This window comes from Panthera pardus, unplaced genomic scaffold, assembly GCF_024362965.1.
Source record: "Panthera pardus isolate Hobbes unplaced genomic scaffold, ASM2436296v1 HiC_scaffold_11, whole genome shotgun sequence".
NCBI classification, from domain to species: domain Eukaryota; kingdom Metazoa; phylum Chordata; class Mammalia; order Carnivora; family Felidae; genus Panthera; species Panthera pardus.
This window is the reverse complement of record NW_026526666.1, coordinates 51,212,594-51,333,809: the sequence shown is the minus strand read 5'-3', so window position 1 is coordinate 51,333,809 and position 121,216 is coordinate 51,212,594. Positions and strand designations below refer to the sequence as shown.

The 121,216-nt window shown below is 39.1% G+C and overlaps 1 protein-coding gene across 2 annotated transcripts; it reads left to right on the top strand.

Moving 5' to 3' along the window:
* The first annotated feature begins 35,311 nt into the window (after nucleotides 1-35,311).
* On the top strand, nucleotides 35,312-113,500 carry IL12RB2 (interleukin 12 receptor subunit beta 2). 2 transcript variants are annotated; one of them, XM_053894164.1, is made up of 16 exons: nucleotides 44,560-44,704; nucleotides 46,647-46,758; nucleotides 48,494-48,781; nucleotides 56,225-56,339; nucleotides 57,376-57,560; nucleotides 58,984-59,126; nucleotides 60,051-60,201; nucleotides 69,417-69,496; nucleotides 80,352-80,571; nucleotides 90,833-91,033; nucleotides 95,032-95,130; nucleotides 95,221-95,379; nucleotides 100,027-100,164; nucleotides 102,915-103,005; nucleotides 105,480-105,580; nucleotides 110,825-113,500. In XM_053894164.1, the coding sequence occupies exons 2-16, from the start codon at nucleotides 46,683-46,685 to the stop codon at nucleotides 111,361-111,363; spliced, it is 2,586 nt and encodes an 861-aa protein (XP_053750139.1). In that variant the 5' UTR covers nucleotides 44,560-44,704; nucleotides 46,647-46,682; the 3' UTR covers nucleotides 111,364-113,500. The 2 variants fall into 2 exon arrangements, with proteins under 2 accessions (XP_019304477.2, XP_053750139.1); XM_019448932.2 differs by lacking the exons at nucleotides 44,560-44,704; nucleotides 110,825-113,500 and adding an exon at nucleotides 35,312-35,452 and having other exon boundaries at nucleotides 105,480-105,804.
* Nucleotides 113,501-121,216: the final 7,716 nt, after the last annotated feature.

Here is a 121,216-nt window from a genome sequence, read left to right as displayed (position 1 = left end):
TCCAGGCTCCAAGCTGTCAGCACAGAGCCTAACTCGGGGCTCAAATCCACGAGCTGTAAGAGATGACCTGAGGTGAAACTGGACACGTAACTGATTGAACCACCCAGGTGTCCTACCTACCTCCCTTTTCTTATACAGAAACAATAAAGGCGGGGGGGGGGGGGGTACAGATGAAGTACAATTTGGGGGTGTTTTCTTGGTTTATGTGTGTTTTATCATTTTTTTTAAATTAGGAATTTGTCTTTACCAGAGTTAGATATAAAATTGATGATATAAAAAGGCTTATGAGTTTTAGCATGTGATTCTCATATAGTGTGGGTTGCTGTTTGCCCTCCTGGTTCCATCAGAGGGTTTTCCCACCTTTTTTTCTTTTCTTATATTTCAAGCCATCCTCCCTTTGACACAGAGGCAGCACATGACTTTGGCATAGAGCAGAGGTTTTCAAAAATACATTTTAGCAACTGATCCCCTTTCTCCAGATGAAATCTGTTACAGAAGCCCAAAATATAAAATAGGTGAAAGCAAATCTGCTAAAACAGAAGATGAAGATCATTCCTGCACCCCCTGCCCCCGACTCTCTTCTGCAGCTGCCTATGCATGTGGGATGAAAATCTGAGGCGACATTGTCTCTTCCAGACCTGGCGACTGGGTCCTAGCCCTCCTTGAGAAGCTTGTATCTTGGGGTTGTGCCAAACCCTCCAACTCCGGCCACATGACTGCCAACCCTGGTGAAGGGAACCAGAACTCCCTCAAACCTCCCTACTTCCTCAACAGCTGCAGTAAAAAGGAGCTCTCTCTCAGAGATTCTAATAGAGGCAGTACCATATGTAATATTAACTTGGTTCTTTCCAATTACTTCATCATAAATGTTTGGGTTTTGTTCAAGTGTATGCTTTTTTTGTGATCACTAAGAATAAAATATTGTGTTGTGACATAATGAGATTTTATAAACCCAAAGATTGTCAAATTGTGTTGTGGTTTACCTCTTTACAAAGTAATTACACCAACGACAGGAGGTGATGTTTTAATGTGTAATGTTATCCACTTGGTAGACACTATTGATTTAAAATAAAAGAAGTGATTAAAAACAATTTATGAATTTCTCTTGGGTAAAAGCATGAAACCAATATAAAATAATTGGATTCTGATTGTGTACCACGTTCTTAGAAGATACAGATAAAGCAATATTACAAGAAACTCCAACAAAGGTTTGATAGAATGTTATTATGTCTCTTTCCCACTGCTAAAATTAGCACCACTAAATCCCAATTAATGTTTCATGTTAAAACTCCTTAGGCATTTTGCTAATTTCACTTTTCAACTTAATTTAGGATAAATTCTCTACATTATATCCAGAATTTCCATCAATTTTGTAAAGACACATTTCCCTTATGCTTATGTGCAGGAAAACAACTTATCAAATTCTCATAAGTAGCATTTAGCAACAAATTAAGAACTTATTCTTAAGTGGTCTATTTTTGTTTGGGGTGATAAAAGGATTCTAGCCTAGCTTCATGAAAAGAAAAAAAAAACTATACTACACAAATATTAGAAACATAGTTCTTTCCTGTGATCATTGGTTAAAAATTCAAGCAAAATAAAATGCTGTTTCTAACTATAAAGGCATACCTAAAATTAGTGACTCTGTCAGAGGACAGGAAGGAAATCATAGTCAAACACTGGAGCCCAAGTGTGAGATACGGAAGTCAATGAACCTGACTGCTTTCTTTCTGTTCATATCCTGCTTGAGAACATTATTACAAGTGAGAGAGAAAGAATACAACAGTGACATTTTTAAAGTTAATTTTTAAGCTACACAGTAACTCATGAAAAAACACGTTAAAAAATCTAATACCAATGTAAACGCAATGAAAAGTGACAGTATCTCTTCACACCCCTGCTTCCCGTGACTCAACCCCTTCATCTAAAGTAGTAACTCTCAATAAGTTAATGTTTTTCTTTCCCATTTTTTTTAAACCTAAATGGTTAACATATGGTATTGCTCTGTGACTTGCTATTTTCACTCAGTAATGTATGTTGGAAATCTTCATGGGGTGTTATATATAGCTTTATCTTATTCTTTTCAGCAGTTGAATAGTATTCCATAGAATAAGTGTGTTTTAATATATTTTCCTATTCTGCTAATGGAGATTTATATTGTTTCCAGTTTTTTGTTTTGTTTTGTTTTACTATTAAACCCATTCGTGTAATACATCTTTTTGTGTAGATCTTTACACACACATGAGAATTTGTGGGGAGGGATAGATACACAGACACCTAAATGGACGCAGCAAGAATGGGAATTTGAGATACACCAGAGGAGAAAGAGCAGGGAATGTCGGTAGGTGTGTGGAGTAACAAGGTGGTAAGGAAACAGCACTAGAGAAGCTGCAAAGCGTGCATTGCTAGGTAGTGCAGGACCAGTCTTGTCCACCTAGCAAGCAGCACCGACCCTGAATTCCTATCCTGCTTCTACTTTTGTTTCAATGTTCAGGACTTCCTAGTAAACATGCAAAATTTGATATTCACTGGATACTGAATGATGTGATATTTATCCTAAACATCTTCTTAAATGAAGTTCGGCACTCATTTTACTTTGGTATTCAATGTAGAAGGTTTATTTTGTCTTGGTTGCTGAAACTGAAAATCACTTGTATTTCATTAAATGAGGAGATTAGGATTTTAAGAAGCTGCCAGCTGCCATGTATTTGCAGGTTCATTTTTCCTATTTTAGTATTCATTGCACATTCCATTCAATGTGCTACTTTGGAGATTGCATTTGATTGAATAGAGGCAGCCTATGCAAAACCCTGTGAGGGACAGGAGGGTAAAGCCCACAGCAATGCACAGAAGCAATTGTAATCCAAAAAAAAAAAAAAAAAAGACAAACCAAGAAGTGCTTTGGAAACACATTATATGATAGATTCAACCTATCTTCATCACTTCAATGAAATGTTCGTTTTTTAAAGCCCTCTTTAAAACTCTTGCGGGTTTTTTTTTCCATGCTGGTTTTTGTTTTGTTTTGTTTTGTTTTACTAAGTAGTGGAAATCTTCATTTAGCAAAAAAATTGCAAAAAAAAGCACAGAGAACAACAAATATAACTGCTGTTGCAAATAGGTGGACTGAGCTCTCTTATCTTCCCTTTAAGAGCTCGGATTAAGGTCAAACAATCAGGGTTTTTGAATTTCAAATCTATCACATGCCAACTGTGTGACCTTGGGCAATCACTGGAGTTTTAGGTGTTCTCGCCCCTCCTATTTTCTAGGACAGAGATACTGACCTTGGTGTACCTTGCTAAAAAAGACTTGATGAGTTGACCCTCTCTGCTTCCTGCAACACTTTCTTTCCTCCAAGAACACCACAAGCCCACGACCTCTTTCTCTGACCATTCACTGTCAGCCTCCTCTCCTGGTTTCCCCTAATGTCTCTGTCACATAAATGTTGGACAGCTCAGGCCTTAGTTTCTCCTTTTGTGATCTCATCAATTCTTGCAGCTTTAATTACTATCTACAGGTCATGAAAACACAGACTCCATGAAACTCCATGAAAACATGAAACTCCAGACTCATTCAAATGTCTATCTGATACATCCATTTGCATGTCCTCATGGCCTGTTATTCCCGTAAGAGATGACCTCCCAAGTCTTCTGTTCTCACAGACATCCCCATCTCAGTAAATAGCATTGCCATTTTTCCAATGCTCACAAGTCTAGGTGTTATTCTTGACTTTGTTTTTGTTCTCACACTTCATGTGCACTTAATCAGGAAATCCTATTCACCCTACCTTCAAAATGTATCCAGAAATTAAATCACTTCTTACCAACTCAACTTGATCACCCTAGTTCAAACCACCATTATCCCTTGCCTGGGTTATTATAAAAGTCTCCTAAGGCCCATCTTCGAAAGCACAACTTTATGTAACTAGATGTTCCTGCTAAAACAACACTCGTCTGTTCAAAACCTGCCAACAGCTTTCCATCCCACAAACAACAGGAGTCTAAGTCACTATGGTGACCTATGAGGCCCTATCTGGTTTATCTCTGTCTGTCCCACTGACCACCTAGTAAGTACTTCAGGGCCTTTGCTGTTGCTATTCCTTCTTCCTGGAATGCTCTTCCCCAAGGCTATTGCATTGCTTACTAACACACTACCTTTAAGCCTTCCCTGGTCACTCCATCTAAAATGGCAACCCCTCTCTCCTCCCTCATAATTCCTACTCTCCTCATCTACTTTTCCTTCATTATAGTACTCACCACCATCTAAAATCAAGTATGCCACATATTTCATACATTAATCTCTTCACTGTCACTTCCTACAATGTAAGATCCAGGAGGGCAGGAATTTCATCTGTTTTCTTTCCCCATAAATCTTGTGGGGTGTTGTTTGTTTGTTTGTTTGTTTGTTTTAGAGAGAGAGTGTGAGTTTGAGCAGGGGAGAAGGGCGGGGGGGGGGGGGGTAGAGAGAGAGAGACAGAGACAGAAAGACAGAAAATCTTAAGCAGCCTCCATGCTTACCATGGAGCCTGATGTGGGGCTCAATCCCATGACTCTGGGATCATGACTTGAGCTGAAATCAAGAGTGGAACACTCAACGAACTGATCCACCAAAGCTCCCCTTTCCCCATAAATCTGTAATGCTTAGAACAGTGCCTGCCACATAGTAGGTGCTCAACAAACGTTTGTTAAAAGAAAGAATGAATAATAAACAATAGCCCAATCTATTAATTTCATCTGCTTCACATGAGAAGGAAATCAAAACGATGTGAAGGCATCCAAGAACTCTCAGACCTCAATGTGTTTTCTGAGGCTCTTCCATAATTCTACTATATTATCACCATCATTGTTGCTTCTCTCTAAACTGCCACTGTGTCATTGATGAGAAGGCAATAACACAAGGTAACATAAGCATTTTTCTTTTTGACTGTGCAGTTTTCTTTTATTCTTTAGATCATTTCAACATGACAGTTTTTTCAACCACCTTTTTTACTTTTGACCAAAACTTTTATTTCAAAGAGATGCATGGGGCAGAGTTAACAACACCTCAGTGTGCAAACAAGATCTTTCATTTCTTCAGGAGGAAATATTTCTCGCCACCACACTAATTAGATGCTCTCTGGCTGATAATCTAGGCCAGATAAATTGTGTGATGTATTGAAGAAAATGAACAAACAGGAGTATTCACCTTACAAAACATTAATTAAATAGCTTACTAATAAAAAAAAAACAGCTAAATTCTGAAAGACTGGGCATTCTCCTAGTTGGTAGGAACTTTGGCTTAAGGAAATATCACTAAATTCTACCTGAAATAGTCGAGTAGAGATAATGCATAGTATGTACTTATTCATTATTTGTTGTTGCAAATGCCATCTAATTTTGCTTCAATCTAGAAAACCTTCGTCTTCTAAATGAAGCTGTGGTTTGGCTTGGTGATTTGGGCAGGGGCAATTCATACTCTCCTGACTCCTAGTCCAGGGTCCTTTCACAACCTACACCAAATTGGCTGTTTAGAAATGGACCAGTGGTTCTCACTTACCTAAATATTAGAATCATCTGGAGAACTTAAAAAAAAAAAACCCAAACTCCCAAAGCCTGATCACCACTGCCAGCCACATTGATACTTTTTTTAAAAGGTTCATCAGGGGTATTTTATGCACTTCCAGGGTTGAGAACTATCCACCTAATTGTTCCTCCGTATACAAAGAAACTTTTTGCCTTTGTCCATTACCATATAGCAGCAATTCTCCCTCCACCTCTTCTTCTCAGAGACAATAGATGTGCACCTCACTACACCGCATCTACAAAAGTGCTTTCACCCATCCTCTCCTTAGTTCCATAAAACAAAAGAGGTACACCTTTCTCTGTCAGGCGAATCTCTCTACCTGGCACTGGACTCTTCCCTTCATCTTGTGCCTCTTTAGGGACTGGCTGTAGTTATCTGTTTATATATCATATTCATCTTGTTCCCATTTACCAGTTTCTGTGTCATAGTAAACGTGGTAGAGACTTCTAAAAGTCTATTCATTATCCATTCTCACATTCTTACTAACAGAACCTCTCTATTGGTGAAGCAACAATGCATCCCACTAAAAGACACATTTTCTAGTCTCCTTTGCTACTAGGTGTGGCCATGTGACTCAGTTCTGTTCAACAAAATACAAATAGAAGCTGTTAGAAGGGTTTCCAGGAAGCTTTTTAAAAGGAGAGGCAGACAAATAGACAAATCTTTTCCCCTCACCCTCCTTCTTTTTCCTTCCTGACTGGAAAACAGACATGATAGCTAGAGCTCTAGCAGCCATCTAGAACCATAAGGTTTCCTGGAGATGAAAGCCATGTGCTGAGGATAGTGGAGCAGAAAGATGGAAGAAGGCCGTGTCCCGGATGATCTTGAGGAGCTATCCTAGAGCACTTATCTCTACTTTTCGATGAGACTAATGCTTTTAAATCATTATTATTGGTGATCCTTCCATCTGCATCTGAATTAATCATAATGGATGAAATAGGCAATCACAAGTTATTTTTTCAAAGAATGGATGGAGTACGCCTCTATGGTGATCATATTGTCTCCCAAGTTCCCCTTTTCTGGGAACACCCCTCCACGTGTTCCTTCAGTGTCATCCTGCTCAGCTGGCTGCAGTTGATGGGTGTGAGGTATCCTCATCCAAGGTGGGCCAAAGGTCTGTTCCAGGACTTGTCTCTGGTCATAACAATTGGGATGGAGGTGCACACCTGACCTAAGCTGGACCCATTAAAGGCTCTCCTTAGGAGTTTTGGAAAAACAGAGACTCTCAAGTGACAGAATTTTAGATGCAAAGTTCAGAAGCTGTTGTCAGTCATGTTCTCCACCATGTGGCCAGAATAAAAGAAGTATGGTCCACAGACATAGAGCAAGAAGAATAAACCAATGAACAGAAAAGGGCAAAGAGGAGAGATGGAATGAGAACCTAAATGCATCTGAATCCCTGTTTTTTTTTAATGTCTATTTATTTATTTTGCGAGAGAGGGAGAGAGAAAGGCAGAGAGAGAATCCCAAGTAGGCTCCACACTGTCAGCACAGAGCCCAAAGAAGGGCTTGATCTCACGAACCTTGAGATTATGACCTGAGCTGAAATCAAGAGTCAGACACCTAACCAACTGAGCCACCCAGGTGTCCCATGATTCCCTGGTTTAAATTGTTAGTAAGGTTCAATCACCTTCATGACTTATACAGTATATGAGAAACTTTTATCATAGTCTTTTTTTTTGCTTAAGCTTTTTAGAGTTGTATTCCCATTATTTACGATTGAGAATCCTATTATGATCCTCTAGAATTAAAAAGAAAAATAAAAAAGCTTTGTATTTTGCTCCTAGAATCTATATCATTTTCTTTCAATAATGATTAGTAATGATGGTGTTTGTTTTATCCTGTATACTAATTTACCTGATATTGAATAGAAACTACCTCACAAAGATATAATTAATGTTATTTCCAGTAAATTGTTCCTGGAGTTAAATCTCAAGCCATCCTCACTGTGTCTCCCTAAATCAATTTCTTTGCAATCACAGACAGAAGAATTGGTGATAAATGTAATTCAACTTAAAGAAAATATAGACTTAAAAAGCCTATGAAGGTCTACTGACTGCATTACCAACTCATTGCAGATTCTATTTGAAAGACTAAAGTTGAAATCAAGTTCTAATGTTTTTATTTTTATAAATGTTTATAATTGTCTTCTTTCCACCTCAACAATTATGCTTGGATAAAGATATTGCACATTCTCTGAGAAGAAGAAAATCGCTTTAAATTACATGACTGAGTTTCAGAATGTGAGTAAAGTGTGGCTAACCAAAATGTTCAAGTGAACAGATGCAAGTTTCCTTTTCTGTGCCTACATAAACAAAAATCTTTTGCATGGAACCATGTTTTATGTGGTATAACATGTAAAAGAGAAAGCACTTTATCTGTGTTTGCACGGGAATCAGGTAACTTTGTCATAAACTGGGGGAGAAATGACTTAAGTGTCACCTCCCACATCTCCTGGTGTGAAGAGACTTAAGGGCTATTAGCTGCCATAACCATTAAACACATAAACTTGACAAACTAAATCTCAGTGCACAAATTGAAAAAAAAAAAAAAAAAAAAAAAAAAGCATCTGCTATGAATGAGTTCCACAAATTCATACCGGGCTCTTCCCATATATTATTTCACTTCCCAATAACTTTACAGCTGAGGAGACTGAGTCACAGAGATGCTGCATCTCTTACCTAGCTTCTGAACATGGGTCACTTCATTCCCACCAGGTGCCTCATTTAGCACTGTGTGCCCTACTCTGAATTCAAGGTAAGGGAGTTGCTGTTTAAATTGCTTCTTTAATATTTCCCATGCAAGGCTGGAATCTTCTTCTTGGTAATAATAATGTGTAAAGCACCAAAAATACAGCAGTTATACCAAGAATATATTAAAGCAGCAGGTATGTGTAATAGAAAAATTACAAAATGCACACCTGTAAAATATTTTCAGATCTAAGTCATAATAATTATTTAAAATCTAGACTTGGGGCACCAAACTGTCTCAGTTGGTGAAGCATATGACTCTTGATCTTGGGGTTCCAAGTTCAAGCTTCATGTTGGATATAGAGATTACTTAAAAATAAAACCCAAATTAATTAATTAAAAAATGAAATCTAGGTCGGACCACCAAATGTATCACATGATCCTGAATTGAATCTTACACCAAGGGCAAGTAAGAGGAGAGATCTGATATCAAGATTATTATTAGAACATTCAACAAAATCTTAATATGAGTGTAGATTATTTTTAGATTGCTGTATCAATGTTAAATTTCCTGCATTTGATACCTGTAATGTGAATACTTAAAAATGTATCTTTATCTATACAAAAAGCACTTTGGAGTATAACTAAAAGGTCCATAATATATGTAAGCAACCTCTCTTAGATGGCTTAGTAAAATAATTATATCCAACAAGCTTCTGGTTATGGAATGAACAAATCGTGGGAATAAAAGGTACAGCATAGTAGTCAATGATGTTGTGATAGCGTTGTATGGTGATACATGTAGCTACACTTGTGGTGAGCACAGCACAATGTACAGAGAAGTTGAATTATTATATTGTATTCCTGAAACTAATGTAACATTCTGGGTCAACTATATTCAGATAATTTTTTTTTTGGAAGAGAGAAATTGTATCAAGAGAAAAAGCAGAGGGGAAGGAGAAAGGGAGAAAAAGTGACAAAATGTTTTAAAATAATCTGGTAAAAGTTATATAGGAATTCTTCATATGTATTGCTTTCATGATTTTTCTGTAAGTTTGAAATTATATCAAAATAATAAGGTTAATTAAAAAGGAACACTAGCTTTAGACCTAGAGTTCTGGGCACAGGCTCAGGTTTCCCATTACCCGTGTGAGTGACATCTGTCCTTTCACAACACCTCTCTGGACCATGTAAAACACAAAAGTTCTGTTTTAAATGTGAATTGTCATCCCATTATAGGAAACAGCTTAGCCACTCCCTTACACTGGGTAGTTCTGACTTTTTCACTATTACTAACAGTGCTGCAGCTGCATATACATGGTTCTTTGGGCTCAGGTACAAGCTTATCCTAGAGTTAATCCACATGTATCAACTGGGATAAACTCAAGAGTATAAGACTGAGTGAAAAAAAAAGCACACTGCAAAAGGATCCATTAATATGATTGCATTTATAAAAATGTTCAGACTTTAAAATATATCATAAAAATATACAAACATACACTGGGTTGATATATGCCAACTTCACCAGGCAGCTTACCTAGAGGGGAGGACAAAGGAAGTGAAAGTAATGGGGATTTAGTTGTGTCTATAATATTTTATTTCTCAGAGACAGAGAGAGAAAGAGGAGAGAGAGGGAGAGAGGGGGGAGAGGAAAGGAAGGAGGGACAAAGAGAAAGAGAGAGATAGAGGGAGACAGAGTGTAATAAAAGGATTCAGCTAAAGAACTTCTCAGTCCCTTCCAACTCTAATGATCTATATTCAAGTTAGATTTGTTACCTTAACAAACATTATAAACTTTAGTCTCCTTATGAGTGTATGCAGACTTAACATAATTCAATGGGCACATACTGAGAAAATACTTCATTCAAGGCATTGAGCTACCTACCAGGTAGTGAGAGATAAATAAAACTTGGTTTGGAATTCTTTGAAGGAAAAAGGACTCTGACATTGTATTAAATGTTGGTTAATCATTTCCTTGAGATAATGGAACATAAGCTATAACTAAAGGAGAAAATGAATGGGGGTGGGGGTGCAGGGGTAGGGCAGGTTTGGTTGGAAAAATGCTTTTAGCCACGTATTCCTGATGTAAAAACAGGAGCTTTTCATTCTCAGCATTGTTGGCTCAGTGAACTGCCCAAGGAAGTTACAGCCCAGAAGGAAAACATGTTATTACACATTGAAATTGGTCTTTCATTAATAGCTACAATGTTCTGAAATAGCAGAAAACATAAGCAAAGAAAAAATATTTCTGATCCAGGACTGATATCACTTAAAGTAAAATGAAGGGGAAATTTGGTAACTATCCACTGAATCTCTGCAACTTGATACACCAAATAGGATAGTTCATGCAAAAAAAGTACATCTATTGGTGTGTACACACAATTACAGCAAAACATATCTCTCCACCTCTGAAAGTCAACTTTCGTGACCTTATGTAGACATGAACAGGAGTTATCCATCAGTCTCTTTTGGTACTAAAGAGCAGAAAACCTGACTCAAATGAACTTACATGAAAATGGGAATTCATTGGATCAAGTAACTAAAAAGTTCAGGGATAGATTTAACTTCAAGTACACTTTGACCCAAGTGCTAAGGCAATGACATCAAGACTCTCCCTATCTCTTAGCTTGCCTTTCTACAATGTTAGTTTTGTTTTCAGGCTTCATGTGGTGGCCACAAGAACTCCAAACTCAGGTCACTCTACTGCTAGCAGTCCCAGGGAAAAAGAGATGGTCTCAGCTGAGTGGTTCCTACATAAATTCCAATAGTGTGCTGGGCATAACATGCATCACATGCTTATCTCTAAACAAATCAACCACTGTTGCCCTGGAATGCAATGTTCTTGCTGACCAGGCTAAGTCACATGTCCACCAGAGAAGTTGCAGGATGGGGGGGAAGATTAGCTTCACTCTCAGCACATATAGGGGATGAGGTGTTCTCAGGGAACGCTTCTCATACCTTAATGTGCATTAAGTTGCCAGGGGAACTTTTAAAATACAGATTTCAATTCAGTAGGTCTAGAGAAGCCCCAGAGAGTCTGCATCTATAACAATCCCAGCCACAGGAAACTCCCAAAGAGCATGCTAAATGGCTATTTTAGGATTGTAACTATAGTTAGTTGCAGGCTGGACCAGCTACATAAACTAAGGGGTCTGTGCAAAATGAAAATGTAGGGCTCCTTATTCAAAAATTATTAAGAATTTCAAGAAGACAGGGGTGCCTGGATGGCTCAGTTGGTTAAGCATTTGACTTCAGCTCAGGCCATGATCTCACGGTTTTTGAGTTTGAGGCCTGTATCAGGCTCTCTGCTGTCAGTGCAGAGCCTGCTTCTGATCCTCGGTCTCCCTCTCTTTCTCTGCCCCTCCCTTGCACTCTCTCTCTCTCTCTCTCTCCCTCTCTCTCTCAAAAGTAAATAAGCATTAAAAAAATGAGAAAAGAAAAGAATTTCAAGAAGACAACAGCAGAGCATTAAATTAGCACAGGGATTTTCTCAGTGTGGAGCCTGTGTAACTGCACGGGTCACACATCCATGAAGCCAGCCTTAAATTGCAGACTTCTTTCTCCATGAGTTTGAGGCTAGAGCAAGATTGCTGTGAATAGTAGGGGAAAGGCTGAGGCAGACCTTGTGATCTTCTCTGCTTTTCTCCCAAACAGATGCAGCTTCATCTCAGCACAAATTTCAGATAACTGAAATTACCCTGAAAACCATGTTCCTGAAACCATATTAGCCTGCTTGTCGAACCCACATATCTCAGTCCACCTCTCATTAGAAGAGCCCTGAAATACTTACACACCTCCTCAGTTGCCACTGAGCTTACTCCCATGTTAGGCTAGTATTCTTGCTGTGTGTCCCGAACGCATCTTACACTTTCATAATCACAGCACTTAGCACATATTATTTCTGTCAACTAGTTTAGTTATCTATCTTCCCTCTTGAACTATAAGTTCAAGGAGGGTAGGTTTAGTGTTTTTCTTCTTTATCTTTGTGACTCCTTTCTCTAGTACAGTGCCTGGGATAATGTTTTATAAATATCTTAACTGGGTCAATACTTTAACACTATTAGATGTTTAGCACTATTAGATGGGTGAGTGGTGGTATCCCTTTGTGGTTTTAATTTCCTTTTATCTGATGTCTAATGAGGTAGAACAACTTTTCATATATTTCTTGGCCTTATGAATACCTTCTGTATTAGTCGCCTGGGGCTGCCATTACAAAGTACCACATACTGGGTGGCTTAAACAATGGAAATTTATTTTCCCACAATTTTGGAGGCTAGAAGTTCAAGATCAAGATGTCAATAGGGTTGTTTTCTTCTGAGGCCTCTCTCTTTGATTTGTAGATGTCTGGTTCCCCCTGTTTTTACACAGTCTTCCCCCTGTGTGTCTATGTTCTAATCTCCTCTTCTTATTAGGACACCAGTCATAATGGATTATGGGCCCATCCTAATGGCTTCATTTTAACTTGATTAGTTCATTAAAGACTTTATCTCCAAATACAACCATATTCTGTGGTAACAGAGGTTAAGAATTCTAGATATCAATGGTAGAGCACAATTCACCCCATAACATCCTCTTTTGTAGAAATGTCTTTCAAGTCTTTTGCCCATTTTTCTTTTGAGTCGTCTGCTGCTGGGAGCTATTTTCCTATCCTGAATTATGTCCTATTAAACCTCTTTTCTCTCTATGGATTCCAGCTAGATGTATGTTAGACCCTTTTATTCTGTTCTATATGTCCTTTATATCTTTTGTCTCTCCCTGCTTTAGTCTGGATATTTTATTCTGACTTGCATTCCAATTTACAAATTTTCTCTGTAGCTGCATCTAGTCTAATATTAAATCGATCCATTCAGTTCTTACTTTGTATTTTTCAGTTCTAGAACTTTCGTTTGATTTTTATAGCTCTCAGTTCTCAGCCAAAATTCTCCATCTTGTCATTTAATTACTTAAACATATTCTCCTAGTTATTTTAAAATCATGTCTAAGAACTTCAATATTTGGGGGCACCTGGGTCATGAATTCAGCTCAGGTCATGATCTCACAGTTCAAGAGTTTGAGTCCCACATCAGGTGAGCATGAGCCTTGCTTCAAGTAAAACACAAGCCCCAGGTAAACCCTGCCTCTCTCTCTCTCTCCCTCACTCTCTGCCCCTCGTAGTATTCTCTCTCTCTCTCTCTCTCTGACCCTCACTCACTTGCACCCTCTCTCTCTGAAAAATAAATATAATTAATTAATTAATTGATTTTAAAAAAGTAAAAACTCCAATATTTGTATCTCCTGTGGCTGTGTTTCTATTGTCTTTCTGGTTTGGGTCAATTATTATTTTCATAGGCTTCATTATTTTTTATTGAGTTTTAGACATTGTACATGAAGAATTACAAAGGCAATTTGAGGCTCTGGGTTGACTTTTACTTCTGGTAAGAAGTTTGACCAAAGGTGGCTCATCTTAATGCAATCTGAGATTAAAATAATGCAAAGCCAGGCTGTGGTTCTTATGGAGCCTAGTTCCCATTCACATTTACTCCTAGGATGAAGCCCTTCAGAATCTCAAGTGAATGTATGGAGTATTTGCCAGGTAACCTCTGCTGAGCTCAATCTTTCTGCCCCCCCCTTCTTTGTCCCACTCCTCATGGAGCTTCTCAGTCACCACTTTTGTCAGACATCTCTAAAATAGGAAAGAGAGTTGAAATGCCAAACTCCCATTTCTACTAAGTTCTTTTTCTTCCTAGTCTTGCCACTGTCTTCCCTGTCTCTTGCCAGATGGGTTTGGATGGGAAAAGAAGTAAACAGAATCAGCTTTTTGGAAGCTGACTTTCTCAACATGTTCCACTGTCAGGACATACTGACTGGTCTGCTGAGCTGTGCTCAGGTGTCTCATGGAACCACTGCTATTGCCTTAAGAACAAGGAGCCCCAATTTTGGCTTTCTCTAGCTGGCTGGAGTACACACACCTAGGGACAAGTAAGCCTTAAAAAATATGTTCTCCAGGGGTTCCTGGGTGGCTCAGTTGGTTAAGTGTCCAACCCTTGATTTTGGCTCAGGTCATGGGTTCAAGCTCCACGCCAGTCTCTTCACTAACAGTGTGGAGCCTGCTTGGGATTCTCTCTCTCTCTGTCTCTCTCTCTCTCTCTCTCTCTCTGCCCCTTTCCTGCTCATGCTCTGTCTCTCTCTCTCTCAAAATAAATAAACTTAAAAAAATGTTCCCTATAGAATTACTGCTTTGAAGACATTCATTTTCCATGACACCTCAGCCAAATCTATATATGTTTTTAAGTTTATTTGACAGAGAGAGAGCAAGCAGGGGAGGGGCAGAGAGAGAGGGAGGGAATCCCAAGAAGGCTCTGCACTGTCAGCACATAGCCCAACATGGGGCTTGATTCCACGAACTGTGAGATCATGACCTGAGCCGAAATCAAGAACTGGACATTTAACTGAGTCACCCAGACACCCCTGTATATGTTTTAAAGTACATAATAAACTTCATCTTGAAGCTAGGTTTTGGATGTAAGCATAGCCAGCAACATGAGCACTCTGTGTGAGCAGCCCAATGTGACAACTCTGCCTAATAGCAGTTTGGATAGTGACTGTACTAGGTTGAATAGTGTCCCCAAAATTCACATCAGCCCAGAATCTCAGAATATGACCTTACTGGGGAAAAGGGTCTTTACAGATGTAATTAGTTAAGATAAAGTCATAATGGGTTAGGGTGGGCCCTAAATCTAATAACTGGTGTCAAAAAGGTCACATGAAGACAGAGACAGAGATTGGATGCTGCCACAGCCATGGAGTGCTGAGGACCGCTGGGAGCCACCAAAAGCTGGGGAAGAGCAAAGAACAGTTCTTTCCTACAGGCTGCGGTCTTTAGAGGCCCACCTTGATTTCAGACTTCCAGCCTCCAGAACTGTGAGAGGATAAATTTCCGTTGTTTAAATCACTGAGTTTGTGGCAATTTGTGACAGCAGCCCTAAGGAACTGGCACAGCGACTAACAAATTTAATCATAAGTTCTCTCATTAGTATTAAATCTGAGACATTGTTTTGATGGTGTGCTCAGGATTTAATTTATAGAGGCGATTGAGTGATGACATGAAGAGGTTAATGCCATCGAGAGAAGCTTTATAATTCACAGTTCCCAAGAGAAGGGGCCTATCAGCCCACTTGGGACCACATAGGAAAGATTCAGGACTGGTCAGGAGGCAGAAGGAATAAGGGTATAGCATGGCCTAGAGACATTTTTGTGGGGTGTGTGTGTGTGTATGCACATAGAAACAAGTTTAGAACTGGGATAGCTGGAATAATTTCAGGGGGCTCTGGGCTACAGGGGTAGTCTTTAGTTGTCTGATACCTGGATATGGGATGATTTAAGGCAAGAGAAATTCTGACTTGATGAGTGGGAATGAGAGAAAAGTGTATGTTTGGAGATATGGGCTTTGGATTAATTGGTGTTATGGACTAAATGTTTGTCTCTGCCACCTCCCACCTCAATCCATATGTTGAAGCCCTAATCCTCAGTGTGATGGTGTCTGCAGGTGGGGGCTTTGGAAAGTAATTAGATTTAGATTAAGGTGGGACTTTCATGATGGAATGAGTGCTCTCACCAGAAGAGGAAGAGAGAGAGATTTCTCTCCACACACATGTACTGAGGAAAGGCCATGTCAGCACACAGAGAGATGATAGCCATAAACAAGCCACGAAGAGAGCTCTCACCAGGACCCAAATCTGCTGGCACCTTGATATTAAATTTCCAAACCTCCAGAACTCTGAGAACTAAATGTCTGTTTTTTAAGCCATCTAGCCCTGTGGTATTTTGTTATAGCAGCCTGAGCAGACTAAGACAGTTGGTTTCTAAGTGAAAGGAGTGTTTTTAGGCAAGTTGTTTACTACCTCAGGAATCAGTTACTCTGAGAAGGGCAGTCTCTCCCTGGGTCCTCAAGGCCCCAAATGTCAAAGCATCATAAAATACAGAAAATGAAAAACATGATTAATACAGACAAAGTCCCCACAAGCAGAAGCAGTATAGAGAAGTTGAGAGAAAAGGAGACAGAATCTGACATTTCTTTTTTTTTCACAACCAAATTCATTGAAAGAATAACTTACATTTTTTGTTTATTTCTCATTTCCTCACCAACTATAATTTGACTTTTCCCTTACCTAAAATCTAAAAACTTCCTCTTATGTGGACTTCCTTAATGCCAAATTCAATTAATAATCTCATTTATATCACCTTCTGTGTGAATCCTTTCCTTTCCCCCTGCCTTCCACAGGTAGAATTGGTTTTTCATTGGTGCTCTTTCTGTACCTTACGGAAATTTTTATCAGGCACGTGAAATATTTCATCACACATATTTGCTTATGTATATACTCCCTCTATTAGAATGTAAGCTTCCAAACTCTGAGTTTCTACCCAATTTTTAGAACTGCTTCCATTCTTAATGTTTAGAACCTAACACACACTAAGTTTCCAATTAACCTTTTACAAATGAGTTAAATGACTAAAGGTATTCCTTCAGAGCAGAACTTAGCATTTTGGACTGTTCCTTCCCTTCTTAAGCTAGTGCCCCCCTACCCCTTAGTTTCCATAGCCTCATTTTCTGCCCCTACCTCTTACTGCTTCTTGTCTAACTCATATTTTCACATCCTTTAAAGACTAGTATTCCTAAGGGTCCCAAGAACTTTATAAAATCTCCCCGGATAATTTCATATACTTTCATGTTTTCAATTACCACCTTCATGTTGATGACTTTAATATCTTAAGCCTTGGCTAGATCTCGCTTCAAAGTTTCATTCCTATAATAGCAAGCTGCCTACTAGGCATCCCCCATCACACCCCCAAAACTGTCTCAAACTCATCATATCCAAGGCTGAAATCATTATCTTCTTTCCAGACCTTGTGCTCCTCAAGTTTCTCTTTCTTCCTTCCTTCCTTTTTCTCTCTCTCTCTTTCTTCCTTCCTTCCTTTTTTTTTTTTAAGTAGGATTCATGCCTGGCATGGAACCCAATGTAGGGCTTGAACTCATGACCCTGAGATCAAAACCTGAGCTGATAAAGAGACAGATGCTTAACCAAGTGAGCCACCCAGGTACCTGGCCCCTTAGTTTTCTTAATCTCCCAAGCCATCCTAGACTCATTCTTCTCTGTGACATTCTGTAATCTCCTGGTCAAGGTTTAGAGTGTGTTCCTAGTTATTTCTTCTCCTCTGCATCTCTCTGCTCCACTTGTAATGTACTCATTCTCTCCTTCCTCCAAGTCACTCTCCTCTCTATTTATCTTAAAACTTAGTCACTTAAAAAGAGGATTAGGTCAATGCTTTTAGTCCCTCAATATCCCTCTATATACTTCAGGATAATTACCCTTCCCTAAACATAACATGCCCTTCATTTATACTCTCCCTGGAAGACCCTTCCCATTTTATCAGGCTGCCAGTCTCCTGTCCATGTAATCATTCAATTAACTTTGATGAGTACTTTCCATGTGCAAAACACTGGGCTCTTGTATCCTCCTTCAAAAAGCTTCCCTGATCTGTCTTCCCATTTCACAAGATAGCTACTTTCATAGAATTTATCAGTCTCTATTGTGATTACTTACTTGTATGTCTCATTTTTTCCTCAGCTTTACTGAAGTATAATTGAAAAATAAAATTGTGAGATATTTAAAGTGTTCAACATGCTGATTTAAGTATACATTGTGAAAGAATCCCTCCCACCATCAAGTTAATTAATGCACATATCACCTCACATATTTACCTTTGTGTGTATGTGAGGACATTTAAGTTTACTCTCCAAGCAAATTTCAATACATGTCTCTTATCTCTTTCCTGTGGGGTTTACCATAATGTTCCAACCTATACCAGAGATTTAACAAATTGTTATTAGTGGAATGGATGGCTGAATCTTTCATGGGTCCTCATAAAATACAAATGAGTATCTTCTCAATCTGATTCACCCTACATTTCAGCTCATGTCCCAGCACTCTACCCCATGAATCTTGTTTCACAGAAATTACTCGAAACTTCCCAAGCTCAACCTGTACTTTGACTCCTTATTCTAACCACACTATTCCATCTCCATAGATGGTCTCTCCACACTCTTTGAAACTGCCAAGTTCCTATTCATCCTTCCAGACCCAGCTCAGGTGTTACATCATGTGCAACTCTTTTTTTATCCCTTCGGAATGAGTTATTCTTCTGATTCCCATAACAATGCATATATTCTAAAGTTTACTCTTGCACATACGCTGTGGGTTTTATTAAAATACATACATATGTGTGTGTGTGTGTGTGTGTACACACACACACACACACATATATTTTTATATATAAAATAAATATTTTATATTTGTTTTCTTCACCAAAATGAGAAAAGATGGAGGACATGAAATATCTTCATATCTTGGTGTTTCCAGCAACTGACACTATAAACCAAATGAACGGTTGAATGGCTAAACAAATGCTCAAATATGGACTTTAGGATTAAATAAGATTAAATTGGCAAAAGAGTAATTAGGAATGTAATACAAAGACAATGAAGACCTAGGCTACAATGAAGACTAGACAGTGAACTAGGATACTGGTAGTACGGATAGAAATACTAAGAATATCATGGTGGCAAGGTTGAAAGGATTTGACAACCAAGCAAAAGTTAAGAAAGAGAAAGAAAAAAAGTTAATTGTAAGTCAATTTTATTCAGTTATACACCTTTTGAAAATCTGAAGAAAGCTAAGGGCATTCATTCTTTAAAAAAATGTACATGTGCTCAGTCACAAACCTTTTTGCACATTAAATCAGGAGATTCCCTTACTAAACATCCCCACCTCAAGTTCACACACTACTACTTTAAGGTTGTAAGATTGGATGGTTTGGAGGATGGTAACACAATTAACCAACCTATAAATAATGAGAGATAGCTGCTTTAAAGGAGTGGAAGGAATTTGGGTTTTGAGAATACAGAAAACCTTAGAGTATGCATGGTTTTGACATCCTTGGGGAGACCCTTGGGGGGCATAACATGCATAATTTCTAAGAATGCTGAAGCATATTTGAATCCCGAGGTGCTTCTATATAATAGCAAATCTCTCAGAAGTTAGCCCCGCTGAGCACCTAGCAAATACAACTTCTTTATACACCTTCCCTAACAAAATGAAAAAGATCAGCTTGTGGAATGGATACATTCAAAAGAAAATCATGACTAATTTAAAGGCCAAATTAAATTCCTTAATGTGTATTTATTTATTTTGAGAGAGAGAAAGAGAGAGAGCACAAGTGGGGAGGCACAGAGAGGGGAAGAGAGAGAATCTCAAGCTGGTTCTGCACTGTCAGCACAGAGCCTAACGTGGGGCTTGATCTCATGGTCTGAGCTGTAATCAAGAGTCAGACGTTTAACCGACTGAGCAACACAGGTGCCCCAAAGGCTAAATTTAAATTATGAATCTAAACAAGCATTTTCTAAGGAGAGAATTAGTAGATACATTCCTTCATCTTGTATATCAAGGTTTACTGTGTTGAGTTTGAAATGCTAATGAGCCACAGAGCCAAGGATGCTCATTAGATGGTTGAAGTAATTACTGGGAAAAAAACCCTGAAATTTAGATACTGATTTGAGAGTCATTCCTGCTGAGGAATGAATTTCACATACGAAGTATGAGATTACCAAGTGTGGTAGGTGGCAGGTGGAATTCGACAATGGCCCCTGGTTCCTGCTCCCTTGTAGTCACACCTTTGTGTACTCATCTTCCCTTGAGTGTGGGTGGAGACTGTGACCTATTTACAACCAATAGAACATGGTAGAGATAAGAGGTTATCACTCCTATAATTATGTTACCTTATACGGTAAATGTGAAAGTATTTTGCAGTTAAGGTCCCTCATCAAGTAACTTTGAGTTAACTAAAAGGGAGATTACCTTGGGGGTGTCTGGGTGGCTCAGTTGGTTCAACATCCAACTCTTGATTTCTGCACTATTAGTGCAGACCCTGCTTGGGATTCTCTGTCTCCCTTTCTGTCCCCCGCCCCTCTCTCTCTCAAAAATAATTAATTTTTTTTTTTTTAAACAAGGAAAATTATCTTGGATTGACCTGATCTAATTAAAGAGGGACTAAATCTAATCAAAGAGGGACTGAGGCCCTCCCTGAGTTCAAAGAGATTCTCTCCTGCTAGCCATCCTGAGTTCTATAGCTGCATGGAAATGAATTCAGCCAACAACTCTGTAAGCTCGGAAGAGGACCCCAAGACTCAGATTACATCACAGCCCTGGTCAACACCTTGACTGCAGCCTGTGAGCCCTTGCACAGAGAACCCAGTTGAATTGTACCTAGACTACTAACTCACCAAAACTGTGAGGCAGTAACATCTATTGTTTTAAACTGTTACACTAGTGGCAATTTGTGATACAATGGTAGAATACTAATACACCAAGGGAAGAAGACTACAGAGAGAACCAAAAAGTGACAGGGAAAAGAAATGAAACAATAATCGGTATTAAAAGGGGGTGGCTGCCAGGTGGTATCTTAGTTCGGGCTGCTATAACAAGAATATTGAAGACTGGGTGGCTTAAACAATATTTATTTCTCACTATTTTGGAGGCCATAAGTTTGATATTAGGATTCCAGCATGGCCAGATGCTGGTAAGAGTCCTCTTCTTGGTTTCAACATAATGTGAGAAAGTTTGGTCTCTTCAACCCTTTATAAGGATACCAATCCCATCCTGGGGACTCCACTCCATGACCTCATGCAAACCTAATTACTTCCCAAAGGCTCCATCTCCAAATACCATCACATTGGGGATTAAAGCTTCAACATATGAATCTGGGGTAGAAAAACACAAACATTCTGTTCATAGCAAGTGGAGACTTCCAGATAATAATATAGCAGCTGGCACAGGAAGCTATCTCTAACTCCAAAAATACAGAAATTCTGAATATATTTTTTTAATTGTTTAAAATACAGAGCCAAGCCCAAAGCAGGAAAGCACAATCCCACTGGCCAGAAATGAAGTTAGGCCAAAAGTAAAAGCATCATCAGGGTAAGAGGTAAAACTTAACAGCTCATAGGTTAAAGAAGATACTTACACCCTTTAGGATTAGAGATTTACTATCTCTCAGGAGAATAAGCAGATAGCCTAATACTCATGCTTAATGGAAAGCTTGAATAATCCTATGAATGACATAAGGCTGTCCTGTTAGTGAAAATGGGGCAAGGAAAACTCTACCAAACCAATAGATTAAGACAATAAAAACAAGTGAGAAATAGAAGACTTAGAAATGAAGAGACAAAGGTTTCATTATTTTTTGGCGATAAACTATAAAAAAAAAAAAGATAAACTATGATAGCCAGTAAGTTATTATAATAAAACTATGATAAAAAGTTATTACAATAATTTATCAAAACAAAATCAGTACTGTGAAGCCATTAATGTCCCTTAGTCCCAGCAATACCTAATTAGAAAATATAGGCAAAAGACTTCATTTATAATAGCAAGAAACAATAAAGTAAGTTGGAATCAATATAAGTAACACTAGACCTTTCTGTAGAAGATTTTAAGTAAAAATTATCTATAAAATAAATATAGCATAGAATTAAAAATTTTAAAATACAGAGAGAATGAAATATTATTTAAAAATTCCCTCCTACCTTTCCCCAACCATTCAATTCCCTTCTCCAGAGGTATCCTAGGCATACACAGGCAAATATATTTTTTTCCTAATTTTTACAAAATAACAGCATAGTAGAATACTTGGCACCCCACCTTTCTTCACTTATCAATACATCTGGGGAAAACTTCACATCCAGACATATGAAATTGCCTCACTCTTTTGAAGTGGAGCATTGTATTCCATTTACATAATCAATCCTACATAAATGGAAATTGGTACAAACAATGCTGTTGTGAAAAATCTCTGTACCTAAATCATTTCCCATAGTTTCATGTGCAAGAATATCTCAAGTTGAAACTGCTAGAAGGGGAATTGTTAAATCAAAGGGTATGCTCATTTAAAATTTTGATCGATAAGCCAAACAGTCCTCCATAAAAGTTGCACTAATTCACATTCCCACCAGCAACGTAGGCCAGTGCCTATTTTCTCCCAATATATTCTTTACCTCAGTGTTAAAAAAAAAATTTTTATGTTTGCCAGTATAACAGATAAAAATGGGTCTCATGCAAATGGCAACCACAAAGGGATACTGCCTCACACACACACTAGGGTGGCTATAATCAAGCGGACAGATAAGTTTTGACGAAGAACCCTCATACGGTGCTAATGGAAGACATTTTAAATGATGCAGTCACCTTAGAAAATGGTTTGGCAGTTTCTCACAAATTTAAACATAGTTACTATTTGACCGAGCAATTTTACCCCTAGGAATATACCCAAGAGAAGTGAAAACATATCCACACAAAAATTGGTACACAAATGCTGACAGCTGCATCATTCCACCAAAAGATAAAAACCACCAGAATGTCCACCAGCTGATGAATGGATAAACAAAATGCAGTAAGTATATCAATACAATAGAATAGTATTAGCCATAAAAAGGAGTAAAGTAATAACACCTGCTACAACACAGATAAACTTTGAAGACATTGTGCTAAGTGAAAGAGGCCAATCACAAAAGACCACATTTGATTCTATTTATATAAAATGTCTAGAATTGGCAAATCTATGGATACAGACAGAAGATAGTTGCCCAGGGTCAGGAGGGATAGAGAGGTTGGAGGGGATGGCCAAAGGTTACAGTGTTTCTTTGTGGGGGGTAAAGAAAACAGTCTAAAGTTGATTGTGATGATGGTTGCACAACTCTGTAAATATACTAAAACCACAGAATTATACACTTTAAATGACTAAATTATATGGTACATGAACTGTATCTCAATATATCTCATGTTGTTATAAAAAATGGTCTCAGTGTCGTTTTACTTTGCATTGCTATTACTAAGTGTGAATTTATTTATTTGCTTTTCAGATATTTTCTTCGGTGAATTGTTTTTTATATCCATTACTAGTTTTCTATTTTTTTTTTCCTTACCAATTTATAGTTCTTTGTACACTTTAGCTACATGGAGATGCTTTACAAATTAGCAAAAATTAGAAAGTCGGTATGGTAGGCAGAAAAATGCTACCCTCCCTCCATCTACATTCTAATCCTCAGAACCTGTGAATAGATTAGGTTACGTGGAAAAAGAGAATTAAGGCGGCAGGTGGAATTAAAGTTGTTAATGAGTTGACCTCGAGAGAGGGAGGTTATCTAGGCAGGCCCAATGTAATCACAAGCATCTTTAAATGTGAAAGAGACAGGCAGAAGAGGGAGTTTCAGAGTGATATAATGTGAAAAACACTTGACTGGCATTGCCATATTTAAAGAGGGAAGGGAGCCATGAGCCAAGAAAAACAAGTAGACTATAGAAGCTGGGAAAGGCAAGAAAATGGATTCTCCCTTGGAGTCTCCAGAGAAGAATGCAGCCCTGTCAACATATTGGTTTTAGCTCAATAAAACCCATTTTGGACTTTTGATCTCCAGAGCTATAAAAATGTGTGTTGTTTAAGTCACCAAGTTTGTAGTAATTTGTTGCAAAGCAACAGGAAAGCAATACAATTGAATAATATAAATCCTGAAAAGAATGAGGAGAAACAGATATCCTCAAGTGTCCCTCATGTGAGTGGCAACTGGTACAGCCAATTTTGGAGAGCAATCTTGTACTAAGTGCTGTTGAAGCGTGTACATCACTATGACCCAACACTTCTATTTCTGGGTACACACAGAAACATCCACATACATGCACACGAAAAATATACAAGGATGTTCATTCATCAGGGTGTTATTATTTTTGGTAGCAAGGAGTTGGAGGCAACCTAGAAGACCATCAATACAAGTACGGATGTGGAAATGTGGGTTATACGTTTGATGGAATACCATGCAGCAAGCTGAAACAATGAACCAAAGCTACTGTAACAATATGGATTGATCATAATTTTATTTCTCTTTAAAACATGTTTGTTTATTTTTTATTTTAAAAAAATTTAAGTTTATTTATTTATTTTGAGAGAGAGAGAGAGAGAGCGAGCGAGCGAGCAGGGAGGGGCAGAGAGAGAATCCCAAGCAGGCTCCACACTGTCAACATGGAGCCCGATGCAGGCCTCAAACTCCCAAACCATGAGATCATGACTAAGCAGATAGCAAGAGTTGGATGCTTAGCAACTGAGCCACACAGACACCCCTCTTTAAAACATGTTTAAAGAGGATTAAAATTCTCTTTAAAGATGTTTTAGGAGAAAATTTAAAACAGTACAAATTTATAAAATAACATTTTAAAACACGGAAATATTAGATACTTATCACAGATTCGTATGTATATAAATAAACACAAGGAATATGGATTGGAAAAACATGTAAATGAGAGCATCAATGGAATGGGAAGGAAAATAGAACAGGACATGGAGGACAGGTGCGGGGGCACAATGAGGGGGGAGACAAAACAGAAGTTAACAGGGCATATTGACTAGTCTCACCAAAAAAAGAAAGAGCCTAAAATCAGAAATAAAAGGGTAGATGTTATAACTGATAACAAAGAAATACAAAGGATCATAAGAGACTACTATGAATAATTATATGCCAAAAATTAGACAACTTAAAAGAAATGGATAAATTCCTTAGAAACATACAACCTACCAACACTCAATCATGAACAAATAGAAAATCTGAATGACTAATTACTAGTAAGGAGATTGAATCAGTAATCAAAACCCTCCCAATAAAGAAAAGTCCAGGACCAGATGGCTTCACTGGTGAATTGTAACAAATACTTAAAGAATGCCAATCTTAAAATTCTTCTGAAAAATAGAAGAGGAAGGAACACAGTCAAATTCATTTTATGAGGCTAGCCTTACCCTGATACCAAAATGGGACAAGGCTACTAAAAGAAAATTATAGGCCAATATCCCTGATGAATATAGATGTAAAAACTTCTCAAAATACTAGGAAACCAAATTCAACAATACATTAAAAGGATCGCAGGCATAATCAAGTTAGATTTATTTCAGGGATACATGGAGGGTTCAACATCTACAAATCAATGAATATGATACACCTCATTAACAAAATGAAGGATAAAAATCATATGATCATATCTTAATAGATTCAGGAAAAACATTTGACAAAATTCAAGACCCATTCATGATTAAAAAAAAAAAAAAAACTCTCAACAAAGTGGGTATAAAAGGAGCAAACCTCAGCAAAATAAAGGTCATAAATGACAAGCCCACAGCTAACATCATACTCAGTGGTGTAAAGCTGGAAGCTATCTTTTAAGATAAAAAACACAAGAATGCCCACTATCACCACTTTTATTCAACATAGTACTGGAAGTCCTAGCCAGAGCAATTACACAAGAAAAAGACACAAAAGACATACAAATTGGAAAGGAAGAAGTAAAATTGTCTCTACTCGCAGATGACCTAATATTATATATAACACCCTAAAGTCTCCACCACAAAGCTGTTAGAACTAATTAATTAATTTAGTAAATTTGCAAGATACAAAATCAATATACAAAATTCAGTTAGGTCTCTATACACTATCAGAAAGAAAACAGTCCCATTTACAACTGCATCTAAAAGAATAAAATACCTACGAATAAATTTAACCAAGACCTATACATTGAAAATTATAACATTGGTGAAAAAAATTCAAAAAGACACAAATAAGTGGAAAGATATTCTGTGCACATGGATTGGAAGAATTAATATTATTAAAATGTCCGTCCTAACCAAAGTAATCTACGGATTCAATGCAATCTCTATCAAAGTTCCAATGGCATTTTTCATAGAAATGGAACAAATAATCTTAAAAATTTTAAATTTATATGGAACCACAAAAGACTCCAAATAGCAAAGCAATCTTGAGAAAGAAGAACAAAGCTGGAGATATCACACTTCCTGATTTCAAACTATATTACAAAGTTATAGTAATCAAACATAAATGGACAGCCACATCCAAAAGAATAAAACAAGACCACTATCTTATACCATAAACAAAAATTAACTCAAAATGGATTAAAGAAAAATATAAGACCTGAGACCATAAAATTCCTAGAAGAAAACATAGGCAGTAAGTTCCTTATATTGATCTTGGCAATGATTTTTTGTATTTGATACCCAAAACAAAGGCAATAAAAGCAAAAATAAATAAGTGGGACCATATCAAACTAAAAAGTTCCTGCACAGCAAAGGAAACCATCAAAATAATGAAAAGGCAACCTACTGAATAGGAGAAAATATTTGCAAGTCACATATCTTAAAAGGGGTTAATATCCAAAATATATAAAGAACTTATACAACTCAGTAGCAAAAAACAAACAAAACACAACATCAACAACAACAAAACCCAAAGTCTGATAAAAAAAAAAAAAAATTGGCAGAGTTGCTGAATAGACATTTTTCCAAAGAAGACAGAGATGTCCAACAGGCACATGAAAATGTATTCAACATCACTAATTATCAAGGACATTCAAATCAAAAGCATGGTGAGATATCACTTCACATATGTTATAATGGCTATTGTAAAAAAAAAAAAAAAGAAATAACAAGTGTTGGTGAGGACTGGAGAAAAGGGAACACGTGTGCATTATTGGTAGGGATATAAATTCCCATACTATGGAAAATAGTGTGGATTTCTTCAAAAAATTAAAAGTAGAACTAACATATGATCCAGTAGTTTTATTTCTGAGTATTTATCTGAAGGAAACAAAGACACTAACTCAAGAAGATATCTGCACCCCATGTTCACTGCAGGATTATTTACAATGGCCAAGATATGGAATCACCTAAATGTCTATTGATGGATAAATGGATAAAGAAGTTTGAGTACACACACACATCCCAGGAAATTATTAAGTCACTTGCAACAACATGAATGGACCTTGAGGGCATTATGCTAAGTGAAATAAGTCAGACAGAAAGACATATTATATGATCTCACATACACGTGAAATCTAAAAAACAAACCAACGCTGAACTCATAGATACAGAGAACAGATTAATGGTTGCCAGGGGCAGGGAGCAGGTGGTGGGGAAATGGGTGAAGGGGGGTCTAAAGTACAAACTTCCAGTTATAAAATAAGTACATGCTGGGGATATAATATACAGCACGGTGACTATAGTTAATAATACTTATTGTATATTTGTAAGTTGCTTAGTTAGTAAATCTTAAAATTTCTCATCACAAGAGAAACAAATTTGTAACTATATGTAGTGATGGATATTAACTAGACTTATTGGGATCATTTTGCAATATTTACATATATTTAAGCATTATCTTGCACATCCAAAACTAATATGTAATGTGTCAATTATATCTCAATAAAAAATTACAAACATGCACTTTCCTTTATGCTGAAAGTGTATTTCCGAAAGTGTATTTCCAAAAGTGTATCCCATGAAATAGTCACACATGTTCTTAAATATATATATAAACTATGTAAACAATGTTTCTTGCAATATCATGTGGAATAATAGAAAATTACAAATAAAATATCCATTAAAATGGAAATAGTTCATGAATTGTGGCCTATTTGTACTATATATGTGATGAAGTTGTTTAAGAAAAGTATGAGGTAGACTTATACACTCTAACGTGGAAAAAACTCCAAGATGCATAATAATTCAAATAAAGCAACAATGAATGCACATCCTATAGTCCCAAATACACTCACACAAATCAAGGTGTATGTTTGTTAATACAATGAATAGAAAGTGGGTGTAGAGATTAGAAATTGTTTAACAGTAGACCCAGGTCAAAGTTGTGTTTGCTTAAAACTTTGCATAAATTGAAAAAATAGAAAGTGTCACTCTCAAAGTATGGTGTAGAAGAACTGATGGAGATTATGAGAGAATCTAAATCTCCCTAAGCCAAATGTTGACAATTGTTGAGTTTGTGATAGAGCTGGGGAAGAGAGATTGTTCGTATTGTTTTCCACACTTTTGTATTCTTGACTCTCAACTAATAAAAATAAAAAGTTATAGTGATGTATTAATTATAAAAAAGGGAAGGGACAGGACTTTAAAAGACAATTGTATGCTATGTATTCCATGTACTAACAATTATACTCAACACAATTCTATGCATCTAGGGCAGAGTCAGCAAACATTTTCTGTAAAGGACTAGATAGAAAATATTTTAGCCTTTGTAGGTCACATAACATTTACCATTTCTAGGGTTCAGTAAAAGAAATTACTAAATGAGCAAATAAGCCCACTAAATGGGCAAAGAGTCACACTTAATGTGACTCATAAGGAGAAAAATTGGACAATAGAGATAAACCTAGAAACAGCAGAGATAATAGAAATAGAAGACAAAGACTTTACTACTATTACAAATGTAATCAAGGATTTAAAGGAAAAACTGATAAGAGATTTGGAAACATAAAAAATAACCAAATGGAACTTGTAGAACTGATAAATATTTTAACATCTTGTATGAAACTAACTGAATGCATTTAACAGATTTGACACTGAAGATACAAGAGCAATAAATAAACTTGGGGAACCTGGATGGCTTAGTCAGTTAAGCATCTGACTCTTGATTTCAGCTCAGGTCATAATCTCACGGCTTGTGAGAGCAAGCCCTGTGTCAGCACAGAGCCTACTTGGGATTCTCTCTCTCCTCTCTCTCTGCCCCTCTCCCTGCTCGTGCTCTCTCTCTTTCTCTCTCTCTCAAAAAAATATTTTTTTGAGAACAATAAACTTGAAGACACAGCAATAGAAACTATCCAAACTAAAGCAAAGAGAGGAAAAAAGCTGGGGGGGGGGGAGGAGCAGAGCCTCAGTGAACAATATAAAGCACTATAAAATTGTGTAATTGGAATCTACAAGTGGGGACATTAGAAACATTTGAAGAAATAATACCTGAAAAGTTTTCCAAAGTCAGCAAAAACTAAAAAAGAAAGAAAGAAAAGAAAAGAAAAACACCATGGATCTGACAAATTTAACAAACAGTAAGCAGAATAAATACCAAGGAAACCACATGACAGCACATCAAAATATAATACTGAAAATCAGTGATAAGATTTTGAAGGTGTTGAGAGAAAGAAAGACATTACATACAAGAGAATAAGGTGAGAGTTCCACTGACTTCTCATCAGAAACAATGCAAGCCAGAGGACTGCGGAATAATATCATTAATGTGTAGGGAAAAGAAAGCTGTCATTTCATACACAGTAAAAAAATTTCTTCATAAATGAAGGTGAAATAAAAACATTTTTAGACAAACAAAAGCTGAGAAAATTTGTCACTAACATATCTGTACTACAGGAAATGTTAAAGGAATTTCTTTAGACAAAAATGAAAAGATACCTTGTGGAAACTTTGATCTATACAAAGGAATGAAGGGTTCTGGTAAACACAGCTATGTGGGAAAATGTAGAAAACTTTTGTTTTCTATTTTTAAATTTCTTTTTAAAAGATAAATAGTTAAAACAGAAGTAGTAACAACGTATTGTGGGTTTATATTATATCTGAAAGTAAAATGGACAGTGAAAGAGCACAGAAGATGTGAAGACAGAAGTATATTGTAAATTTCTTACATCATATGCTATTTGAAGATACACTGAGATAAATTAATTATACATATTTGTAAAAACTATCAGACATATGAAAAGATGTTTGTAGTGAAGTATGTACAGCTTAAAATGAGATTCCATTTCTCATCTATTGATTGATAAACATTACAGAATATAGACAGCATTCACTGTTACTGATAATGTCGAATGCTGTAGGAGTGTGAATTACTACAGTTAGGATAAAAATCTGGCATAATCCATTAAAGTGGAAAAGCTCATACTCTGATTCAACAAACCACATGTGAGATTCTATTACACACAAGTAAAATTTCTGTATATCTGTACATATGCAAAAATATTTGCATATATTCACTTATTTGGGTGAATATCTTATATTTTTGTTTGGGGGGAAAGTGAAAAAATAAACCATGAAGATCTGTAAATAAGAGAATCATTAACCAAATCTTAGTACATACACAGTATGGAAAATTGTAGCTATTGAAAACATAATTAGATCAATGATGTGTTATGGAATGTTTATGCCATATGGTAAAGAAGAAGAAACCAAAGATAGATGGATAGATGGATGAATAGCATGACTCAATTTTAATTTCCACATAGAGGGGAAAAAAGTCTGTCATGTTTTTACACATCTGTGAAAGCATGAAGAAAAATGTGGAAAGATTCTCACAAAACTATTACTGGGGAAAGAGATTGGAGGGAAGAGGACAAATTATTAAAATCTGATATTACTCAGTTGTGTTTGACTTGCAGGAAAGGACACTTAATTGAGATTCTTTCTGTCCCCATTTTAGCAGAGAGCCTATAGGCCAAAATCAAAAATTCTAACACATCACCCAGTAGACACCAGCGCTTCAGACTGGTGTCTTCTGGCATCTCACATGTTTCTCCTTGCCAAAGGGGAGCATTCTCTGTTCCTGTTACACAAGTTTACATTGTGGGTGGGGTGTGGGGTACAGGTAACACGTGTTTTGGGATTACAGGCAGAGGAGTTATAACCCACTAGGTAGCCACTGCTGCTCACTACCCAGAGGGCTTGGCTCTGAGCTGGATGCAGTGACAGGACAAGATTTGGGCTGTCTCGCTTGAGAAATCAGAGATTATCTTCTATATATGGGAAGCATGGAGCAAAGGTATATTTGGAGCCTCAAATAATGAAATACAGAACAGACTGCTAATGCTCACCAATTATCCATGTTCCAGAGTGTTCTTCATTAGGCTTTTATTGAAGAATTCTATAACTAACTAACTAAAGGAACATATGTGTGGTTTTATGTAGAAATATTTGTGAGAAATTTGCCTTTTATGTGAACCATTCTTCTCTTTATAAGAATCTAGAAAACACTTTCTTTTGGGCCACCAAAGTTCTTCCCCTGATGACATGGTTACGAGCCATTATATTATGGAATCTGTGAATCCTATAACTCATATGTCTCTTAGATTTAGCTGTTGAGAATAGCAGAGCCAGAATATGAATCAAATTTATATTGTGTGGGACCCTGTAGCTGTCAGTGTTTTAAATTTGCCTCCTGTCTCATGTACTCTTTAACCTTTCCTTTCATTTAATAGGGCCTATGGGCAACCTAGAAACCTCTTGAAATTGCACTGCTCTTATCCAAGACATGGCATTTTCCATGTGGTTTATTCATCTGTAAACAACATCTGTGCTTGCTAAATGTCAGTTGTGGAAAAGTTACAACTCTGCATTTCAAGAATCTTTGGGGATTACTAATAATCTAAGAATCTTATACTATGGTATTTTATATAAGCCTTTCAACATATGACATTACAGGGGCACCTGGGTGGCTCAGTCAGTTAAGCGTCCAACTTTGGCTCAGGTCATGACCTCATGGTTCATGAGTTCGAGTCCCACGTTGGGCTCTGTTCTGACAGCTCAGAGTCTGGAGCCTGCTTCAGATTCTGTGTCTCCCACTCTTTCTGCACCTCCCCCACTCAGAGTCCATCTCTCTCTCTCTCTCTCTCTCTCTCTCTCTCTCTCAAAAATGAATAGACATTAAAAATAAAAAACATATGACATTACAAGTATAGGTAGGAGTTATATCGGTGTCCTATAAGTGTACTACTTCGTACAGATGAATGAAATTAACAAATGAAAACTTTTAGAAATGAAATTTTTGTGAAGTTGAAGCAGCAAGGATGAATAGTTAATCTTAGATTCTGATCTTATTAAAGTAAAAGATTAAAATATATTGTCAAAACTTTCTTACCAAGCTTAACTGGTGCCAGCGTCTATCTGATGCACTAAATCACTGTCTTAATACTTTGACAAATGACACACAGTTGTCATAGCACAGTGTGTGTTAAATATTTGTAGGACTTTTGGTATCAACAATGAAACAAGATAGACATGTAAATGAGTGGAAAAGTACCAGAAATGGAAACCAAACTAGTATTTCCTAGAAAAGTCTTTGTCACTGTCACTGTGGTTATTCACTTAATTGAGCTTTTGATTTGCAAGTACATTCATCTAGCTACAGCCTTACAGAAGGCCATTTCACACCCATAGACTTAATCATATTAACAGTCATAGGTTGATATTTTGGTTTCTATGTTAGGCTCTTGCTTCATTAGGCATTCTCCACCATCTAGGGCTTATTCTCAGAAACACAGAAGCAAGATTCTTTTTTCCCTCTAACTAGACAGGCTGCTACTAACAGACATGCACCTACTAGGGAAACTCCAAGATACTAAAAGAAGAAGGAGGAAAAGAAAGGAAGAAAGAAAATACAAAAACCTCTACAGTCTATCAAATAAATAAGTTAAAACAGAAAAACAAAGGCCTCTATAGAGGAGCAGATTCCATATGGAAGAGTCACTGGCTTGCCAAGAAAAACTACATATAATTTTCCAACTACTTTTCTTTTAACTTGAAAATTTTGAAGATTGAACACCTATAAATTTTGTTGACCAAAGAGAGTGAGGTCTTTCCAGAACAAGTCAATTCAGCGCAATAAACATTTGGTGAGTACCTCTCATGTGCCACTCATTGTGCCAGGTGCTGGCGATAAATGAAGAAGCAAGACACATGTGGTCCTTGCATTCATGGAGTTTACAATGCAGGGAGGATGCATGAAGGATGAGAGAACTGCTGTTATGAAAAACTATTAGCACAAGTCTTCCCTCAATGTTTAACCCTAATTGAATGACAGAGATGGACTTAGATGATACCTTCTCTAATAATATTTATGTAAGAATGGTCATCTTGTTTATTTGCATCTAGGAAAAAGAAGAGAAAAAGGAAGGCTATTGTTGCCTGAATCTTATTTGTATTCTCATAATTTGTTTTGTTTGCTTAACAATCGGATTCAAGTCCTTTCTCCAATACCTTCATCCATTCTCCTAAAGAAGACGGCTCAGGTGAATTTGGAACACCATCTCATATCTGATTTAGCAATTTTGTAACACGCTGCGATTAGAATATTTTAGATTGTGCACTCCTTAAGGAAAAAGGAGATTAGAAAACACATTGTCAATATATGTTTAGTTGTTTTTTCACTTACTTACAAATTTTGTATACACATAAATATGCATTGCAAATATATATTTACTATATTAAGATGTACACAAAAATATAAATTAAACTTTAAAATGAAACAAAGAGTAAAGTAAAATTTGAAATAGTTTATTAACAAAATAAAAGCCTTTCTTTTCATGAAAAAAAAAAACCACTGAAAAAATAAGCTAATCCATGAATTGTACAAGCTCATTAACATTTGGTTACCGTATTTTTATGATCTCTATATTGATTAGTTGTCCTTTCAAACTAAGCAGAAGCTGCATTTTCCTATTTTTTTTAAAAAAATGGTTTAAAATTTACTGAACTACTCAACTGAAACATTGAAACAAGACAGCAAATTGTTTCCAAGGCTTCTTAAGTACTTTTTTTGTAGGTGACAAACATAATTTTACCAATCCACCCCCACCCCCACACAGTTATGGCAACATTTTGAAATACTGTTCTTGTTTTCAAATGTTACCTTAATAGCACTTTCTCACTCAGTGTTAAAATATTATCTTTACCTTGAAAGGACAAAAAAAAGCCTGTGATTTTTTTTTTTTTAAGAAAAACCTGTTTGGTAACATGCTACTGATAGATGCATAACATTACAGAACATATCAGCAAATTTAGAACATTTACCTTTTTTGGTGAAAAAATAAATAAAAAAAACCCTCAGTTTTAAAATAACTCTTTTGACTTTGTTGCAAATGATTTCCACAACCATTCACCATCTCATTACACAGCAATGTTAAGATTCTACAATTTAAAATGTTTGTTTTTATCCATTAATTATGGAGACAAATTGCTGAAGTGTGTAAATACCACCATATGTCACCGTCTCATAAAAACAATCCAGGGTACGTTGTTGATTCTAAGATGTTCATTTTTCATATTTAATGTCTCCAACAATGGGGAGTTTTAGGCCTACTGCCCAGTTTGATGAGGGGGCTGGTTCTGAGCATGCCCAGCTAACTTAGGTTGGTTTTGGTGGCCTGGAAGAATACCCTAGAGACAACAGTGGGACACTGTTAAGACCTGCTGCCTTATTACAACTCTTCTGTCACTGAGGATGATACTGGGTGAAAAAAAAGTTGATGGGGAGCGTTGGACCCAATGTGAATGTATCTGAAGAATATCTTAACCAATTGATTTTGCCTGTATTTCCCTTCTCCTTTTGTGAATGAAGAAGAGTGTTAGATAATACAAACATATATTTCTAAATAAATCTAAAAGGGATATTTCAATAAATAAAAATTTAATCAAAAGACATTAGGTGACAAGAAAGCATGTGACATAGCTTATGTGACAAGTCTTATTTCTTACTGGTACCTAAAACACGGTAAGTAGTATCGTCAATGAATTCCTAGATCCAGTGAAATACTGTCATAAGTTAAGGGTCCTGCTGTCATCCCCTCTGCATTTGTGTGCAGTTTTCCCCCTTCCCTCAGAACCCCACTTACAACATATCGAACACGGGACCACTTAGGGTCGGTGTCATGCCATCTAAGAGTGCTAGTTATCTGTCATCCCACTGCCCACCGTGGAGAGCCTGCGCGAGCGTGCGGAGAGAGGCGGGCAGCGCAGAGGAAGGACATCTCTGAGGAAAGTTCTCACTCTAACATGAGTCAACAAAGTGACTCCTTGTGGCTGTGCAAGCTGAGGACATGGTTTTGTCGGGCTGGTCCTACCTCGCACGTAATTCACCGCACCGACTCCGTCAAGGCTCGCTCAACCTTAGAAGCGAAGGCTTTGCGTCCGCATTTTGTGTCGGGAAGGCAGGTGCCCAGCGATAATCCCCTTGCTCCGGGCGACACTGGGAGCCCACGGGGGCGGGGGGCAGGACCAGGTCCTGGCTGGCGTGGAGCGCGGCGGGGAAACCGCAGGCGCCCGCGGGGCCGAGGGTCCGGCAGCTGCACGTGCCCCGCCCTCCTCCACCGCCGCGCGCGCGCGCGCGCCCCCCGCCCCGGGGTCGACCAGCCGCACGTGGCGGGGGCGGGGGCAGTAGGGCGCGCGCTGGCGCCCGGACGCCCAGGGCTAGAGCCACACGTGCGCCCCGAGCGCGAGCGCCGGGGCCGCGGGGGCCTCGCCAGCCCCAGCCCCCGCCCTCATACCGGCGACGCGCGGTGAGTGACCAGGGGCTCGAATGGGGTGGGGACGCCGGGGACCCCGGGACACGGACTTAGCTGGGTGTCTGAATGCCCGGGCTTCGTGCCTCGCTTCTCCCGGGGCATTGGGTGCGGCTGGGAGTTCTCCTCGTCAAGGTCCTCGCTCTCTGGGTGCTGATGTGCACTTGAGGGTGCCAGGTTGGGGTTCGGCTAGGAGGAGGGGAGAGGGCGCTCAGACTGAGTGAGCCTCCCGGGACGCAGAATGGTGGGTGTGTGGGGCAGGGAGGGCTGGCATCTGGGGAAAGGGCCGAAGGCACGACTCGGGGTCCAGTGTTGGCGTGACTCGGGCTAGAAAATGGGCCTTTTCTAAGGCATTGCAGTCTTAAGTCTCGCGTGGTGGGTGTACTGTCCCATCATCGGCAGCACTTTCCCATAAACACACCTGGAAGTCCCTACCTGGCGCATTAGCTGCTCGTGGAAGGGCAAGCCCAGCCCACTGGCTAGCCACCGGCCAGACTCAATTTCCTCATTTGAGGAATGTCTTTGGGAAGGCTCTTCTCAGCTGGTTAGGGGGCACAAGTATAAGCATTGTAAGAGATTAGGTATCTGCATGATTAGATGGACATCTTAAACTTCATAACCCAGAAACATACAAAAGACTTTACCCAGGTATGTCCAGAGAACAGGACAAAATTAATCTTTATCCCTTACCTCTGGATAATTGTTATAATCCCTTATGTGTATATCCTCTGTAGATAAAAGTCTTTGCTGAGCCTCTACTATGTACCTGGCCTTTGAGTGTATTTTGTGATCCTTTATAATTCTTTTAAAAGTAGATGAAGTGGCTATTAGTGTTCTCACTTTACAGATACGGAAACTTCCCTGCTTTCACAGAGATGGTGAGTTACAAGTTCCTGGCTCCAAACTTCGTGCTTCTTGCCGGCTCATAACATTATATCCACTTCCACTTGGACAAACATTATATTCTTATTGCCCATTAACTGGAAATGGTACAGTGCCCTGTTTCTCTGTCCAACATATAACCTTAGTGGCTAAGAGCTGACACTTGTTCCGCATTGTAAAGTAAAATCCTCAATCATTACCAGTAGTACTTTGTTAGGCATGAAACGCTCTATAAGAGTCTGCAACATTCTTTGTTGATGTGTCTTGTTTCTTGAATGTCATGATGATTACATAGGATGGTCAGTTTCCAAATTTTGGCAAGCTCTGAATCATGTGTTAGAATGAGTTCCAGGGTGAAAAAAATTCTAAAGCATATGTAAGATTTTTATGGGAGAAGAATCCTCTCAGTATAGTAGATTTTGCACATTATTTCTCAAGTGTGGACTTATTTTTGTATTAGTATACCTGCTTTGTCCTCTGGCCAGTTATCTGTCATCTTTGTAATTACACTCACAGCACTGCTCTCAACTTCTACATGTAAATTTGTGCAGACCCATGTAAAAAGAAAGCCAAATCCCAAAGAAGGTTTGTCCAATGCCTTTTGTTCTTGGAATCTTGTGGTGCTCTTTGCTAATGGAAACAATGATTTTTTTTTAATACAAATATGTATTGAACAGCTATTATGTTCAAGACATTGTGCTGGTCACTGTAGTAAATATAAAGAAGTATAAGACCCAGTTCCTGTCCTCAAGAAAGGAAAACTGTTTGAGAAGACAATAATTAGGAGAACACTTAGTATGTCATGGGTGATAGGTGGCATAAAGTCACCTATTACAAGGAAGGTATGGGATCTAGCTTTAATCAAATTAATCTTTCAGTGATGAGTCAGATGAATAGGCAAAGAGAAAGGTCAAAAAGCAAGTCTGTCCAACAATTCTGATAATATCCTTGAAAAGTAGGTGATATTATCCTTTTTTCTTATAATAATAGAAGCAGATAATATTTATGGAACTCTTGCTATATACCAGGCACTGTAATAAGAGCTGCTCATTTAATCTCCACAATAATCTTGTGACGTCGGTGCTATTTTTATTCTCATTTTACAAATGAGGAAACTCAAGTATGGAAGGCAGTTCTAATTTATCTAATTTTGAATTTACTTCTGGGTTTTCCTTTTTTTTTAAGTTTGTTTTGAGACAGAGAGAGAAAGTGGGGGTGGGGCAGAAAGTGAGGGAGAGAGAGAATCCCAAGCAAGCTCTGAGCTGTCAGCACAGAGACCTATGCAAGGCTCCAACTCCCGAACCACGAGATCATGACCTGAGCTAAAATCAAGAGTCAAATGCTTAACTGACTGAGCCACTCAGGCGCCCCACTTCTGGCTTTTCTGTGTTAACTTGGTCAACTTGAGGATTTCCCACCTGTAGCATAGAGATACCAATAGTTTATATAGCAGATGACCTAATATTAACAACTCAGATATATGCTCTGCATTGTGATAAATTGCTAAGTAAATGCCTGTAAAAGATGATGAAGATTAGAATCTTAATTTACATCTCTTTTACAGTGATATGCGGAGGAAAAGGTAAACACTGAGTAAAACATCAGGCAGAGATGTTGAGACATGGAGTTGTTTGTGTAGAGACTTCAACTGAATTTTTCATTTATATAAGAAACCTTTAGGAACATTGTGGAATGATGATCACTAGTCTCAGCTCACCCCACCCCCTGGCAGTGTGCCTCCAATTATCTTTAATTGTGAAATTCCTAGAAAATTCTTTAAACAGAGTAATTGCAATGTGCTTTAATATTTTTGATGCCTCGTAGCACTTTATGAAAAGACTCCATGGTTGAGGTTACAAGGTGAAGCAAAGCTTGCCAGAATCCAAAGATAATAATACCCAAGATGTTAAGATGAACCCCCCACCCTCTGCCACTGTCCATAAATAGAGACTTCAAGATTGAGGAAGACCAAAGAGAAACCCTTCCAATAAACTAAGGAAAAAAAGTTAGTAAAAGAGATTTAATTTTCTCAATAAATGTCAGTTGCCATTTTTCAAACAAGGAAAAGAGGCTTTGAAATGTGAAGTTACTTGGGATGGTGACACAGGTAGAAATGGAAGAACCAGGCACCCAGGCCTCAAGCCCCAGGCACCATGCTCTTCCCAGTACATCATCCTTCCTGAAAGACAACGACTTATTTTATTTATAGCTCTAGAAGGATACGGAGGGTGAAAATAGAGAAGGTTGGATTTTTTTTTAAGTTTATTTATTTATTTTGAGAGAGGGAGAGAGAGCACAAGTGGGGTAGGGACAGAGAGAGAGGGGAGAGAGAGAACCCCAAGCAGGCCCATGCTGTCACCACAGAGCCTGATGCAGGGCTCGAACTCATGAACCATGAGTTCATGACCTAAGCTGAGATCAAAAGTCAGACACTTGACCAACTGAGCCACCCAGGTGCCCCAAGAAGGTTGGATTGTTAAAACTTAACAAGTGCAGGGCATCTGGGTGGCTCAGTCGGTTATGCAACCAATTCTTGGTTTTGGCTCAGGTCATAACCTCACAGTTTGTGAGTTCAAGCCCTGTATCGGGCTCCTCACTGGCAGCACGGAGCCTGCTTGAGATTCTCTCTTTCCTTCTCTCTCTCTCCCCCTCCCCTGCTCATGCCATCTCCGTCTCTCTCAAAATAAATTTAAAAACTCAAAAAAAAAAAAAAAAACTTAAGTGCTATGAAAATTGTTGGCTTGTGTAGCTAATCAAAGAAAGAAAACAGGAAACAAACCAAATAACACCAATTGACTTGAGAGTACCTTATTTCTTCAGGACTCCATCCATGTCTTGTTTCTTTTATTTCTTTTTTGTAGTTCTCTACAAAATGAAATCTCTACAAAATGAAGTGCTTGTTCAATTTATAAGACAGTTCACAGTACAAATGATTCCAGGGTTGAGATAAGATTCCCTTATGCCCTTTAAATTAATTTATTTATATGCAGTATTTCAAGAGTCTGTCTATTATGTCCAGTGTGATATATCTGAAATGGAAATAAAGGCAAATAGAATTAACAGAAGAACATTTCAGAAAAATATAAAAGAAGGGGGAAATGTGTAAAGGAACTTTTGTTAAGAAAAATGATGAAGAGGTCATAAAGAGGGAAAGGAGAAAACCCTCCAACAGAATTAAAAAAAAAAAAAAAAAGGACCAACACTTCAGAAACACTTCAGAAGTCTCCTGCTTTCAAGCAAGAAAAGAATGTGCCTACATATAGGTAAAGTTAGGAGTACAAATGCTTACCAGTGAGACTGGAGGAAATTCTAGAGAGCCTCAGCGGCTCTCGAGAAAGGAAAACAGTGTCTGTCTAGTTTGTTGATGTAAAGTGTGTTGGGACTATTGGGTAGAAAGAAGAAAAAGCAGAGAGGTTTAAGGTGATGTTACTTTCCTTGCCAGTCACATCACCTAACATGACATCATAAGGAGACTGATTTGATGATCAGGGTCAGACAGCACAGCATTTGTCCATGTTAGAGCTTGTGAGATTTTTTTCACCAAATGGCAGACTCAGAAGGAAAAAGGAGATAATGCTTCAGTCAGGAGACTGTTCTTTTTCATGACTTAGCTCATGAAAAGTCATGGAGAAGAAGGTTGACTCCAATGGCTAAGTTGCAAGCTTGCTACTTGGTGGATTTGATTTTCCTTTTCCATCATCCTAGTGGAATAGATCGTTAGAGGTGGTTACATATTGTCTCTATACTGTTTTTGTATTTGTTTGTCTCATTCTCTTTTGAGGAAGGGAAGGGGGCATCAGAATGATTCAAACTTGTGAAGATTACAGCATAAGGCATTATAACTGCTTTACTAGTGGGTATGATAAAGAATGCATGTAATGTGCATTGTGCCTGGAATATAGTAAGAAATCAATAAACTAAGCATTAGTTTTGATGGTAGAATTAACATTAGCACTATTTTTACTATTATGCTGCTATTGTTGCTACTAATCAGAAGCAGTCTCACATGCTTGAAGTAATGTTAGATTAGAAATCAGAAAATCTATGTTCTGATCTCGATTCTGCTATTAATGACATTTGGCAAGTCCCCCTCTTTTCTCTAAACCTTGACTTATCTATCTGTAAAATGGGGAAGGTGAAATAGATAACCTCCAAAGTGTGGTCTTTGTACTGAGATGCCACCACTAAGACATGTCTATAAGTAGCTTTGCCAGCAGAAGGGAAGGATTTTGTACTCCACCTCATTGAGTCAACTGGGTAATTAATAGTATGCATTTGTAAGAGAGTCAACCTTGATAGACATCTAGAACGTCATTTGGTTGTTCTGCAGTGTCCCAGACTGAAATGTCAGCTGTTGGAGGGTAAGAGCAGCAGGATCATGGCAGTGACTAGCTAACCTTTGAAGTGCCTTCCTCCTCTGACTTATTCAAGTATTTGATACTAAGGTTAAGAATAAAGATAGCCTCAGGGCACCCAGGTGACTCAGTCAATTAAGCATTGACTTTGGCTCAGGTCATCATCTTGAAGTCTGAGTTAGAGCCGTGTGGGGCTCTGTGCTGACAGCTCAGAGCCTGGAACCTGCTTTGGATTCTGTGTCTCCCTCTCTCTCTCTGCACCTCCCCTGCTCTCTCTCTCTCTCTTTCTCTCTCTCTCTCTCTCTCAGAAATAAACATTAAAAAAAAAAAAGAAAGATAGCCTAGCATATGATTTTTTTTAAACCTAGTTTTACAAAACGTATAGTTCCAGTGTAGTAAAAGTCATAAGTGATTTAGAAAAGACATCCATTGGGGTGCCTGGATGGCTCAGTCGGTAAGCGTCTGACTCTTGGTTTGGGCTCAGGTCATGATCTCATGACAGTTCATGAGTTCAAGCTCCATGTTGAGCTCTGTGCTGACGGTGGGGAGCCTGCTTGGGATTCTCTCCCTCTCTCTGCCCCTCCCCTGCTTGTGTGTGTGTGTGTGTGTGTGTGTGTGTGTGTGTGTGAGAGAGAGAGAGAGAGAGAGAGAGAGAGAGAGAGAGAGAGAGATGCAAAAGCAGGACCCAGAAGGGAAAATGGGAGCTAGCCTCAGTGGAGTGCCTACTTTGTTCTAGGTAATCTCATAGGTCCATGACACTATCATATTAATCTTCCCAGTAACTTTGTCCAGGTTCCTATTACTGTATGCACTGTAAGAATGAGGAAATGGCACTCTTACAGTTAATAGCACACAGTGGAACTAAGGTTCACTAGCTTTTTTCTTTTCCACAATACTACACTGCCCCCTTGAACTTAACATAGTGCTACCACGTTAAGTAAAGTAATGTGGAAGTAGGAAGTGCTCCTGCCTACATGCAGTTATCACCTGTGGTAAGGGTTTTTCCTAGCCTACTAAAACACAGTTTTGCAGTAATGTGTATTTTGTGCTTCTTCCTGGAGCAACAGAGGAAGATACTCACCGGGGAGTTATCCTTGCTTCTGCCTTCCTGCCAGTTGTAGCATTTCTGGCTCATCCTTGTCCCCCTCACTGAGATAGTATTTTCACTGTGTGGAAACTGTCACAACTTGAGTGATGGGTCAGTGACGAGTCAGTGAGGCAGCATTCTCCTTGATTTTCTGATTCAAGATAGAGTTGTAGTTTTAATATCAACCCTCCAGGCAGGCTGTCTGAAAGATGTTTACAGTTGATAGGAAGTTTCATTTTATTAGAAGATACCTCATTTACTTGAAGGTCTTTGGGGTTCTGAGTTTCTTATAAGAGGAGAGACTATTTTACTGGGTATTCAAAGAAAATGAGCAAACTCATGTTTTGAGCAAACTCAATGTACTATATAAACTCAACTCTATCCTCTAATTTGCCTATTTCATATATAGGGGTGTGTGTGTGTGTATTTCATATATGTATATTTCATATATATTTCTTATGTACATATTTAATATGTGTTTTATATATGCATATTTCATATTTATACATTTAAAACATTCTTATAACTAATTAAATATTTTGCTATTACTATTTTATTTATTTGGATAATGTCATAGCTCCATAAATTGCAAAGCATATTGAAAGATACCCTGTAGATACCCCTTATAGTCAAGAAGCAGAAATTTATTTAATCCCCTATGTAACTGTTTGTTCATAATCCAATCATCTTCTAGTTGTCTTCCCATTCAGTTTGTAATTTTCTTTATGCTAGAATATTACAAATTTTAATGAAGTAAGTAAGGTAGTGGTAATAAAGAAAAACTTACTATTAATGATGTCAGCCATGATGTGGCAGAATCAGATTTAATGTAGTTGTAGTTACATTAAAATAGAAATAAAATAGACACTACATGAATAGACACTACTGGTCTGCTGGCTTTACTCTGGTCCCCATACACGAGGCCAAGACTAACTTTTTTGTTTGTTTTTTTGCCTTTGCATGTGTTTGTTTAATGTAATTCATATCTTGTAACACCTTGACTTATCCCCAATTAAAACTCAGTTAAATAAATTTTTTTAAAAACGTTGAATTAAACATCAGTGGTTTCCTATAGATTTGAGAGTAAAATCCAGGCTCCCTTCCATGGTAAACAAACCCATGGTAGATCTGGTTCCTGGCTTCTTCTCCATTTCATGTCCTACCATTCTCCCCACAGTCACTTCCCCTGCCACCCTGCCCTTTTTTTTCCTGTGACTCACCCATAGCCAGCTTGTTCCTCTGCCTCTGGGCTTCATCCTGAGTCTTCACTTGGCTTGTGCCAGTCTCGGCTCCAACTTCACCTCTTGCATTGACCAGCTTCTCTCCTCCCCAGTCTTTCTCTCCCCTTAGCTTCTTTTGTGGTTTTCTTTTATCATTGTCTGAATTTGTTATTTATTTGTTTTCTGTCTCCTTATTCCAGAACGTTGGTTCCATGAGAGCAGAAACCCTCACTATCTTGTTCTTCACTCTATCCCTAGACCCTGCCACACAACAACTGCTTGATACATATTTGTTGATTGAATGGCTGACTAAAAGGTGTCTGAGCTGAGTTGGAATGGATGCATAAGACTTAACCATTCTAGGGGTACCTGGGTGGTACAATCGGTTAAGCGTCTGACTCTCGATCTCAGCTCAGGTCATGATCTCACAGTTTGTGAGTTCAAGCCTTGCATTGGGCTCTGCGCTGATGGCTTGGGATTCTGTCTCTCCTTCTCTCTGCCCCTCCCCCACTTGTGTGTACGCTCTCTCTCCCTCAAAGTAAATAAACTTAAAAAAAATTTTTTAATTAAAAAAAAAGATTTAGCCATTCTAAGAACAGTGGAAAAGTAAGAGAATAACATCAACAGGATGTTGCAGGAAAACTAAGCAGCTAGAGAGTAGAGATGGATGTGGTTGGTAATATAGACAGAAATTAGCTCACAGAGGCCATTGTAGGCTGTGACCTTGGACTGTATGGTTTAGAGAAAGGGAAACTATCAGCTTTTAATTTAGATCAATGTTTTTCAAACATTTTAAACCAAGAGCGATAAGAAACACATTTCATATTTTCTGTAAACTGAGACTCACCCTCAGATTCTAGAGGCCACCACAATCTTTGGCTCATGGCACCCTCCTGAATCTGCCACTGTAGATTCTCATATCAGTCCTTGTCATATTATAGCTCCCTGACTGACATTTTCGCCTCTCTCATCTACTTTTAAAGACTCACCTGATTAGATTGGGCTCATTTGAATAACACAGGATATTCTCCCCATCTCAGATCCTTAGCAGTAATCACACCTCCAAAGTCCCTCTATCATGAATTGTAATATATACACATGTTCTAGGGATTAAGGCATGGACATCTTTTGCGGGCCATTATTCTGCCTACCACAGGCATGTTTATAAGGAGTTTTTTAATAGCTCATATTTCTTTCCCCTTCCTCCCTTTTTCTTTCTTTTAATAAATATTTGTTGAATACTCTTTCCTAGTGCTAGGTGCTGGCATTGAGCAGCGAGCCAGTGTTCCTGCTCTTATGGTAGCTTAAATTCTCACACAAAAATAGATGACAAACAAGTAGTCAAGTAAATAAACACAGTAGTTACAGATTGTACCATGAAGCAATAAATAGGGTGATGAGTAGAAAGTAGCTGGGCAAGACCACTTTGGCTAGGGGATCAGGGAGGGGCTCTCTGAGGAAGTAACACATGATCTAAGATCTGAAGGATATAAGTCAGCCAGCCACTAAGAAACAGAGGAAGAGGATTCTAGCAGACGAAATGGAAAGTGCAGAATCTCTGGGCAGCAAAAGACATGCCTTATTTAGGGGCACAGTCTGAAAGCCAGTATGAATGGAGCAGAGTGAGCAAGGCAGAAAAGTATGGCAAATGACGGTGGCAACACAGGAGAAGTGAGGCCATACATTGCCCAAGAGAGCATCTGCGGTGAGGATTTTGGATTTTATTCTAACAACAATAGACATATTGAAGGGCTGTGAATGGTGGTAGTATGAAACATGTAATGTAATCTTATTTATATTTCTAAAAGGTAGTCAGTATGTGAAAATGACCTAGAAAGGGGTAAGGATGGATTGGAAAGACACATTAAGGAGCTACTATAGTCATCTAGGGGAGAGATGACTGGCTTTTGGACTAGGGTGAGGACAGTAGAAACGGAGAGAAGTGGATTGATCTGTAATATATTTTGGAGGTAAAACTAATGAGACTTAGTGATGACCTGGTTGTAGGGAATGAGAAAGAGAGTGGACTCAAGGTCCACTTCTAGGTTTTTGAGCAACTTAGGGGGCAAGAATGTTATTTACTGAAATAAAAAGGGCTAGGGAAAGAACCAATTTGGAGAAGGGAGACCAACTGAATGTGTTAATATTGAGTACTATTAGAGATCAAGAGGTGATGCAAAGAGACCGACTGGAACACTGGAGTCTGAGATGAAGATGTGCATCTGAGAGGCATTAGCATACAAATGATTTCTAGAACCGGGTGACCAGATGTGGAGCTGGGTGACCAGATGAGATCTCCTGGGGCAGGAGTAGAAATAGAAAATAATGTCTTGAGTGAGCTGAGGTCCTCCAAGAGTTGAAAGTCAGGAGGAGAAGGAAGAGCAACCAGCAAAGACTATTGAAAAGACGAGTGATGACTAGGCTAGAGGTAGAAAAGTTAAAGGGGCAAGTGGGCACATTTCTATAAACCCACTAGAGCCGGGGCACCTGGGTGGCTATGTTGGTTGAGTGTCCAACTCTTGATTTAGGTTCAGGTCAGGATCCCAGGGTTGTGGGATCAAGTCCTGTGTAGGGCTCCTGCCTAAGATTCTCTCTGTCTCCCTTCCTCTCCCCCCACCCCCCTCCCTGGTGCTCTGCTCCTCTCTCCTACTTACTCACATATGCTTGCCTGCTCGCTCTCTCTCTCTCTCTCTCTCTCTCTCAAAACTAAAAAACAAAACTAAACAAACAAACAAAAAACACTAGCGCAGTACTGTTATATCTCTAGCACTTAACATTGTGCCTGGCACATGAAAGGTAGCCTGTTAAAGGAATAAGTGAATTTTTCTGAGAATGTCTAGTATGTTCTGGCACATCTCTAGGCATGGGAGTAAGACGTGAACATTTGCATTGGCTGGTTCCCAATAGCCTAACATCGCAGAACTTTCCAGCATATGTTATGGATTTTTGGCCCACCTTAAAGTAGAATTTAGAGAATTCCCTAATGATTAGTAGAACCATTCCTTAGGTTTAAATTTGGAAACAATCAGAAATCACCAGCTTGCATTTTCTGAACCATTCGAGATAGGAATACTTAGTAAAATAAATGAGTAATAAATAAACAAGCAAACAAACAAGTAAAATTGAACTTCTGTAGAAGACTCAAACAACTCCCTTTCTTATGACCAAAGAGATCAATTTTTCACTAAGTTCTAGGAGAGGGTTATAAGCCACTTTTTAATCTTCTGTTCTGGAAGCACATGAATAGATCAGAAATTCTCATTAGTCTTGGGATTTAACACCACTATGTTTGACTATGATGGTGCAACCCTGTTTGGAAGAAAACAATTTTTGTGTGCACCTGAGGCTCGGAAGGTTAAGTAACTTGCTCCCAGTCTCAGAGTTCTTAAACCCAGTTCTAAAGGACTCCACAGGCCATACCTCTTCTCCCACCCTTTGCCAACTCCAAGAAGCATAAGTGAATGGGGTTAGAGGTGGTTAAGATTTTCAGTTTACAAGTTTTAAGGTATACTTCATTTAAAAAGAAAAACACCCAAATCTTAATGATACAGAGAAATTAAAGGGGCATTTTAAGCCTTTCTGAATGGTGTTGGTCCTGGTATTTTCTGAATGTATTTAACATGAATGAATTTGTCTTCTTTTACAAGGAAAATTACAGAGGTGTGTTCCAGAGTTGACTGTTCATGGCACAAACAAATGGAGGGTGTTCACTGGCACTTATTTTTATCATTGTGTTGTTGTTGGCTAAAGCAAATATAGGTAAGATATTTTTATAATTGAATCAGTAGAAGGATTTATGGGTTAAATTTTCAGTTACAGATGAAATATATATTCGTGGCAATTGTTCTGGTAGTTGGTCTTTTGTAGTCAATCTTCTATCATTTTAAGTGGGTATATCTGGTTCCATATCTGTAACTAATATGCATTTTATTTAATTTATACTGATTAACATGAGTCCAATCATATCATTTCTCATTAAGTGAGTAGGTAACCACAAAGCTGACTTCATGAATGAATGTTTTACTAAAACGGTAGTGCATTTTAACAGAGGGTGTTTATGAGCAAATTCAACTATGCTAAAAAAATAATGGCTGATGCTTTCCCTGCCTTTTCTTTTTTGGGAGCTTACTTTTTTACTTAAGATCAATGAAAATTAAAGATGCAGAGAACAAATATACAAGTAGGATAGGGTGAGGAAAGAGAAAGGGAGAGACTTTTTCAGTTCTAAAAATAAAAAAGAATTTTTCATTTATAGGGAATTTTTAGTATTTCATTTATTTGATATAAATAACTTCTTCTGGGGCACCTGGGTGGCTCAGTTGGTTGACTGCCCGACTTTGGCTCAGGTCATGATCTCGCTGTCCATGGGTTCAAGCCCCGCATTGGGCTCTGTGCTGACAGCTCGGAGCCTGGAGCCTGTTTCAAATTCTGTGTCTCCCTCGCTCTCTGCCCCTCACCCACTCATGCTCTGTCTCTCTCTCTCTCTCTCTCTCTCTCTCTGTCAAAAATAAATAAACATTGAAAAAAATAACTTTTTCTACCAATTCCTGTTTAGGATAGTTAATCAAAGGAGTCTTACAATTACAAAAAAAAAAAAAAAAAAAAAGAAGAGACTTTCAGTAGAGGCTTTCTATCACATTTGAGAATTCAGGGCAAATCTATAATTCTGATGTTCTTTCACTGGCAGTACCACCAAAAACTGTTCATTTCTGAATAGTTGTCATATTTATTTACACAAAAGCTTCTGGAGAGTAAGAATGACCTCTCTTTTAATGAGTTTAATGTAGTATCTGTCAATAAACAAACTCTTTTCATGTAGTGTCACATTAGCTGTATTGGGTTATGGTTCATCTAGCCCAGGGTCTTGCATCTTGAAGGAATACCAAAATATGGCATGGTAAGACCTAATTTTCATCCTTGATGCCAACCACAAACATAACAGAGCCACTGAATATTTTCTTTTGTTATAAAATAATGTTCTAGATTATACAAACTTTATACCATTAATACAGCAAGAGAAAGTGTTATTCCTAAATCTATCCCTTGGAGTTTCTAATAGCCCCTTACACCATTATTTTTCTTTTTGGTCTGAGTAATGAAGTAAGCCTTATAAATCATAAATGAGAATGGAAACAAGTGTGATTTATTCTGGGAAGTACTTTTCAGTAGCCTGAGGAATAATCTGCATATAAGAGAGGTTGATTTTTCCTGGTCCCATGTTCCTGAATGTTCTCCCAACCCTATTTTCTCAGCACTTTTGGTTCTGCTTATAGTATAACTGTTTTGAGAAGGATGCGTATTTTAATTCAAATACAATTAGACTTTAATGTGGTTACCTTCTGTTCTCATTGTGCATCACCAATTCAGCCAGAGCAGTGTAGGTTATTTATATTTCCATGATTTGATGGGATTAATTTTACCTTGCTCTTGAGGATTACACAAACCTACCATTTTGAGATGGATTTCTTATGTGCTGACTTGTGTCTTATTGCAGATGTATGCAAGAGAGGAGATGTGACCGTGAAGCCTTCCCGTGTAATTTCACTTGGATCAGCTGTCAATATTTCATGCTCTTTGAAGCCTGAACAAGGCTGCTCACAATACCCCAGTGTTAACAGGTTAATCCTCTACAAGTTTGACAGACAAATCCATTTTCTGCATGGTTACTCCCTCAGTTCTCAAGTCACTGGTCTTCCTCTGGGTACAACCCTGTTTCTCTGCAAATTGGCATGTAGCAAAAACAAGGAGTTTCGAATATGTGGGGCAGAGATCTCAGTTGGTGGTGAGCATTCCATTCTGAATTCTTAAAAACTAGTCATCTTTCGATATTTGTCATGTGTTATACAGAAATCCAAATATAGAACTGTTCTTTCTTTTCATGCCACATGGATATATTTCATCTTGATAGCAATATGAGCATCTCAATGTCAGAAATCCAGAAATCAATAGAATTGGGGTTTCATTTAGTAGTGTTATCTCTCTTTTTCTCCCTCCCCCTATCCCCTCCCCTGCCCACTAGTGTTTTACCCATTAAGACCATTTACCTGTTGTCCTTGGACTCCAGTGGCAGGAAAGAGAATCTCTGCAGCTGACTCTTCATGGCTTCTTGATTTATGAGAATTTAATTCAAAGCTACAACCTCCTAAAAAGACGAAAGAGGTACCTTTTTTGACTTATGAAGTCCAGGTTGACCACCCAAAGCTGAGCAGTTCTCCTTTCCCTAACTTAATGGTCCTTACATCCACACTTACTCCTGACCACAGGTTATACTTATCAGAGGTTAAAAGAAAACTATTGTCACACTATCTTTACCTGGGTTTTCTAGAAAGCTCCCTGAGGCAGAACTGACATGCTTATGCTTCATTGGGAGAGGGGAATTCAGTAGTCTCAGGGAAGCAAGAGTGAGGGGGTGAGCCAGGAAGGGACCAAAGCAAACACAAGGAGGTCAAGTTACTGAGCTGGCCACAGCATCGAAAGAAAATACAGCTGGTTGCTTGGTCACTAGGGACATTCCCCCCAAAAAAAGTATGGAAATACAATGACAGAGAACGAGGAGAATTTAACTATCTGTCATTGGTCAAAGTTCACCCACAGGGTATCAACTCCCCCACTTAGCTTGCACTGCTGGTCCCTCCAGGCAGCTGCTATGCCTAGGGTGAGCTGGCAGCACACCTGCCAAAAGCTTGTAGCCTACAGCCTACAACCTGTAGCCTTGAAGGTCCAGCCGGGCAATCCAGTGAGATTGCATGGGCTCTGAGTCATCCCATCTCATTCTGTGCCTCCGTGGTTGCAGATAAGGTCTGGAGTGGCCAGTGAGAGGCATGGGAGAGTAGGAGGAATTGGTATATTAGTCTGACTGACAAAGATGCAAGGACAGGGCCCCTGACATGAAGACAGTGTTACAGAGCTCAATGAGACTCTTTCCTAAAGATGGAAACCACTATTCTTTGACCTGCAAGGATATGGTTGGTGCCAAGCAATCTTGCTGGAGAGTCACCAGAAGCAGTGAGTAGAATACCAAGCAAACAGCTGAACAAATCACTGGAGGCTGAGAAGATATAAACCAGGCCAGTCCTCCTCTTCCAGTTCAGGGCCTCCTATTCATACCATTTATGGGTCATGTACTCTTGGCTCTGACTGCCTGTGGTGTCCTAAAAGGAACATGGGCTTTGAAGCCCAACCCTGTCACTAGCAGTAGGCAGTTTCAATTCTCTGAGCCCCAGTTTCTCTGTCTGTTATGAAGATACTAACACGTACTTCAGAAAATGGTTGTAGTGAATAGATGACACTCAGTATGCAAAGTGCTTAATCTAGTACCAGGCCCATGGAATGCACCTAGGTGATAAGCATTAGGGTTGAAGTTTTATGTGGCTTGACTCTTTTATTCCTGTGCACAGTGTGTTGGGTAGGCGACCCCATTTCCCTTAAAAGAACAGTATAAAAAAGTGATAGACAAAATCAAAACTTTTCTAAAAATCACCATTGGTCCTCACCTTCCTTGTCCTCAGAACACATGAATGTTTTACCCTGGGGTAACTTGTTAGTAGACCAACATTACATATGTGTATTAGATATTCCCAGGCATAGATGTCAGTTGTGGGTGTTCACAGTGCTGCTGCTGTTTTCTTCATATTTACTAGGCTAACAGTAGCCTTGAAAGTCAGTGTCCTTGCACATGTCTTTAGCCATCCCATTCCATTTCCTACCTTTTCTTAGGTATGTTAGAGTGCTACAACCCCTTTTCATTTTCAAAACTTTCCATCCAGAATATGCAGATGCATTTGTGACAGTTGCAGCATCAGAAAACCCAGGGAGATGGTCAAAAGGATCTGTCGTGGTGTAGCAAAGTTGGGTGGTGCTGCTGGAATGTTGCTTGCACGGTGTGCTCTAGTTGTAACCGCACCACCAAATGGCTGCTCTTCAAGCAAGGTTAGCACCTTTGAGGGGAAGGACTGACTGAAAGTAGCACCTTTTTCTGAGTACAGCTAGTCATTCCAAGAAAAGACACAATGAATTTTGGTTTTGCCTAGTATAGCAAGCTTAATCCTATCTAGTGAGGGAGTAAAGAGCCCTTTTTCTGTGATAAGTGGTGTCCACAGTGCCTTTGTATATCCTGAGGATGCTGTCATAAAGGTGGCTGTTTTCTAAGAACTGGGAATGGGTAATTTAGCCTTTTCTTCCCAGCCCCTTCCAGGGCTTAGGCTGCTCTGCTGCCAAGACCTCATTCCAATTGTGCAGTAACTAAGCAATCAGTGCTCTAGCTTAACCTCATAGGATCGATCCACAAGCTATTTAGAAAATCAAGGCAATAAATGAAAGACAATGGATTCTTGCTTGGGTGGGCCTTTTAATGTTTGTTTGTTTGTTTATGAGGGAGAGAGAGAGAGAGAGAGAGAGAGAGAGGGAGAGGGAGGGGCAGAGATAGAGGGGAACAGAGGGTCCAAAATGGCCTCTGTACTCATCACAGAGAACCCGACCTGGGATTCAGACCCATGAACTGAGAGATCATGACTTAGCCAAAGTCAGATACTCAACCGACTGAGCCACCCAGGTGCCCCTTGGGTGTTTTCAGCATATACTTGACTGTTGATATTTCTGAAAGCTATTTTTCCAAGACTATTAATTTCCCATAGTAAGTAGGGCTTTTAAAAACAATAACAACTGTAGTACTCATAACAATTTATTATATTGCAAGCTATCTTAATTTTCAGAGGCTTTGATTTCTGTCCTTTTTTTGGTGTCAGCTATTATACACTTGTATTGAAGAGAATGAGGCCTGGTTTCCCCTGGAACAGATAGTCTCTGTCAAAACCAAGTCCTGGGGTGTGGGGACCTCATGCTAGGAAAGTTGACTTGATTTGTGAGTAAAAGCTGTGCTCTTTAAAATAAGAGTCTCTGAAAACTTTTAGGAGTAAAGATACGAGTGAGAACTAACTTTTTAATTACTTAAAAGTACCACGTGCTTTATATGTCATTTGGTCATCAAAAGACCCTATGAAGGGTTAGGATGGGAGGGGAGACATATCAACAAACTTCTGGAAGCTAGAAAGCAGGTAGACCAGTAATAATTGGCTTAGCCAGCAGCTAGCGATGAGAAATGTCATGATGCAACATGATTGAATGCAGAAGATTCCACCCCAGAAAGACTCAGAAATTGGTGATATGTCTTTCTGGGAGGAAGGGTAAAATAGGACTAAGAAATGAGAGATTCCATTGAAAATATATTTGAAAAACAGATTCTCAGATCTCTTTCCAAATTCCATGTAGCTAGACATTCACTGCTCCACTACTCTGGCATAAGACTGGAGGCTTGGCATCAGAGGGTCACTAAACTAGCTCCGACCACTTCAGTTGAGATTGGTAATACCATGCTGAAAAACAGAGGGATTAAAGGAACACCTACAAATAGCTCCCTTCAACCCTGTACTCTCCCCCACTAAAGTTAGAATATCCTTTTCTAAGAAATCTGACAAGGCCAAGAGGAAATATCTAAAATTATTGACGATACTGTGGCACCTGGGTGACTCGGTTGAGCATACGACTTTAGCTCAGGTCATGATCTCCCCATTCGTGGGTTTGAGCGCTACGTCGGGCTCTGTGATGACAGCCCGGAGCCTAGAGCCTGCTTCTGATTATTCTGTGTCTCCCTCTCTCTCTGCCCCTCCCCCACTCATGCTCTGTCTCTCTCAAAAATAAATAAATATTTAAAAAAATTTTTAATAAAATAATTGACAATACAGAAAACCTGGCCAGATTACCCTGGGTGAAACCCAGAATCAGCAAATGCACCTCAGCTGACACACATGCAGAATTCCAATCTATAATTTAAATAGTGCCTCACTTCTATACATGAGTAAAAATATAAGGATCTGGGGAAAATGTCTGCTATGAAAGATAGAAACCAGAACAAACATAGGGAACAAAGCATATAAGCAAAGTGGAAGAAGTAGAATGTATTCAGGGAGGAAATATTAAAAAACAAAAACTATCCTTGATACCCTCAGAGAATTGAGAGAAACTATTGCATACAGAACAAAGATAGGATGCTGTGTGGAAAGAAAATATTCAGAGAATAGAAAACATGGCCCCCAATGATAAACAAATGAAAAACTTAACAAGAGACTAGATATATACACTGAGGAGGTTTTTCCTTGATGGTAGAGCAGAAAGATGAAGAGCTTAAAACTATAGAGGGTAATATATAAAATTAGAGGAAGATCCAACCGATGAAAACTAGAGATTTTTAGAAAGATAAAAATAGAGAAGAGAGAATCAACAGAAAAATAATTCAAGACTGTTTCCCAAACTGAAGGACAAAAGTTCCCAGAATGTATACACTCCAAGAATCCAAAAGAAAGTAGACCCTCATTAAGCACATCTTTGTGAAAAATCAGAATAGTGGGGACAAAGAAAAGATTTTACAATCTTCTGAAGATGAAAAACAGTGGTTCAAGAATCAGAATGACTGGGGCGCCTGGGTGGCTCAGTTGGTTAAGTGTCCAACTTCAGCTTGGGTCATGATATTGTGGTTCACGAGTTCAAGCCCCACATCGGGCTCTATGCTGACAGCTCGGAGCCTGGACCCAGCTTCAGATTCTGTGTCTCCCTCTCTCTCTGCTCCTCCCCCACTCGTGCTCTGTCTCTGTCTCTTAAAAATAAATAAACATTAAAGAATCAGATGGCTTCAAGCTTCTCAACAGCACCCTAGAATATGGAAGACAGTAGAGTATTGTCTCCAGAATCCTGGATGAAAATTCTTCTCAATTTAGAATTTAATACTCAGCCAAAGTATTAGTCAAGTGTGAGGGTAGAATAAATACATTTTTAGTCATGGTCAAAGTAGTTCCTCCCTGTGCCCTTTTCCAGGGAATTACTGGAGGATGTACCCCACCAACACAAATAATTAAAGGAGAGGAAAGAATTAGATTTAAGAAATAGGATATCAAACACCAGAAAAAGAAGGAATTTCCATGATACTAAGTACTGGTAATATCAGAATAACAGCTGCTATTGTACCAGGCACAAAGGAAACCTATCTTATTGGAAAGTTCGCAAGGACCCAAGAAAGAGGTCTTCAGGCAAATGAAACAGCATTTTAATATGGTAAGCAGTGATTCAGATAATTGGCTTGAGAGTTTGGAATTAATAATAAGAAAAATAAACAAATGGAAAAACAAGGCAATTTATTGCTGGCTCCAAGATCAATAAAAAGTAGTACATAAAATGAGAAGTTAATGTAGTGTTCTAAGTGGATTAGTCATAAGTAGTTATGTATACAGATATATAGAGTGTATTTATACATTTAACCATGTTCACAATATTTCCTTCCCTGAGCCCTTTCTCAGGGAACTGTAACAGTGTATACAGTATATACAGTGTGTGTGTGTGTGTGCGCGCATGCGTGTGTTTCATACATGATATATATTTCAATGTAATGTATACGTATTTCATATATATATGAAAGAGTCTGTTCTTTTAGGAAAAAGAAAATTTATTATTCCATCCAACAAAACTATATGAGCTCCATACTATTATACCCATTTTATAGATGAAGAAATTGAACCTCTGAGAAGTTAACTTGTCCACCATCACATAGTGGGCAATTATCATGTCTGTGGTGTTTGCTAAGAACAAAACAAAAAGTTGGGGGGAGGGGATTTATTCCATAAATTACAGCTTTTTTTTTTGGTGCAGAGAATATCTAGGGATTTAGTGGTATACTTGTTTTATCTCACCCAAGGGAAACATCTATTACATGTGGGTCTCAGTATTAGAGTACAATGAGATGAATGATTAACAGTGTCTTTTCTTACTTCCACTAAATCTGAGAAACTCCTAGCTTGGGTTTTGCCTTTGACTATAACATGGCTTAATTTACAAATACACACCTTATGGTAGAAGGTATCTTGCCTTGTACACCTTTGTATGTCCATAGCTAGCACTGTGCCCAACTCATGGAAGGTACTCAGTGTCCACGTTACATAAAGAATTAGCGTAAATATATGATAACTAATTTGGATGTAAATTTAAAAAAATAAAATTAAAAAAATATATTAAAAAAGAAAAAAAGTATTCAAAAAAATTAGCTTATAAATGTTTATAAAGTGTTTCAAGTGATTCTGCAGAAATTAGATTTAGATGATACAACTCAGAAGGACATGACTAGGGCTAATGGGTAGAAGTGTCTTGGTAGCAAATATCAGGTCTAGGAAGAGAAAGAGCCCCTAGTTTTTAAGGGTTTCTAATATTGGGGGACACCTGGGTGGCTCAGTTGGTTGAGCATCCAACTTTGGCTCAGGTCATGATCTTGTGGTTCATGAGTTTGAGCCCTGTGTCTGGGTCAGAGCTGTCTCTGCTGTCAGGTCAGAGCCAGCTTGGTTCCTCTGTCCCCCTCTGTCTCTGTACCTCCCCTGCTCATGCTCTCTCTATCTCTCTCTCTCTTAAAAATAAATAAACATTGAAGTGCCTGGGTGGCTCGGTCAGTTGGGCGCCCAACTTCAGCTCAGGTCATGGTTTCACGGTTCATGAGTTCAAGCCCCATGTAGGACTCTGTGCGACAGCTCGGAGCCTGGATCCTGCTTCGGATTCTGTGTCTCCCTCTCTGTCTGCCCTTGCCCTATTCACGCTCTGTCTCTCTCTGTCTCTCAAAAATGAATAAATGTTAAAAAATATTTTAAATAAATAATAAACATTAAAAATATGAAGTTTAAAAAAATTAAGTTTAAAAGTTTCTAATATTTGAATGGACCTCACTCTGAATCAGTAAACTCATCATCACCATTGGTAATGAAGCTAGCACTGGATGTTCAGCTGTCAGGGGAAATGGTTGAATATGGTGGTAAAAGGCTTAGACTCCAGTCAGCTACACCTTGGGCTGGAGCCCTGATTCTGCCACAACACAGTTTTGTAATTTGGGGCCAGATATTTAACCTCTAAGTTTTAGTTTTCCTCTTCAGTACAATGAGGATGATAACAATAAATACTTGATGTAGCTGCTATGATATCTAATTGAGAAAAACCATGCACAATGCATAAGACTCAGCATGTAGTGTTTGATCCATTTTCACTATTGTTATTAAAAGACATTCATGCCTTGGAAGCAAATATGAACTTGATGGAACTAGACATAGGGGAAGTATCATTGTCTTATTGTCAAATAACAATGTGACGGAGATATCAACTGTGTGGTGTTTAAAATATGAGGCTTTGCACTTTCTTTTTAAAGTTGTTCCGGAACAGCCTCAAAACTTATCTTGTATACAGAAGGGAGAACATGGGACCGTAACCTGCATCTGGGACAGAGGACGAGACACCCACCTATATACTGCATATACTTTACAGTGAGTGAAAGACTATTTTTGCAGCTGCTTTGTAGGTATTGTCTTAGACTACACTTAGAAATTGAGTTAGATATGCATTTAGAAATAACAGTTTTATATTTACCAGAGAGAAGCAATAGACACCTCTAGATAGGTACTTTAACAAAAATTCTAGTGTTCATCAGTTAAAACTGGTTCATTCATCCAAAGTGTGAGAACTGATGTCTTGGGTCTGCGATCTAACTCAGAGTTCTCTTCAGAGCATCCAAGGCTTATGTTATGGATGTTCCTCCCTGCTCTAATAGGGTTAAACTGGCCACATTGTATCCCTTCTTTTGTGGTTGTAGACTCTTAGGGTCATAATATATAAATAGACTCCTCCTTGTGGTAGCTTTCCATTAGCTTCAGAGGAGTTTCTTTTTAAAGCATCTTTGTGTGACCTGGAAGTCCACACAAAGAAGAGTCTGGGAGATTCTGTTCCCTGGAGTTGATTCCATAATCCATCCAAAGGATAGGATAGTTTGCACATGCCTAACTGAGCAGGAAATGGGGGAAAGAAAGTGGAGCCCAGGGTTCCAGGCTGTACTAGAAGCTGGCACTTCTTTTTGTACAGTAAATGCCTAGGGCCATGGATCTTTGGGTAACAGTTGGGTCTGCCCTGAGGAGCCAGGATGTCAGCCAGGGTTTCGGGTTACTTATCTATATGCACATCAAAAAGTCTCAATCTGGGGTGCTTGGGTGGCTCAGTTGGTTAAGCCTCTGACTCTTGATCTCAGCTCAGGTCTTGATCTCAGGACTGGGAATTCAAGGCCTGCATTGGGCTCTATGCTGGGTGTGGAGTCTACTTAAAAAAAAAAAATGTCTCAATCCTACTAAAAAAGGGGAGAAAATATGGTCCTATTTATTACCATAGAATACAAATATTCCCTTAATGTATCCAACTGACCTTAACAAAATGTCTAGAATTTTGAATATTCAAATATTATATCCCTTTTGTACTAAAAGGAACAAGTACTCATAAAGTATCTTGCTAAACACAATTGTCTTTTATTTACAGGCTAACTGGACCAAAAAATTTCACTTGGCAGAGGCAATGTAATGATCATTATTGTGACCATTTGGACCTTGGAATTAACCTAACCCCTGAATTGCCTGAATCCAGTTACACAGCCAAGGTTACTGCTACAAATAGTCTTGGAAATGCTTCTTCAATTCCATCCACATTTACATTCTTGGACATAGGTACATTTTATTTCATGTTTTGTAGGTATCATTCATTGGTAAATGAACATTATTCTTAAAATCACTTGAATGTTCTGTACGTGATTGTTTCAAAAGGGACAATGGCACAAAGAATAGATATTACTTTGATGCAAGGAAAAGAGTGCATGATCTCAGAGCCTTATGGAGATGGCCATACAGAATGGAATGTTCAACATTATTCTCTCTGTTGGAGAAAAAAGAACTTAGTCCCACAGAGGCACTAGCTGCCAGTGATAACCATTTGACTGAGGAGAGGGTTCTGCAAGATTGATTATTCATGAAACTCAGTGTAGGCATTTCTTGTCAGATATCTTTTTACCCCCATGGTTACTCCACTGTTCTGAGATAGGCTACCTGTGGGTTTGCTGGGCCAGTGCAGAGGTGCAAACTATCAATAAAGTGTACCAAGGTACAGGGGTGCCTGGGTGGCTCAGTCAGTGAGGCGTCCAACTCAGTTTCAGCTCAGGCCATGATCTCATGGTTCATGAGTTTGAGCCTTGCATGGGGCTCTGTGCTGACAGTGCAGAGCCTGCTTGGGATTCTCTCTCTCTCTCTGCAGCTCCCCTGCTCACTCTGTCTCTCAAAATAAATAAACTTTTTTTTTTTAAGTGTATCAAGGCACAAATGTATCTTGTTCTGAGAATACCTACTACCATTCTCATCACCTTGGGACCTGGAGTGAGCCAGTTGTAGCACATTTCTGAGCAAATAAAATTGGCCCAGTTGAGTTAGAGGCCAGTGTCAAATATCCCCCAGGTAGGACTGTGCTTCTGGTCTGCCTTAACTTCCAGCCTTACATTATGTGTCTCTCTTCTCTCTTCCCACAGCACCTCTTTGCACAGCATATATTGCTATGGTATCAACACAGGCATTTATTATACATTACCTATTATACTTCTCCCCGTCTTACTACCTTCCATTTCTTTACACTGACTATTTCTCTGTAAGGCACCTTCTTTTCCTCTTATTCTTTCCCTCTGTTCTCTGGTTCCTGTGACCATTCTGTATGATCTTTCCCTACCACCATTTCTTCTTCTGAGAAGTGATCACCACTAGCCATCTCTGGCTTGTCAGCCATTGGTACTCTGGGGTTTGGTACATTGGTTTTCTTTATGCATTGGATTAAATGCAGTCGATACTATCACTAATGTTGAAGGTAGTTTATTTGGTAAAAAATGAGGGTAGATTAAGGAGAATTATTTTAATTATTTAGCAGTGGATCAAACTTTTTTTTTTTCTCTCTGTAAAAGCCATGGATTTCTTTCTTATATATCTCACCAGCTTTGGTAGTCATGCATCTTAGAAATGAGCTGTGTTCACCTCTTTCTGGCTTATGTCAAAACAAAGGTTATTTCTGATTTTGGAGCCTGAATCATACGTTTTTGTTTGTCCTGATTACTAGTGAGGCCTCTTCCTCCATGGAACATCAGAATCAAATGTGTAAATGCTTCTGTGAGCAGATGTATCCTTCAGTGGAGAGATGAGGGGCTGGTGTTGCTTAATCGACTCAGATATCGGCCCAACAGCAGCAGGTCCTGGACTATGGTAATGGTTTTAAGAGTAAAGGGGAAAAACAGGGAGGGGCTCCTAATATCACTGCACAAATCTCTGTCTTTTCATGCCAGCAAAATATGGGGTTTAAGAATATTTAGCCCTAAAGTACACACTTGAGATAGATCAGAAAGTCATATGCACCTCTATTTATTAAGAAATATCTTGAATTTTGATTATTGATTCTGAAATTTTTTAAACCGCAGGCTTCTGTAAACTAATATTAATTTTCCACAATTAGTAAAGGATTCATTGTACTTTGTTATGCTACCCCTGTTTTATTTTTTAGTAATCTTTTTACATATTAGAAAGAGAAATATTAGGAAATGTCCATAGAGGCTTATATGGAATTGAATATTGCAAAGATAAAGCCCCACACTTTGATATATTAGACATTAATGTTTTTAAATTAAATTTTAGGATTATAATTCCTCCTAGTATATTTGTAAAATAGAATGGCTTATAATAATAACAAAGGATAAGTTGCACATATAACTGAAACTCAGGAGAAATTGCTTTTTTTAATATAATTAAAATTTTCTTTTTGAAGTCTGTTCTATGTCTGTGATAAAACATTTATCACATTCTAATTATGACCAAATAAAAAATAATCTCTAGAAAATTCTCCAAGTTTTTTCTGAAAATTGGTATTTTTCAGCCTTTACTTACTTTTCAGCTTGTTTCAGGATCCCCCTTGGGACCCTTATAGGTGGGTTCTTAGTCCCCAGAGTTTGTTTTTAATGAGAAGCTATTTCATATTAACATCATGTATATTCAGTAGCCCTGTCATTGGTATTTTTTCTCAATGAATGACAGATCTGAAAAAAGAGAAAGGGTTATCTACTCAAGTTTCTTACCTATGTGTGTCAAAATTCTTTAATTTTAATTGACACCTTTAAAAATCTTGTCTGATTCAAGGTCAGTGCTACAAATGCCAAAGGAAGACAGGATCTGCTGGATCTGAAACCATTTACAGAGTATGAATTTCAGATTTCTTCTAAGTTACATCTATATAAAGGTAGTTGGAGTGATTGGAGTGAACCATTCAGGACACAAACACCAGAAGAAGGTATGTGTTCTAAAAAGGAGGGTGGGAAGAGAAGGAGGAGAGATGGGAGAGGGATCTGTAAAGTACTGGTACTGAATCAACAAGTTAATTTAACACATTAATTAACAAGTAAATGAGTACACTAATTAACAAGTTAATTTTGACTTTAGCTTAAGTACTGTAATTGTCCAGGGAGATGTGTTTATATTGTTAGGGAAATTTTAACATTAAGTAAGTCCTACCCCTGTTTGCCCCATGTTTTCATGTTGGTTACAAGCTTACGCTTCAGTAATGTTTGGTTATAACTCTTATTTCTATTTTTTTTTTTTAAGTTTATTTGTGTATTTTGAGAGAGAGCACGTGTGTGCAAGCAGCGGGGAGGGGTAGAAAGAGAGGAGAGAGAGTCCAAAGCAGACTCCATGCTATCAGCGCAAGCCCAACGCTGGGCTCAGTCCCACTGACCATGAGATCATGACCTGAGCAAAAATCAAAAGTTGGAAGCCTAACTGACTGAGACACCCAGGCACCCCTTATTTCTATTTCTTGTTTATATTACTAGCTCAGTAACTCTCTCATTCCACAAAACCATAACCAGTAATTTCATTCCTTTAGAGTAAAACTTGATCATTCTACCTTTTGGATTCTATGAAAATTAAAAGCTTAAAAGAAGGTAGACTCGGGGCGCCTGGATGGCTCAGTCGGTTAAGCGTCCGACTTCGGCTCAGGTCATGATCTCGCGGTCCGTGAATTCGAGCCCCGCGTTGGGCTCTGTGCTGACAACTCAGAGCCTGGACCCTGCTTCGGATTCTGTGTCTCCCTCTCTCTCTCTCTGCTCCTTCCCTGTTCATGCTCTCTCTCTCTCTGTCTCAAAAATAAATAAACATTTAAAAAAAAAAAAAAAAAGAAGGTAGACTCTGGAGACATACATTTTAAAATACAGTTTAACATCCACCAGCCCTCTCTCTTCCAAATATTACAGCACTGCACTTCATCATGCCTCTGATATACACTGCTCAAATGAGGGCCGCCAGCCTGCCCATAGCTATGGAAAGGATATCAAATATATTTCTTAGTCTGATGGGCTTTTCTTTTTGGCAGTTATAGGGATGACAATTTACTGAGGTCTTAAGTATAACCAAACTAAGGTGCAATCAAACATTGATCATATGAATAAATAATAGCTATATGAACTTGATGTCAATATTAACAAATCTTTGGATACACAAGAAATAACCATCTGAATAATTAGTTTTTAAGAGCACTCATTTAGTGACCTACTATACAACTTTTCACAGTCTGTGAAACTTTGGCTCAGAAGAAAAATTATTGGCATATAATCCATTGCTTTATTATGTGGAGATTGTGAAGTATTAACGTGAGAAAATCTAAACGCTTATTTGTAAAACTTATGGATATGTGTGACTGTAAATTAGTTTCATGATATGTTATATTCATTTTTCTGTGAGCTGCTAATGGCCTTTGATAGCTGATGACACTTATCAATACCCAAGTGACTTTCAAGGACCCAAAGAGCCTAAAATATAAAATATTTAAATATTTAATATTTAATAAATATTATAAAATATTTAATGTTAAATATTTAAATATCCTAAAATATAACACCTAATATATAAATTGTAGAATAATGTATATTTTTCCTTTCTTCTTATATTAATTGCATTTCTGTATTTTAAAATAACTCCATCTAACAAATTGTAATTTATTCCCTCTCATTTTATGATAAAAATCTCTTAAAATTGATGTTGAGCTACTTGCTCTCTGTTTAAATATTTGTCATTTTTATAATCCAGAGTTTTTTATTCTTTCATTAAACATAGTCAAAGTAATGTATTTTTTAATGCCTTATCTATGAGACTTTGTTTATATGTCCTACAGATAAAATTCTTGAAAATGGGCCATATTTTCTGTGCACGGCCAAGGTACTAAATAGGCTGAGTAGTTTTTAAGTTATGTCACATTCGGCTTAACTATAAACCAGGGGTATTCTGGGCTTGTGAATTCTCGTCATTCTTACTGACATTTAATAATGACCTGTTTGGAGGTGTGTGGAAAGGTTTGGGGGTTTTTTGTTTTTTTTTTTTTTCTGAAAGGGTTTATCTGTTAAATTAAAAACAGTTCAAGGTGGGACAGTAACAACAGTAACTTTCTCATAGCCCTTAAATAAACCACTATCATAACAATGAGTGAGTGCAGCAACTTGTTATGGTTGTGAACTCATGGACAGTTATGAATCAAATCAAGGAACTGACTTGTTCAGAGTAATTGCAGGCATTCATGAAGAGAGGAAACCCATACTCTGAGATGCACCACATTTACGAAGCTGTTGGCTTCCTTTCAGTGTCTGCATTTCCCTTTTCTATGTTTCATCTTTCTGTGGGTTGATGTAGGACCTCTTCCCTCTTACTCTGAGCAGCTTGGTTTTCTCCCCTTACCGCTATTTCTGTCATCAGTTTCTTTATGAAACACCAATTGATGTAAACTTAAAAGGTGTGAATTTTTTTAACACTTCTTCCTTTTCAGCCTTCGAATGTGTACTCATATGTAACTTGGCATTAAAAAAAATTGCTAGTAAGCTTTTTTTTTTTTTTTTAGTTACTCTTTAAAACTCTGAATGACCTTATAATAGAGTTCTTTGGAGCCTTTGCTGCCCAAAACTGAGAGCAATGTTATCTTCTGGTGGATTGAGCACAGTTATTTAGATCATGTCAGCAGAGAATGAGGTCTTTATTTACTCCATATGGCCCTTTCCTGTGTCATTAAATTCAACTCCTGTTATGGTCCTCCATGGAAAACACTTTTTAAATGACCTTTAAGTAAGGAGTAGAAGGAAAGAAACTGCTTTCCTCTGTTTAGGAGAACAGTCCCTCAATCTTTATCCATCAAAAGCAGGTCTGATACTGGGAACTGAGCAACCACATTTGGCCTGTAGTGGGAGAATATTCTTCAGTTTGAGCTGCAGGGTCTCCAGACACATCTGGAGAAGAAAGGTGTTGGGGAGGTGATTCCCTCACCACCTAGAACACCCAGGAGGAGACTCCATAAAAAAGATGAACAAGCCATTCCTTAGAGCTATAGTATAAATTAGGTATTTCTGTTTGCTCATTCACCACTTTTTAAAGTCTAATTTACATGTTTTGGTCTTGTTAAACTCTGTATAGGCAATTAATAAATAAAGCAAGTGCTACATACTCAACCTTAACACCAGAGCAATGAAGGAGTAGCCCTCCTCCCCCCACCGCCATAAGAGGTGGTGGCATGGGTGGTTGGTGAGAGACTCCCAAAGGGGAGAAAATGCAGGGTCACCAGTTGCAGCCACCCCTTCTCACATTGAGAAGCTAGGCAATTCATTCATTCATTTGTAATTCTGAAATATTGCTAAGATGGGTTAATTTTAATGAATAGAAGAGCTCTGACCCATGGTCAGCACTCAATAAATTTAGCTGTTGTTTTCTTCATTTGGAAAATTAAGTGTTAGAGCTAATAGAACTTGTTCAAAGTCTCAGAACTAAGAATTGGAGAAGCCAGGTTTTGAACACTGGTCTGTTTTATCACATAGCCCAAGCTCTTGGCTCTGCACCCCACAGTTACCTGACTCTGAGAAGGCCAATTAAATACTAGAGGTTATTTTATCATTTTGGTTAACAAGTTCTTAATAATGATCTAGCTTAGGAGTCAGCAAACATTTTCTGTAAAGGTCCAGGCAGTAAATATTTTCAGCTTTGCAGACCATATCTCTGTCACCAGTACTAAAATTTGCTATTGTAGTGTGCAAGCAGCTATTGACAGTGTATAAATACATAGACAAAGCTATGTTCCAACTGAACCTCATTTATGGATACTGAAATTTTAATTTTATGTAATTTTCACATGTCACTGAAAATTACTCTTCTGTTTGTTTTCAACCATTTAAAAATGTAAAAACCATTGTTAGTCCACAGGCTGTACTAAAACAAGGAGCAGATTTGACCCACTGGCAATAGTTTGCTGACTCCTAAATTAGCTCATTTATCTGAGTGCCTAAGGCTTGAGGATATGGGAATCAAAGGTTCTTAGCCTTCTAAAGAGATTTACATGCAAATGTTTTCATTAGAAGGAAAATGTTATGTTTGAGAGCCAATGACAGTCCCTGCCTTCCTTTCTTTTTGGGTCCCCTCTAAGCCCAACATCTATCCTGGAAGAAATCAATGTCTGAGCTCAATTATTTGACAAGATGGTGATCACCCCAATAGGAAGAAATGCTTTCCGTGAAGCCTTCCAGACAGAAACAAATGGGGGAAAATGCTTCTCAAGATGGATCTGTGAGAAAAGTGTGTGTGTATCAGGAACTATGCCAGGTGCTGGGACACAGTGATAACTTGTCAGATCCTCAGACTCAAGGACTTCTAATCTGTTTTGGAACATTAGGTAAAGATTCCTGGAGGATACAACACCACGAAGAAATGTAAAGTTCCAATGCAGCTTATGGACTTCCCTCATCTGGAACATATGGCCTCCAAAGTCATTGCAGTAGGAGAAGGGAGCTATTTCCTCCCTGAAGTACTTGATTCTTTTGAATTCTGTGAAATCTCACGTTCCTGGATTTTATTCTTCTTCATTGACCAGGTCTTCTTGGTTTCTTGCTGGTCAGTTTTCTCTTCTCAATACCAATCCCTATGGCTTTTCCCTGGGCTCCCTTCTTTTCCCAGGTGACTTTATCCAGTTCCACAGTTCGAAAACTAGACAGACAGATGATAGATAGATAGATAGATAGATATCTCTTTGTTTTTCTCCAAGACAGAATGTTTCCAAAATACTTCTGTTTCAATATTTTCTATTTTAGTAAATGATACCACCATCCTCCTAGTTACTGAAGTCAAAAATCAAGAAGTTATCTTTAAATTCTCCTTTTCCAAATAAAAAGAAATTCTTTTTCCTTATTCCCCAATACCAGCACTTGACTCTCCTAAACATATTCAAAATCTGTTCATTTCTTCTGTTGCCACTATGATTATGCTAGGTTAAGCTACTTTCTCCGTACAAAGGATAACAGCAAAGTGAACAGTTATGAACCCACCATTCAACTTAAATGCTGTGAAATTACCAATATACTATTGACGCTATCCTGAATTATATGTTTATCAGTACTTTTCACATAACTTTCAGAAATGTATGTATCTCTAAACAGTTACTAGTTTTGCTTGTTGCCATGGTTGCAATATCTGTAGAATGATAGGAGAAAATCTCAGGTGCAACGGGCTGAGAGTGAGTGTGCAGTGAGGGAATAAAGACTAACAATTCACAACTCTTCATGAAGTTCTGTGAAGGAGAGCAGAGATGTGGGGCAGTAGTTGGAGCAGGATGTGGTATCAGGAAATGCTTTGTCTGGTTTTGTTTTTAGGATTGGTGAAAAATTGTAGTGTATTTTCAAGGTAATGGTAAGCTTCCAGCAGAGAGGGAGAAATTAGTAATGCAAGAGAAGTAGGGGAGAAGTCCTTGATAAAACAAGGGAGGATGGGATCCAGAACTCAGGTTGGGTTGAACTTTGATGGAAGTAGGGATACTATGTTAGAGAATTGATGGTGAACTTTTCATGGTAGAAAGATGAGGGAATCCTACCTTGTTACTTCCTTTTGCTCAGTGAAGTATGAAGCAAAAGCATCAGTTGACAGAAACAGATCCTTAGAAGTGGGCAGGTGGAGGGACTGACAGTACCAGCTACTGGGAAGGAACACCTTATGGATGGTGGCCCTTCACAAGTAATAAAAGAGGTGACAGAAAGAGGTGAAAAGAGAGAGTGAACCAAGTGTTAAACTTCATTTATCAACAAGGAAGTGGAATGGGGTAGTCTATATAGGACTTCCCGTGGAGGCATAGCAGGTGATAACGTCTGAAAATAAAACTTGTTTAATCAAGTAGATACTTGTAATATCTGTTTGAATTGAGTTGTTTAAAACTAGATTTTAGATAAATGGGTCAACCCCAAAAAGTGAACTTCAAGGAACCGAGGCAGTGAGTGACTTATCTCTGTCTTGCCCTGCTTGGAACATGACTTGGACCAAAAAATCCTCGTGTGTTTCATTGAGCCCACTACCTGAAACTTCCCAAGATATGCCTTTTCCATATTTGCTTTGTGTTAAATTCTCCATTTTCACTCTTTTTGGAAATCTGTATGCTCCTTGAGGAAACCTCTGTTGAGGGATTGCTTTCCACCTGCAATTAAGTTGCTCTTGTCCACGTTCCTGTGTTCGCCTTGGCTTCAGATATGGATGCTCATCTCAGAAGCACATGGATTGGCTCAGATTTGTTTGCCACACCTATTGTTTCATAGAATCCTAGAATCTTGGGATTTTAGAGTTGAAAGCACCTTCAGGGTCATTTAGGTCAATCTCCTGCTTAATTTAGGATCTTCATTTTTTTTCATATTGGTGACTCTATTCAACTCTACAGTTTTCTCCTTTATCATATAGGAGGCAGTTTCATCTCAGGTGACCTGACTTCCATTTCCAATATTTGTATTTTTAGTCATTTATACCCATTTGTTTTGTAATCACTTGGACATTTGGTCTTTGACTTTCCTTTTCTGGCCTGCCTATAATAGTTTTATCTGCCTTTGTTAGATAACACTGAGGTTAGAATTTCAAGTGATTTTGTGTCAGTTGAATGTCAAAGATTCTCTTTAATATCAGCTCTTATGCTGCTTTAAGCAGCAGTGGTTTGACACCCCTGGTCATGAAATTTTACACTTTGAAACTCATACAGATTCAGCTAATGATTTCTCTCCCACAGAGGCTAACACTGCAGGTGGGCACCATTAAAATTTCAGTTTCACTTGCAATTTTTCCTTTGAAGGGACTGTGATTCTAGAATTCAATTCTTAGCTCTGTAGTAATCTGGTAGTTGTAGATCTTTAATGAGACAATGAGTATTCCCTTTATTTGTTACTAATATGTAATTAACTGGAGACATTTAGCACTAATAAGTCATCTGGCTTCAACATGGAGCACATCCAAGTTTCCACATCCTGATTATGTAGTCAATGTCTGGGTTATCTAGTTTGCTCAGATCTCTGCTCAATGTAGTGAACTGTAATGGAAGAGCAGGGTCTTTGGAAATAGTGAAACCTGGGCTCAGCTGGCTTTGCCATTTACCAACTCCATGTGTTCTGGAAATCATTTAACCTTTGTCAGCCTCCTTGGCCTCAGCTCTAAAACAGATGTAATCACACACACACACACACACACCCTGCATTGTGTGAGGATTAAATGAGATAACGTGCAGTACATAAAATGTCCAAATATTTCCTGACACGTTGTAGGTGGTTAATAATGGTCAGGTCCCCTTTCCTTCTGTTGCCTGTGCTTTTTTCCTTTTTGCATCTGGACTAGCAGATAAAAGTGCTAGGCTTGTTTTCTGGGTCACTCTTCATAATCCTGAAGGATGGAGAGCATTTTCACAATGTCTTGGGTAAGCATTTCTTACCTTTAGGTCCTCACTGCAAGGGTAGAAGCTATCACTGGTGGGAAAAGAGGGGAAGAAAATAAGTGAATGTTTAGAAAAAAAACAAAAGGAAGAGGGTGAGAGAGGCAGGAAACGGAAATAAAAAAGGAAAAGGGTAGAACACAGAAGAGCACCTGTTGGGCGTGGAAGTACTGTTGAGAAATCACAAGCCTCAGAGCCAGGTAACTGCAGGGTGCAGAGAGAAGAGTGCTGGCTATGTGATAAAACAGACCAATGTTCAAAACCTGGCTTCTCCGATTACTAGTTCTGGGACCTTGAACAAGCTCATTTCCAAATGAAGAAACAACAGCTAAATTTCCTGAGTGCTTACCTTAGGTCAGGGCTGCTCTGTTCATTCAATTCTCACAACAGCCCCATGTGACGTATAGAACTACAATCCTCATTGAACAGATGAGGAAACTGGCTTCAGGATGTAAAGTATGTATTCAGGATGTGGTTAACATTTGTTCAAGATCACAGAGCTGGGATTTGCCCATAGACGGTCTAGCTCTGGAGTTCACACTTTAACCACTGTACTAAAGCTGCATATGTCATGGGGTAAAGAGGATATGGGATGCAAGTGTAAGTGGGCCACAGGACCGCCCATAGTATGTGTGGGTGCATGTGCTCCTTCCCTTTTTCTCTTCTCCTCTCCCTGGCTGCTTGTCTTCTCTTTTCCTGGTGGGAGTTAATGTTCCAGAAACTTCGTCTGGTTAAATGGGACTTGTCACCCCAGAAGGAACCCCAATGTAAGCCTCATCTCAAATACATTCTAAGTGTCACAATGAACAAGTTTCATTGGTGCAGTTGAAGCTTGTTTTCAGGGGCTGTTTCTGTGAGTTCCACCCCTGGCTGTAAATCAAAATAAATCTGATAATGGGAGAAATAAAACTATTCACCCACTCACACATGCACATGTGCACACACACTCTCTTTCTCTCTAGCACACAGGAGTTGATTATTCAGTTTCTTATCAAGTCTGTTTGATTGACTTTCTCAAATTAAATTAGGTCATATTTGACCATTGTCTTAAAGATGGTGGTTTTTCCTTCAATCAGTTCATTCTCTGTTTTAGCATCAAGTAGCTAACATTGTCTGAATTGTTCATTTGTACATTTGTCACCTGACAAAGAGTTGTCAGGAGTCTGTTACATTCTAAGCACTATGTAGGTATGAGAGATATTAAGATGAATGAGATGGGCTTTCCTTTCAAGTAGATCATGATCTCATGATAATGATCTAATGATCATAAAACCAAATAATTATGCCACAACATGGTAAGTTCAGGAATGGACGTGAACACAGAGTTAATCATTTGTATTTTTTATTTTTACAGGATCAAAACTGTGTTCCTTATGATTCATATTTTGGTTTTTCTGCTGAGAATTAATTCTTTCTGTATTCCAATAAAAAATAATCACACATACTTTCTTTGAGTTATTTTATTACTACATATTTTAAGAGTAAGTTAGGAATCCAATTTCCTCATCATCATTTTTTTAAATTTGTTTTTAAGGTAAAATTTGTGTTTTCTATGGCCGACACATATGTTCATTGTTTAACAAAAGGAAAGAAATATGGGGGCACAAAGAAAATTGAAATTACCTGACAATCCTACTCTCCTGGAATTGTTTATTAAATAAGCAATTGACTTTAAGAGGTTTTATATTGTGCATGTATGGATGTATACATGTATGTGTGTATACATGAAAATATGGGTTTTTTTCCCTTCAAAACAGAGCCTACTGGGACATTAGATGTTTGGTACATGAAACAACCCATTGACTACAATAGACAACAGATTTCTCTTTTCTGGAAGGTAAGTTTTCATTGTCAGTGTAAAATTCAAGAGAAGTATATATTTGGTTGATTTTTTTTGTTTTGTTTTTATTGAGATATAATTAACATATAGAAAGAATTATATATTTGAACAATGTTTAAGGCCAAAAAAAAAAAAAGTTTTATTTCCATAGTGGCTTTATACAAGGCTTCAGAGACTTGGTTGAAGCTCGTTTCCTCAGCGATATCCTCAAGACACTTGACCCAATGTCATTTCCTTTTGTCAGATAAGAGTGAGAGTTCCCACTGAGTTCCCTCCTGCACACAACTGCATCTTTTCCTCATCTGCTTGCATCCGTTCCTATCTCCAGGCATGTCCACACTCTGTCCCACTGCACCGTTTCTTCTGCCTCTTGACCCTCCCAGCCACTCTTAATCTCCCCTGCGTATAACATGCCCACCAGTGACCACACCACCTTATTCACTTTTTGGGAAATTAAAGATGGGAAGTCTGTGGATGTGGATATCTAGGAATATATTTGCTATAGTCACTGAAAAGGGAGAGGGTGGAAAGAAGGCTGTTCTACCTCAGGAACTCAAGTAATTGTAGACAATCGTGTGAAGAGGAATGGAAAGCAACTCCTCCTCAGGAATAGTAGTAAAACAGTAGTGATTCAAACAACCTTCCAGAAAACAGTAAGACCTAATGTTATTACAGGATGTGAGAGTTTCACACAGTGCTGATTCTGGTGTGGTTGCTTCACTTAATCCTTTAAAAACCCTGTAAGGTAGGTCGTAGGTATCCCCACTTAAATGGAAAACCTGAGGGTAAGAGAGAGGATGTTCTTCCCACAGTTACCCAGCTACTAAGTGCAGAATTGAGACTGAAACCCCATCCAGAGCTCTTTCTGCTCTGTCATGACTCATCTTTGTGAAAAGAAAATACTATTTGAATTGAGCTCCTGATTGGCATGCTGCTAATAAGAGGTTTTCAGGTGAGCTGTACTCCTCTTTACTTCCCTACTCCTGCGTCCCTCTCACTGCACCTCTTCCATTTAAGGGTAAATCAACAGTTTTGGAATCATGAAGCTGATGAGCACGAAAGCAGAAGAGTCAGAGAAATGAATATCAAGTCCTCTGATGGGGTTAGCATGATAGATGTTGATAACTGCAGTTTTCTTCAGTTTTAAGAAATGAGCCAGGCAAGAATTGAGCTCTTTCTCCCTCTTTTCCTTTCTGTCTCACACACGCACAAAATGTCTGGTATGAGACTACTATAAATAGCTTGGTGAGTCATAATCAAGCTCTTCACTTTGAAACTAAAACTACAGCTTAAAATTTATTTTAAAATGAAGCCATGTTTAAGAGCAAGACAATTCTCAAAGCAAGACATTTAGAGTGGCCATAATTTGTGAATATTATAGAAGAACACAGCTCAGTTCTTGAGTGTTGGTTTTCATTTTCACAAGTAAGCAACTGGTTAAAACCAAAATTCCTCCTTCCATAGAGAATCCTTCCCCCTGAGTGTCCTCAGCAGTGATCTGAAGAGATAGACTGTTTTAGTTCCAATAAACATTTTTTAGCCACAGGTAATGCTCAGCCAACATGCATATGCAAATTCTTCTCTGCTTTTCATTTTAATCTTGCCCCTAAGCCCGGAAAAGCCTAAACTCTAAAGTGAGATCTTGGAATTCAAAAGAACTTGAATTCTCTTCTAGTCTACTCTCCTATCATTAGCACTGCTCCCACTCCAGCCAGGACTGACACATGCCCCTGCTTGGACTATCTCGGACAGGGAGAATTCCACTTTGTAAGCAGTCCATGCTCTGGTGGGCATCTCTTACTGTTAGAAAATTTTCCCTTTTGTGGAGCCAGAGTTGTGGGTGCATTGGACTGGAACTGGCGTCACTAAGAAACCAAAAATGTAAATACTAGAAACTTCCTGGCACCAGATGGTGATCAAGACAGGGCAACTTCAAGACCTTCTGTGACTGTCCTGTTTGAGAGAGGCTCCTTAAGGAATGTTGGATCTAGTCCTCAGTTTTTCAGGACTATCACAAGACTAAGTCCTTTTCTGCCAAACCCTGGGCTTCTTCAGTGGCCCCAAATAGGCCACTCACCTGGCAGTGGCAGTAAAAGACTGACAAGAGTTACTGAGATGAGCAGCCTGCTTTGACCACAGAGCCACAGAGCCGGAGGGAATGTAAGCAGCATGCAGGCCCACCACCCATTTCACAAACAGAAACAGGTCTAGGGAAATGACGTGATTCCAAAGAGAGGATTTCAGGTACTGTGGTGCTTGCAGCTGGGAGCCTTCCTAGGCAGAAGTCACTGCTCCTGTCTGGAACCACTCCAGTCCCACTTGTCCTCCTGGGGATTCCCTATGCCACTCTCAGGCAGGCTTGGGAATTGATGGGGTGGTGCCATGACATAAGGGACCTGTTTAAATGTCAGACTAGAAGAAACACTGCAGCCAGATCAGGTGGTTTATGGTGGGGCCCAAATCAGACCTCACCAAGGAAAGGAAGCAAAGATGTATGTGTGTTGATTTTGGCTTTTTTTTTTTTCACTTTGATCAATACTGGGAACCCCAGTGAGAGGGACACCCTGCCACTGCAAAGAGGGGGATTTCAGGTCTTGGCACCAAAGGAAGCCCCAGGTAAAACCCCATTAGTCTATGAACAAAGTGAGAGCATGTTTCTCTGACAGCTGGGGGAATGTGAGATGACCTTTCATTATTGTAGGATGTTTACATCAGAAGAGAACAACTTGTTGCTGAATGGGTACAGCCTGGGTGTGTGAGGGAGTGAAGTGTGAATATAGGTGAGTGTGAGTATGTATGTGTGATTGTGCATTTATGTGAGTGATGTGTGCATGTGTGTGAGTGCAGAGAGTAAACGTGAATGTGTGACTGGGTATGAGTTTTTTATATGTGTGTGGGATGTGAGTGGGAGTGTGGGTATGTATCTATGAGTCTGTGTGTCAGTGTGGGTGCATGTAGGTGAGTGTCTTAGTCCCTTTGGGTACTATAACAAAATACCATAGACTGGGCGGATTATAAACAGAAATCAATTTCTCACAATTATGGTGGCCGGGGTGTGTGTGGGTATGAGTGTTCGTGAATGTGTGTATGGATCAATGTGAGTGTGGGGGTGTGTTGAGGGGGAAGGAGACTTTTGCTTTATTGTTCTGGCTCTTACCTACTTACTCTGGGTTTCTCCTGAAAGCTTTCTTCTAAAGTTCTCTTTCCTCAAAAATATCTGGTAGTATGTTTTGCCATAGCTATTTTTAAGAGAAAAAATACTTTCTTTGTTGAAGCCAAAAAAGTACAACTTAATCTGTGAAATAAAACAGCTCAGTATTGTTCAAACAATAAATGCAATAACAAGTAGAAAATCTTGCTCTGTCACAAACAGTGCCAGTGTCATGTTAGAGCTCTTCACAGGGGGCTTTCTAGCATCCACTCCCTCACATTCCCTGTATCTTCCTTCTCCGCAAAGATTCATAGTGTTTCCTTTGTTTTGATTAAGCATTTCAATCCATGATTCCAGTACAGATTTCTTTCACTTAACATAGCATGTATCCTTTAGGAAGAAAATCACCTTATAGATAGATAGATAGATAGATAGATAGATAGATAGATAGATAGATAGATAGACAGACAATGTATGGAAAGATATGACAAACCTCATTAACCTTTCCAGTTTCCTCTGTTAATTTCTTAATCATGGCAGGTCATAAACTTTCTGGAATTATGTTTGAGGCCATGGATCTGGAAGTAGTGTGTATAAATGAAGCCAACTTCACTCCATTCATTCATTCAAACTAGCAAATATATTGAAGGCTCTCATTAGTACTGGACACTGTGCTGCATTCCAGAGATATGGAAGTGAACAAGACAAATGCAGTCCTCAGGTGCTTGAACGCACAGTCCAGGAGAAGGACAGACATGGGGATGATGACAGCACTCAGGTGTTAAGGAGGAGTTCAAGATCCAGCTAGGGAGATGATTATCGAGGTTAGCTAGTAGACCAAGGGAATGGGTGAGGAGTCACAGAGGATCTCTTGCAAGGTAATACTAGAGCTGACCCCAGAAGAACAGGTTAGCTGGGACAAGGGTGGGGGAACATTTGGCAGGAAACCAAGGACTATGGATTCAGCATGTAAAGGATCACTGTAGTGAAGCCCCATCCCATAGAAATATAAAGCAAGCCACAAAGGAGAGTCATATGTATAATTTAAAATTTTCTTGTAGCCACATTTAAAAAATAAAAAGAGACAGGTGGGATCAATTTTAATAATATATTTTATTTAAGCCCAAGTATGTATGGAATATTATCCTTTCAACATGTAAATCAATATTTTAAAATTATTGATCAGCTATTTTACATTCTTCTTACCCTACTAAGTCTTTGAAAACTGGTGTGTCTACTAAGTGCCAGCGGGTCCAGCGGCTAAGAGCTTGCCTCCAGAGGGCAGACACGTCAGTCACACATCAAGATTTTTATGGCTGCCTGCAGCTAGTGGCTCCCTCATGTAGCAAACAGCGCCCCTCTAGGGCCCTCACAAGCAATACAGAAGAGAGTTAGAGAAACTCAGTTCCAAAAGTGGGGAAGATTTGGTGGGTTTTGTTCATTTGTTAAATGACGTAACTCACTCGGATAAACAGCTACCCTCAAATCACAGAAGACGAGAAGAAAGAGAAAAGAACAAGCCCCATACACCAGTTCACAGCAGAGCCTCAGAAAGGTCTGTGACCAGAGGGAGCTTAGTTAGTACATTCTCTTCGTCTCTTTCTCTCTGTATTTCTCTGTGTCCTATGAAGAATATTACAATCCATATCACGTTGCACTGATGAGATGTGTCCTTTGGCCTCCTCATATGAAAGAAATCCAGTAAATGTAGGAAAATATTACTTGTAATCTGATTTATATTGATGTAGAACAAAGGTCTGTCATAAATCCACAGGGAAGATTGGCTGTCAGGAGCCTGAGGCCTTTATATAATTAGAGGAGGCATCCCAATCTCAGAATCAATATTTAAATACAAAAGCAACATATGGGAAGATTTTGATAGTTTTGTTGCAATATTCAACTCTGTCTCCTTTCCTTTCCCAACCCTGGTCCTATCACAGGCTGGCATAGCATTTCTGAAGGTATTTTCAGAAAGAAAGGGTTGTTTTCCCTTGCTTACTAGTCACACATATTATAGTATCTGTAATGTAGAGAATCTTAGTTGGATAACAGAAGGTGGTCAATGACAAAGATAAGAAAGTGGGTAGCAGAGAATTAACAGAAGATAGAAAACAGAGACAGAAAGGAAGTTCAAGTTTTGCTCTAACAAAGTTTCCATTATTTTGCTGATTTTCTGCTACAAAACAAGTTAGAAATCATGATGTCATGAGTTATTAGTATCCATTAAATAAGTTCAGGGTAGCAAAACACCTGGGAGAATCTAGAAAGTGCTAACACGACAGCAGTTAAGAGCTTACCCTCTAGGCAGAACTGAGCTGCCTGGGTTCAGGGTGCAGCCTCACCACCTACTGGCTGTGTGTTCTTAAGCAAGGTGCTTAACCTCTCTGTGCCTTCCTTTCCTCACACATGCATATGGTAATAGTATGTACTACATGAGGCTGTTGAGAAGATTAATGAGAGAATCACGAAAAGCATTTGCTAGATTATTAGGAAGCAAACGTTGTGCAGGACTCTGAGGACACAAAGGTGAGCTGACAGGCTCATGGGAGGACAGATCCATAGATGGATCATTTCAATACAGTGATTTTTAAACCTTCCGATGAGGGTTATATTTTGAGGTGCTCCTTCACTTTGGGCTGGGTTGCTGAAAGCCATCATGAGTTCTGAAATCAATACCCAGGCTTAAATTAGACATGCTTTGTAATCAACTGTATGACATTGGTGAGATTTTCATACAGAGCTGTGGTGGGATCCAAGTCAAGATGGCTTGACCTTCCATAGATTGGTAGAAGAGTAATATGAATGTAATGGAAAAGTGCCAGGTACGGTGATTTTTATATTAGGATAACCGACTAACTCACAAAGTGTCTTAACATTTGCCATGCATCCAGCACTCTTTGAAACTGTTTGCCTCCTTCAGCCCATTGAATCCTCCAGTAAGCCTATGCTATACACAGAATTACCTCATTTTACAGATAAGTAAATTGAGCCTCAGAAAGGTAAAATAATTTGGCCAAGGTCACACAGCTGCTGTGTGGTGGAGTAGGAAAAACTAAGTAGCTTTCCAAAACCAACCTTGCCACCCCAAAAGTCTTCATAGACAAAACTGTGACATATTCAAGTTCCCCACCTTTCTAATATGTCTTGACTACAGACTCTCTTCTTTGACATATTGGCAGCTTTGACATATTTTTGTTTGTTTGCATCAGGGAAAGTTAGAATAAAATATTGTTTTATGACAAGTACAGTAGGTTTTTTAAAGTCCTAAGAAGACATGATTTATCAATTCACAGAAACACCCTTCTTCCTATATACTTCAAAACAAAATAGGGACATTTGGAGGGCTCAGTTGGTGGAGCATGTGACTCTTGATCTCAGGGTTGTGAGTTCGAGCCCCATGTTGGGTGTACAGAGTACTTAAATAAAATCTTTAAAAACAAAGCAAACAAAAAACAACAGAGGTCTTGCATTCTGACATGTACCAGATTTTGTCCTATCACAGATACATTTACCAAGGTATGTTTGATGGTGAAAGCCTTTTCACCCAACAGAACTCTCACAATAGTTTGTGAGAGAGCTGTTCACTCTTTGCTTCGTAGACAAACCTGTCAGAAAAGCTAACTTATACTAAGTTTAGATCATTTCTTACGGAGCAGAAAGAAAACTGAAGGAGACTGTGGGACAGCTTTTCCTGCTTAGCACACTCTTACCAATAGGAGAGGCTGACAATGACAGTAGGAACACTGGCTTGAGACCTGCTTTCAGCACTGCCCACAAAGGTACAAGAAGTACCAGAGACATTGGACACATTTTGGACATTGCCTTACACCCACCGTACACCCTCTTACACCCACCTTACACCCTCTTACACCCACTAGGGGGCGCACTAAAAACTTACTTTTCTGTGGGGACTACTTGCATCAGTCTCTTAACCTCTCCAAGCTTCAGCTCCCTCAGGATGGGGAGATGTGAGGACTAAATGTGACAATAGATGTAAAGTTTCTGACTCATGGTATGGCCCAATAAATGATAGTTTCTCCCTATCACTCACCCAAATATACATTAGAATAAAATATTAGAATAAATATTAAAAATAAATACATTAGTGTATATATATGTGTGTGTGTGTATATATATATATTGTATATATACATGTGTATATAGTGTATATATATGTGTGTATATATATGTATATATATGTATATTGTATATATATATACATACACATTAGAATAAAAGAAGTTCATCTAGAAAGACCCAGCTGGCTCCTCAGATGGCAGTTCTTTGGGATTCACAGCTTGTCTCCTTGTGACGCAAGGCCTGTTGGCTCTGGAAAAAAAAGAATTCTGGATCTCCACCCTCCCAAAATTGTTGACCTGATGTCTGCTGTTGATGTTCCACATCAGAATATACCACAACCTTGCAATTAGACAAGCTGCTTTCCAACATTGGGCCAGAGAGTGACTGGAGATTCCAACTATGAAACATGGTGCCCCCTGGTGACCAGTTGTCTCAGGCTTGCCAACAGAAGGAGCAGGAGTAGAGGGATCACTAGTCAAGAGCCTTGGATTCCAACCTCAGCTCCTCCATCTATCCCTTGAGAGCCCTTAAGCAAGTCACTTCATGTCCCAGACTCAATTTCCCTATTGGTAAAATGAAATGTTGAATGAACTGTTAAACTGTAGAATCCTGCCTGGTTCTAAAGTTCTGTGATGATATTCCATTAGATCAAGACCAAGTATAATCTGGAGGTGATGTATTACATGCATTATTTGCAAACTTTATGTTATTATTTTTTTAAAAAGCCAAATTGCACTGTTTTCAGTTGCTTCAGGAGACTATGTGCCCAGCTGGATAAACACCTGTTTTCCTTTTGGCTCATTGAGTTTTTTGTTCTATGGACCATGTTGGACAAATTGTGCCCATTTTCAAATTGGTGAAGGAGACCAATTGCCTGAGTGATGTTAACCTTTATCCTAAAACTTGAGCTTAATATTTTATATAAGCATAACTTGTATGTGTATGTGTATAAGCATATGTGTATGTGTATACATATGTATACATACACATATATATACACACATATTTATACATACATATACACATATGTATAAATATGGGATACCATATTTATTTCTCTAACTACCTTAACTCCACCTTCACCTTCTCAATGATATTTTCAACTCCAAAATATGGGATGTGGAGGGGAAAATGCAAGGGTTTGGGTCCAGGCCCTTCACTACCCTCTAGGAACCTTCACTCATCTTTCAGATCCACATCTCTGTTCACTAGATCACTGCAGTGTGTGGTGTGTGGAAATGAGCTAGATTTCCACAGCAGTCCCTAGGAAGTTCATTGGATCCAAGATGATTTGGCATTTCCTCCTTCTTCCAGCACTCTCCCATAGGATTGAAGGAGATGGCTGATGTGTCTATGAAGGACAGTGAGAGGAAGGTAGTGAGGGTTGAGTTGCAAGGTGTTTTTTTCAATTAGGGCTCTATTTTCTCAGTTATCAGAGTAAGACTGAAGCCCCTTGTGTTCCTGTCAAGAATGGGGAGCTTTGTGAGCACAGTTAACTCTTGAGGAGTGCCCTAAGGGGTATATGGTGTGAGGGTGGATAATAGTCCTATCTCTGGACCTACAGAGGAGATAGGGAAGGATAGAGTGATAGCTAAGGGAATTATCTTCTCCAGTCAGCTTTTGCTTTAACTTATCCTTTTTTTCTCCTGTGACAAAAGGCATGTTTATTTTTTATTTTTTATTTTTTATTTTATTTTAATTTACATCCAAGTTAGTTAGCATATAGTGCAACAATGATTTCAGGAGTAGATTCCTTAATGCCCCTTACCCATTTACCCCATCCCCTCTCCTACAACCCTTCCAGTAACCCCTGTTGTTCTCCATATTTAAGAGTCTCTTATGTTTTGTCACCCTTCCTGATTGTATATTATTTTTGCTTCCCTTCCCTTATGTTCATCTGTTTTGTCTCTTAAAGTCCTCATATGGGTGGAGTCATATGATATTTGTCTTTCCCTGACTAATTTCACTTAGCATAATACCCTCTAGTTCCATCCATGTAGCTGCAAATTGCAAGATTTCATTCTTTTTGATTGCTGAGTAATACTCCGTTGTATATATATACCACATCTTCTTTATCCATTCATCCATCGATGGACATTTAGGCTCTTTCCATACTTTGGCTATTGTTGATAGTGCTGCTATAAACATTGGGGTACAAAGGGCATATTTATTAATAACAGTTCAGAATATCACAATTTCAAAAGCACTCACTTTAATGCAAACAACAGGCATATAAGATTGACTGTGGTGTACAATTAAAATATTAACTTTCTTGGTTCTTGCCAGAACACAAAAATGTCTTCTAGGGAAAGACTGAATGTGCACCCAAAAGAGCCCTCAGCAACATGGCATTCATCTGGTGCATTGACCATGGTTTAAGATCCAGTCCTGGACCTTGTGGATCCAGAAGGGCACCTAGGATAGGACCTGCATTAATCAAGTTCCCAGAGACTGAAATATAAAAAGCTAGATGTTCATGGATTAATTTATAGTGAGGAATGCAGCTGTTGGGCTAACTAGGAGGCTTGAGTCAGCAGATAGGAACATTCTCTCTCAGCATGCTAATTATTTCAGAAGCCAAATTATAATCAGAAGGCCAATTTATTCACTTAAAGTGAAAAACATAAATTTTAAGTAAACCAGATGTTCCTGTTATCCCAGTCTCTCCTGAAAGATAAACTTCACAGGAAACGAAATTATTAGGAGATGGCTTGAGGGGCAGGGAATCAGAGAAAGGGGCATTTGGCAGTCCTAAAATGTGTCTTTTAGCAGCTGCACCCATGAAGGAATAGCCTTGCCAAGAAAATGGTAATGCTTAAGTCTCACGGGTTAAACCTTTTTCTCCCTGTACTAGGCATGGACGGGTACTGCCATTGCTGGCCTTGGCAGCTCTCCATTTTCATTGCTTCTGTTTCCCATGGTCCTTATCCAAACAGGGTTACAATACAAATAATTAGTTTTCTGCTTACTTTCTGGGATCCCTCCCAAATGATCTCAATTGGAATTCTTGCAATTCCAAAACTCATTAGTCACACATTTATAAACAGTGTCTTACTTTCCTAGGACAGATGGCTAATCCAGTTCATGAAGTGTGGATTTTACTAGTTTAGCTCTTGAAAATCTCACTTTTGATTTAATGAGCAGCATTACACTTTCTACATAAAAAGTTTGTGTGTGTGTGTGTGTGTGTGTGTGTGTGTGTGTGTGTGTGTGTGTGTATTTCACAGATTTAAAAATGGAGATTCAGAGGTGCTGAATGCCTTGCGCTGGCTCACACAGCTAGTAATTGGTGGGGCTGGAACTGAAACCTAGATCATCTGAGTTCAGATTCCACTCTTGTTCCATTGGATGTAATTGAGTTTTCTACTGCTGGAAGTTTCATTTTGAAACAAGAAAGGAAAATCAATGTGTCTTTAAGAATTAGCTTTAAAAAATATTAACTGATTTTTCCCCTAAATGGTGGGTTTTTGTGGAGGCACAAAAATATGCAGTGCAGCAGATGAGAAGATATAAATAAGTCATTCGGATGTAACCTGCTGCTACAGGAGCCATAAGGTCCAGGCACAAAGATCCAGCGACCTTGTTTGAGACTACACAGTAAATGGATGTGTTTCTTTACAGAATATGAGTGTATCTGAGGCAAGAGGGAAAATCCTCCACTATCTAGTGACCTTGCAGGAGGTGGCAGGGGGGAAAGTCACAATGCAGAACATCACAGAACACACCTCCTGGACCTGGATCATTCCCAGAACTGGAAAGTGGGCTGCAACTGTGTCTGCAGCCAACTCAAAAGGCAGTTCCCCGCCTACTCGTATTAACATAACGGACCTGTGTGAGGCAGGTAAGTACCAAGTTTCCTTCAATTAGTGCCTGTGGGAAACTGTATCTTACTTACCTCATATCTCCCACCGGCTCAGCCCAGGGCCTGGCATGAGTAACACAGGAGTTTGGAGCTAACAGCCTTCAGAGGCTCTTTTGCACCCGGCCTTGGACAAGTGAATTAACATGTCTGAACTTCAGTTTCCCCCTCTCCAAAGTAGGGATTATATTATCTGTCTTGCAGCTCATTGTCAGATTAAATAAAGACTAATATATAGTAGGTGCTTAACAAATGTTAGGAAATATTAGTTACATTAAATTGAACACTAATATTTGGCTAATTTTTCTAGGAGCAAGAATAGCATGTGTTTTCAAGTTCTAGAAAACAATATTCTACACGTAAGCATATTTTAAAACCAATAGTGTTGAAATTCTGGCTGTAATGAAATCATAGTAAAATTTTTCTGTACTATAGCTCTTTATTACACAAATTTAGATATGTACCAATTATCTATATTGAAAATCTCCCGACTAGCTATACACATTTTACAGTTGCATGCTCTGAAAACTAATTTCTCAAGATAAAAGCCTATGATTAGTCAATAAAATGGATATAAATGCTGTTTCTCAAATCTGTATTATAAATAGATTCCATGTCAAGATCACTGGCCTAACTTTTCCAAAAATGCCTAATAAAACTATAATTAAATCCTTTCTTAAAATCCAGTGGAACAATCTTATCTACATGTGAGTCTAGCAATCATCATTTGAAAGAAGTTTCTACTCAAACATGATTATTTTATATACACTGTTAAATCTTAGTTATATATCTTTTCAGTCATACAGCCATAAACATAGAGATAATAGAGTAGCTAAAAATAACTAGAAGAAAATACAAATAAATATAGATGTAACTTTGGGTTGGTATAGGAGTTGGGAATTGCTCTTAGCAGTAAGGGGTTGCTCTTACCAGAGGTCTGACTAGAGTGTCTTTTATTAATTCTCTCACATATAAGAAGTTCAGAGGTAGACAGCTCAGGGCTGATGTGACAGCTTGGTTATTCCAGGCTCCTTCTTTCTGTTCCCTCTGCCAAGTTGGCTTCCATCCTCAAGATGGAAGTGGTCCAAGATGGCTGCCAGAGCTCTAGCTACTTTCTTCTAGGAAAAGAAGGAAGAGAGGAGGGCCCTCACCCTGAGGAGCTTTGTTCCAGGTCACACAACACACTTGGAGTCATTGACTCTGCCTGATCACCTGGTCACAGGTGCAAAGGAGACTTAGAAATATACTCCAGGCAGCAGTGTTCCCTTGCTAAAGATGATGAGGAGAGAGTGTTTGGGAGAATGATAACTGGTAACTGATAACCTCTGACAAATGTGGGTAGGTATCTAAGGCAGAAACCTGAAGGAAAAGATGAATTAACTGTATGGAGAAAAAGCTCAAACTGTATGCATAGTAAAATAAAAATTTTTTAAACACCACAAACAAAGCTTTAAAAACGTAGATAGCAATTTGGGGCACCTGGGTGGCTCAGTCAGTTAGATGTCTGATTTAGGCTCAGGTCATGATCTCACTGCTCCTGAGTTTGAGCCCTGAGTCGGGCTCTGTGCTGACAGCTCAGAGCCTGGAGCCTGCTTCAGATTCTGTGTCTCCCTCTTTCTCTGCCCCTCCCCTTCTCATGCTCTCTCTCTCTCATAAATAAATAAACATTAAAAATTTTTTTAAATAAATGAAATGTCTTAAAATGTAAATAGCAATTTAAGAAGTGTTTATATCACATTCTCAGCAAAAGGAGATTATCTATCTATCTATCTATCTACCTATCTATCTATTTTTTCAAATAAATAAGTGACCAGGGGATATGAACTGGCAACTCTAAATAGAAAAGTAGCAATAAAGATGTGAAAATATGTTCAACCTAACTAGCAATCAATGACATGCAAATTTTGAAAAAACATGAGAAACCAAATCACACTGAGAAAGAGTAAGTAGAGTTAGTATAACCCATGTGGGGAGTGTGTGGGGAAGAGATATGCTTGTAGCCTGCTGGTGGGTATGTAAATTTGTACAACTTTCTGAAGACATTTGGCCGTATGTAACAAACTTCAAATACTAACATATCTTTGACCAAAAAATTTTACCATTAGAAATGAATCCTCAGCAAATGGTAAGTGCTTAGAAGTGTAGGCACAAAGATGTTTGTGGAAAAATTTTTGAAATAGTGAAACACCACAAACAACCTGTTAAATAATAGAGAATGGACTGGCTTAATGTATTATGACTCTCACCTGCCTAATCCCACACTAGCATTAAAGTGATATTCTAATTGTGCTTTTATTGACAAGCAAAAATGCACATAATAAGTAAAAAGCTAGACTTTTTGTAGTATGTATGGGATGGTGCTATTTAAAATATGTATTGGGGTGCCTGGGTGGCTCAGTCAGTTAAGCATCTGACTCTTGATTTCAGCTCAGGTCATGATCTCATGGTTCATGAGTTTAATTCCCACATCAGGCCCTTTACTAACAATGTGGAGCCTGCTTAAGATTGTCTCTCCCTGTCTCTCTGCCCAGGCCCCACTCACACTCGGTCTCTCTAAATAAATAAATGAAATGAAATAAAATAAAATAAAATAATAAAATATGTATTAACGGGGTGCCTAGGTGACTCAGTTGGTTAAGCATCCAACTCTTGGTTTCGGCTCAGGTCATGATCTCACAATTGTGAGATCGAGCCCCAAGTTGGGTTCCTTGCTGGGCATGGAGCCTGCTTCAAATTCTCTCTTTCCATCTCCCCCACTTTCCCCACCCTTTCTCAAAAAAAAAAAAGAAAAGAAAAAAATGTATTTACATGACTACACATTTTTTGCATCTTAAAAAAAATCTAGTAGAATGTATATGAAAATGTTAACAGAGGTCATGACTGCATCATAGGATTACAGGTGATTTTCCTTCTCTTTTGCTTTTTTTTATAAGTGTATTTATTTATTTTGAAAGAAAGAGAGAGAGAGAGTGAGCAGGGAAGGACAGAGAGAGAGAGGAGAATCCCAAGCAGGCTCTGAGCTATCAGCACAGAGAGCTCAACCTGGGGCTCGATTCATGAACTAAGCTGAAACCAAAAGTTGAATGCTTAACCATCTGAGCCACCCAGGGACTCCCCACTTTTGCTTTCTATATTTTTTTTAAAAATTTTCTTCAGTAAGTACTGCATATATAATTTTTAATATACCCTGTGGGGGTAATTGAACTCATACCACTATTTAGTATCCTGCTGTTGTTAAAATGTAATATATCAGAATACCTTCTTCAAATGCCACTGCAGTTGGGTCTTGAGGATATAATCTTGGTGAATTTTCTGGGCCTGTTCCAAGTGTTTTATTTATTTATTTTTTTAATGTTTATTTAAAGAGAGGGAGAGAGGAAGAGAGGGCACACACTCAGAGGAGGGACAGAGAGAGAGAGAGAGAGGAAGAGAGAGAATACCAAACAGGCTCCATGCTGTCCGTGCTGTCAGTGCAGAGCCCAACGTGGTGCTTGATACCACAAAGCTGAGATCATGACCTGAGCCAAAAAAATCAAGAGTCTGATGCTTAACTGACTGGGTCACCCAGGCACTCCTACAGATGCTTTATTTAGATTTGGTAACAACTTCTCTAAATGACACAGTCATTATGTTAGAGTTGGCCTCTACTTTATTCATTCAGCAGTCATTTATTGAGTGTATACTACATAAGGCAGCTAGAATCCAGCAATAGGTAAAATATACTGTTGAGGTCCTCCAGTTATATTCAGTCATGGGGGGCGGGGGCAAACAAAAACAAATAAACTCTGGTACAGTGTAACAAATGTGAGATTAGATGGATGCACAGGGAGCTCTAGGAACAGAGAAAAGCTGAAGCATGGGCTTGAAGAGAATGCCAGGGAAGGAGGTAACATGTGACCCGAGCATGGAGAGCTCTGTGAGCCAGGTGTGGGAGTGGAGGTGTGTGGGTGTGTGGGTTTATTTTAAAGTGAGATCTCAGAAAGCTTGTAAGCTGAGAAAAAGACTTGGGTAGGGAAGAGTGTGAGGATTAAGGGGAGAGAGGGACTAATTAATGGAATGAAGTCCCTGGGGAGGTGAAAGATGGTGGAAAGCAGTGACAAACAAAACACCTGTTTCTCTCCTCTCAGACTGGATAGGTGTTAAAAAAAGGATGAGGCTCCATACAGATGAACATGCAGGGGAGGTAAGATAGGACAGTACTTGAACTGAGCAATAGCGAAGAGAGTTCTGGTCCTGGAAATCTTGGAGTATCAAGGATCTATGCTTCTCCTAAGACCACACCTGAACCACCCAATACCCTGCACGTCCCAGGTGACATAGAGGACACACTGGCAAATTACATGGTCCCACCCTTGAGCGCTCTTGTCTCACACATATTCTGAATGATCTGTAGGGATAACGTACTATGATTTTGTCTCCCTTTCTTTCAGTGTATGTTAATGTATACTCCTCACATACAGAGCTTTCCTTTTAGGAAAGAAAAATAATACCCCCCACAGGCAGAATTATGTTGATTTTGAGAAAGTAGGGAGAGCTTTGTTGTAAAAAAAAAAAAACACCTGCCACAGCATTGCCCATAAAGAAGCACAAGAGTGATTTTGTTGGTTTATGATGAAAATCGAATGTGTGCTAAACCCATAAGTCAGCAAGTGAAAACGTATTTAATATTTCAGACCAGTCCCTGTACTCAAGTATTCTCAAAACTATGGGAAAAGTCAGAAGCCAGTACAGGGGCGCCTGAGTGGCTCAGTCAGTTGAGTGTCTGACTCTTGATTTCAGCTCAGGTCATGATCTCACAGTTCGTGAGTTTGAGTCCCACATTGAATTCTGTTCTGAAAGTGGAGCCTGCCTAAAATTCTTTCTCTCCCACTCCCTCTGCCCCTCCCCTGCTCTTATATGCTCTCTAAATAAATAAATAGACAAATAAATAAAAAGTTTTTGACAGAAGCCAGTACAGTCATAAACAGAGACCCATACAGATGTCAGAGACTGAGGCCCCAGGAGGTGAAATAACCTAGCCAAGATCAACAGATCCAATTAGTGGCAGAACTGGACTGGAAAACAAGGCCACCTGTCTCTTAGATGGGTACTTATTGCAAATACCTTATGAACCTTATAACTCTGTTCAGAAGTTCTCAGGGAAAAAGGAGATGGGAAGTTGAATGATTGAGGCTAAAGGAATAATTCTGAAAGGTGATAGAAAGAAGGTGAGTTGTTATCAGAGTTCTAAAGGAGAGAACATGCCCTGACAAACATCATGGGAAGGAAATTCAGGCTGGTTCCTGGTAAATATGATGAGTCAGGCAGAGCAATGCCAAGTTGATTTGCCTAGCAAATTCCAGAGAAAGCAGTGGTCAGAAAGGGTCTCTGGCTATTTTAGTCCATCACCTGGCAAAGGTACTGGAACCTATAGGTGCTCAATAAATATTTACCAAATGAATGCATTTCATTCTCAAAAAAAAAAAAAAAAATCATGTGGCATAGCCAGGACATTGATAACAAGGCAAATGAATATAAGGGAACCCCTACTGGGGGGTTCCAGTCCCTGACAAGATGGCCAATACTCAGGGTATAGGCCCTCACCACCAAGCACAGTACTGAGGATGCCATTTGAGGGACAGGATAGATGGCTGAGTGCAGTGGGGAATAGTGTTGAAAGGGAGTGCTGAAGTAGCACTTTCTGGTTTCACTCCTTCTTATCACTCATGTTGCCCTGATATGATCATTGCTTAGACATTTCTACTATGGAGCAGGGAAGTCCAGAGAGCAGAACAGGGTAACTTCAGAGAAGCCCCAGCACCTGGCTGTGGAAGGGAGCTTAGAGCAAAGACTGCCTCTGAGCTGGCTGGTCCTTGAGATTTCTCCTGCCATCTACCCCATGGGCCTGGCAACTACAAAAGAGAGTAACAGTCCCAATCCCCCATGCAGAGCAGTGCCAGCCATTAAGACATGAGTACTGGGTTCTGGAGGTACTAAGTATACCTCAGGGGAACCTGAGGACAGGTAGAACACAAGCTAAATCACTGTAGACTCTCTGGCCTGGAACTTTCCACCCTGAAAAGCTCCTCCTCCCCACCTGAACTTACTTGGAGAAGCACAAACTACAGTGAAGCTTTCACTGTCTCCCCACAGAAGGATAAAGGCCAAGGCTGCAACAGCAACCCAAGAAAATAAGACATCCCAAAGGAGAAAGTTAGGAGAAATCTGAGGGGCACAAATTCCGGGAAAGAAAGGCAACAACATGTACCATAGAAAATCTCACTAATGCCACAGAAAGAACAAGAATTGAGAATAAGCATAACAAATATCCTTAGAAAGATTAGAGAGGCTGGTAGAAACATGAATCAGTCAAGTCAGGTGGTTATGAAGAAGCCCCAAATGAAGAGAGTCAGTATGGAAAGTTTAATTGTTGAAATAACACAGCCAATGCGTTGAATCGCAGAAAGGACTCAAGACCGAGTGAGTGGAAGTTTGGGTGAGAGACTTCCAAAAGGCATCAAAAGCCAGGAAAGAAGTTGAAAAATGAGAAAACTTAAAAAACTGAAAGAATAGGAAGAGAAATTATGACAACTACTTAAAAGGAGTCCCAGGCAGAGAAAAAACTAAATGAAGGGAAAAAAAATACTTGAAAATATTTATTAAAAAATCTTACTGTGTGTACTGCTCTAGTACAGGACGTCAGTAGTGGGGCAGGCTATGCATATGTGGGGTCAGGGTACACAGAAAAGCTCTGCACCTTCCACTTATGCTGCTGTGAACTTAAAGCTTCTCTAAAAAATCAAATCTGTGTTACAAAAGTCTCTGAAAAAAAAAATTAGTAGAAGGTGGAGGATAGAGAGGTCAAAAAAAAAAAAAAAAAAAAGAAAAGAAAATAGTGCAGAATGATCAACAGATTGATCCCAAGAATGTAAAGATGGATAAATATCAGAAAAATGTATTAATGTAATTCATCACAATAATAAAAAAGAGAGAGAAAGGGGTATGTTTTTAACAGATACAGAAAAGTATTTGGTGAAAAATATTTTTTAATAAATAATATTTTACAAAAATAAACCTAATTGGAAACTATGAAGAAACTAAAATGTTTTAGGTTTTTAAAGACTTGCTACCAAAAACCTTCAGCAAATATCATCTTAATAAAGATACATAGGCACAGTCTCCTTAAAATTTGCAACAATGAAAACATAAAAGGAAATAAGAGATTTAAAGATTGAAAGGAGGTGATTTTTTTTTTGGAAAAAAAATTTTATGCTTATTTCTGATAGAGTGCAAGTGGGTGAGGAGTAGAGAGAGAGAAAGAGAGAGAGACAGAATCTGAAGCAGGCTCCGGGCTCCGAGCTGTCAGAGCAGAGCCCAGTGTAGGACTCAAACTCATGAACCGTGAGGTCATGACCTGAGCCAAAGTCGGATGCTCAACCAAATGAGCCATCCAGGTGCCCCGGAAGGAGGGGATGCTTAAGTGTGCAGCTAATAAGATTACTAAGTGCAGAGTTCAACAAAGGCAGCAGACAAATTATTAGAACTAATTAGAAACTTTAGCAGTTTACCAGAAATAAGAATGACACACACAAATGGTAGAAAAAGCATTAGAAAATAAGATGTTATTTAAATAGCAGAACACATGTATAAAGTGTCTAGGAATTAGCCTGTAACAAGGAATGCATAAAAACCTTAAGGAGCTATTTTTAAAACTCCATTGAAAGATATAAAAGAGGATCTGGGGCACCTAGGTGGCTCAGTCAGTTAAGCGTCCAACTTCGGCTCAGGTCATGATCTTGCAGTTTGCGAGTTCAAGCTCCATGTCAGGCTCTGTGCTGACAGCTCAGAGCCTGGAACCTGCTTTGGATTCTGTGTCTCCCTCTCTCTGCTCCTCCCCCACTCATGCTCGCTCTCTCTCTCTCTCTCTCTCTCTATCAGAAATAAACTTAAAAAAAATTTTTTTACAAAGATATAAAAGAGGATCTGAAAAATTTCAATTAAACAGCATATTTATGAATGGAACAAATTAACATTGGAACACCATCATTTCACCTTGAATTAAACTATAAATTTAACTTAATTCCAATAAAAAATAACAGCTGGAATTTCTGGGGACTCTGATAAACTGATTCAAAAGCTATATGGAAGAATAAAGTGTCATAAATATCCTGGACCACTTTGGAAAATGAAGGGCAAAATGAGGAGGAGAATTTACCAACCAAATAGACATCACAAAGCCTAGTAGTGTGAGCACTGTGTTCTCACAAAGAAGCTGACCCCAGACATAGACCCATTAAATATATGGAACTTGGTGTATGGAACTTAGGGATAGTATCCATTAAATATATGGAACTTAGGGATAGTATCACATTTGGACAAATTGACTCAAAGTGTGGAAAATATAATAAAATCTATTCCCCTTAATAATTGTATTCCCTTAGCTATATTTGGATTAAAAACTTAAATGTGGCAGGTAAAAACCAGAAGCCAAGAGGAGAAAATGTAATTGAGTATCTTCATGATCCCAAGATGGAAGGATTTCATAAACAAGACTCAAAATGCACAAGCCAGGGGCACCTGGGTTGCTCAATAGATTAAGCATCTAACTCTTGATTTTGGCTCAGGTCATGATCTCCCCATGTCAGGATTCTCCCTCCCTATCTCTCTGCCCCTTCCCCATTCGTGAGCACACTCTCTCTTTCTTTCTCTCTCACAAATAAACACTTTTTTTAAAAACTGCACAAGCCATAGATAAATTTACCTAAATCAAAGTAAATATTTATGTGCAAACATATCATAAAGTTATCAGAGACTTAAAAAGCTGAAATATATTTCTAGTGTTGAAAGCTCACAAATGATTGATATCTAGAATATAAAACCTATTTCTGTAAATCAGAGAAAAGACAGGAAACTCAACGGAAAAAATGAGTTAAGTATATGAGCAGGGAGTTCACAGAGGGGGAAGTCAGAATGCTAGTAACATATGAAGAAAAGCTCAGCATCATAAGAAATCAGAAAGCAAAAACAAAACCGTAGTTAAAAACTGCTTTGCATCTACCAGATTGGCAAAAATTAGAAAGTCAGAGATACCAAGTATTGGTGGGGAAATAAGAATCCTTACGCTTTGCTTTTCTTTTAAAAAAATTTTTTTAATGTTTATTTTTGAAGGAGAGAGAGACAGAGTATGATTGGCGGAGGTGGGGGTGGGCGCCCAGAGAGAGAAAGGGAGACACAGAATCTGAATCAGGCTCCAGGCTCTGAGCTGTCAGCACAGAGCCCGACGCAGGGCTCAAACCCACAATCTGCAAGATCATGACCTAAGCCCAAGTCAAAGCTCAACTGACTGAGCCACCCACGCGCCCCTCCTTATGCTTTTCTTGTTGGAGTGTCAACTGATTGGCTATTTTAGAGATCACTCTGGCTGTGTTTAATGAAATAATACATGTATTTATACTTGAGCAGCTCTGTGCAGATATATCCAGAGACACTCTTGGGACAGGGACACATGAGAATATGGAAGAAATGTTCATTGCATCCTTGTTTGTGTTAGCAAACAGCTGGAAGGAACCGCCTGATTGTCGCTTGGACAGAAAAAGATTTGAGGTAGCTGTCAGAAGGAATAAGCTGGATTTACATGTAGCAGCAGGATGGACATATCCCAGAAATATAATATTAAATGGGAAAGAAAAAGTAAGAAAAAGCATTATATTTACTCCCAGCACATTTCATGAAAATACAAAGCACAAACACAAAGCAACACTAATTTTCAAGGATACGTAGATATCTAAATAAACATATGGGAGGTAGATTAGAAGGATGCATATTATATTCATTACAGCAGGTACCTTTGGGGAATGGAAGATGAAGAGGAAAATAATAATTACACAGGGTCCTTGCACTGATGCCAATTCAGATTTGTTGAAAACAAATATGAAGTCCTTTTTTTTAAATAAAGTTCATTTTGTTTATTCTGAGGCGAGGGAAATGGGGGAAGGCAGAGAGAGGGGGAGAGAATCCCAACCAGACTCCTCACTGTCAGTGCAGAGCCCGACACAGGGCTCAAACCCACGAACTGTGTAATTATGAGTCCAAATCAAGAGTTGGACGCTTACCCAACTGAGCCACCCAGGCACCCCCCCGCCGCCAAATCTGAAGTTCTTAAAAAGAAATTGTTTTTTTGGAAAACTTTGCTGGGATGAGTTGTTTTTTATATCTTTATCCACCTGTGAATTTGTTTTTGTCCTTCCCCCTTTTCCCCATTAAGAGTTGTTGGCTCCTCGTCAGGTCTCTGCAAACTCAGAGGGCGTGGACAACATGATGGTGACCTGGGAGCCCCCTGGGAAAGCCGCCCCTGCTGTCCAGGAGTATGTGGTGGAATGGAGGGAGCCCCATTCCGGGAGTGACACGCAGCCCCCTCTAAACTGGCTGCGGAGTCCCCCCTACAATGTGTCCGCTTTGATTTCAGGTATTTAATTGTTCACCTTCCTTTTGGAGAGTTACTAAGCTCACATTTTTTGGAGGAAGTCACAGGTGGGAACCCAGAACCTTCTTCAGTTTACAGGCAGCTGCATAAGAGGAATAGTAATGACCTAGGGTCCTTCAGGACAGCACCTCAGAGTATACCACTGCAGGCATAGAATACCAACTGATTGACTAAAATCTCTAGTGTTTATGGAAAATTCACGTGCCTGGCACAAAGCCGTATATGCCAAATGCATCATTGAACCAAACAAACATGGCTGAGAGCTAAGTAGTAATCGGTCAGTGTGATGGGCACCTTTCACTTAGGGGTTTAGGTAATTCTCAGAACAATCTTATGTAGCAACTACTGTAGTCATTGTACAGATGAGGAAACCAGGAGATCTTTCATTACCAATTCTGCTGCATAGTATTTGTGTGATAATAAATCCAGAATTATCTATGTGATAATTAGCATCTCTAGACCCCAAATCCAAATCCGTCAGTAGTTACAATCAAGTGATAGAAGGCATCTGAAAAATATATTAAAATGATTGGACAGAACTTAGTCAATGTCACTTTTAGGAATAAGTTCAGCAGAGTAGCTGAAAGTCCAGGTTCTGTGGGTTTAAGTCCTGGCTCTGTCACTAGGCTGTGTGACCTAGGGCAAATTATTTAACTTCTCTTTATCTCAGTTTCCTTATCTGCAAAATGGGCAAAATAATATTACCTACCCCGTTGGGCTATTGTGAGGACTAACTGAATTGATGTAGAGAAAACATTTTGAATAGTGCCTAACACATTTTAAGTACCTGATAATTTAGCTGTCATTGTTGTTATTATATGTGACAGGGCTAACATTCTTACAGGCTTGCAAGCTCTAAATTCTATAATATTTTTGTTACACCATGGCAACCATTACACCTGTCCAGGAGGATGTACATGCCCTGCTTACGGAGACAAGACAGATGAAATAAGCAGAGCAGAACATGTGACAACACGTGAGCTAGTCATTAACTGTGTGCCTCTTTTATACTGTAGCTGCTCAGATTTCTAGTGGGTTGCATTCAGTTTTAATCACTACACTTAAAGACAATGTTGTCTAGATAACCCAGTGAACATCAAAGGAAGATGAAAACAAGTCATTGGAGGTCTGGAACTTTTAATGTGGGAACCATTTAGCCTGTAGAAGAGAATTCTAGATGGGGGTGGGAGGTTTGATGGCTGTTGCTGGCTTTGATGTATACGTGAGAAAGAGTATGTGTCCTTTGTTGCTCTGGAGAACACAACTAAATCCTCTATGTGGAAATTATAAGGCAGATGTCAGCTCAATTTTGAGAAAGAAATTTCCTTACACATGATGGTCTCTAATAAGACAATTGATTGGCCCTCAGAGTGGTGCATTACCTGTCACTAGAATTGTTGAAATAGGACCAACTTCCCTTTAGGGCTGTTATGCCCATCAAATCAAATGTAACAGTGTAACTCTAAACTGCTACAAAATTGTAAACGCTTACTATAAACTATATTAGGATTTACCTCTGTGGGATACTTTGAGCCCTGTGGTCCCTACAGTTTCTTCCTTTTAGAAATTCTATAATATTACCCAAATACCATAAAAGAGATGACAGGAGAGAATGTTTTTCATATTTAAGATATTAAATTATTTTTAAGCACTTTATAAATACTCATTTGAATGAAATCAGTATGATATTGGGTGAAATAATTTTACTAATTAAAGTTGTTCCCCTGCTTGAAAATATTTGGTTAGCTAGTAGTGTTGATGTTACATTCTGGAAATAAACACTTAACAAATTAAGTAATTCATACTTATGAATTCAATATGGCGCTCTCCAGTCAGTAAGGTGACTCATTGCCTTCGGATCCTTACCAGCCTTTTCTCATCATCTGGCTAGGGCAGAGTTGGGTGTTTTGGAATATATCCTGAAGGTCAGAATACCATCCGGCTCCTAGATTATAGGTTTATGGGCCCAGGCTAGAGACCATCAGCCCTGTCTTGTGTGGGTAAAAATGGTTCTGACCATATAGATCCACTCCTTATATAAATATGTAGATATCTATCTGTAGATGTCTAGAAATACCTTCCCTGCAGCCTAGGCTATTTGGGTCCCTCTTTTGCATGCTCCCACTGGACTTCCTCTATGATCATTCTTCATTACTGATCATTTAATGTTTGTCTTCTCCCAAATTTAATAGGTGAAATTAGCTTTCTGCAAAAAATCCACCATAGCTATAGTTTAAAAACATGGAACGGAGCCTTTGTCCAAGGGTGCCAGGTATATATGTATGCACGGGAGTAGTGGGAAATAGGCCTGGAAGTTGGGGCCAGACTATAGAAAGAAATAAAAAAACTTAGGAATGTGGACTTTGTGCACTGGACAGCAAAACTAAGGAATTTGGAGCTAATGATTAGGGTGTGTTTGTGTAAGAATTAGCCAATAAAACAGGGGTCCTTAAGGTCAGAACCAGGGAACAAGCTTATTAGGGCTCTCCTCTGCATGCAAAGGGAAAAGTCAACTAAGTTATGGATCCACATTTTCTTCCCTCCTCCACTAAGGGTGGGCTATTCACAAAAAGAAGCCACAGCTTCTGATGCAGCAGTCCCAAATCCTCTGCCCTGAACTCACATTTTGCACGGCAAAATGCAGTGATACTGTTTGCCTAATGAGCTCTTCTGGAATTCCCACAGCTATACACAGGCACAGTGGTTGGCCAGATGCTTCCAGGACCAGCGACAGCAGCCAGGCCCTAGCCCCTCCCAGATGAAATATGATTCCTTATTCCTTGTTGCCCTTTTGGCTCCTGGGTCTGCATGCCACTGTGAAGAAGCTTTGGATGACTGGACTAAGCTCACTGTGGCCTTTTCTCTGTATCACCTGGTTCATGAATATGAATGGGAACTCACCATGGCATGAGTTCGGATCTCCTTGTGGTCTCTTCCAACAGTGTTGGTTACACATCTGAGGTTTCTGTAGGGCACTTGCTGGAATGTTTAAGGAACAATGGATTTTCATATAAGACACACCTTATTTAGTAAATTATTCTGCGATACAAAATTCCTCTTCCCCCAAAATAAAATGTTAAAATTGTCAGTGTAGGGGATCAGATCTGCGTTAAACAATATGGGAGACAGCCCTTACTCTGACCACATAATCCTATCATTGCCTAGTAGGGATTCGCTCTCTTTTCCCTTTAAATTTTCATTGGGAATTTAAAGATATGTCCTGGGCAGTGTCTATGAGAAGGGCCTTTTCTTTACAGGAAGTAGAATCTAAAATTCATGGAAATAAGGAATTTTGACGGGAAAGAGCAACTCGCCAGCAAACTTCATGACTCACAGAAAATTGCAAAGTGTGGCATTTTAAAAGCTAGGAAGGGGCAGTAATGTTCCTAGGTATCCTCCTCATCTCCAGGCTGTCAAGCAAATGAAATGTGACTGGAGCATAGAGGGGGAGGCGGGGGGAGGAGGGGAAGGAACAAGGGGTTGGATTACACTGAGTGTGCCCTGGTTAGAATGTGCCATCCCGCTGCCCTGTCAGATCCCCAAAAGCATCTGTGGAGTTAGAAGAGGGTTCAGGTTCAAAACAACAGTCGCACTTCTCTGCAAATAGCAAATGATTTGCTTGTAGAAGTCAGTGGGTTTTGCGGGGATTTTTTTGTTTTCTGGTTTTTTCCTTGTGAGTTTTGTTTCAAAAGCAGTCTCTGTGGTTATATTTAAATCTTTGTTGGAAATGGAATAGCTTTTGTTTCCTTAATCATGTTGACCCCGGAAAGAAGCTTCAGGTCTGCCTGTTGGCTCACCTTGAGGTGAACTTGAGAGGTAGGAGCAGTTGCTTCCAGAAGCCAGCAACTTGGCAAACAGGATGCTGAGATTTTGTGACTTAGGTCATCCCTTCACCCTCAGTCCAGAAATTTTTAAATGTCTCCCTTTAGTGACTCACATGTGATGCCAAACCTGTTGTAAGAACTCCCTTTTCCTTGCAGGGAACATAAAACCCTACAGCTGTTATGAAATCTGCGTGTGTGCACTGTCGGGGGACCAGAGAGGATGCAGCTCCATCCGGAGTAACTCTAAGCACAAAGGTGAGCCTTGGAACCTTTTGCCAAATTTTACTTTAGTTCAATAGTTTGGAGTTAAAGGGTGACAAAAGCTTTCTGTGTTCTACTTTGCAGCACCACTGAGTGGCCCCCACATTAATGCCATCTCAGAGGAAAAGGGGAACATTGTAATTTCATGGAACGAAATTCCAGCCCAGGAGCAAATGGGTTGCATCCTCCATTACAGGATATACTGGAAGGAACAGGACTCTAATTCCCAGCCTCAACTTTGTGGTATGTGTGAGGCACAAATGCAGTGGGGCCTTTCTTATTTAGATGTTGGGAAAACACAAGTATGTGCATGTGCATACATACACACAGGTGCTAACACTGTGACTGGCACATAGTAGGTGCTCAGTAAATATTTGTGAAATTAATTGAGTGGAAAAAAATGGAAGATATCTAAACACACACGTACACAGAGTTACTATATGTTATGTGCCAAGCAAATGGAAGAAATGAAGGTAATGGACTAGGCTCTCAAGGAGCTACTCACATGGGGAGATATTTCAAAAAGCAGTAACAGCTGGGGTGCCTGGGTGGCTCAGTTTGTTAAGTGTCCAACTTCAGCTCAGGTCATGATCTCATGGTTTGTGGGTTCAAGCCCCACGTCGGGCTCTATGCTGACAGCTCAGAGCCTGGACCCAGCTTCAGATTCTGTGTCTCCCTCTCTCTCTGCTCCTCCCCCACTCGTGCTCTGTCTCTCTCAAAAATGAATCAGTGTTAAAAAATTTTAAAAAGAAAAAGCAGTAACAGCCCATCAGTACTATTATATAGACCCTTGAGGTGTGTAAGGGATGAGTTAGAACTTCTGAATCCCCCACATTTGCAAACACTATCATAGCATATTATTTTCTCCTTAAAATGGGTAAAATACAATACAGTTAGGTAGCTTCTTATGACCCATAATTATTCTATAACTATAAAAATCTAAAGCAATTAAATTCTGGCTAGAACATTATCTCAAATGATTTCATCTCTCATTATGTAGCAGCTCCAAGTCACTTGCCAGATATGATGTTCTAATCTTTGATTTATTCAGAGTTGTTACGGGTTTTTTTCCTGGCTTGACCTTCTTTTTATTTCATAAGCAACTGGCTTTCTTTCAGGAGCATTTATCATAAAGAAGCAACATTTTTTAACTAACTTGAGAATAAAGAGAAATAAGGAAGCAATATTTTTATTCCTTCATGAGAGCTGTTAGGTCCAGGAAGAATGTAACCTGAGATGTGAGTGCCAGAGAGCTGCCTGCAAGATTGATTTTTACCTAGAAAACTTTAGAAGTTGGTCCTTTCTCTTGACCTTAGAAAATCTTCAGTATTGCTTTTCTGAAAGTTACGACTTTTAATGCTAGTTAATTTTTATTATGTAAATACAACTTGCACATAGTAAAAGCACTTAAATAGTTCAGAAAGATATAAAAATGTAAATTATCCCTTCCTCCATACTTAGGCTGTTAGCAGTTCTTTACATGCTCTTCCACAAAAAAAACAAAACAGAAAAATTAATGCATATATTTAGGGTAATCATCTGCATTCTGATCTACACTTTGCTTTTACCTCTCAATAATACAGGCTGGACCTCTTTCTGCATCAGTCCATATGGATTTGCCTCATTCTTTTTTAACAGCCCTATAGAATTCCATTATAAGGCCTCACAATCTGTCAGTTAATCCACCACTGATGAACAGCACATATCTTTGAACAGAACCACTTTGGGCCCGTCAGGGTCAGTTATTTCTGAAATGCACCCCAGAACATGACGAATTGATTGACCGCTTCCTGGGCCGTTTGGACACCCCCCACTTTGCATTTTAGCAGAATTGACACCAAGACGTCTGTTTACAATCAACATGGTCAGTTGGTTCTTAGAGCTGCTTTTGTACATGTTGAAGAAACTACGTATCTTATTTTACCACAAATCTGATGAATCTGAAGTTTATATAAGGGCATTTTAAAATAAATTAAAAGGAGAGGAGGTGCATTGACAGCCTGGAGCCTGATTTGGATTCTCTCTCTCTGCCCTACCCCCACTTGCACTCGTGCTCTCTCTCTCTCTCTCTCTCAAAATAAATAAAAATTAAAAAAAAAATTTTTCTTAAGGAGAGGAGGTGCAGATTCAAAGTCCTATTTCACACCAGTTTAAATTAAGTTTTCCTTTTATTCAGTAAGCATTCATTGATGAATTAGACCTGTCTGTCTTCAGAGAGCTCAATCTACCAAGGGAGGTGGAAAAGCACACAGAGTGATGTAACCGTTGTAATCAAGGACTGACAACTACCTATTGTATTTGGCAACTAGAAATCATTGGCAAAGCCACAGGTGCAGTCTCCAGAGAGTGGTAGAGGGCAGTAGGTTGAGGAGGAGGGAGAAAGACACCAGAGAGAGAGGCATTACAAACCGAAGAGGAGGATGGAGAGCCAACGAGGAAGGGGGCCCTGTCCTATGTGTCTGGGAGCTGTCCACTGGGCAGCAGCACTGTGGCCACACGCAGAATGCAGTTGGAGCACTCTGCCCTTCCTGAGCAGAGGGGAGGGCTACACCTGGAGCGGAGCATCCGCATTTTAGTGCCTCTCTCAGGTGGTTCCGGTTCACAGCCACTCCTCTGAAAATGTGTTGATGCTGCCATGTGCACCAATAGCACATTTCTCTACTGGCACACATGTTGGGTTTTGTTACTACTTGGCTGTTTTTGTCAACAGACTCTGAGCATCATGAAGGAGGAGGCCAGGGCAATTTGCTCACCATTGTCTCCGCGTACCAGGCATACAGGAGTGAATACTGCCCTACTCTTTGTTACACCAATGTAGATTGTTAGGTAATAACTAGTTTCCAGTAACAATGCGGCTGTTTTGTCTGGTACCACTTGACTTTCTTACCTGCAGCCTTTCAAATGATTGGCAACTATCCCATCTTCCTAAACTGGTGCCGCCTCATTTAACCACCCTGAGCCTCAAGTTTCAGCCCCCCAAGGATTGAATGCCCACCTTTATCTCTGCTGGTGATCACAGCCCAGACCAGGCAGCAGAACCGGAATTTCCTGCATGACTTCTTTCTCCCATTACTCAACCAAGTCTGTTTTGCTAGCCAAACTGAGGGAGCCATCACCCTCCTCACTGCTCCCTCCATAGAGTTTCTGTTTTTATTCTCCAAGTATACATATGTGTGTGTGTTTGTGTATAAACTTTTTTGGCCCAGCAAACCATTCAAGACCCTTCCCTTCTGTTCTGAGGTCTCATTTCACTCTGAGTTAAGGGTGCCTTCACACGGTCGGATGGTTGACTCTGATGCTCGCTGATGCTTTGCTGCAGCAAGATGAGAGAAGGTCTCTCCAAAATTAATTTTTTAATCCTCTGCCGTAGGAATAAAGACAGAGTTTTTTTAGTTTAATCACATAGTTTAAGTCTGTGCGAATTCATCAGGTTAGAGTAGGCTTGGAAATTTTCCACATGGTACTTTTTCTCAACAGGATGTTGAATATAGGGGTACCTAGGTGGTTCAGTGAAGTGTCTGACTTCCACTCAGGTCATGATCTCACAGTTTGTGGGTTTGAGCCCCACATCGGGCTCTCTGCTGATAGCTCAGAGCCTGGAGCCTGCTTTGGATTCTGTGTCTCCCTCTCTTTGCCCCCCCCCCCGGCCCCCCACATGCTGTCTCTCAATAAATAAACATTTAAAAAATTAAATTTAAAAAAAGGATGTTGAATATAGAAATTGCTCTGATAGTCACAGCTGTTAAGTGATGTGCTTAGGCCCCTTTGGATGGATATTACAGGACTCCTTGCTGGTCACCCATAGTAATCAGGGGTGGGGGGAGTTAAGGGCTCTCTCTGTTTTCTCCACTAGCTGGTGAACTCTTTGAGGCAGATTCTGTGCCTTTGTATACTTGGTGACTTATCCAGAGCGCAAGCTCAATAAATATTTGTGACTGTGGAAATAAATTTAGCAAACAGGAGCATTGTCTGACCTGCCCTGGGGTTTTTGAGCTGGTAACTGAAGTTGAGGCTCAAAAGTGCTGGGTTCAAGTTTCCACTTTGATCACCCACACAGGTGCATGTCAGCTGAGGGAGCCAGCAGGTTACTCCTGCCAAAGTTCTGCCCTTGATCTTCTAGTCTTCCTGCCTCGCAGCCCTAGCTTTTGAGAAGTCAGTCCAAACCTTACACCCAGCAGATCACTGGAAAAGAAGATTGCCTATGTACTACAGGAGGGAAAAAACATCAGCGTGTTGCTCAAAAAACCCAAAATCTTCCCTGCTGAGACTCTGCAGGGGTGTTGAGAGTGTAAGGGACTGATAACCTAGTTAAACTGCCAAATAAATCCAATGTACGTGCCACTGATCTCAATTTTAGATTTTATGTCAGATTGAAGCAGATCATCATGTTAAACTCATTAAGACCAGTATCTAGAACCTACCCCAAAAAAACAGAAAATCAAAATTAATGTTAAATGTCTATTTCATTAATTGCCTAACTTAGCTTTCTTAAAAATTCCACTGAAAACAATTGGTGTATTTAATTTCCTCCCCAAGAGTTCTCAAATATATCTAATAAATGTTGTAAACAGTATAGTCATAGGAAATAAAAGGAATTACTACAGCTGAGTAATTTCAAAGCAGAATGATGAAAGTTCTTTCAAAAGATTTTGCCACAGAAAATTATTTTGGTATGTTGTAGAGTGAGACCTCCGTAAATGACAGTGTCTAGGGCCTAGTAAAATATTAAGTACTAATGAATTAGTAGTTTTAAAAAATTAGTTTTAAAACAGCAGTGTGCTTTTCTCTTTCAAATTAAAACATTAACAACAACGAAAATAAGTAAAAGCCCACATTCAAATAGTTCCTGTAACATGTGCCTTTCTTCTTTTATCTTTATCCTCCCTTCAGAAATTCCCTATAGGGTATCCCCAAATTCACATTCAATAGACAGCCTGCAGCCCGGAGTAACATATGTCCTGTGGATAACAGCTCTGACAGCTGCTGGTGAAAGCCCCCCAGGAAACAAGAGGGAATTTCATCTGCAAGGTAGGAAACAACTTTAAAGATGGCACAGCCACCCTGGATTCCTACCTAGGTGTATACTCCCACTATGTTTGGCATGGAGATTATCAGATTTTCTTTAATTCATTAATTACTTTCTTGCTGCTCCATCTTTGCACTTGCTGTTTCCTTTAGCTGGACTGCCCTACCACTGCTTAGAGAAAGTATCTACTTATTTTTCAAAACTCAGCCAAAGTGTTTCCTCCTCCAGGAAGCCTTCCCAAGTGCACCTCCGTAATTCCTCCATAATGCACTACATTTGACCCCTCTTCAAAACACTGAATCCAGTAGGCAGGAACTGGGATCTGTTTATCTTCAAGGTCTGGTTCGGTGCCAGGGACATAGTACTTGTTCACTAAATATCTGTTCAGTGACCAATGAGAATAATCTCAACAATAACAATGGCAGCTATTGCCTATCAGGTAGTTACTATGCACCAGTCGTTGTGTTCAGTGCTTTGCACACTGTATTGGTTTGCTGGGGCTCTTGTAACAAAGTGCCACAAACTGTGTGGCTTTAACAACAGAAGTTTATTTTCTCACAGTTCTGGAAGCTGGAAGTCTTGAGTTCAAGGTATCAGCGGGCTTGTTTTCTTCTGAGGACTATAAGAGAATCAGTTCCCTGCTTCTCTCGTCTGGTGGCAATCTTTGGTGTTCTTTGGCTTATAGATCTCTGCTTTCATCTTCACATGGAGTTTTCCTTGTGTGTGTCTCTTTGTTCAAATTTCCTCATTTTTAAGGACACTGATCATGGTGGATTAGGGCTACTTACACCAGTTTGACCTCATCTTAACTAATTACATCTGCAATGATCCTGTTTCATAATATGGTCACTTTCTGAGGTCCTGGAGGTTAGGACTTCGGTGTATGGATTTTTGGGGTAAAAGGACACATTTCACCCTTCATAACACGTACTTTTACTCATTGAATCCTGACCTCAACCACGCAAGGTGCCTGCTTTACACTGTTGTACCTGGTCACATAGTATCAGGCACTCAATTCAAAATGAATAAAGGAACAAGGGATTAGGATGCCTTTTTACAAGGTCCAGAATGTACAGAAAGATTACCCAAAGTCATGGAAGTGTCAAGTGGCAGAACTACAAATCAAACTCAGATTTAGTTACTTGAGTTAAATTTGAGTGACCTAGCGAACATGGGCTTCTCTCCACTGGCTAAATTGTGCTGTTCTCTCTGGCAGCACGTGCCTGCATCTTGCTCCAAGCATGAAACAAGCTGTTCTTGCTTTGCAACATGGAGTATCAGGTTGATCATTTAGGACTTTGTTGTTCTATGCCCGGTACTTCTCCACTGGGAAAGTTGACAAACCCTCTTCTCATCTTCTAGCACGCTAGCACCAAAGTTAACTTGTGAGCAATTAATCAATTAACAACTCAGCATCTTTCTACCTGTGGTACTCCATACTTGCCCCATCTGCCCAGGAAGGAAGACAGATGCTAAAGAAATGTCAGATTGTGCTGATTGCGTGGGGTGGTAACAAAACTGCATCAACACCCCGTTCAGCCCTGGTGACACGCCTCTCTAGTCCCTCCCTGCTCACGCTCCTCCTGAACCTGTCCTGCCCTCTACCAGAAGAATCTTTCTGCAAGATACCTTGCTCCATGTTGAGATCCCACCTCCATCGCAGCCCATCAGTGGGTCCCCAGGGACCTTCAAGCTAGAATTCAAACTGCTTCGTCACCAAGCCCCACATGATCTGCTCCTGTTCACCCATCTAGCTTCGCCCTCTACCACACGCTCATCTTTCGTACTTGAAAGTGTGACGAGACTACCTGGAGTTGCCTGAAGGTTCCATGCCTTTGTATAGTTCTGTCTAGTCTGCTTCCCTAACTTGACTGCTTTGCTGGCTCCACCCTCCAAACCTGAACTTTTGACATCATGCCTTTTGGGACAACATCCTGGGCTGCCCTTGGGATTATTTCCCATGCTGTTCCCTGCTACACTGTCTTGTACATGCCTTTTGTAAAAATGCATATCCCATGGCATCATGATTTATTTACATGTTTACGCATCTGTCTCCTGGACTAGATTAATGATTTAAGACAACAGAGCCCATGTCCTCCTCATCTTTGTATCCCAGCACCTAAAAGCTCCTGATACATGGTTAATAATAATGAATGAATAATAATTATAATTATAATAATATACTACTAATAATAAATGGATGAATTAATGAAGAATCCCAACACATAGCAAAATACATCTTCATAGCAAGGAATCCAAACAATTTCAAAGACCCTAGTTAGAAGGCTTATCCAGTGGTTTGTTAAAATCAGTAATACCATTTCTCAAGGGCTTCCTATGTTCAGATGCATTGCCATGTGCTTTATATACACCATCTCTAATCTTCACAACAACCTGCAGGGCAGATGTCATCATTCACCTTTTGTAGATCAGGAATCTGGAGTCCATTGATCACATATCAGTCAGTGGAAAGTCAGGATTAGAATTCAGGGCTCCCAGTTCACAGCCAGTGCTTGGAACACCACACTCCCTTTCCTTCTGCCCCTGTTAGAGGAAGGAGCCCCTTCCTTAGAACCATAGAACTGGATCCCTTAGGGCCCTTCTTCCTAGCTGAAAGAACAAAAACAAGTTGGCCTTTTTCCTGAGCCCATCTAGCTAGCCAGTAGCTGTGGGTAGGTGCCAGAGGGTTCATGCAAGTATTTTAAGATGTTCATTGAAGATAACTCAGTCACAGGATTTGCTAACTTTTCAGGTAAAGCCAATTGGAGTGTGTTTGTGGCACCAAGCATTTGCGTTGCTGTCGTCATAGTGGGCATTTTCTCAACGCGTTACTTCCGGCAAAAGTGAGTTGATTATATTTTCCAATTTCAGCAATGTGATGTTTTAAAATGACAATAGCTGTTGCCACTATGCGTCAAAGAAACAGACGTTCTCATACATTGCTGGTAGCAGACTAAATTTATTCAACTTTCTTGGACAACAGTATTATGTTAAAATTTTTTTTAAAGTTTTAAAATAGTCCTATGACCTATCAATTCCTAACTGGAAATTTAGTCTAAGTATATACAGATATTTAATGGCAAATACGTTCACTGAAGTATTGTTCGTTGAAGGAAAATATGAAATAACCTAAATGTCCAGTGATATGGGGTTGTTTTACTACATCACAATATATCTCATGCTGTATAGCATATTATATCCATTAAAGACAGAAAATAAAATGGTATATCTGCAATATTACATTTTACAAAGGTTGCAAAGCAGTATGTACTTTAAAAAGTACATGTACACATGCATACCTATATCTAAGACAGACCATTTAGCATTAAATTTGGTTCTATATGCCAAATAATAGGACTTAAACTAGCTAGCCCTGGACTTTCTCGCCCAGGTTAAGGAAGTAAATTCAGGTTAAGGGCTGGTGTGGTAGCTCTATAGTCACCAGGCATCTAGGCTCTTTTGATCTTTTTGTGCCATTATCTGGACTTGGCTTCCACAAGCTCATTCCATGGTCCAATGACTGCAGGAACTATAGCCATCATGCCTGCATTCTACAACTATAGGGAGAAAGAAGCAAGGTACCCATTATTTCCCTTTTCAGGAGCTTTTACATGAAGAAGTCAGACATGATACTTCTGGTTACACATTGGCCAGAACTGGAGCAAGGGAGATTTAAAATTGCGGTCCTACAGCTGGGCTTGTTGTCACCCCAGTAAATCAGGGTCCTTTTCCTAAGGAAGAGGATGAGGGAGTATTGGGTAGTGATTAACGCTCTCTACCCCAAGGATATGCACCAAAATATTAATGAATGGTAGTTTACCAGGATATAGAATAATGGGATTTTAGTTCTATTTATTTTCTACAATTTCTTTAGGCATTATTTTGTAAAGAGAATTTTTTAGAGTTATTCGATAAAGAGTTTTCTTCAAATGTTGTGTAAAGTAAGAGAAGAGGTCAAAATGAAACTAGCTCAAAGTCATTCTATTAGCCATTGAACTTATCTGAAAGGCTTTACATTTATTGAAGCTCTCATATGTGATAGATACTTCAAAGCAGAGCTCTCTTTAGGTAGACTTTGAAAAAGTTGAATTCAAATAGAATCAAGTAGGATCACATTCATCCTCTTCAGGGAAATATTACCAGTTAGGGTGAAAGCTTTTTTTGTTAAAAGAAAACAAACACCCCCAGATATATGGCTTTAAAAATAGTTTATTTCTCTCCCACATAATAGTCCTGAAGTAAGTCATCCAGGTCGGTTGGCAGCCATGCTCCACACAGTCATTAGGGACCCCGTTGTCTTCTGCTTTAGTGGCTGAGCATCCCTTGGACATTGTCCTCATCTGTATGATCTGTACTGGGTCACAGGTACCTCTGCTCACAGTTGTTCGGAGAGAAACCAGTCACACAGACACATCACTTGCTTCAAAGGGCTAAACATCCCGAAAGCTTTCCATTCTTATTAAATATCAAAGCTTATTAAAGCCAGTTCTTCAAAAATGTTTCATATTCGCTTTGAATTTTTAAAAAATAAAACATTTAACTCACATGCATTTATTAGAAACATTTTTAGGACTTTTTTCCTTTCATGTCATAAAAGTAATATAAACACATTTTAAGGTATTTTTTAAAAACCAGAGGATAAAGAAAAAAAGACCCATAGTTCTTCTGATCATCAAGTACAACTACTGTTAACAGTTTGGATATTTCCATATGGTATTTTTTTCCTAGGCATTTTTTTCCTAAGCATTTTTTAACATTGTTATTGTTCCTGTTTTGTTCTTTGTTGTGGTGGTTTTTGTTTTTGTTTTTTTTCCCTTTTTTCCTTTTAGCATAATACTTTACCTGTTATTACAAACTTTAAAAAAATTTTTTTAGATTTACATCCAAGTTAGTTAGCATATAACAAACTCTTTATAAACATTTTAAACTAAATAGTAAGTTCTCCACAGGTGGGAACCATGTCTTCTTGTTTGTTTTTTCATCCCCAGGATATGGCATGTGCTCATCATACATTAGGGGTTCAGTCGGTGCTTGTTGAATGAATGCATGGCTGGACAGTGACAGCTAAACATTTGTTGAGTAAAAGTTCCATAATTTATTTAGCAAACCCCAAATGGTTGCATTATGACTATCATCTATCTGAACTTCAGAGAAAACTAGTCTAGCCTTGGATGATGCATCATCTTTCTCCTTCAGTGTTTTTTATTTTATTCATTTGCACACTCCTACCGTGAAATCACCACACTAAGAACCGATGCTTCCATGACATTGTGTGTGTGCATGCTTAACCAGATGTCATTGTTTTCTTTATCTGTAGGGTATTTGTTCTCCTTTCAGCCCTCAGACCTCAGTGGTGTAGTAAAGAAATTCCAGACCCAGCCAATAGTACTTGGGCCAAGAAATACCCCACTGTGGAGGTAAGGTTATAATGCCTTAGTGGTGAATTGATAGAATTCCAGTGATCTAAGTTTCCCATTAGAGTTATCAGGAGACCTAGGTGCTCATTAGTCCCTATGGATAAGCTGAAGCCCCTAGTGCTAGGTTACCAACTGAGTCAACACTCCCATACACAGGAATTTTCTGAAGCTTATGCCCAAAAGACTAAAAGACCCATAGCTTTTCATTCCTCTCTATGCCATAGGTTCCCTCCTCACCTCCTCACCTCAATTCTTCAAAAGACATAAAAAAGCAAGTATTTTTGCCATTTGCTGAGCAGTAGCCTGACTCATCCAAATTTAAGAGAACTGAAGCTTTACTGTGACATTTCCTGTCCTGGGCATTGAACAGATAAATAGAGCTCAGACTATTTTGGCATTGGCAGGAAGCCAGTCATTCCATTGTGCAAGGAGAAGGTTTTAAAGGAGAGGTTGCTCTGCTGGCAGATGGGAGAATGGAGAGTAAAGGATGGGAAGGGCATTGCCGCACAGCCCGAGGTGGTGAGAACAGCTCACGGGGGGCAAGCTGGTCATCTTGGGTGAGGGGTCTGGGAGTTGGAGGCATCTGGACATGGAGCAACACTGTGCATTTAAGGGGAGCCAATGGGACAAAGGCAGGATGCCAATATTCTTCCCGTTGCCCAGGACCTTGCAGCCCCACACTCTATTTCTCACACTTGCTAGACATTCTCCTCCAGGATTCTTCTCCTCAGTTATGCAGTAAATTCTCTCATCCACACCCTTCCTCAGGCAAGAAGGTAGTGGTACCAGCCGCTGCTCAGGGAAAGAGCAGGTTTCAGCCGTGTCTGTCTCAGTGGGAATTGAGGTCACTGCAATTAGTGCCTTTGAAATAAAGTTTGGGTGCAGACCCACCTCGCCACTCACCATGTGGATGGCCCTTGGGCAACCTGCCTGATGATCTGAGCCCAAGTTTCATCCTCTGTAAAACAGGAATTGATAATATCTCCCATGTATACTGTTTGTGAGGATTGAGTAAGATGCCATGTAAAGCACATGCATCATACAAGGCAAAGATCCTTCACTTTATTTCCGGAAAGACTCACACTTGACATCTCCTTTCACTGTTGAGGGATTTTGTCTCTGTTAAGTTACATTAACAAGAACAATAATAATAATAGTAGCTTTTATATATGTGCACATATGATTATATATTTATTTTATATATATTATATACAGGATACATAATTACATATAATATAGTATATAACTATATTATTAAATAATATATTCAGGGGCGCCTGGGTGGCTCAGTCAGTTAAGTAACTGACTCTTGATTTCAGCTCAGGTCATGACTCGAATTCATGAGATCGAGCCCCGTATCAGACTCACACCGGCCATGGAGCCTCCCTGAGATTCTCTCTCTCCCTCTGCCCTTCCCCCACTTGCACACATGCACTCTGTCTCTCAAAAAAATAATATATTCATGTTTATATATACAGGCACATGCCAGATTTATTGCAGATTTGGTTTCAAACCACAATAAAGCAAATACTGCAATAAAGGTAAATGACTTTTTGGGTTTCCTAGTAAAGTTATGTTTTTACTATACTGTAGGTCTATTAAGTGTGCAATGCACTGTCTAAAAACATAACGTATATACCTTAATTTAAAAACACTTTATTACTAAAAAATGCTAATCCTCATCTGAGCTTTCAGCAAGTCATAATCACTCAACACAAATCACCAAAACAAATAATGAAGAAGTTTGAAATGTTGCAAGAATTACCAAAATATGACAGAAACACAAAGTGAGCAAATGCTGTTGGAAATATTATGCCAGTAGACTTTTTTGAAGCAGGATTGCCACAAACCTTCATTTTGTAAAAAAACAAAACAAAACAAAACACAGTATCCAAAGTGCAATAAAGCCAAGCACAATGAGTTATATCTATAATATATATTATATATATATACATATACATATATATATATAAAACTTTTATATGCCAGCCACTCAAAAAAACCTTTCTCAAGCATTAAAATCTAATCCATACAACAGCTTTATGAGGCTGTACTATTGTTATGCCCATTTTTCAGATGAGAAAACTGAGGCACTGAGGACTAAGTAACTTGCCTAACGCTAGCCAGCTAAAATGGTGGATCCTGGATTCACATACAAGTAGAATGTGCCATCTGCCTTTGTATTATAGGCTCTAAAAGATCTTTAAGCATAGGGTGAGCGGAGTATTTCTAGTAGTCAACACCTCTGAGCTGAACAGACTAACTGAAGAGGTATTCACACACTGGGCCCTCACTTGGTGGCAATCTTGCAATGATCTATGGTCATGCACTCAATAAGGACACCAATGCTAGTGTCAGAGGGGATTCAAGTACCAGGAGCTGAGTCAGCTGAGCTTTAAGATCCCTGTCTTCCAATGCTGACATTCCACAGTCCCAAGTCCTAAGAGCCTGAAATAGCACAGTGGGAAGCAGCTCTGGGTCAGTCCCGGACACCTGGCTCCCAAACTTGTAGCTTTGGCGTCATGGTCTCTGTTTGCCTGTTTGAGCATGAGGGGATACAGAGGCAGACAAGGCCTATGAAGGGCCCATAAAAACCTAGAAGAAATGCTGAGAAAGACATACAAAGGGTTAGAGACAGTAACAAGGAAAAAGATAGAAGAAATTGCCATACATAGGCCTGAAGTTCATTGTAGCATTATAAATAGAAGCCAAAAAATTGGGCATAATGGAACCTGCCACCAGGGGAGCAGGTTAAACATGTGGGTACATCCATACAACAGGATATTATGCAACTACTGAAAAAAAAAAAAAAAAAAAAAAAGATCTATAATGTGTCTAAAAGTCCCTAAGACACCTAAAGGTAAAAAAAAAAAAAAAAAAAAAAAAAAAAAAAAAAAAAAGTTTGTAACGGCTTTCTAAAGTGGGTTTCATTTGTATAAAGAGAGAAATTTTATATACACTCAACTCCAGCAATGTATAGGATATTTCTCGGAAGCCTACATAGGAAACTGATAATGTTGGTTGGCTTTGGGTAGTGACTTGGAGATAAGAGGGCCACTTAATTTGCATTACAGAGTCTTTCATTACAAAATGATGTGCATATATAGGTCTTTTGCAGAACAAAAAAACAACAAAAAAAAAAACCCCCAGTAAATTAGAAAATAAAATTTAGCTTAAACATGGTATCTGTGGTGATGGCCTTGAGGCAGCCTCAGAACCCCATGTCACTTGACCCTTGAAGTGGGCACACTGCTTCTAAAGACCCTTCTCTCCCGTTAGAGGCTGAGGCAGACATCAGAAGCACAACAGTCTGTCTTTCACCTCCAACAAAATTCTCAGGCCTTAGATCCCTGTACTACTTCTTAAGATGTGGCTAAAAAACAGGTCTTTAAGCTCTGGAGGAAAAGGCCAAATCATAAAGGCAACCACTAGGATGTTCTCCATTTTGAGCCTGTAGAAGCTAAACAATGCCCTTGAGATACCTGAGGACTTGCCCTAGGACATGTTACCCAGAGAGCCTGCTTTGTACACACTCTGAGGAGCAGGCTCTACCAATATGGCCAAAGTCTTCAAGAAGGCAGAGCAAATGCCCCACTTATGGAAAAAATAAGCCATTTCTGACCCCGTATAGTCCCTCCCACATCTGGGGTAACCGTGCTTTGGCAGCCAAAGCAGAGAAAATGGCAGCTGTGCTTCCCAGAGCTAAAGGCCATCTTCCAAGCCAGACTGTTGTGCCAGGGCCAGTTTGAGTAACCATCAGAAAAGAATACTTCCCCCCACGCCCACCCCCCAAAAAACCCCACACACGCACTTACCCTCTAGCTTGTCAGTGTCCTTTGTGGAAGTCTGTCCTGAGACCTCACCATCATTCACTTTTGGATGCTTGTCATGCTCAAGGAAAGGAAGGGGACATCAGAAGCAAGTCCAGACCAAAAACCACTCTTGCACAACTTGGCATTTGACAGATGAGGGAACAAAAAGCCAGAGAGGTTGATGGAGATTTCCCAGGCTATTGAATATCAGAGTTGGGAGTAATCCTCAGGGTTTTCCCTGTCATCCTACTCTTCCCTTCAGGCATGAAAGATCTCTATTTGCAGATGGCTTACGGACATGTAAAAAACAAAAAAAAATTTGACCGTATAAAACATCATGTACAAAGAAGGCCTTCATGAAAGAGGAAGGCATCAAGCAGAAAAAGGTGCAGAAAACAGGAGGGTGGGAGGCTAGCAGTGGAAGCCCAAGTGTGTTGGTGGCTTAGTAATGTGCTTAGTAAGACCAGGACGGTGTGCCTGAAAGTTTTTGAATGGAAATATGGGGAGGTAGAGGAAGGTGCAGGAACCTGACTGCCAAACTACAGGCTGGGAAGCTTCACTATGTAAGTCTGAGCTGTTAAAGGCTTTGGAACTCTGCTTTAAAAAGATCAAGCAGTGTGAAAGATAGTTTTGAGGGTATAAGTAGAGTCCAATGAAGCCCAGAAAGAGAAATGTTAACAGAGTGGTTGGACCTGGAGGACTCAGGAATCTGTAGTAAGTTTAGAAAGGAAAGAGACTGGACATTGAAGAACTGGTAACTGAAGTGATGCTGACCAAGATAAGAGTAGAAAAAATTAGCTATAGGGGAAAAAAAGATGAAAATTTTTTCCAAAAGTTACTCCAGAAGGTCTTTCTTAAGAGAACTGAGATTATTACCCTGGACCATTTAGTTGTATCAAAGCTCAAACTCATTAGCATCCCTTAAAATTCTCTTCATCATGTGACCTTGTATTTCCAAAGCTTATGTTTACCTGTCAAAAGAGAGAACTAGCATGTTCCAGAATAGACCAGTCCTCCTTGCCCACCACCTTCCTACCTGGAAAGTCTCTCTCAAGATTCAGCTCTAGTGTGACTTTTAAAGTCCTCCCTGCCTCCTCCCCCAGACGGAGGCAAGCTCAGCCTTCCCTTGGCACCCACCATGCTCTCTGTCCTAAGAAATAGCTAGTACAGTTGGACTCCTCAGAAGTAGTCTGGTTGAAGGTTAAGTTTGGTAGGTAATCACTCATTGGCAGGGGTTGAGAAGTCCATGGCTCCTGTCTGCTCCCCGACGATGTTAACTGTTTCACTCCTGCCACAAAGTCAAGGTCCCACGATGTCCCACCTAGAACCAATCAGGCGATGCAGGCTGCAAGGCCTTTCAGAACCCTGAAGTCAGTTGTCAAAGGATACTTCTGTAACAGAGCTGTATTATTAGCCTGTTCCTCCCCTTTCTCAGAAGATGCAGCTACCCTTGGACAGGCTCCTGACAGACTGGCCCACTCCTGAAGAACCTGAGCCTCTGGTCATCAGTGAAGTCCTGCATCAAGTGACCCCAGTCTTCAGACATCCTCATCACCCCCACTGGCCAGACAAGGGACAAGAAATCCAAGGTCACTATACCTCTGAGGAAGACACAGGATATAGTGCCTCAAGCCTACCACCTCCCAAAGCTCTCATAGCAGAGACAGGACTAGTGGATCTGTACAAGATGTTGGGGAGCAGGAGCCCTGACTCAAAGCCAGGACACCTAGCTGGCCCTGTGACAGTACTCCCAGTGGACTACCTTCCCACCCATGAGGGATACTTACCCTCCAACATAGAGTATCTTCCTTCACATGAAGCTCCTATAACTGATCCTCTGGAAGAACTAAAGCCTCAGCACATCTCTCTTTCCATTTTCCCCTCAAGTTCTCTTCACCCACTCACCTTCTCCTGTGATAAGAAGCTGACTCTGGATCGGTTAAAGATGGGGTGCAGCTCCCTCATGCTGTGAGTGGTGAAGCTTGGAAAGTCCATGTGCTCCCAGCCCCCAATGTGTCTCTCATCCCCAGCCCACACTGCTCCAGTGGTCATCACCTCTGGGGTGCTGCTATCAGGTCTGTTTCCAAATAGAGGGCAAACAAAAAGCCCAGGGTTTGTCTTGGGAACTGAGAATTGGCTGTAACCCAGATGCCTGTCTTGCCTTCTCCAGAGCCTTAGGACTATAGTTAACCCTTGAACAGTGTGAGGGTTAGGGGCACAGGCTTAAATCTGCATAACTTGTGACTCCTCAGAAAATTAACCATTGTTCGCTTTTTGACCACTCTTACTGGTAACATAAACACTTATTTTGTAGATGTATTTTATATACTGTATTCTTGAAGCTAGAGAAAAAAAATGTTAAGAAAATCGTAAGGAAAAAGATTTATAGTACTGTATTTATTGAAGAAAATCCACCTAAGTAGACCCACACAGTTCAAACTTGTGTTATCCAAGATTCAATGGTACACCGTGTGTACCTAGAGACTCCAATCTGGGTTCCCACAACTTTCTTTGCCAGGTTGGCCAGTAAAGGGTAAGGAGAGAATGGAAACCAAGGCTCTTACTAGCAAGGGCTAAGAATCCAAGCTTTATAAAGCTGCTACTCCATACCAAGTCATACACCTAGATCAGAAGCATCCAATAGGCCTAAGGCAGAAATGTTCTCTACATTTCTTTACTGTTCGCTGCAGTAGATATGAACCACATTGGCTCTTGACCACTTTGGAATGTCTAGTATGACTGAGAAGTGAATTTTGATTGTAATTAGTCACATATAGGAGGGTACAGGTCTAAATTACGGATCCACCAGTAAGAATTACAATGAGTCTTCAAAACAGATCAACCCAGTTTTACAGAGGAGGATGTAAAAGATCGTGGTGAACATCAGTATTACAAGAGCTCCCAAATGGTCATGACTGTTCTTATTTGTGAAAGCCTGTACAAATACACCTTTTTCCTATTGTTTTATTCTGTCTTCACCCTCTTTCAGTGAATCAAGAACAACTTACTGGTGGAAAGTTCCTGTAAACCCACAATATGACCTTGGGAAAACAGCTTCCCCCCTCTGAAATCCAATGTTTTGGAAAGGAGTGGGCCCAAGGCTTTCTGACACCTTGTTTCCTCTTCTTTCTGCTGTAGCAGCTGTTGCCTTCAGGATCAGGGCTATCTCAGGGTCTAATGGTTGCACTTATGTCAATCCTTTCTCCCCAAGGCATCCTGCTTTTCCTTCCTCAGGAAGACAGAACTGATGCTGAACTGAGCCTAGGAGGTAATTCTTTTTCCCAGCATGAACTTGGAACATGATACATGTTGTATTCACTTAAAGCTGTGGCCGCTGGCTTGTCACCTTCCCCACCCCATCACTGCTTCTATCCCTTCACTGTAAGCCCTTCTGCTAAGCTGGTAAGGGAAGTCTTTCCAAAATGCTAATAGTACCCTTTCCAAAGTAACAGGATGAAAAGTCCAAGAAACCTTCTTAAATCCCTGTCAAGCTCAGGGCCTACACCCCAGCCTGATCCCAAACCAAACACTGGCACTGAGACAGCTTTGGTTTACCAAATGTCCCTCAGAGCTCTAGGAACTCAAGTGATGAACATTTGCTCTGCTTGTTCATGTTTAATTCTTTATGCTTCCTGCCATTCCAGATTTAATACAGTTCTTTCAGGCTTTCTTTGAGAAGCTTAGTAAGTTCCTTCCTTACATCCCTATTCTACTCTATTTAGGTGCTGCTCAGCACCGCCACACATGGTTTCTTGAATCGCAGCAGCTTCAGCGTTTGTCTATACCCAAGATGCAGTGCCCCTTGTTTGACTGTTTACAGTGTGTCGTAACAGACAAGGCCACCTCCTCAGAAGCAGGCTAACCTGTCACCTCTTGACAATGGGAGCCAACTTCTCTTGTGGCAATACCTGCTTTACCTAGCTCTGATTTTTCTTTTGCTGGCCTGATACCCATCTTAGTCATTCTTCCCCTCTCCACTCGGCCCAACACCCAACTCCCAGTCTCCCTATTACCCCTCTAGACCCTTTCCCTTTCCCAAGTGATACTGCAGTTATTTGTGTTCCTAGAAAGTAAAAATAAAGAATTTACTGGACTGTAAATAACTTGAAGGCAGGAACGATCTGCTTCCCTCACACCATACCTGGTTCACAATAGGCTATCAGTAAAATTAAGGAGCCATCACCTACCACTGTTTTCACCTTGTTCCTTCTGTTCCAGAAGCCAATCTAGCTGTGCCTGCTTCCTTTTATTGGGACACTTGAGTTTGTATTTGTTCTTCATTCCCAACATTCTACCCTACTGTTCACTGACAGCATTGCTATATAATACATGTAGCAGTGGTTCTTATTTTAAAGACCTATTTGAGCATGCCTTTGGCTGCTCACTCTGCCAGATAAAATATCCTCTTTCCATGAATGACAATATCCTCTTTCCATGAATGACAGAGGATAGGTAACCCTGTTCTGCCTTTGCCAAGTAGTTTTTGATTACAATCCCCTCATCCTGCAGATGCAGTCAAAATACCAAATTGGGCTGCCTCCTTTAACCAGGACTAGGTGGAACTCATAAATATTCATACATATTCATACACCCAACTTTCATTACACAGGAAAATTAGCTATGATTTTAATCCTCACGCCTTCCATACATCCCAAAGCCAACACGGAAATCTCTGCTCTACTGAAACACATCAAACTCCTTAATTCTCTGAGACCTAAATACTACAAATAGAGTCCAAGTTTACTCTTAATGGATTCATGGGAATCTCCACCACTAATTCTTGTGCAGAGATTCTTATCTGACATTGCCCCTTGAAAGGACCCTCTTTCCCAGAAGCTAGAGATTCTACTTCCTGGGTCTCTGTCTTCCTTTTAGGCAGTAAGAAAGTCAAATTAGTGTTATCTAGTTCTTTCCCTTTACTGACTTTTCACTTCTGTCCTAATTTCTCAGCTTCCATTAATAGCCCACAGCTGCAACTCACCAATGCCCTGAGGCCAGTGAAAAACATGCCAGCTAGGCACATTCTATTCCTGTCAATCCCCTATGTTCGATTCTTGGTTTTTCTCCATTAGGCTGTCTTTTTCCTTCATGATACAGTTGTGATCTGTTCCAATATCTCAGCTCAAGTCCTCCAAAGGAGCCCAGTTTTTCTCTTCCTAACCTGCAGGACTCCTGGACATTCATAGTATCCACCCTATGAAAGGCTGATAGGTGAACTCTCAAGTAAATCACTTCTCTAGAATTAAGAGATCAGAAAGGTTTCTTCCTTTCCACTAATAAAAGATAAGCAATTTAATCAATTGCCTGTCAATGGAAAGAAGTGAGATCTTTACATCGCAGCCTATACTAAAGCTCCAATAAACTAAAACTTTGCAAAACACACACACCAAGTTAGATAAAAAATAGTTGCAATATATGCCCACAAATAACTAAATTAGGTGCTCTTACAGATCAATATGAAAAAAGCCAACACTTTAAAGTAAAATGGACTGAGTAGAGCCAACTCACAACACATGTAACTGCCTGGTAAGCATAAAACAATCACCTATAATCAAAGGAATGAAAGATAATGCCATTTTTCACGTATCAAATTAGAATAAACTGGTGCGCACAACCAGGAATGTAGTTGGCTTTCTGGAAGCAGTTGGACAATAATATTCAATAAAATTTGAATAAGCCAACTCCACACCTAGCAATGCAGACTAAAGAACAGTATAAACATCAAATAGGATAAAGGACTGATCACACCATACATTAAAATGGAGAGGGGGCCTAAATGCCCTTCAGTAGGTACCTGGTTAAACTATAATCTATACAACAGTTTTATGGAATCTAAGATTCCACTAGTTTTAGGACACACCATTACTTTATGCTCTGAGTAGGAAAAAGTGCTAAACTCTAATATGCCATCAATTTCCATGATGGATGTTCCCCCTGCCCCACCATTTTAACATGCCTGAAATTGGAATGGATCTTTGAACTGATGAAAAGCATACTATACATGCTTTTTACAAGTATAATATTGGACATGGAAATGGTCAGTTTCAAAAGGCTGAACTGAATCATCTCACTTTTATAAATCAATGCAAAACAAACAAACCCTGGAAGAATATACACCAAGATGCTGTAGTGGCTATCTCTAGCCATAGGTTTTTAAATTACATTCTTTTCACCAAAAACTCATTACTCTTGTAATAGGATAAAGTCAATAAAATATGAAGTTATTACCAATTTCCTTCCGAAGACTTGAAACAGTGGATCTAGAGACAGACCCTATTGAGCACTTTAAGCCCATGCTGCTTTCATCCTCCACCGTGTTTGGCACTTTCACTGACCATTAGTACTCCTGTCAGAGGGCACAGCAGAAAAGTAAAAAAGGCAAAGTAGGTGACATGCTTGGTAAGGGTGGGGGTTAGAAATTTTAGGGTAATAACTTAAAAGCAGTGGATCTTGGAAATACAAAGTTTTTATCATAAGCCAATTTCCCCCAAATCCCCATTCTAACGGAATAATGACCAGTAACATCAAACACAGTCCTTAGTACATGCATTTTTGAAGGGTGTTATTAATGCAGTGCTCACTCTGACTGGTTAAGGTATTAATACCCACTACTCAGGTGGGGAAACATACAAATTAAGTAACTTCTAAGTCATATAACTAATACCTGATACTGGAGAGTCTTGTTTCAGAGAATAACCTTTATAATTCTTTCCTATGCAAAAGACTGCTCTACAAATTTATGTCAACTGGGGTTTTGACTATAGTTGACTATAATTCCATAAAAATCTTTGATGCTATTTTTACTAGGTAACAAAAAACTGGCATTTCCATACTTTTAAAGTTCTACATCGTTATTTTTCTTGAGAAATCTACATAAAACCTTGGTAAATCTTAAATGACCAGAAAAAATCTGGCACTCCTGAACTTGCTAATTTATCTCTCCAGCTAATCTAAATCCTATAAGACACAGGTAGGCCACAGAAAGGAAGTAACTAACACTCCCAGTCAACTCCATTATTTAAAGGAAATTGATAAATGGAGTATTTAAAGCTACATATAAAAACATTATGCCTTTTCAATAGAAAAATAACCAGAGCAATGTTGTCTTTAATTAAAATAGCAATTACTCTACTTAACTTACCTATTGATTTTTTCCAAGTAAAAGGCTCTCTTAGGGCTGCATTTGACTTAATATTTTTGCTTATGTAAATTGTTGAAACATTAATGTCCTCCTCCATTCTGTAGTAACTGACTCATTTTGCGAGGGGTCATTTATTTCAGCAGCAAAACCATTCTTAAGTTGGTTCTGCTGAGATTTCAATCACATCTCTGGGACACACAAACATATTTATGTGCTGTCATAGTTTACCTTTAAGTCAATTCATACCTGTTTTAATTTCCACAAATTTAAAGAATTCTTCCTTGCGAGACCCTGGCCTTATGTAGGTAAAAGAATGTTACGTATCTTGTCAATTTTAGATATCTTACTACCTACCTAGAGGTTACTAGGACCCCAAGGGAATACTACAGTAACTATTAGGGAGTTTCTCAGAGAAGAAACTGTTCTCAAAGCCCTGAATTGTCACTGAAAAGGCCCTAACACCCCATAGCAGGATACTTTTACTAGTTCAAAAAACTGAAAATATTCCTTATAAACCGGGTGAAAATCAGTAACATAAGACATTTGTTCTTTATGAAAGAAAATCTCAATTCAGCTGCTAAAATGGCAATTAAATACATCTTCCAACATTAGCGGACGATATGCCTATGTTAAGCTGAGGGCACATTTCTTGTGCCATCTAAAACCAAGGAGCCTGGAGACACACATCCCTACCTCTCCCCAACCAAAAAACCTCTCTCAAGGTGAAAATAGAGGATCATAGATTTCATTTAGAAACAGAAATCTTACTTTATTCCACCACATAGAGAGTAAAAGATCATTTGTCCCTCTGTAGAAAATACTTTTCCTAAGTTTCTTCTCCTCATACTTGTATTACAACTTTGACTAGATTCCTTTGCATTCCTATACATTCCCTTTAGTTTACCCCTCCTGGTCTATGGCAGGGTAGATTTTCAGAGCAGCTGCAAAGACAATTTTTAGAAAACACCCACTTTGACCTGCTTGCAATAGACTAAAATAACTTGCAAGGATAATTAAGTCAGTAAGCCATTTCTCCAGCTATAGATGCAATCTTAAATCAATTCAAATTTTTCCTCAAAAAAACTGTAGTTATTTTAAAAATCTAGTAACTCTAAGGAGCAAGACTGATGATCCTGAAAATAAGAGGAACATCCATACCCTCCCGTAACTGGAAGATGCTTGTTAAATTTCAATTCTTTAATCAACAATATATAGGCAATTTTCTCTTAATAAATTTTGTTCGTTTTCTCCTGAAGAGGAAATCTTCTCAGATTATTTCACTTAGCATTATTCAGCATCCGAAGCCCTTCTCTTCTTCTTCTGTCAACATGACTTCCAGAGCTCTACCAAGACTCAAGAAGTGTGTTGGGGCTTGGGGGCGTCAGTCTAATTATTAAAAACATTGATTTACCAGATTTTGTTAACACAGTGACTAAATGCCACTCAATCTTCAAGGGATACATTAACAAAATATACCTGCTATGGATGCTGACTTCCTTCCCGGTGACCAGTAAAACTTACATCTTAAAAGTAGCTTTATCCAATCCAGTCTTCTCATGCATCCTTCAGAAGCTCTTTAGACTTTAACACTTAAATGAAACCTTGGTAACTATGTACATGAATCAAGTTGAAACAAAATTATCTGTAGTTTTTGGAAAAGTTCTTCCTCTACTGGAAAAAAAAAAAAAAAGTGTGGAAGCTTCACTGGAAATTCAGAATTTCCAGGGAAAAGACAAACCATCTATCTATCTATAAATAGAACGGTAACTGTGTTTAGTTCAATTCACCAATTATGAAAGCTTATACATTTTCAGCCATGAAACTGGGAGTTGATGAGGTGGTAGTGACAATCAGCATCTTCTTTAATGTGTTTAGTCATCAATTTCCACAACTACCTCTGGCAGTCTGAGCACTTTGAGAGTGTGGCTGCCAAACAAAGCAACATTTCGCTATGGATTATTACACCCTAGGTGTGAGACAAGTAATTCAGTAAGTTCCCAAAACAAAGTTTCTGACATTATTCATCAGCTAATAAAAAATTTTAGTCCAATGTAACAAAACCAGGCAAACAAGAACCACATTCAGCTGGACCACTTCATACAACTTTTCATGCTAAGTAGATGGAAACCAGTGCCATTTCTTCAAACTAAGAGAGCTCTTTAAGTCCTAAATTCTTTAAGAGAAATGATCAGCTACAACTGTAACTGAGGGTAAGAGTGTAATCAGTACCATCCATTTTCCCTACTCAGTTCACCAAATATCACAATCCTGAATATTAACTAGCCCTTTGCTCTCCACATTTCCATACCAGTAACACTGAATACAGCTGTTTAAGAAATAAAACCATATCAAGATCAGTTCAGAGCTTCTCTCTCAACACCTGGTATGTTATCCAAACAGGTTTTAAAAAACCTGTTATTAATTAGAGTTGTCAGGTATAACCAAGTATCTTTCATAGGTCTTCCAAGCACAAAGCTTAGCATACATAAGCACACTAGGAACTGCCACACCCAGCCAAACGGAGAGCAAAAGGGACAAAGTTACTGATTTAAAACACTTTAAGTACCTACATAATTAACATATCAAACAAAAACATAATTAGGTAAATTATTTCCTAACTTGCATGAGTCATTTTTCATCTTTTCTTTCCTTCCATTCAGAAGTAAACAACTGACTCCTAGTTATTTATAAGGTAATCAATGGCACAAAATCGAAATTCTGCCCAAATGAATATTCTAAGCTCTGAGAAATGCAGTCCTCAAGAATCCAGTAATTGATACCCCAGCTCAACCTATGAAGTTAATTAAAACAGACTTTTGTTTCCTCACCTATATAAAATGTTCACAACTCTCAGCTCACTGAAAAATCACTACACATCAGAAAGAGCATTGACAAAAACTGCTGAAACATAAAACATTAAACTATAATCATGGCATTAAGCATAATCTTATAGCAAATTTACACTTTCCTAAACAACTTTCAGGAGAATACATTTGAGTTACAAGCTACATAATCTTTTGTGAACAAGACCATCTTTACTTAAACAGGCTACCAGATACCTTGCCCTTATTCTGATTGTAGAAGTTAAAAGGTAACTTGCTTTAAAATACTTGTAACTTCACAACTTCCAGTGGGTTAGGATTTAATTTGTACCTAGAACTCTCACATGTTGACCTGGGAGTGATAGCTTAGACCAGGGGTCTGCAAAGATTTTCCATGAAGGGACATATGTTTCAAGCTTTGTGGGCTACATCTTCATATAGGATTAGTTTTTAACCCTTAAAAAATGTAGAAGTCATTCTTTGCTCAACTGTACAAAAGCAGGCCACAGGCTGAAGTCTGTGGACTCCTAGCTTAGATACAGAACTTAAACACTCATTTCCAACGTTAACTATCTCCCTGAAGCCAAAATCTTGACAGTAATAATGTATCTTTATATCGTAACCATTTTATGAAATTAAACTTCTCATCCTTTAGTTACAATTTTTCTCTATATTCTTTGATCTAGTGAATTCCTCTCAGCCTGAAACAGGCTTACTTCAATCACTCCTCCTACAACCTTCATATTTACCTCACTTAAAAATCACATAGGATTTAAGTTGAGGACATGTCCAAGGTAAACCTAGGCTGAGCAAAAAGGAACTGAACCCAAATTTCTAAAATCTGCCACTTAATAAACATCTTAATGATAAACTTTGACAGTTTTGTAAATCATGTTAATGAATTATTTCACTAATTTCTAGGTCTGAAACTTTGGTAAGAGATCATTTTACAAGTTGTTATTACTCTGTAAAGCATACTAGTAATCACATTTTGGGCCTTCTCCAGCTAATTTGGAAATGGGACTTATGTTTAGACTTGCTAAACACAGGTTAATTTCAGAATTAGAAAAATATGGGTTATAATCTACTTTTTAGGTATTAATTTACTTTCTTTAGAAAGTAGAATTTACGTGTATTGGAAAGCCCTAGAATTTGCTATACCAGTTCCTTCAAAGTTGGGACAGCTATCGATTAATATACCTGATATAATCTTACCTTAAAGTCACAATCATTCAGGTTCCAGGAGCTTCACACTTGTGTTTTAACCTTTTAATATTTTTGGTTCCTTCCACGTAATGCTAGTGCTCTTAAAGATGTGTTTTAAATATCCAATACACATTATTTAGATTTTGTATGAAACTTCCTAATGGCACAATAAAATTTTCCTATTTCAGTGCAATGATCTCTAGCAATTGGAAAAATAATACAATTAGAATGAGTACTTCATAGTCTCCCTTCAAACCTATACCAAGAAATAAGCCCCAAATATATTTACAACCCTAGAGATGTGTCCTGCTTCCATGTTTAAAATAAAACTAAATAACTGAATGTGTAGTACCTACTACATTTTAAAATCTTTCCTAATTCCACACAAGTCTCAAAAGACTATTAAACTAAAAAATAAACTAAATCCCAATTATGTGAATGCAAGCTGAAAACGTCTTAGTAATAAATATCAACTCTGGCATTATTCCCATGTAAAAGCACCAAGATAAAAGTTTACTACAACATTCAGTCAGGGACCACTATTATTTAGAGACCTGTATTAAGGGATTTTTAGTATTGTATCATTTGTTTAAAAAAAAAAAAAAGTGGTATTCAGTATGATAAACTTTCACACTCAAAATGTGATTTGCTAAAAG

Coding starts and splice junctions, on each gene's coding strand:
- IL12RB2 (XM_053894164.1), top strand. CDS start 46,683: ATGGCACAAACAAATGGAGGGTGTTCACTGGCACTTATTTTTATCATT. Junction 60,202..69,416: donor GACACAAACACCAGAAGAAG/GTATGTGTTCTA, acceptor CCTTCAAAACAG/AGCCTACTGGGACATTAGAT. Junction 91,034..95,031: donor TGTGTCCGCTTTGATTTCAG/GTATTTAATTGT, acceptor TTTTCCTTGCAG/GGAACATAAAACCCTACAGC.